Source organism: Euleptes europaea, chromosome 1 (assembly GCF_029931775.1).
Source record: "Euleptes europaea isolate rEulEur1 chromosome 1, rEulEur1.hap1, whole genome shotgun sequence".
In the NCBI taxonomy this organism is placed as follows: Eukaryota; Metazoa; Chordata; class Lepidosauria; order Squamata; family Sphaerodactylidae; genus Euleptes; species Euleptes europaea.
In genome coordinates, this window is record NC_079312.1 from 125,640,030 (window position 1) to 125,784,208 (window position 144,179).

Sequence of the window (144,179 nt, forward strand, 5' to 3'; positions counted from 1 at the left end):
CGATAATGGAGATGATCAAGATAGTGGTGCACATGATCCTTCCCCATTACCAGACCAGGGGCATGATTGGGCTTCCCGGGGAGCATAAGGGGGAATCGCCTGGTCCTTTAACGCCCGGGGACGGAGACCAGCATGCCAAGCCACAGGGGGAGGATTGCTTTCTTCTCAGTCACCTGCAGACTCTCATGACCGCTTTCAGAGAAGATTAGAGTTGGATAAGATGTCATTAATGGGCGGGCAAATGAGGACATAAGCCTCCGACCTCGAGGGGAAACGGGAGCAGTTGGTTGGACTGGCCGTGTCTATGGGTTTTTGGTGCTGGGCAATGGTCCTGATTCAAGAGTAGAGAAAACAAGGTTTTTTTTCTACCGTGGGGAACATGTCCCCTCTTATCCCGTGCTCAACCTTGGCCTCTCGTAATTCCTTCCCATCTGTTTTCCAGTGCCAGAAATAGCCTTAATTCTCCGCCGAGCGCAAAAGTCCAGGAAATGTATTTATTCAATTTAAAACATTTCTACCCTGCCTTTCGGTCAAAAATCTCCCAGGCAGCTCCAATAAGGGATGCTTCGCAATTGTTAGGTTTTGAAATCAGGGAAAGTCCTTCTCCATTGTGGGCTTGTTATGTTCCAGAACAAGGAACAATCTGAAACAAAACAATGAGAGAGGACCAGGCGCCCATTAAAACAAGCCTAAACTCATCTGGGGGGGGGCGGGGGGAAATGTTCTCTAGCAACACTGCTTGTGCACAATCTACTGGAAAGTTTTTCTGCTTCCGCAAGAGAACTTCCTAGCGAGGACACCCCCTATTTCTGTTTCTTAGGGCTTCCTCCAGCATCTAGTACAATAACGGCCCGATTCTCACTCTACTCGGGTATCATCGAAAGTATTTAAAATCTAGCTTTACTCTCTGTCCTGCATAATGCACCGTTTTCCTCTCCTCTCTAATACCCTTCTTCCACGATAATCTGTAAATCCTTCTGGTTGTGTGCCAGCTGGCTGTTCTTTTAGACACCATTTCGCTGCCTTTTCCTTGTTCCTTCTTTCTGCCTGGATCTCCCCACCACCACCTCCACCAGAATACACAACACTGTTTTCAGTTTGTCTCGGCTAGGCACACACTTGTTATTATTCCCTGGCCTTTCTTGGTAGATTGTGCCTTGCTTTTCCTAACAACTGCTGCTGGGCAAAGCAACTGGAGGAAAAGACCCCAGTTTATATTCTTGTGCCACGGGATGAATGAAGTGCTAGAGCATCTGCTATTTCCTGGTTTGGTAATGAGACCATTTATTTGAGGGAAGGAATGGCAACTCACCACTTCATTCTCAGTGAGCAGTTGTCGATCAACCTTTATCATTCAGCCCTGATCTAAAAGACAGTTAAGCTAAAGTCTGATTCACATCTACCCACATAAAGGCAAATGACTGTCTTTCCCTGGATTGGGGGACCGTGGCAGGATTTCCAAATCCACATTTCCAACTACAACACTGGGAAATTCTGTTTTTGATTTTTCTGTTTTTGATCCAGTTTCCGATGCAGCAGAGTCCCAGGGTTCCCAACAATTGTGAATGCAGATAGGAACGTAGATGGTTCAAATTCTGATTCTCTGTAGACACGAAGAAAGTGGGGTAGAGAGGAGGCAGGGGAATGAACATTAGTTTCGAATAAAGAAAGAACCAGAGAATCAGAGATTCAAAGCAAACCATCTCTTCCGTGCCAGCTAAGACACATTCCAGAGCAATATTTGTTTCTGTTTCTGACTCACCGATGTTCAATAAACTTAACTTTATGAAATACTTCACATCAAGATAGAGTGTATCAGTTTCAAACACTCTTGACTGACACAGAGATGCCCCCCTCCCCCGAGTTCAAAGGCACGCAGTGTGAGCTGCCTAGCTAGCGTTTCCTGCCCTAGACCTTGAAAGACCAAAGAGGGGACGGAAAGCCAGACTTAATGGCTTCTGCAGGGTTTTTTTTTGCTTTTAAGATATGAATCAGTGGATCTTTATGGGAGCAGCAGGTGCATGATCTGAATAAGAAGCGAGGCCTGGCTTTGAACCTGAGCTAGGATCCTTGACAGTCGTTGCCTCCAGAGCCAGGGCCGAACACAAGATGACAGGAATATGATATTAGCCACCTGGTTTCCCCGAGCACCCTGTGCCATGTTCAGAACTGATTCATTAAAAAAAGTAAAGTTTCAACAGAAAGACATCTGTTATAAGGCTAGTTGCCTGTCCCTCTTTGTCAAGGTAAAAGGAAAGCACCTTCATAGAGCTAGGCTGGAAAGGATGTGGATCTAGATAACAAATGATCTTCTCGCAACACTGTGGGGGGGATTAGAAAACATATCCCCAGATAGCAGCCGTTGCCCTTCCTGCCTCTGTTGCCCTCCCTGCCTCTCCAGTCTCAGTTTTCTTCCTTTCAGTTACGTTGTATTTATTTGTTTACTTTTAAAAATACCCTCCTTTCTTTCCAAAGGGGACCCAAAGTAGCATACTTTGTTCTCTCTTCCATTTTATTCACCTTGCCTTTGACCAAGGATCCATTCAGAAAGAGTGAAATCCAGAGACCGCCTTGAATCTGCTTGCTATTTCCAGGAGGGAAAGAATCAGTATAATAGAGTTTCGAGTCAACATGGGGTTCAGCTTTAACAGGATGCCGTTCAGCATGCTGATGTTGCTGACCCTGCAGGTCCTGAGATCAAGATGTTAGGCCGCTGCTGACCCAGTTTGCAGACATCAAAGTATATTATAATGGTTTTACTCATCTGTGCTGTGCCTGACAAAGGTTCTGTAAAATCCAAACGGAATGAGAGCTAGAGGAGAGCCAGCATGGTGTAGTGGTTAAGAGCAGTGGTTTGGAGCAGTGGAGTCTGATTTGGAGAACCAGGTTTGATTCCCCACTCCTTCACACGAGCAGCGGAGGCTAATCTGGTGAACTGGATTTGTTTCCCCAGTCCTACACATGAAGCCAGCTGAGTGACCTTGGGCTAGTCACAGCTCTCTCAGCCCCACCTACCTCACAAGGTGTCTGTTGTGGGGAGGGGAAGGGAAGGTGATTGTAAGCCAGTTTGATTCTTCCTTAAGTGGTAGAGAAAGTTGACATATAAAAACCAACTCTTCTTCTTCTAAATATTATATTATATATTATTTGCAATTGCTGATTGCTTTTATTTACTGGACTGTGCTGAAGGATTTAGAGAAACCCATATTCCAATCTGTTTCTCTGGACATAGCTTAATTAGGATGGATACCTGGCTTTTGTTGAGGACAACCGCACGCTCCTAAGGGCGGGGTCCACTGCCTTTTTAAAAGATGTACAACAACAAAAATTCAACAGGTGCAGTTTTTCCTGCTAATGGGGTGGTGGTGCTGCGAAAAACCCAACAGCTGAATGTTCTCACAGCAGTCAAAGGCCAAGAGCCCTGTAGATACAAAGATGGCCCACCTAGTTCACTCCTGACTTCCATGCCAAAAAGCATCACAAGCTGCAAGGTCAAAAGGAAAGGCGACACAGGAGGGGAGAGCATGAGAGACAGCAAAGCTCGAGGAGAAAAGGCAAGAATCGAAAAACGTTTCCCCAAAGCTAGGGAAATGGAGACAATTACAGGTATGGAGAAGAACAGCAGGGCCCGCAATCACCCACAAAATTGTTTCAGCACCTCCCGCAGTGGTGAAAATGGAGGATGCCCTGCCATGCGCTTGATCTTTTTACTGCTGTGCTCAGGCTGCCTGTCGCCAAAGCAGTTTGAAACTGACAAGACTCTGATCCTTTTGCTCCCTGACAAGCAGCAGGTCAGGCTCCTGTCATTTCCAATCCACTCTAGGCTCAGCCTTGGCAGAGCACGCTTGGGTTGCTTTTAAAGGGGGCAAGACACAGGGAGTGAGAAACACAGGGGGAACAAAATCCAGAGAAACAGTGATGGGAGATAAGAGGGATGGAGAGTGACAGAAGCGGGCAGGGCGCTTAATTAAAAACCCACAGAAGGGAATGAGACAGAGTAGGAAGATAAATCATAAATGACGCAAGAAAGGAAAACGGAACAAAACTTAAAAGAAACATTCAGGGAAAAGAAAAATGCACAGGAAAAACAACAACCAGAATAGACCACACACTAAGTCATTTTAACACACACACTAGAGTGGCGGACTCTAATCTGGTGAACCAGGTTGGTTTCCCCACTCCTCCACATGAAGCCCGCTGGGTGACCTTGGGCTAGTCACAGTTTCCTCCAAACTCTCTCAGCCTCACCTACCTCACAAGGTGTCTGTTGTGGGGAGAGGAAGGAAGGGGATTGTAAGCTGCTTTGAGATTCCTTAAAAGGTAGAGAAAATTGGGGTATAAAAACCACTCTTCTTCTTTTTCTTCTTCTAAAAACCTCAGGTACAACACTATGGAAACATGCTAACATATAATCATGTTGTTCTGTTGTGCCAAGTGAAGAGAGAGTCCTCTCTTTCTCTGTTTGCTAGTTTATAATGAATAAGTGTTCTCATAATGGGCACTTATGACTCTCCAGACAAACTCATTTTAAACACAGTGTTTATTTATGACTGATTTATATTATTTGTGACTGATTTAACTCTCTATTTAAGTAATTGCCTGCTGAACGGAGCACAGCAAGAACTCAATCAGGCTATGTGAGAATGTGCATGATCAAAAAGCCAACTGTGCTGATCAGCTAGGAAGGAATATGGTGCAGCCACCTGCTAATCGGCCATGAATGGGTCTACGAACAGATGAATAGTCTGTTGAAAAATTGGCTCCCTGTTTGTAACTGGCGAACAGTGCATGAGCTGAACTCGCAGGTGTTTGAGCACCCCTTCACAGAAAGGAAAGAAATTTGACATTTTAGGAGAAGATGGGCAGACAGCCTTGGGTTATCAGCAGAATTGCTGTTGCTTCAAGCTTGATGCTGTATTCCGGCCTGTGTTACAGCTCACTTGCTGCCTGAATAACCTTCACATTTGTAAATGTGAAGCTTATTACAAAAGACACCATGAGGCTGCCCTGAAATCTCCCATTACTTGGGAGAGTGGGAGTAGCAGAACATTATTTTTTACTTTCAAGTCACAGCTGACCTATGACAACCCTGTAGGTTTTTCAAGGCAAGAGACGTCCAGAAGGGGTTTGCCACTGCCTGCCTCCATGTCACACCCCTGGTATTCCTTGGAGGTTTCCCAGCCAAATACTTACCAGGGTCGAGGCTGAGAGTGTGACTGGCCCAAGGTCATCCAGCAAGTTTCCATGGCAGAGTGGAGATTTGAACCTGCGTTTCCCAGATCCTAGCCTGGCACCTTAACCACTACACCATTCCAGTGCCCAGCAAAACACACTAACCCATATAGCAAACCTAAAACTTTGCACCTGTCTCTTCTTTCCTTAACAAATGCTTTTGTTGTTGCAAGCCTGAAAAGAGAAAACATGATAGCAATGAATTTCAATGGAAAAGTCAGAACGAAAGCAAAATCAATCCGTGACATTTCTCAGCTATTGCAATTTTAAGCAATCATGATGTCACACCCCCTGCATTTCTGCTGGTTTGCCATGACACCTCATCTGGAACCAGTGAGAGGTTCATCAATTTTGCAAAGGTTCATATATTTGTGCTGCTCCACTTCTTGTCCAATGCCCTCCCACCTGTTTTCGGTGTTAGAAGTGCCAGCTCAGCCACAAAGAAACTGGCTGTGGGATTACTTCAAACGAGGTTATAGATGAATGCCTCCATATGCTGTTTTATCCATGTGCTCTGCCAGGGCATTGCATGTTGTGAAGTCCTCTAAGCTTACATCAGGTACGTACGAAGTAGACTTAAAATGCTGCTCAGTTGCTGCCTCATCAAAACTTCACATAGACAACTTTTAATCACTCTAGTGGCAGAACCTCCTTTGCTCACAGCCATGTTCTTTGTGGTAGCAGAGATTCTTCTTGTTGTGGGGGGGGGCACTGTTTAGTCATCAGAAAAACTTGTATTTCTGCCCCCTCACTTTTCTACATATTGAGTCATGAGTGTTATAAACAAATAGGCCTCTGTACTAAGTATGTCTGCCAGAGGCCACAATTTTTTTTCGTTACATATCGACTCAGTGATACCTACACATCGGGTTGCCAACCTCCAGATACTTAGCAAACAAGAGCAAGCACTGATGGCGCTACAATCAATATATAATTACAATAAACAAAATCACATAAATCACATATATGCAAACTGCAAGTTCCAAGATTCTTTTACAAGTGCAAAGTCCTGAGATGTAACTGTTAGCGTGAAACAACAAGCCAGGGACTCCTGCTGGAGCAACGCTTCTGAAGAACTCCGGGAAGCGGCTGTATGGAAAACCCGGAGACAATTCTGCTGTCATGGAACATGACTGGAGCCAAGTGATAGATAATAATGGTGTGGTTATTTCATATCCCGATATGGGATTCCGGTAAAACCCATTTCGCCGAGGCTTTATCCATCGGGATAGTTTTGCAGCTAAATTTGTTTTGCAGATAATTTTGCAGACAGCGAGAGATGCAAATCTATCTCAAGCACTGGAAAGCATATAGCTTACAGATCAATGGATGGCTCCTAGCGATCTGGTACTAGCTGGAGGTACTAGCTGGAGATTTCCTGCTATTACAGCTGATCTCTGGCAGATAGAGACAAGTTCACCTGGAGAAAATGGCCACTTGGCCATTGGACTCTATGGCATTGAACTCCCTCCCCAATAGGGTTGCTAAGTGCCAGGTGGTGGCTGGCAAACCCCCGCCAATCCACCTGGCTGCCAGCTGACCAGCTGAGGGTCGGCGGGCAACGTGTGCACGTGCACCTGCCCATGGCGCCACGTCACTTCCGGTTTACACCCGGAAGTGCAGCATCACAACAGACCTTTTACCACTCAAACTGCCAGTTTGAGTGGTAAAGGCCCCTTGCGATGTGGCACTTCCGGGTGTAAACTGGAAGTGATGCTATTGCGTCGGCGCGGCCGTGCATGAGCACAATCACATCTCACCAGGCTCCACCCAAAAAACCTCCTGCCGGAGGAGAGGGGCAACCTGGTAAGCCTACTCCCCAAACCCCGCCCTCCTCAGGCTCTGCCCCCAAAACCTCCCGCTGGTAGCAAAAAGAGACCTGGCCACCCTATCTACACATTACCCATGCCCAGTCCCTGTAGCACCCGGCTCTGTCCAATCCACTTTGGTTCCCTTGCCTTCGGTAAAGGGGGACTTTCACCTCTCCCCAAAGAAGTCTTTGAAAAAAATTACTGCACTGCCAATACTTTTGAGAAGATTTATCCTTTCCCAAAGTCTGCACGATCAAAGAGTTGCCTGTCCAGGCAAGAGCTGCACTGATTGCTACTTTGTGCGTTCACATTTTTCATAACAGTTTGTTTCCAGAGTCACAACGGATGGGCTATCTTTGACCCTTTCACAGGCTATAGTGCATGTTGTTTCCAAAGTGTGAAGTGAGAATAATCTGGTTGCTAGGAAACCTTCTGAATTACCAGCATGGAATGGTCAGACCTGCTTGCCAGTCAGAGCCAGAGTATCCAATCATGCAGGGAGGTATAGAGTGAAGACAGCTGCCATGCTACCTGAATCAGGGGTTTGTCTTGACTATAGGTGTGCCACCTAGTGCCCATTTAGGATACTACCTGGGCTTGATTCTTAGCTTTCGTTTTAAAAAATGTGTCTAGATTTATAATCTCTAGATCATAAAACATATGTGCAGTCAATATTCTGCCCAATAATCCAATAAGAAGCAAGCCTGCAGTTATGTCCCAAAGTTCTAACCAATGACTGGAAATCACTGTTAGGACTAATATTTAATTGACCAATAAAGAAAAAAAAGAAGTAAACTGCATTTGCCCACAGTCTGATGGAAGGGAACAGGATCTCACAATACGTTGTGTGATAATATTTGTCCAGAATGATGAGATCAAAAGTGTGCCCTAAAATTATTATGCACTAATTCCTGGAGTCACTTGAAATTATTTCTTCTGTAAGCACCTTGCTGTGGTGTATTTACTACCTGTTTATAACACACTGTGGTCTGCAGTTGATGCCCCCCCCCCCATTTTGATCCCCATTTTGTACGCATGCATTTCTTAGCATGGGCCTAACGATGAAAGATGGAGTCTGTATCAAACTGATATCAAAATTACAGTGAGTCACATGGAAGGAATGAAAGGAATATAAAGGCAGCCCCTCCATCAATCATGCAACAGCCCATCTCTGATGGGAGTCAGCTAGGAGGGCTCTTTCTCCCAAGGACCTAGAAACCTCCTCCCTGATAATTTAATGAATGACTCAGATCTCCATGACAATAAGCAATGGGCCAATTCCAGCAATTTCCCCCCATATCTTAACTGGAGGGGAAAGGTTTCAACCTTTAGACATGCCAAGTACCCAGCCATTGATATCTACATATCTAACTTCCAGTCTCCCCAAGGGAACATTTTTTGATCATTTTAATGCAAAAAGGGGGAGATCCCCTCCACAATGCAACCAAAGAATTTCTTTTCAGACAGCCCATCCCCAGAAAGATTTAATTTTTATTACTCTCATACCCCACTGCCAACACCCCTTTCCCTCCCCTTTTTGGGAAAAGTGTATAAAAAGTTACCCTCAGCCACCGTTTTTGATAGCTGGTTTGGGATCTACCCAGTTACCCCAGCTTCTTGGTTGGCCTCTCAGCTTCGCCACCCGCTGTGCTGTGCTTTCTCCCGCTTGGTTAGTTTCACTGTTCCGGAGCTACTTCCTGGTTGCCAAGGAACAGGCTTGTATGTTTTCAGTTCCCCCCAGACTTTAGCCTTCCCCTATAGGCAGGTAGCATGTTAGTGGAAGGCATGAACTATTCTTAGAAAGTTTTAGTTTTTCCATTCTGTAAACTGCCATTGTAGTTTGCAAACTGCTTAAACCTTTTAAACACCTTTTAATTTTTATTTTGAAAAACTTATGCCACCTCATTTTTTTTTGAAGTCTTGGTCTGCATCTCGTGGTGCAGTGGCTCAGAGCAGTGGTTTGGAGCGGTGGACTCTAATCTGGAGAACTGGGTTTGATTCCCCACTCTTCCACATGAGCAGCGGACACTAATCTGATGAACTGGGTTGGCTTCCACACTCCTACACATGAAGCCTGCTGGGTGACCTTGGGCTAGTCACAGCTGTCTTAGAGCTCTCTCAGCCCCACCTACCTCACAGGCTGTCCATTATGGGGAGGGGAAGGGAAGGTGATTGTAAACTGGTTTGATTCTTCCTTAAGTGGTAGAGAAAGTCAGCATATAAAAACCAACTCTTCTTCTTCCTCCTCCTCCATCTCAACTTCAGTATACATAGGGTTAAAGATCTCATTATTTTATACCCCACAATTCCACGTGTCTGCTGCTCATTACAGGAACTGTATGTGATTTGGGCAACAGATTATGTGAGTATCTCTGGGGAGCCGGTTTGTTAACAGCCTTGCCTTGCAGTTAAGGGCAATGAGACTAGATTTGGTAGGCTTTGTGTTTTCTGCTGTAAAAATGTTACTGTTTTTATTTACTCTGAAGTACAAGATTAACAGTGCAATCCTATGCAGAGCTTTAAACTTGCTGACAAGTTTCTGTGCGATATATTTCTTAATCTCTTCTGTTCGTACATGTTGTATATTTTTCTGATAAAGTTCTTTATAATAGTTCAGGAAGCACTGAGATATCTCTTCTTCTTTATGTGTTATTCATCCATCTATTTTTGCGAATAATATCGCTCTTTTCTGCTTTTCCTTATTAATCAACGATGCTAGGTATTTACCCGCCTTATTTGCATGCGCGAATTGTTTTTTGCTTCATGAACTTTAGTTTTTTTGCCATTTCCTCTGTGTGAAGATCTATTTGATGTCTAGTTTCTGTAATTTCTTTTAGAACCTTTTTACTATTCGTCAATTGATGTGTTCTTTCCAATTGTCTAAGCTTTATCTGCAAGTTTATCAGTTGTTTTTCTTTTTCCTTTTTATTTTTGGAGTTAATAGCAATGAATATTCCTCGCATGTACGCCTTTGAGCAGTTCCAGATTGTAGCCTGACTCATATCTGGGGTTTCATTTCTCTGAAATAAGTCTTTAAGTTCAAGACGACATTTATCGAGATCAGTCTTTCTAAGCAGAAGTGTATCGTTCAGTCTCCATCTGTATGTTCCAGTGTATTTCTTATGCCATTTTACAACTATTGGGTTATGATCTGAGAGAACTTTAGGTAGTATTTCCACGTGATCAAGATTTCTTAAAAGAGATGACGAGACCCAACACATGTCAACCCTCGAATAAGTTTGATGTCTATCCGAATAGAAAGTATAGTTTTTAACACCTGGATTCTTTGACCTCCAAATATCCTGTAAATGGAGATGTTGCAGATGTTGTTTAACATTTTGTGGTAACGTACCTCTCTTCTGGTTTTTAGAACGATCTAGTGCAGCACTCCATTCATATCTCCCATGATTATTAATTCATATTCCTGCAAATCAAATTTCTGCATATAAATACAAATCAATAAAAGTCGTTTTTACTGTTTGCAGATCATCGTTGCAAAAGGAGTAAGGAACATGCTAAAGCTATTTGTTTTGTAGACTATTATGGACTTGGGGTGTTCCAAAATCGGGGTTTCCAAGTCCCTTTTTGCCATTGGAGGGAGGTTTTTGGGGTGGAGCCTGAGGAGGGCAGGGTTTGGGGAGTGGAGCGACTTCAGTGCCATAGAGTCCAATTGCAAAAGCGGACATTTTCTCCTGGTGAGCTGATCTCTGTCGGCTGGAGATCAGTTGCCAAAGTGGCCATTTTCTCCAGGGAAACTAGGGTTGGCAGGTCCCTCTTCATCACCAGCAGGAGGTTTTTTGGGCGGAGCCTGAGAAGGGCAGGGTTTGAGAAGGGACTTCAATGCCATAGAGTCCAATTGCCAAAGCGGCCATTTCCTCCAGGGGAACTGATCTCTATCGGCTGGAGATCAGTTGTAATAGCAGATCTCCAGCTAGTACCTGGAGGTTGGCAACCCTAAGGGGAACTGATTTCTATTGCCTGGAGATCAGTTGTAATAGAATTCTAGTAATAATTAATAGAATTCTAGTAATAAGGAAGGTTACTATACAGTACCTCAACTTTAATGGCTTGGCATTGAGTGCCCTTACTTGGCAATTTTTATTGCATAAGAAACTACATAGGAGCCTGTGTCAATTTCATCTAATTCTCGCGACTGATGAAGGAAGCCTGGTGGCTCGAAAAGGCATAGAAGCCAGCCGTACCTTTTCACATTATAACTGAACTTTCGCTGTTGCGAATTCTATTGGACATGGCTTTATTAGTAAAAAAAAATTCACAAGAAACACAATTGTTCAGCTGTACTACGAGGATTGCTCTTGGCATTATATCACTGTGCCTTATTGGGCATTTATACTTATTGGGCATTTGTACTTGCCATAAGTATTTATATTTGCCATAAGATTGCTATTCACTTGCAGGTTTCCTGCATGATATTTTCTGTCATGGTATTGTGGCTTGTATATAACTAACCCTGTTTCTTTTCATTTTTGTGATTTGCTTATTTCTATTTGTGCATACGTTTATAATTTCATTTCTGGCATTACACCATTCTGCTTCTAATTATTGATTGGCCACTGTGCTGCTTAATTGACAAGCTCATTTCAGCACGAGATCTTTCCTTTCATAACCTCCAGGTACTAGCTGGAGATCTCCTGCTATCACAACTGATCTCCAACTGACAGAGATCAGCTCACCTGGAGAAAATGTCCGCTATTGCAATTGGACTCTAGGGCATTGAAGTCTCTCCGCTCCCCAAACCCCCACCCTCCTCAGGCTCCGCCCCAAAAACCTCCCACCGTTGGCGAAGAGGGACTTGGCAACCCTGTGGCACGCCCCTCTTCTGCAAAGGCACAGGTGTATGGATGGGATGGTTGGGGTTTGGGATTCCTACCTGCACTTTGGATTCCAGCTCAAAAAGCAGGGATGTTCATTAAAAAAATACAATTTCAAGACATACAATATAACAGACACCATGAAACATGGATACATTTCCCTTGTTTATATTTTATTTCAAAAATATTCCCACCCACCCACCCTCTTCCCTGCCAGACCAGCCTGCTTTGAACTGCAATTAATTTGCCGGAAACCTGTTGAACAGGACATTGTTTTTGTACTTAGCAGCACTGCCTTGGGTTTATACTCCTAAGGTAAAAGTAAAGCACCGGGGTCATTCTTGACCCATGGGGTAAAGTCACATCCCAACGTTTACTAGGCAGACTTTTTATTTTACGGGGTGGTTTGCCAGTGCCTTCCCCAGTCATCTTCCCTTTACCCCCAGCAAGCTGGGTACTCATTTTTCCAACCTCGGAAGGATGGAAGGCTGAGTCAACCTTGAACCGGCTACCTAAAACCGACTTCCGTCGGGATCGAACTCGGGTCGTAAACAGAAGCTTGGACTGCAGTACTGCAGCTTAGCACTCTGCACCACGGGGCTCCTACCTAATTTTAACTCTATGAACAATTTTTTATAGATTTTATGAATGCTTGTTGATTTCTCACACATCGTTGATACATTATTTTTTATACAGTTTTCCTTTCCTTGATATTATGAACTAGGTCGATTACTGTCTTTATTATCCATTTCACAACATATTTGTGAACTTTATTTCACTCTAATTTCATTCTAATTTCACTCTATTTTCACTCTAATTTCATTCTTGAATTTTTTCCCTTCAGATTTTTTCTCTCTTTGCAGCTCCTATTAACTGTGGGTAATTTAATTTGGAACATCTTTTTTATTTATAAACATTTTGTTGTTTATAGGCTTTTTATCTAAGCTGTTAACAGTCTATATAACATAGGCACTGTTTTCAACATTTTCCCCCTTAAATTCTATTTTTGAAATCATATTCATGTCTTCTTAATGAAGTTCCTTCAGCTTATTTTCTGACCGCTATAAACTGCTGCTGTCCTAAATTGGACATGTTATCTAGGTTTTTCTAACTTTGCTGGTTGCTTTCTTTTCCTCCCTTTCTTTTTTCCTCAGATGAGCATTTTAATCTAATTTCTCTCCTTCTCTTATTTTATGTGTGTAGTATATTTATTGCTTCCTTGTTGATTTTCTCTGTCGAATCACTGTTCTGGTTTTTTTCTTATTCTAAGAAATGAATGTCCAGTTCAGCCTGTAAATCATCCTTCCTCTCATTAAGTCTCCACAACTTGTAAACATTTGGCAGCTGTTTTTCAAATATATACACCTGTCAAACCAACAGTCATTATCCCAACATTTTAATCTTTGCCCTAATCTTTGCTCAGCTTGTCTCCAAGCATTTTTCTTCAACTCAGAGTCTCATGTTTCCCTTCTGTTTTCCTAATACTGTCAGCTTCATTTCTGCTCTGTGCATGTTCACAAATGCAGATGTGCACATATTCTTAAATTATTCCTTATTCCAGAAAATTGACTCGTTAAGAAAATCTAAATTAAAATGACTGCTTCATAACTGTTTTGAAACCCACTGAAATCAGTGTGAATTATTCTTACGTACTTTATATGAGACTATCACATTTCTATATGAACCACCTTATTCCGTGTTAAGGTGGCTCCTATGCCGGTGTGGGCTTATGCTGGCTCCTAAAAAGCTTTGCGCCCCCCTTCAGAAATGGGCTGCCCATCTTCATGAGGCTGTTGTTTAAGCTTTCTTTCTTTCTTTCTTTCTTTCTTTCTTTCTTTCTTTCTTTCTTTCTTTCTTTCTTTCTTTCTTTCTTTCTTTCTTTCTTTCTTTCTTTCTTTCTTTCTTTCTTTCTTTCTCAATTCATATTTTTCTCTGTACCTGAGGAGTCCCCCGAGTACATACAGACCCTTATCTTCTCTGTGGGTGGCCCCATTTGCTGTTTCTGTTTTTTTTTTATACAGGAGCCAGCCAGCTTACCATTAAATTGAGTTAGAACTGTGACACATTACAGGGAAAGAGGTATTTGGTTAGATGCATTTTCTAACTGCAGAATTTTGAATTTTTAGTGAGAACGACTGGACTCCTCCTGGTGGTAGCATTTTGTAATCAACTCTGCATAACTGTGAATGAGAATATACTTTTTTTAAAAAGTGAAAAGAACCCTGTTGGCTTCCATAGCGCTTGAATTTGACCAATAAGCTGAATTGCTTTGGGAATGCTTTCCTCACAGTAAGAATGTTGCAAGAATGTTTAAGTTAGGATATTTATTTATTTTATTTATTTATTGACATTATTTATGGTCTAACTTTCTCACTGAGACTCAAGGCAGATTACACTTTATAGGTCAGATACAATCAATATGACGTCCCATAAACAAAGAAATAAGATTTGGATTGCAGAAATCGGAAGACAGAGCTTAAACAGAGCTGAAACAAAGCATATGCATTAACACGATATGTTAAATGATGCAGAAATTACATAGGAGGATCATAAGAAGAAGAAGAGTTGGTTTTTATACCCCGCTTTTCTCTACCGAAAGGAGTCTCAAAGCGGCTACAAATTCCTTCCCTTCCCCACCCCCACAATAGGCACCTTGTGAGATAGGTGGGGCTGAGAGAGTTCTGAGAGAACTGTGACTAGCCCAAGGTATCACAGCAGACTTCATGTGGAGGAGTGGGGAAACAAACCTGGTTCACCAGATTAGAATCCAGTGCTCATGTGAAGGAGGGGGGAATCAAATCCAGTTCTCTAAATTAGAGTCCGCCACTCTTAACCACTCTTAACACTTACATCAACAGACAGTAGTTACTATAGTAGATACTATAGTAAAAAGACTCCCTGTGTTTTTACTATAGTATCTTTCTGAAACATTTCATTACAGCACAGCTCTAATTACCTGTGTAAAAAAAAAAAAAACTTTCCTGAATAATTCAGTTTTGCATAGTTTGCAGAAAGTGAGGAGGGTGGCCGTTTATGCATGGGAGGTTTTTGCCTTGGACTTGCGGCTCTCTAGATGCATATTTTCCCCATCTGAAATCTCAAAACTCTGCATGGGGGCTTATTGTTGAGTTTTGAAATTTGGATGGGGAAATGTGCATCTAGAGAGCCGCAAGTCCAAGGCAAAACCCCTGTGCATAAATGGCCGATGTGAGCCTTCCTGACCTCCTCAGGCATGCCATTCCTTAAGGTATGAGCCACAACAAAGAATGCACATATATGGTCAGTTGTCATGGCAGAGAATAGGGGAAGAAGCAGTCCCACAGATATGAGGGACCAAGGCAATGAATGGTTTCATATGTGATAGCCAGTACCTTGAACTGAGTGTGGTAACTGATGGACAGCCAATGGAGCGATTGCAGAATGGGAGTACTATGCACGCTCCACCTAGCTCCCAATAAAAACTGAGCTGCAGCATTCTGCACCAACTGGAGTCTCTGAGCTGACTTTGAGGGGAGACCTATATAGAGTGCAGTACAGCAGTCTAGTCTTGATGTTATTGTAGCATGAATCCAGGTGGCCATATCAGCTCAGTCAAGGAGGTTGTCAACCTCCAGGTATTGGCTGGAGATCTCCTGCTATTACAACTGATCTCCAGCCGATAAGAAATCAGTTCACCTGGAGAAAATGGCTGCTTTGGCAGTTGGACTCTATGGCATCGAAGTCCCTCCCCTCCCCAAACCCTGCCCTCTTCAGGCTCCGCCCCAAAAACCTCCTGCCGGTGGCGAAGCGGGACCTGGCAACCCTAGTAGGGGGCCATTTTTTTTCTGGACTAGACTGAGTTGGAAGAAAGTGGAGGGGGGGTTGGTGCTGCCCTGGTGGTTTCCCCAATGGCAAAACTGGGTCAGGTATAACCCTTAGATTATATACTCTAACCTATTTTGTAAAATAAAACAACCAACAACACCCAAACCCACACAGTTATATTTATAGCTTGAAAAAGGAAAACATTAGTTTGTGGTACTCATTCAACAATAGTTCTCAAGAATGACTGGCAACCAGAGGTCTCCACCTCTGGCCATATCAGCTTTCAGAATCACATTTTACCCTTGTGAAGGAACGGACCCACAAGCCCCAATTCCTTCAAGTCCCCGGGAGGCCAGAAACCCTATGTGACCATCTCAAGTCTCCATTTGATGGCACCACTCCTTTCACTGACTCCCAGGGGGCATCTTAACAAAACTGGATTTGCTACCAGCAAATCAAAGAGTATCTCATACTGTACAGATCTGCACAACCAGTACTCTATACCTGCATTGCTGTTTAGAGGCTCCACCTAATTTCTTTGTCTCCCTCTCACTGCTACAGGCTAGCACAGGGACAATTGGATAGCACTTTTGATGTTTTGAGCTATTACATTCTAGGGATGGCAAGTTTACTTGCTGGCCCTCCCCCTTAGTGCACTTCAGATAGCAAGGCTAGGGTTGCCAGGTCCCTCTTCGCCACCGGTGGGGGGGTTTTTGGGTGGAGCCTGAGGAGGGTGGGGTTTGGGGAGGGGAGGGAGTTCAATGCCATAGAGTCCAATTGCCAAAGCAGCCATTTTCTCCAGGTGAACTTATCTCTATTGCCTGGAGATCAGTTGTAATAGCAGGAGATCTCCAGCTAGTACCTGGAGGTTAAACCAAACCAAATAACCACTGTGCTGTAGTAATATTAAAGGAATAGGAAATCAGTACAACGCTCACTCACTTCAAACAAAAAAGATTTTTTGCTGTACAATGACAGTTACTGTGTATAACTTCAAATAACAAAAGTACATTGGTCCAACAGTACACGACCTATATCCATGTTGGCGAACCTATGGCACGCGTGCCGACTCCGGCACGCGTAGCCCTCTCTGCCGGCACGCGCGGCTCAGCTGGCCGGCAGGGCCCCCGCCCCTTTCCCTGGACTCCCCGCCGCCAGCTTTGAACTGCTCCGCGCTGCCTGCGAGCAGTTCAAAGGCCCCGCCCCCTTCCCTGGACTCCCTGCCGCCCAGCCTTTCCCCTCTCCCTCCCCCCCTCCCCGGCCAAAAACGCCTTTGCGGGGCGCACGAGGCGGCTGCCCCCCTCCAGCCCCCTTCTCCCTCTCCCTCTCCCTCCCCCCCTCCCCGGCCAAAAACCCCTTTGCGGGGCGCACGAGGCGGCTGCCCCCCTCCAGCCCCCTTCTCCCTCTCCCTCCCCCCCTCCCCAGCCAAAAACCCCTTTGCGGGCGCACGAGGCAGCTGCCCCCTCCAGCCCCCTTCTCCGTCTCCCTCCCCACTCGCTGGCCAAAAACCCCTTTGCGGGGCGCACGAGGCAGCTGCCGCCTCGCATGCCAGCCCTCCAGCCCCCTTCCCCTTCTCCCTCCGTGCCTTCCGTGGGTAAAAACCCTTTTCCTGGGCACGCAAGGCGGCTTCCCTGCAGCCCCCTTTCCCCTCTCCCTCTGTGCCTTTCCTAGCCAAAAACCCCTTTCCTGCGAGCTCGAGGTGGTTGCCCTGCAGCTCCCTTTCCTCTCTCCCTCCAAAACCCCTTTCCTGGGTGTGCAAGGTGGGAGTGCGCCGGCCCAGAAGCCCCATTCTCTCCCCCCGCAGAAGCCCCTTTCCTCAGCTTGCGAGGCTGCAGCTGCCTCTCATGCTGGCCCAGAAGCCCCCTTCCCCACCCAAAAGCCCTTTCCTTGGCACGCGAGGTGGCTGCCGCCTCGCTCACCAGGCCAGAAGCCCCCTTCCTTCCCTGGCGAGAAAGCTCTTCCTTCATTTCTTCCTTTCCCTCCCTCCCTCCCTCCCTCCCTCCCTGAAACTTTCCTGATTCCAGCAAATGCCTGCTAGGTCTCTCCAGGACTTCCTCAAGAATGGAGAATACAGCCCTCCCACAACTGGTAGACTGCCTCTGAATGTGAAGGATGTCTATGGATGTCTGGTTCCCAGCTATATTAGTTCTAATGCAGTTTTTGTTCATGCAGTTTTTGTTCTAATGCAGTTTTTGCAGGCAGCGCAGAGCAGTTCAAAGGCCCCGCCCCCTTCCCTGGACTCCCAGCCGCCCAGCTGGGAGTCCAGGGAAGTTGTTTTTTCTAAACTAAAACCTCAGTATTCAGGTTAAATTGCCTTGTTGGCACTTTGCAATACATAAGTGGGTTCTGGGTTGCAGTTTGGGCACTCGGTCGCTAAAAGGTTCGCCATCACTGACCTATATCAATCATAAACATACATTGAAAATAAGACTGTGGAAAGGTCCCGAAAATGTTCTCAAACAAAACTGGTCGTGCCGCAGCGTTAGCGGTGCACTTCAACCTTGCTGCATGCGCAACTGATAGCCGCGCTGTAGAACGGCAAGGAGCCAGTGGGCGTAGTCAGGACGGCCAGAGAGAAGCAGAGTCCCATTGCCAAACAGCCATTTTCTCCAGGTGAACTGATCTCTATCGCCTGGAGATCAGTTGTAATAGCAGGAGATCTCCAGCTTGTACCTGGAGGTTGGCAGCCCAGCCAAGGCTGGATAGGTGTGATGTGTTTACAGAGATCAGACTTAGAGTGTTCCCAATATAAGAAAGTTTAATAAATAAAAAGAATATGCCTAGCCTGTTCAAGCATCAGACTGCGCAAAGGTATCAAGAACACCTAATCTCCTAGTTCTACACTTGGTCAGGGAACTATGTTTGATTAAAAGAGGCTAGTATTTCTTAAAATTGTAGCATTTAAAAACCTTTCATTGCCTTAATTTTAACCATTGGGACTTCTACCCATTTGTCCCTCATCAAGTGGACCCGATGGAGTCCCTAGGTAGTGGCTTGGTCTACCATGATTTGTGCCCATCAAATCAAGATGGAAGACAGCTTCTTTCCTGTGTTCTGGGAACTTAAAATCTCCTCTTGGAGAGTCTCTCCCATCCCCATTTTGAGGTCTCTGATGGTAGAGGGAGGGAAAACTTTCCAGCCATTTGGCTGTCCTCATCTCTATCCCTTTTGCGTGTGACATTCCAGCAAGGTGTGAAATAGTAATAATTCTCCCAGCCATTGCCATTAGCATATACAAAGCCTTGAAGTACTGTATGCTGTTTGGGGCTTGATGGTTCTTTCCCCAACCCCCTCTTTTCTGCCAACTATGAGTTTGGAGTTGGGTTCCCACTCATAAACAGAGCATAGTCCCAAGTGGTTGAAATATTGGGGTGGATTTTGGTATGGAGGACATTTCCCCACAACCCAATTTTAAAACAGTTTTCCCTCTGCTGTTGCTGTGTTTAAATTCTCAAACACAACACAACCAGAAATCCAATGGGGACGATAGTCTAAAGCAATGATTTTCAAACTTTTTGACCCACTTGTAAACTTAATGCACTTTTCAGGACCCTCTTCTAAACTTGCTGTGTTTTTTCCCCCCAAGGCCCACTTAAAATTGATTGTACTTTTTGGAACCTGCAAAGTAACTCCATGCTACTTTCTCCCTACCCAACATAAAATGCAGGAATCTCATATCAGTGAGTATTGAACAAGTTTATTTTTCACCTTTAGTATTTTAGTATTTTAGTATTTCACCTTTAGTATTTATACCATGTGTAAATCAAACATTTGTAAAAGAAAGTCTGACAATTTTATGCGACAAAATCTGAGCCAAAATTACCTTCTGCACTGCTAGCTGACAGTCCAGAATTACCACTCTCATAGATCCTTTCATCAAATTGATTCTGGAGAGGCTGGGGAAGTAAAACCATTATGAGTAACTTGCTGTTGGGCATGTTATGCAGCGACAAACCCAAATTTGCCATTGAGCCTCCTAGAGCCTCCTCTCCCAACTCACCCTGTTTTTACTTTCTGGCATTGCAACGCATTTTGGGTTGACCCATGGTTTGAGCACCGCTAGTCTAAACTTATAATCTTCACCAATGCACTCAATTGGAAAAATATGAAAAGAAAATCCATTTTTTTCCTCATTTTGTTCCAGCATTTTTACCTCAGGTTTGAAATGAACGATCCTAACGGTAATTTTTTCATAGCATTGTTCAGTTTTAGTTTAGGGCCCCCTCCCCTGTTTGTTAAAAAAATATTTGGTAGCTGTGTACTCCCCCTGCTGTACATGAAAGAACAAATGTAACCAGGTTATTTTAAAAGAAAAGGGTGGGAGAATGGAATAGCTACATGGCTATTTAATGTCTCAAGGCTATTCCCACTATACTGTCTCAAGGCAATGCATAGCTGGGATATCATTCTATTGCAAGTCAAAGTCCCTTGCAGAACTTCCTCTTTCAGTGGGAGGGCAAGATTCTCAGCTAGATTTAAAGGCCTGCTTTTGAATTGCAAAGAAGGGGTGTATTTTATAGCACTTATTGTGATTTTAAATTGCTTTCAAGAAATGACTACTAGTATGAGTGGCTAATGTACTGAACTAAGAACATGGAGACCTGGTTTTACTACTTGATTATGAAGTTCACTGGGAGACACTGGGCAGTCACTCTTAACCTTACAAGGTTGTGGTGAGGTCACAAAGGAGGAGGAGAAGAGACCCACATATTCCACCCATTTAGATTAGATACATTGTGTCTTAGAGGAATATTGTCCCTTGGAGAAAGGAGAGGATAAAAATACAATAAAACAAAATAATCTCATTTTTAGTTTTTTTAAAAATACCAATTTTTCAGCACACCATCTTTTAATAAAAAAGTACCTGTGCCTTAGGCATGTATACTTCATACACCTTCTAACTGTGTATAGCAATGGTGACTCAGATAATGCATTGCCCAGAGACACAGATGCTACTTTGATAGAGTTGTCAAATCTGGGTTGGGAAATACCTGGAGATTTTGGGGGCGGAGCCTGAGGAGGGCAGGGTTTGGGGAGGGGATGGATTTCAATGCCATAAAGTCCAATTGCCAAAGTGGCCATTTTCTCCAGGTGAACTGGTCTCTATCGCCTGGAGATCAGTTGTAATAGCAGGAGACCTCCAGCCACCACCTGGAAGTTGGCAACCCTATAGTTTGAATTAAGCAGATGTGATTTGAAACCTGTGGGTAGGGATGGCTTTCCTCCCCCTTGACCTTACTAAATGGTACTGATGCAAGCACACACCATTGCTGGTGCTGAACTTATTTGATGGTTACAACCTACAGGGCTGGCATTCTGGTTTTTGGTCTAGTTCAAAGGACTTATGAAATTGGTCTGGGTTGTCCAGAGAGAAGCTATGCTTTCCCTAACATCTACCCTAATCTCCTTGGAAAGAGGGCATCCACTGAATAACTGGAGACAACATGTGTGACCATCTCCCGATATATCACGATGGAAAGCCGTGTTGGTATGTCTGTAGCAGTAGAAAAGAGCAAGAGTCCAGTAGCACCTTAAAGACGAACAAAATTTCAACAAAACAAAAGCTCCTACCCTGCCAGAAATTATGTTCATTTTTAAGATGCTACTGGACTCTTGCTCTTTTTCTGCATCTCCTGATATATATGTGTTCATATGCATTGTTATAGTCATTGCTATAACAATGAATTCAACATTTCTGTCTTTTTCCAGCTGTCATCCAATGTATTGTCTGTTCACACACACACACACACACAAAACTTTTGATCTACAGACTGAATTCAACAAACTACACTTCTAATCTAAATGAGGGGAATTGTCATATGAATAAATTGAATCTGCCACCAAAAACAAAACGAAGCCCTATATAACATTTCCCAAAGCGTAAGAAAAGTGTGCTATCTAATCTCCAAACTAAAAAAATGAGTTGATATGCCAAAAGGTTTCCTTCCTTATATCAGAATGTTCCTCTGATACCTGGTTCACATATAAAACGAATGGTGTGTGTGGGGGGCTATTTCATCATGAGAAACCTTCCTTTGGAGTAGGATTTAGTTCCGATTGTGTCGGATAACTCAGACTGTGTCGGAGACCAACGTTTATTGAACGGGTCTTTTCTGTCCTCCCCGCCCTCCTCAAGAGAAAGGCAGCGTGGCAAGGATTTTTGCTGCTGTGGATAAAAACACTCTCCTAAGTGATGAGCGGGGAGGGCCACCCAAAAGCTCCCTCTCCGCTTAAGCCAGCTGTTGGGATAAGTTGAACTGTTCGCTTCAGAAGCCGCATTTCCTCGGAGGCAGTTTACAAATGGTGAGAGAGAGAGAGAAAAGAAAGAAAGAAGAGAAATCGCAGGTCAGAACACCCTCAAAGCAGGAGCCTCCGACACTCAAGAGCCCCTCTATTTAATTTCTCTCTTCCCCCCCCCTCTCTCTCGCTCTCACACACACTGAGGAGGAGGAGGAGGGGGAGGAGAGTGAGGAGGAGGAGGAGAGAGAAAAGTGAGCTCACATTCACACATTGGTGAAGAGGCTGGCCTTGCGATGCCTTTGAATATTTTACTTTTAGGCAGTTTCCCTTCAGAGTCATGCACACAGACCCACCCAGACACATGCTGAAGTGAACCCCAGCGATGGGCTGCACTGGACACATCTGAAATCTGATCAGACACAATCTCTCTCCCCGGTTATCTCTTGCTGCATACCTCTGCCTGGCTCTCCAGGCAGGCAGGGAGGGAAAGAGGAACAGTATCAGCCACGCCATCGCCACCCAAAGAACACCTTATCTCTTCTTGCTGGTACCCACACGCACACATACACCGAGAGCCAGGCTCACCCACATCTCTTTCTCTCCCCCTGGCTTCCCGGGAAGATTTTGCCGGCTGTTTTTCATGGAGAAAGGCCAAGGAGAAATGGAGATTGAGAGATGGGAAAGAAGCGAAGAGCTGTCAGATGCGGAGAAAAAGGTGATTCAGGAGACATGGAGCAGAGTGTACGCGAACTGCGAGGACGTTGGGGTCTCCATACTGATCAGGTATTTAAAAATGGCTTGTGAGGAGCCAAACGTCGGAGCGAAAATTGAGCGAGGTTGGGGCGGCAGCAACTGTTTCTCTCAATTTAGGGGCTCTTCAGGAAAGGTTTCCCTGTCTTTTGCTTTCAAAATGTTAGAGACGAAAGCAGGGGGTGGGGAAAGACCTCTGCTATTCTAGCTGGCGCAAATCAATATTTCTGTCAGAAAGGTCACCTTATTTTGTGTACATGGAGTGGGGGGTTTGAGAGGAAGGGATCATTGTACGGCATTCTGCTCAGCGATTCCAATTTAGCCTTTTTTTTTTTTTTTGCTAACGGAATTAGATACACACCAGATTCCTGGGTGAAATAATGCAACTTGTGAGCCAAGATAAAATCCCAAGCAGGGCTGCTGAAGCTTGGCGGTACCATCTGCTTGTCAGCCGGGTTGCAGCAGCGTTAGTATAAAAGAGAATGCTGAAGTTGTCTCCTGGGGCTGGCATGAAGGTTGCCAGCTGGAGGGATGGAGCGAGGCGAACGCTGACAGGTAAACCGACGCTGGGTTCGTGGTGGCATTGCTGTCCTGGAACTGGCACGGTGGAAGCGCCGCATGGCAATGGATGGTGCGCATCCCCGAAATCTATCGGGGTGTTTGCATGTGGCCATCCGAGTGGAACGAAGAGGCAGGCAGACAAGACGCTCTGCTTGAAATTGATGCGGGTTCACCTCCGTGCGTTCCACAAACCAACAGAACCAAGCGCTTCTGTCTGCTTCAGTGGCATCCCCGAAGCGTAAACGATATCATCTCGAGTCTCTTGTGGGTTGTGGACATCTCCCTGCCATTTCAGTATCTGACCTGGTTTGGTGTTTCTAAAACTCCTGCAGGCTCTCTTGGACGTAGCATAAATGCAAGGGGCTGGCTGTTGAGGTGGAAGACCCGCTGCAGGTGACAGGAAGAATAGGCCCAAGCTAGTAAAGAGACGGGAGGCAGGAGCAACAAGCAGTTGGTTAAAGGAAAACTCGCTCGACTTGTATTTAGGACTCCTGTTCCAAGCACAACTAAGTGAACCCCTTTCCAGGACCCCTACCTGTTTATTGACCAAACCTTCCCCCTCCTACCTTTTCTTCCATGCAGCTGAAAAGGGTTATGCTAGTCTGTAGTTCTCTCACTATGAGAAAGGAAGGAGCCTAGGGACTCATCAGAATTTTAAGAATAAAAATTAAATGGTATAGTCCAGGAATATAGTCTGAGTTATCTTTAGCCCAGAGAAGAGCGGGACAAAATTCAGGGTTCTGCAGTAATAGCAACACACAAGATATATAAAGATAAAGTTTCCCCTTGCTAAAGTTTCCCAACAGAGTTTTTTTTTTGGGGGGGGGGGCGGGAGGAGGAGAAACTGGACTGGATTTTATTAGAGAAATGCTCCTCTACAGAACTATAAGGCTGTAATCCTACAGAGAATTAAGCTGTTTGAATCCAATGGACTGCAATGGGGTGTAAGAGTAGTACAATTGAATACCATTTTTAAAAGGAACCATAATCTTTGTCTACAGTTACAAGCAGGCTAGTCTGCCAAGTTGCTTCTTCTCATAGATCTTCAGTTCCTAAGATATCTGAAGAGGTGAGGTTGGTGATACAAGATGGAGCTCATTTTGAGGCAATCCTGAGTTTTAAAAAGTTATCCCAGAACTTCAGAGTCCCACATAGCATAACAAATGTCTTTTATTTTCAAACCCTAAATAGCGTTGCTAGTTTTTGGAATACTGACCTAGAAGAAGAAGAGTTGGTTTTTATACCCCACTTCTCTCTACCATAAGGAGTCTCAGAGCAGCTTACAATCACCTTCCCTTCCCCCTCCCCACAACAGACACCTTGTGAGGTAGATGAGGCTGCGAGAGTTCTGAGAGAACTGTGACTAGCCCAAGGTCACCCAGCAGGCTTAATGTGGAGGAGTGGGGAATCAAACCTGGTTCTCCAGATCAGAGTCCGCCACTCATGTTGGAGGAGTGGGGAATCAAACCTTGTTTGCCAGATTAGAGTCTGCCGCTCTTAACCACTACACCACGCTGGCTCTATTCCATGGTATCCTTTCACATAGAACCAGACACACACCTGGGCACATCCAGCTCTCAGGAAAAAAAATGGGCTAAACGGCATGGGATTGTCTATAACGACCAATAATCTTTAATTTTTTTCCTGAGTAGTTTACATCAGTGTATTGGGTACGGTAATTTTCAGTGACGAATAATTGTAGTTTAGCTGTGTCCAGCAGCGACGTGGCAAACTTGCAACAAGATGGCAAATGTGTGCCCAGATCGATTTGGATAGTCATTCCTCAAAAATGTAGCATTCTGCATTGTGCCACCTTGTCAAATACACCAGAAACTGGGTACTATTGTTGTGCAGAAGTGTCCTTCAGTGTTGGTACACTGCTGAAAATTTATATTTTCTTATGGTCTAAAGTCTTGTGCTACTCACCTTCAACAGAGGCTTCCTTCTTTATGGAACAGCAAACACTTCCAGGTAACAAGTAGGGGCCATGGCTCAGTGGTAGAGCACCTGCTTGGCATGCAGAAGGTCCCAGGTTCAATCCCCGGCATCTCCAGTTAAAGGGACTAGGCAAGTAGGTGAAAGACCTCTGCCTGAGATCCTGGAGAGCCGCTGCCAGTCACAGTAGACAATACTGACTTTGACGGACCTAGGGTCTTATTCAAAATAAGGCAGCTTCATGTGTTCATATGTTCAAGTAGATGCATAAAAATTAATTCTTTCTTACAGAAACACACACTCACACACACATATATATACCATGATATTCCAAAATCACATAAACCAGCTTCTCAAGTTACACAGCCACTTGAGATATGGGTCGTGAAATGTTTAACAGCTGTCTTTAGGTCTATAAATCATAACATGGGCAACCTTGCAAACGTTATGCAGATCCAGTGACTCCATCTCCAAATTCCTAGGTTCTGGAAAATTACTGTTCACTGGCTGACTTGCAATCAGCGGCAAATTGTCTCAGATTAAGAGCATGTCAGCAACAGTTTATTTCATAATAAGCTGATACTAAACACAGATCCGCCCTGAGCTGGATAGCCCAGGCTAGCCTGATCTCGTCAAATCTCAGAAGCTAGGGAGGGTTGGTCCTGGCTAGTACTTGGATGGGAGACCACCAAGGAACTCCAGGTTCACCATGCAGAGGAAGGCAATGGCAAACCACCTCTGTTAGTCTCTTGCCTTGAAAACCCTACTGGTTACCATAAGTTGGCTGTGACTTGACAGCCGTTTACAGGCACACAAACGCAGATCCATACATGATAAACTAAGGCAAGAAAAAGGGTATCCTTTGGTGAATAATCATATCTTCACTTAGTAAAGAAGTTAGATAATTTGTTGTATGTAGAAGAAGAAGAGTTCCTTTTTATATGCCAACTTTCTCTACCTTTTTAAAAGGAGAATCAAACTGGCTTAGAATCTTCTTCCCTTCCACTCCCCACAACAGGCACCTTGTGAGGTAGGTGAGGCTGAGAGAGTTCTGAGAGAACTGTGACTGGCCCAAGGTCACCCAGCAGGCTTCATGTGCAGGAGTGGGAAAACCAACCCAGTTCACCAGATTAAAGTCTGCCGCTCATGTGGAGGAGCGGGGACTCAAACCCAGTTTTCTAGATTAGTCTGCTGCTCCTAACCACTACAGTGAGAAGTATAGTTCCCCTCTGCAGGGTTCTTGTATACCTCAGTTAAAAAGCTGAGGGGAAGGTTCTACCACACCCAGAAATTGTGCAAATATTGTGGTAGGATGCTGACATATGTGTACTGATATTTTATATGCACAGATGTGCATTAAGTATTGCTGGATGTGCCACGATTTCATTTCCATGTTGCTATCTTGCCTTGACGCATGACAGCAAGAGCAATTTGAGAAGGGGAAAAGAATGAACTTAGATTTGCAAGCACATCTATAGAGAACGTCCTGGGCAGTACCAGTTTCAGGCTGAAAAAGTTATAGTTTTGCTTTTTTATTTCTCATATATGCCCCAATCTAGATCCAGTTACGCATAACCACTTCTGCAATAGAATGAGCGCTGGAATGCACATCTTGAGAGCACTACAGAGCCGATCAACATCTGCACCTGAGTACATATTCCATGCAGATTTTGATAATATTAATCTCCCCCCGCCCTTTCCCCCTAGTTTATACAAGGGTTTGTAGATCTGGATGTCAATTGTTTCTTTTCTTTCTTGAAGGAAAATAAATTGGACAGAAATGGACACAAGGAAAGATCATGACAATTGCCCCCACTAGCAGAATGACATTCGCCTCAGAAATTAAACCTGGCAGATTACTGTGCAATTTGTACGTGATTGAGTTTGCCTGGCAATAACCGCTAGAGATTTATAATGTCATAACAGATAACATGTATAAAAAGTAGTACTGGATCCATTCAAGAAATATATGAAATGACTGCAGTGCCACCACTCAGCTAAAGTAAAAGGAAGCTAATGAGTGAAGGAGATGGTAGACAGAAAGCCCTGCAACGTACCCCTGTCTCTTGAATTACACAGGCCGTACTGAAATTGCTTTCCAAGCGGGGTAAGAGTGATGAAGTGATCATCAAATGCTGTTTGTGAAATTGCACAGAAGATCTAAATATTTAGCAGGGAAAGGAGAAGGAAGAAGCATTTGTGTCAGGGTATGAACTGCTTTGTGTATATTTCCAGACACCATTTCTATTCATCCCTCAACTTGCCCTACAAGAATTATTCCTAAGGGCAGGATGTTTTCCTGTGCCATCATGCCAACAGATAGCAGTTTGTAACGCAAAGTGGAGAAAGTAAAAGATTCCACAAGTATAACTGTTACGTTTCCCCCACTCTTCCTCCAAGCTAGTTACATGATTCTTCTTTTCTCTCCATTTCAGTCTCACAAGAACCCTGCAAGGGTAAGTGAGGTTAAGAGAGTATGAATGGACCGAGATCACCCAGTGAGTGCTATCTTCTCCAGTCTATAGGGTTGCCAGGTCCCTCTTAGCCACCGGCGGGAGGTTTTTGGGGCAGAGCTTGAGGAGGGCAGGGTTTGAGGAGGGGAGGGACTTCAATGCCATAGAGTCCAATTGCCAAAGCGGCAATTTTCTTCAGGTGAACTGATCTCTATCGGCTGGAGATCAGTTGTTATAGCAGGAGATCTCCAGCTAGTACCTGGAGGTTGGCAACCCTACCAGTGTCGTCCAACTGGTATAGCCAGTGTGGTGTTCTGACCGTTACTGGGTACCCAAGGCTGGGTGGAAAGAAAAAAAAAAAATATATATATATATATATATATATATATATATATATATATATATATATATCTGTGTATAAATACTGAAAATATAATTTATTAGAAGCGCTAAAGGTTAAAATTATTTAAAAGCATTAAAATAGCACAATGGAATTTCTTGAGGTTGATAACTGTAACCACATACCAAACACGTTTCGGCCTATAGGGCCTTCATCAGTGGTTAATTAAAACCCTTGTTAAGACTGCACACATTTACAGAAATAAATTAATAAATACATATACATATACAAACGATTACCTGCACACATAGTATATGAGAGACATATCCTAAGCAGTATTACAACTAGAACCTATCTGACCAGATGTTTGAGTAACTGGGAATAGATTTTACAACCTATGTACATGCCTGGTTGGGTCCCCTCTTCTTTCTTCCAGTTCTGACCGTTACACCACACTGGCCATAATAATCTGCTTCAAGAATAATGTGACCTTAGAGAAGGTGGTGTGATAGAATCAATAGACTGCTTGGTTTAGCCAGGGACAACTTACCATTCACATTCCAATAGAGTCACAAAACCTGTCTTTAAATCAGTACTTCCCAGCCCAGCCAAATCTATCTCACAAGAGTGTTGTAAAATGTGCAATGTATTCTTGATATTGAAAAATGTTATTAAAATGGTGCGATAAAAAACAAATTGAAGCTACAACTGAAGCTTCTCTTGAGCACTGAGATGATGCTTCAACCTCGTTCCATTTACATTCCAAGGAAATTGAAGGTGTATGGCTTACAAATAAATCCAACCATCTTATTAAACAAAGGAGTCAGCACTGATTCTATACACATCTAGGTAATGTAAATTGGTTCAACATGGGTTCAGAATAGACCACAGAGGTATTTAGATGTATTTGCTGTTCAAAACTATCAAACACTGATTGATTCCCTAATCTTTAATTAATTGTGGACAAGTGCAGAGTGCGGATTGATCCATCTTGCAGCTTAAAAACTAGGGTTGCCACCTCCAGATAGTAGCTGGCGATCTGCTACTACAACTGATCTCCAGCCGATAGAGATCAGTTCACCTGGAGAAAATGGCCGCTTTGGCCATTGGACTGTATGGCATTGAAGTCCCTCCCTTCCCCAAACCCCGCCCTCCTCAGGCTCTGCCCCAAAAACCTCCCACCGGTGGTGAAGAGGGACCTGGCAACCCTATGAAAAACAGACCTGCCCCTCAGTTTATTCAAGACAGCAGATAAGTGCTGAACATTCTTTTATTTAGCTAAGAATACCAAGTAGGAGCTGATGACCAATGCTCAATGCCAGATAGACAATAGATGTAAAGAAGCCACATATATTTAAACAAGATGGTTAACCACTGGAAGAGTCAGGGATTCCAAACATAGTGTCTGAAATCTCACAATCAATCAAAAACATATCCAGGCACAGATAACCAACTTCACCACAAGCTATTTATACTTGCAACAGTCCTATTCCTGGGGAATAAATGGCTTATGTACCAATCTTAGTGATTTTGATGAATAAATGCTTGGAAGAACATGTAGAAAAGGATTACCCCAGAGCAAACTGCTTCAGAACTGCAGCAGCCTACAGCTGCTTTAGAAAAATGTAGAATTACTGTATTCCCTAAATATGTTCCAGCTCTTGGCCTTCCTCAGCAATTTAAATACTTGGGAACAATTTTGATGCCAAGAGCTTGCCTGGTAATCTTCCTTAACAAATATAAGCACTTTGGTTTTCTTCAAAGCCTTCACAAAAGACTTAATATCATAATGACATCCTCATTCAGCTATAACATTTGAAAGCGTTTTTAACATTATTGTTATTAGTAGTAATCTCTCGGGGTTAGTGTAAACATAGACTGACAGTACAATCCTGTGCAGATTTTTCACCAGTCTAAACTCTTTGAAATCAATGGGCTTGAACTGGAGTCATGCTGCCTAGCATTGAGGGGAGAGGGGAGATTTTTGAAGAGGGACCTGGCAACCCTATGCATTGAGCAGCAGAGAGCTTTGAAAAGGTGAATTCTCCTATGCCCTTGTGGCGTAAGTCGTGTCAGGGGGCCATGCATGTGTCAGTTGTATCATTTAGATAAGCCCTCCAGACCTAGCTTGTAAGCCAATTATAACACCTCCTCATGCCGCACCACAGTCCTGATCCTAATCAGGGCCCGCACGCTCGGAAACTGAGTTACCAGCAGGGTGACATGGTATGGGTCAGGTCAGGGCTACAAAGACCTAACATTTTTAAAAATCATGTCATGTAATTCAGTCCTTGTGCTCACTAACTGGAGACAAACATAATATCCAAACTTCGCTCATTTAAGGAATAGTCAAGCCATGTATCTTATATTCTAATAGTTGAGTGTAGCCCAATCTGCAGATGCTTAAATCTGTGGATCAGGGCTATGCTGATAGAAAATAAATAGTTCTGCAAAATTGAGGGACCCTGCAGGTTTTCAAAAAAATCTGAAGACATTAGAATAATAGAATCATAGAGCTGGAAGGGGCCATATGGGCCATCTAGTCCAACCCCCTGCTTAATGCAGGATCAGCCTAGAGCATCTCTGACAAGTCTTTGTCCAGCCTCTGCTTAAAGACTGCCAGTCAGGGGGAAGCTCACTACCTCCCTAGGTAGCTGATTCCACTATCGAACAACCCGTATTGTAAATTGTTTTCCCTAATATCCCTAATACCTTTCTGTCCACAATTTAAACCCATTATTGCGAGTCCTATCCTCTGCTGCCCTCCTCTAAGTGACAGCCCTTCAAATACTTAAAGAGAGCAATCATGTCCCCCCTCAGCCTCCTCTTCTCCAGACTAAACATTCCCAACTCCCTCAGCCTTTCTTCATAGGGCTTGGTCTCCAGGCCAAGATCATCCTTGTCGCTCTCCTCTGAGGGGTTTATATCCCATCCCAAACACTCAGTTTGTCTGCACCTGCTGGGCGGGCAGGCAGACAACTGGGAGAGTCACTACTGCTGTTGATGAGGTTGGCGGTCATGAGAGTTGCTGCTGCCACTGGTGGGGGGAAGCTACTGGGTAGGCAGCTGGGAGAGTCGGTGGTGCCATTGAGGCAGAAAGAAAGCATGATTGGTGGAGGCAGAAAGAGAGAGAAAGAGTGACAGTAGACATAGGGGAGACAGTTCAGAAAATAACAGAAGTGACAGGGATGGGGTAGAGAGACAGATAAGTGCGGGAAGGGAGGTAGCAAAAAAGTCCCCACTTGTCCTCTACAATAAGTAAGGTAGAGTAGGAACTGTGATACATTTGTACTGGTTGTAAACTTGTCTATGATTTACATGCATTGGGGTACAAGTGCAGCAAAATTCCCCTCTGTTTGGAACGCAATTTGTTCGCAAACTGCAAGCAAAACACTCAAACCTTGAAAAGAAGTTTTGTTTTTGAACCCTCAAAATGATCTGCGCATGCACTTTCTCACATTGCTTCATCTGTCTCCATCCGTTATGTTTGTTACATGTTAGGAAAAATCAATCAAAATCACTATGTTAAAAGAGGTGTTTCAGTCCTGTTTGGAAGGGGAAGTGGCGGGGCTTTCGCCATTCTAGCCTTTCCCATGGTGCCTGGCTTTCTGACTGTTCGCTGGAATTGCATCTCTGGAATTGCATTGATTACCTCCCCCATCCGTTTGTCCAATATACCCAACAGAGGGGGGAAATGTAAAAGTTTGCTTAGTTGTGATGATCCTGCTAGGGTGGAAAGTGAGGACGGCTGCATGGCTTGTCTCTCTGCCTTTCCAGCCTTACCCATTTTGCATCTGCGTCTGACTCCTAAAGCCAACCGTATTTGTGTTTGTTTGTGTTTATTGGTTTATGTGTTCTCAAGCTGCCATCACAGAACTGTGGTTTGATACAGTCACTCTTCAACATGTGCCAGCATTTTGAACATAACTGACTATGCAAGCACAAAAATAACACGTTCTCAGCGTAGTTGATTTTAAATGGTGCATGATGTGCCCGTGTGACCCTGGGGCATACATAATCTGATCAAGCCTGTAAGTTTTGAGTATGCATCAGTAATGGCTCCCTGGGTAGCCACCATGCTGAATGCTGCTGCTGCCGAGCTGCAAAACTACTAGAAATGGTGCTGGTTTCAACCGTGAGCAAACTGACAAGGCAATCATAGGAGGAGTTCAACAACTCCTAAAATGAGAGTTGCAAACAAGGTAAGCTCAAATGACTACCAAATTGTTTGTGAAGTTCATAGTATCCCTAATGACAATACGTACTTTTACCCCATGGTCATTATCAGCATGATGGGGCAAGAGATATATGAGAGCACACGTGATTTGTACGTGCACAGCCTTTGGTTCCTCTGTCAACAAATCCGGTACTTGTTTATTTTTTTGTTCTTTTTCATGTTTGATTTTTGAAGGAAAGGTTCACATTAGGGATGGGCAATGAAAGATTTGGCAATAAATATAAACCCTCATCTTCTGCTCTTTCATCCCTTTTCATGTCTATTCTCAGTAGCGCCAACCCTGCAAGAGCAGGGTTTCAATTGTGCCATTCTGTATGGGAAATCCTGTTCATTCATCTCTTTTTGTCCCACTGTTTAGTATTTAGAGCTAGCATGGTGAAATGCATAAGAGCAGTGGACTCTGACCTGGAGAATCAGGTTTGATTCCCCACTCCTCCACATGGCAGACACTAATCTGGTGAACTGGGTTTGTTTCCCCACTCCTCCGCATGAAGCCTGCTGGGTGACCTTGGGCTAGTCACAGTTCTCTCTGAACTCTCTAGGCCCCACCTATCTCACACGGGGTCTGTTGTGGGGAGAGGAAGGGAATGTGATTGTAAGCCGCTTTGAGACTACTTAAAGGTAGAGAAAATTGGGGTATAAAAACCAACTCTTCTTTTTTTATTTAATTTTTTAAAATTATTTTTCTATACTGATTAGACAAAGTATTCAACAATCAATATAAGTGAACATCAGAGTATAAATTCTAATTAATAATAGTTGAAAATACATACATATATAGATAGAAAATAAAATATAAAGACTTCCCCTACACCTCCCTCAATCTTGTCATTTATTTGTAATCTCCTTTGTTTAAGATTATAATCCTAATATTGTTTATAACGTTTGCTATTTCATTTACCTATATTGAAATAAAGAAAAAGAAAAGAAAAAGAAAAAAGAAAGAAGAACAGATATAAAAGCATTATTTTATAATATAAAATGGATTAGATAATAAGTATCATTTTTAACTTCCTTTAAAAATGAATATTCTAATTCCTCCATTTCTCCCACATATCTAATAAGTACCAGTTATGTTAATGCCATTAATTATTCTAATTTTATCAAAGCCAAGCCATTTGATCAGTCCTTTTTGATTAAATCCCGAGAAAAACTAAACCCTTTGACCCAGTCTCTTTATCTTAAATTTCCAGCATCTTCCTCTTTTTCCCAGTAGCTTTAAACGTCGAAGGGCATCCATGGAAGTTGTTAGTGCAATTCCCTCTGTGAAAATTGATGGGAGATAGTGAATCTGCAACATGTTTTCTTCCTTCCCTAAGGTGAGAAGAAAAATCCCGGTATTTCCAGCTTTTTGCCCTTTTAAATACTCCCAGTTGACTTTGAAAAGTTCATCAGGTAAATCATACAGCCAAAAATCAAAGTCTCTTACATTCATATCCATGGTTGTCAATTGGGTTGGTTCAATTTCTTCTTGCAGATGTATATCCTTCGGTAGTCCTTCATAGCTCTCCATCTCCTTTGCAGAGTTTAATTCTTCTTTTAATGGTTTGTCATTTGGGGAGCTTCCTTCTCTCATCTCAGGTCTCATTGTCATAATTGGGTCTTTTATATCCTTGAGATCTCCCAAAATTACATCCAATTTCCGATTAGCAAGTTCATAGATATTGTTTGTCAGAGAAACTAGTTGATCTGTGAATTTAGTCTCCCTTTCCATGGTTGCTACTTCTGGTAGTTTGTTGAAGTTTAATTTGTAAAATCCGGACAGGTATACGTTGTGAGTTGTAAAATGGTATTATGGGGGGCAGGATAAGAGATCGCACGTCTGCTGTTCCTTCCTTTTGCCTAGGAACTTGGGAAGTATTTGCCAGTTACACAGTGGTGCCACACATCCAGTCTCAAATCCCGTAGTATTCTCGCGTTGGCAGATGATAGCTGATACTTCCAGATAAGACGTGGCTTAGGAATTTGTTTACTCAGAAAAGCCTCCTCCCGGAAGTGGGGGGGAATCTGCTCGTACCTCCCCTTTACAATTCTGGATTTCTGATTGGTGGCTATAATGTCATTCAAAAAGTCCCAATTGTTATGTCTACCCACCGATCAATTTGATTAAGATCCTGCTGGCTTATCCAATGTTTTTAAATGTCAAAGAGTCATCCAAACCTCAGATGGGGAGATACGGATTCTACAGATATTTTTTCCACTCCTTCGGAACTTCCAATTCCAGGTAAAATGAAAGAGTTCTTGTTACTTACTCAGATTTTAGAAGAGTAGGTATTCTTGCTTATGTATCGTTGCTTAGATGGTAATAGGTAGGGGAGAGCTGAGCCTAATTCCAAAGAGACGTTCACGGCAATGGTTTCCCCTCAGGCCAGACGGGACCTCATCCAGGATTCCAAGAGTCGCCCGATGGCTCTCTCAGCAAAACTGGGGGTCAAACCGCACTTCGTGGGCAGCAGGAGAGATCCTGTTTCCCAATCCACTATTTAGGATTCGGTAGGGGTGCAAGATTACACCCCAGATTCGAGACGAATCTTGGTTCCCTTGGGAGCCCCCAAGAGACGTGGTGCTCAGCTCAGCGTCCCTAGCGGAAGTCCCAAAACCAACTCTTCTTTTTATGCCAGTGAGTAGAGGGAGAGGTATACATCTTTCAAGATAAACAAACAAACATTTTTAGCAGAATATTGTTGCAGAACCCTGAAGAACTACATAAGCATATGGTCATGCAGATAAACACCAACCTTTATAAAATGCTAATAAATAATACAAAAATTACATGTACATATAGAAAGGGTGAGGTTGTCTCTCATGACAGAGGTGATGTCAGGAAATACCCAGTTAGGGTTGCTAGGCAACCAGTGGGAGGTAGGGGGCATGGATATGCGGGGGACTGCCATCGGTGATGTCATGACCTCACTTTTGGAGACAACTTGGAAGTGACAATCCTCTCTAGGCATTGTCAGAAACTTTATGGTTCTGGGGTTCCCCCAGAAGTGACACCACACTGTTGGGACAACTGCCATGTTGTTATTTTTCTCCTGCCACCACTCAGAGCAAGTGGTAGGATACAGGAGCTGAGGTGTGTATTGGGTGGGGGGATTGGCAGACATAGTCCCTGTGGATGCAGCAAGATATACTCATTCTTTTACTGCAGAGCTGCAAACAGTACCAAGGGTAAGTAATGGTTCCAATCTGGAACACTTAGTTTACCAGCAGTGAAGATGCCCAATGAAATACCTCTGTATTTCTAAGGATACATTTCAATTTTCCATGGGTAGGTTGGTGTGTGTTTATGGGTGGGGGAAGCTACAGCAAAATTCAAAGGCCTAGTTTAAGACTAAAATGCAAAAAAAAAACAATGTAGTGGATTCTAAGAACATTTTTGTAGTTACTTTTTATATTTCAAGACAACCCAAAATGTAGTCGCTCGTGTGACTTAACCACACATGGTCCAAAACACAGGACTGCTCTCTGTGCCCCCCCTTCCTCAGCACTCCTATGCATTCTCTGTAACCAAACGGTTCCAAGTGCTTCCAAAACAAGTGGGGAAATTTCATTTATTTATACAGTACTCTTTTTTATCCCGCCCTTCCTCCAAGAAGGCAGCAGATATTATTCTGCCTACCGCCACTTTGTAGGAGCCCTGTGGCGCAGAGTGGTAAACTGCAGTACTGCAGTCCAAGCTCTGCTCACAACCTGAGTTCGATCCCAACGGAAGTTGGTTTCAGGAAGCCGGCTCAAGGTTGACTCAGCCTTCTATCCTTCTGAGGTCATTAAAATAAGTACCCAGCTTGCTGGGGGTAAAGGAAAGATGACTGGGGAAGGCACTGGCAAACCACCCTGTAAAACAAAGTCCGCCTAGTAAACGTCGGGATGTGACGTCACCCCATGGGTCAGGAATGACCCAGTGCTTACACAGGGGACCTTTACCTTTTTTTACCACCACTTTAACCTCATCATAACGCTGTGGGGTAGATTAGGCTGGAAGTGTGTGATTGGTAGAGTTGCTAACCTCCAGGTGATAGCTGGAGATCTCCTGCTATTAGAACTGATCTCCAGCCGATAGAGATCAGTTCACCTGGAGAAAATGGCCGCTTTGGCAATTGAACTCTATGGCATTGAAGTTCCTCTCCAAACCCCGCCCTCCTCCGGCTCCATCCCAAAAACCTCCCATCAGTTGCGAAGAGGGACCTGACAACCCTAGTTGCAAGAAGGTAACCCTAGCTGCAAGGTGCCACTGGCAAGGTGCCAAGGCTAGCAACACCAAGAAGGAGACACATAACAGGAGAAGCATTCAAGTCTCGCTTAAAGGCTTTGTGACCACCAGCCATTGTTGCAAGCAGGCTGCTGGTGATTCTGTGGGCCTTTGGGCTTATAGAGCAAGGGTTCTTCTTAGGGTTGCCAACTTCCAGGTACTAGCTGGAGATCTCCTGCTATTACATCTGATCCCCAGCTGATAGAGATCTGTTCCCCTGGAGAAAATGGCCACTTTGGCAATTGGACTCTATGGCATTGAAGTCCCTCCCCTCCCCAAACCCCGCCCTCCTCAGCCTCTGCCCCAAAAACCTTCCACCAGTGGCGAAGCACAACCTGGCAACCCTAGTTCTTCTTTATGGAACAGCCTGGAGCCTGAGCTTCTCAGAAGCTAAGCAGGGGCAACCATGGTTATTCCTTGCACAGGAGACCACCAAGGAAGACTGGAGTTGCTATATGGAGGATGGTGATGGCAAAACATCTGTGCTTGTCTTTTTCCTGGAACACCCTGTAGGATGGGGTTGCCGTGAGTGCACTGCTACTCGACAGCATGTTCTTCTTCTTAATGGAGCCCTGGAAGAAACAAGGGGATGCGTGAGTGGGGGGCTGGGGAGGTCGGGAAAGAACAGGCACAAGGAAATGCTGTGTAAGAAATACTTCCCCTCCTCACTTCCTTCCCTGCATACTCCTTGGTGCTACCCTAACGCATTCATGCGCGCACCCTCGGAGCAGGAGGTCTGTGGTCTTGAAACTGGCAGTACCTGCGACAGCAGCTCTCACCCAGCTGGCTTCCTCACTCATGCCTACATATTTCACAGCTGGATAATTGATAGTCACTCCCCTCCAGGAGAACTAGGTCATGGGGAGAGGCTGTTGGGAGGCACATAAAGAAGGAAAGCAGTCAGAATTGTATTCCATTCGCTTTTGCAGGGTCTCCCCCACCATCAGTAAATAATTCAGCAGCTCGGCTACTACAAGTTTGGAGGGAGTAGTCTGTGTCACTGGATCACCTGCATGTTGGTATGCCAAAAACAGTCACAAGAGCAGCAAGGGTACAGAGATAGCTGTGCGGAACCCTGGGTTCAAATGCTTCTTCAGTAGCCAAAGACTGCCTAGGTGGCCACTTTATCAAGGCATTATCTCTCACCTCTCAAATGCACAGGGATAACATCTTGTTTGTGGGGTTATAGGGAGAATAGATGAAATAAGGATTGTGTGTGGTGTAGTGGTTAAGAGCGGTGGTTTGGTTTGGAGCGGTGGAGTCTGATCTGGAAAACTGGGTTTGATTCCCCACCCCTCCACATCAGCGGCGGAGGCTAATCTGGTGAACTGGATTTGTTTCCCCACTCCTACACATGAAGCCAGCTGGGTGACCTTGGGCAAGTCACGTTCTCTCTTGGGCAAGTCACATTCTCTCAGCCCCACCTACCTCACAGGGTGTCTGTTGTGGGGAGGGGAATGGAAGGTGATTGTAAGCCGGTTTAAGTCTCCCTTAAGTGGTAGAGCAAGTCAGCATATAAAAACCAACTCCTTCCTTCCTTCATGCTTTATACATTATAGCAGTGATATAAAATTGAAAGGGCAGGCCTAACAAAGGGATTTCCACACACACACACACACACCGAAACCAGTCAGGACTGTAGTATATTCAACACCCACAGGCCACATGAAGACTACAGATTCCCATTTGTATGCCAAGCAGTCCAAATAACATGCTGGGAAATTTTAACATTTGTGTGGGAGCATGGGAAGCCCAAGCTCAAATGAATTCTCCACAGGGATTGTTGGGAATATCCTACGAACCCTCACATCTCTTTTTCTTGCGGGAGGGGAGGGCTACTTCTTCCTTTTTTTCTCTGTGTGTTAAGTACCGTCAAGTCGCTTCCGACTCATGGCGACCTCCTTTTTTTCTAGCTCAACGCAAAATTGTGCAGCCAACAGCTGTGGTTGCAACTGGATGCGGCTGAATGAAAGTGTGATTGTTTCATGATAAATCCAAGTAGATGCAATTAGATAACTAGAGCAGATGTCAAAAAAGAATAATAAATGTGTACATTGAAGGACCTTGACGAGCAAAGAATGAGGTATCTGATATTAAGTGGTCAGGAACAATTCTTTAACGTTAGGAGATCCAGTGACCATTAACTAATGATAACTGGGAGTAACCAACAGGGAAGAGATTGTGTGTTTTATAATGTTGCACAAATAGCAAACTTTCCCCTAGAATAACCAGAACTCCTGCTAGTAAAGATAGGATATCTGCAACCTCTGTTTGACTAATGGAGCTGGTGGTGCTCATAACATTCTACTCCTAACAGAGAAATTGGATAATTCAGATCCTCTGATATAAAAACCCTTTTAAAAAAACTTCTACAAGCACTTAGCCCATTTCTTTATTCATGCTAACTATAGCCATGTGAGAAACAAGAACAAAGGGATTCCTGGAATATCTGATTCTGACTACAATCTGCCAAAATTAAGTTCTCTTTTAGGACCTCACCCGAAGTATGATGAAATCATAGAATCATAGAGTTGGAAGGTACCACCAGGGTCATCTAGTCCAACCCCCTGCCCAATGCAGGAAACTAACAACTACCTCTCCCAACATCCCCAGTGACCCCAACCCTCCCCCCACCATGCAGGATCCTACAATCAAAGCACTCCCGACAGATGGCCATCCAGCCTCTGCTTAAAGACCTCCAAAGACAGGGACTCCACCACCCTCCGAGGCAGTGCATTCCAAATAGTTGTTGTTTTTTCATTGTCCGTTCCAAATTTTTAAAACCAATGAGCAAGTGTAAAATTCCTGCTCCTTTGAAATACCCAGAAAGCTGTAATGAGCTGACGTAAGGGATTATTTTTAAAGTATGGAGTGTCTAGGTGCACTCCTTTTCCATTACACCTCTTACAATTGCATGTGGCAAGATAAACCAGTTACAACCCCTATCTGGAATCCTGGTGTGCAGGGAAAGCACAAATCATACATTGGTCTTTTATGCATGGGAGTTTTACCTGGGGTTCGATGCTCTCTTGACCCACACTTTTCTGTTTGGAATCCTAAAAATGCTATGCATGTTGTTGTTCATCCTGGAGAAAGTCCTGGGGTTTCCAGAGTAAAGCAGAATCACCAGCAAAATTCAGGAGGCGTCTGAGTCCCCACCCCTTTAAAAAGCTGCTTTGTAATTGGCTGTAGTGCTTACTGTGAGAAAAACGTCACCCCCCCCACCCCAGCTCTCCTCTTCCCACAGCCGAAACCCAAGTGCTGTTTTAAAACCCATTTCTCAAAACGGGGCTCTTTAAAAGGAATGGAGTGGGATGGGGGAGAAACCCAAGCACCATTTGAAGTGACATTTTTATGGGAGAAAAAGGTCCACTCAGAAAGAAATCCTGGTGGGAAACAAAAAAAAAAACCCAGCAAAAATCTGGAAGCATCTGAGTACTCGCCTCTTGAGGTGCTGCTTTGTAATTGGCTGTATTGAGAAAAACCTCACACACACACACCCCGTAGCTCTCCTCTCTCACACTTTGGCTTATGCATGAAGATGAGGATGATTTGACCCGGGCTGGTTTGAGGGGAGATAGAAGAATCACATTTTAACAGGATTGGGAAGACCCGGACATTGCGAGGGCTGGGCATGAGATCATCTCTAAGGGATGGAAAACTCATGCATAACCACAAAGAAAAAACGAGTTGGACCAGCGGAGAAAGTGAGTCCAAGTACACATGCATAAAAGACCATTGTTTGTCAATACCAGTGTAATGAAATACTATGCTTTAGTGCAAAAAGTGGAAGCAACTCACTATCATTGCGTGCAGGAGGAGAAGGGATCAGAGTTCATGTGAGCCAGTGGGAAGCCCCTTTGAGGCTTGTTTGTATAGCAGCAAACCATGTGTTATCATTTCATATGAATTATGCCATTGGCTCAGATGCAACAATTTAGATCAAAACTAATGTGTTTCTGTTTACCTTTATTAAATGGGTTAATTTTGCCATACTGCAGTCCTTATTCAGCCCCCACCCCAAAATACACATATGCTATTAAAAGAATCTTAAAAAGAGATCGAAATTCCAGTCAAGGATCTTCAGTGTCCCTCTACTTTGAACTTGAGATAGGTGCACCTTCTTAATCTGTATTATTCTTTGCCAACATGTCTGGGCAAATGTAACCAAATAGGACCTGGCACTCTGGATTCATTCCTTTATGGGTTTATCCTGTGTGTGTAATAGACACCCTGCATGCAAACACTCTGTAATTTTTTTTGTTTGTGTGCCACCAAGTCACAGCTGACTTATGGTGACCCCATAAAGTTTTCAATGCAGGAGATGTTCAGAGGCAGTTTGCCATTGCCTGCCTCTGTGTGGGCTGAGAGTTCTAAGAGAACGATGACTGTCCCAAGGTCACCCAGCAGACTTTATGTGTAAAGTGGGGAATCGAACCCGGTTCTCCAGATTAGAGTCCACTGCTCTTAACCACTACGCCACGCTGGCTCTCTCACTCTGTAATAGAGGCGGTATAATATGAAGTGAATACTGCAGCCCAAAGAAAGCATTTATAATCTGAAGGCAGAGAAGAAACAACTGTTCATCCTATCCAGAACAGGACATTCCAAACAGGAAGTTTAAGTTACAGGGAGAGAGATTTCAATTAAACATTAGGAAGAACATTTTGGCTGCATTCCAGCACAGAGTTAAATGCACTTAAGAAATTGATTTCAGAGCTGGCTCATGGCCTCTAACTGTCAGAGCAGCCGAAGAGATAGCAGAAGAAGTTGCAAAGGGAAATTGTGCCTCAGAACTGGAATCAAGGTCAGTACCTAAAATTGGCAAATTTGGGTATATGTCTTCAGTTCACTGTGGGCATACGTTGTGAACAAGCACACATTGATGTATTATAAGATCCGAGCCTTCCCCACTTGCATAACACCCCCAAAGGGACACCATATATATATAGAGAGAGAGAGAGAGATGTAGCATTTAACGTACAGAGGAATGAAGTGCTTATCCATCCTCACAACAACTTGGTAAGTCACAGAAAGGTAACCGTTTTAGTCAAAAATAGCTACACAGATGTCCCAAATACTGTTACCTCAGATACTAATGATAAATCGCACAATCCCTTCAGAAAGACCTCTTCGTTATTTGTTAAGAAGCAAGCTAAACAGAGAGATAGTGACTTGGTCATAGGAACCAGGGGATGACTGCATCAGACACTACACACCTACCTAGAAGCCTTGTAGGAATTAACATGCAACTTTGTGTGTAGACTCTTAGTCATGACAATCATAAATTCAGGGGTTCTACGGTGTACACAAGTGCTGAGAAGCTTTGGTTGTACAAGTAGCGGGGGGGGGGATCACCTGAGTTTGAGGGATGCGATTCTGTTTAGGATTGCACTGGGCCTCTCCTTAGATAATGATCCTCATGCACACTGTAAGCAAGACTCTCAGGATTTGGGCAGGGACACTTGCGAGGTACTTTCAGTGGCCTCCCTTAACTTGGAATAGGGGTAGGGTTGCCAGCTCCGGGTTGGGAAATGCCTGGAGATTTTGGGGGTGGAGAATGAGGACAGGGTTTGGAGAAAGGAGGGACTTTAATGCCATAGAGTGTAATTGCCAAAGCAGCCATTTTCTCCAGGTAGGGTTGGCAGGTCCCTCTTCGTCACTGGCGGGAGGTTTTGGGGGCAGAGCCTGAGGAGAGTGGGGTTTGGGGAGGGACTTCGATGCCATAGAGTCCAATTACCAAAGCAGCCATTTTGTCCGGGTGAACTCACCTCTATCGGCTGGAGATCAGTTGTAATAGCAGATCTCCAGCTAGTACCTGGAGGTTCAGCATAGATGCGAAAGGTTAAACAAAGTGCAAAAAACTTTATGGTGCTACACACTTATACAAACCACAAAGGTAATACAATGGATGAAAACATGATAAACATGAACAACAAAAATGTAACTTAACAAAGAAGAACATACAAAAGCAGTTCATACACAACCCTAATTAGGGCCATCTCTGGATGTGCGAATATGGCTGGATCATACGCAGTTGGAGGACTTTAGTGTTTGCAGACTGGGGTGGATAGATGCATGTTAGATAAGTGTCTGACCCTTAAAAACCCCTTTGCAGCCATACCATATTCTCTGATTCTGTTTTTCCTCACGTTCATTAGCTTCATTAATTCTGGCAAAGGAGCACCTTATACACCTTGGACCCTTCCCTTGACCTAGTTTACATGTGAGTTTTTAACATAGGTTGGCTGGGAGAAAAGCAGTCATGCAAATCCAGGCATTAAAAAAATGTTATTGTATAAGTGTCACAAGGTTTCCTAAGTCTAATATTTGCTATGGCATAACACACAAGATGAAAAATTGATAATGGCAATGGGAGCAGCCTGTGCCCCCTCTATTGCAAATATTTTCATGGTCCATTTTGAAAAAACTTGTTTGTGGTCATCTCCCTTTTTTCAGAACATATAGCATGGTACCGACGCTATATTGATGACCTTTACACAGAACTCATTAATGACAGCTCTTATGATAAGGTATGCACCTGGATTAACTCACTGCATGAGTCCCTCTCCTTTACAGGGTCTCATAATACCAATGAAATTTCATTTCTAGATGTCACTATCTATTGAACAGCTGACCACCGATTGGCAGTTAAAACCTTTAAAAAACCTACAGACTGTTGCGGAGGTTTACATTTTTCCTCATTTCACCCGTTGCATTTGCACAAGAACTTACCTTATAGTCAGCTTCTGTGACTCAAACACAATCCATCTTCACGGAATGATTTTTTTACAGCGGCCACTGATCTTTCTACCACACTCGCTAGGAGAGGTTACCCTAATGAAGTCGTGGAACATGCATTCCAAAGAGTTCAGGACAGAGACCGTAAATCCTTGATTTCTGACTCTTCTTTTAAAAAAATCTTCTTCTCAAAATTTGGTAGCCTCCATGCAATTCTCTCATTTAACTTACGACATAAAAAGAATCATCCGCCGTCATTGGCATTTAGTAGAACATATTCCAGGTTGCCAAAATCCTCCCCTCTTAGGTCTTAGAAAAACTAAATCTATTAAGGAATATTTAATTAAAACAGATTTATACCAATCCCATGTACGTCTCAATATTCGTGGCCATCATAAATGCGGTTCATGTTCCATGTGTCCTTATAGTCTCCCCATTAAACAGGTCAGTTCTATTTCCTCCCATTTCTCTTATAATTTAAACCAGTTCACTAATTGCGGCTTACCTATGGTGATCTATTCGGTCATGTGCCCGTGTAAATTGATGTATATCGGTTGCACATCTAGACCCCTTAGACTCAGAATTGGAGAACATCGGGCAAGGATTCGCGCCAGAAATCTTGAGGCTCCGCTTGTACAACATTACATCTCTCAGGGCCATTCGGATACAGATTTTTTATTTTTTGCACTTTGGCAATTTAAACCCCGATCTTTTCAGCAACAAGACACAAAAAAGATATTGATGCAACAAGAAATGCGCTTTATTTTTGCTTTCCAGACTTTAACACCTTCAGGATTGAATAACGACTTTGATCTTTCCTGTTTCATTTAATTAGGTTAAGTTTTTGATGCTGTCTCTTTAAAAGTAACTCTCAGCCTACACACTAACTCGCAAAGGGCATTCTTTTGCTCTATCTCTGATTGGCTGCAATGACTTTTTAGCCCCGTCACAGCGGTTGTATGTTACTACCGCTGGAGAGAGAGGCTACGTGCTCACACATATCCCTCTGGGAACAAAAAATGCACATTTAGGTGAGTTTATTATCGTTATCAACCTGCTACTTGCATTTAATTCTTGTATAATTTCCGACAGATTCCTTTGCTCGCAAAGTTGTAATTGGAAGGATTCTATGTTGTATATTATTTTTGTTTATTGCAGCCACAAGGCGATTTACCAGCAGCATACTGTGCAATATGCCATGGAATGCTCAAAAAACATTTTGAAAAGAGCTGACGAAGCCACCGTGAAACGTGAAGTGACTGGTCTCAAGTCCTCTTCCTTTCCTGTACTTTTGGATATTCTCCGAGGTCTTCTGTGCCCCCGTTGAACACGAACCATCGTGTTCTTCAGTCTTGCTGCGGTCCTCGTGGGTCCGCTAACGGGCGCTGCTGCAACTTTTTGAGGCTTTTGCCCATGGACTTGAGTTGCAGTGGTACTTCTTTGTTAGTTTTGTTATCACTTGATACTCCAATGTTATGAATGTAATACTTTGATTGTTCTTTTGGTTTCAATAGGGCATGAATTCAATGCTCAGTAAACATTGTTGAATGCTTGTAAATAATTCAGTGCTTGTGTAATTTTTGCACTGTGTTCTTTGTGGAGCATTCGTGCTGCCAACCACCTGGAGGTTGGCAACCCTGAATTAGGGAGACGTGTAAAATGAGAATTCTTTCATGCTGCCTCTGACTTTCCTGAGTACTTTGTCTGTTCAAAAGTGAGAATGATGATGCTGTTGGGGTGGTGACCCTTTGCTGGTCTTGGAGACCACCAAATACCCAACCCCACCTACACTCGAGAGCTAGCCCTGCCCTAGGGAGAGAACTGCCCAGCTGTTTCTTACTTAGAAGGCTGTACATACTATTTAAGACAATGTCAGAATGATGCAATGCAATCAGAGGAGACCTGGGGGCTAGGGTTGCCAACCTCCAGGTACTAACTGGAGATTTCCTGCTATTACAACTGACTTCCAGCCGATAGAGATCAGTTCCCCTGGAGAAAATGGCTGCTTTGGCAATTGGACTCTATGGCATTGAAGTCCCTCCCCTCCCCAAACCCCACCCTCCCCAGCCTCTACCCCAAACCCTCCTGCCACAGGCGAAAAGGGACCTGGCAACCCTACTGGGTGCTCTCATTCAACCCCCAGTCGGCGTATGTTCTCCTTTACCATGCAGAAATCCATGCATGATGCTGTCAAAGTCAAACCAGAAGCACAATAGGGGTTTTTTGCAGCCCTGGGTTCCTGCTTGCCATTGCTGAACTGGGATGTTGAGGGGAGGCTTGAACTGTAGCCAGACTTGGCTTGTGTTCAAATTCCTTCTCAGCCACAGAACTCACTTTGTGGCCTTGAGGAAGTCAGTCTCTCCTAGGCTAAACCATCCTCACGGGTGGCTGTGTAGATAAAAGTGCCACCTTGAGCTACTCCAAACAAGGGCAGAGTCTTAAATAGGCAGATAGACACACAGCTTCTGGCAAAACCAACATGAAGAAAGCAGCTGAGTTAACTGACAGCTTCCTTTTGCAAGAGAACCTTCATCATGAGAAAACAGAATACCTCTTCCCTTGGGAAACTAGAGGTCTCTGTGTTTTGCATTATTTTCTACTCTACAGTTTAACTCTTGAGAAAGCAGGGCAGAAGCTTTGAAATCTGACTAAAGAGTTAGTTACTGAAGAAGATTCTCTTGACACAGAAAGCAAAGCACCAGGGGCTTTGATGGCTAAAGTTTGATTAGAAACTTCACATAAGGTTCATCAGTAAGGCTGACAAGTGGGACATTTCTAATGATCATGCCAATTTTTATATAGATGGTTACTTTTGAGGGCCCTCTCACTAGGGTTGCCAGGCCCCTCTTCCCCACCGGTGGGAGGTTTTTGAGGAGGAGCCTAAGGAGGGCGGGGTTTGGGGAGGTGAGGGACTTCAATGCCATAGAGTCCAATTGCCAAAGTGGCCATTTTCTCCAGGGGAACTGATCTCTATCGGCTGGAGATCAGTTGTAATAGCAGGAGATCTACATCTCCATTCACTACCTGGAAGCTGGCAACCCTACATCTCACAATGCCATCTCACGTATGTGATTCACAGCTTTTAGTACCATAGAATTACTCAGTTGATAACAGCAAACATGGATTTGTTTTTATTCTGGGTTTTCCCCCCAAGCTCAAGGTATAATAGGGAAGCCTGTTGTGGGTCATCGGTTGGCCAAATTCTAGAAATAGCTGGAGTGTGTTGTAAGTGTTAAGCACCAGCATTTTTAGGTTATGTAATATTTGTGGTCTCTGTGTTTAAATACCAGGCAATTTCAGAAATGGTGAGACAGGATAAGCTTGTATTTCTTTTTTGGCTGAACTTAATGTTTAATGGGTTACTCTTTGCCTTAATTTTGCAAAACACTTCAACTAACAAAACAAACGAAAAAAAGAACAGGAAAAGGTCAAGAGAGTATTATTAACCAGTATTTTAGAGCTATAAATATTATTTTTTTAACCATGAATTCACCTAGCCCAGCATTCTGTTTCTGACAAGGATCAGTCAGAGACTTTTGGGACGCTCACAAGCAAAGCAAGAAGGCAGGAGTTTGTTCAGCTATCACACAAGCATTGTTATGGGTATTTCACAAAAGAAAGGCATGAATATTTACTACCATCCCACCACCCATTTCATAGATGTTTGTTTTGTTTTCATAGTCTTCACTAGAAGGTGGCTGGCTGGCTTCTGGAGTAAAAGTGCTTTCTTACTGGTAGAAATTTGACAACGTTGGTGATATTTGACTTGTGAGCTTAATGGACATCATTTGGTCTGTGGGACAGTTATTCAGATGCTGGCTTAAATTGGACCAGAACCAATGGGTTGAAATTAAATCAAAAGAGTTTCCGTCTAGACATTAGAAAGAACTTTCTAACAGAGCGGTTCCTCAGTGGAACAGGCTTCCTCGGGAGGTGGTGAGCTCTCCTTCCCTGGAGGTTTTTAAGAAGAGGCTAGATGGCCATCTGTCAGCAATGCTGGTTCTGTGACCTTAGGCAGATCATGAGAAGGGCGGCATCTTGGCCATCTTCTGGGCATGGAGCAGGGGTCACTGGGGGTGTGGGGGGAGGTGGTTGTGAATTTCCTGCATTGTGCAGGGGATTGGACTAGATGACCCTGGTGGTTCCTTCCAACTCTATGATTCTATGATTATATATAGATGACTGTTTCTTTTTTCCTTTGCCAAATCCTCAGCTCCTAACTCAAGGTACGTGTACATTCCACATGTTAATCAATGTGAACCCTACTTAATAGCCATGGCTCTCATTGGAGGATCCTGATAGCTAAAGTTTCCTTGATGATGAGTCTAAGGATCACTAAAAAAAAAAAAATTATCCAGGGTTATCCTGGAGACTGGAGAAGAAACCCCTGGGAGCCAGATTGGTCTCCAAGATTACCAGTCATCTGTCCCTAGCCGCTACCTTGGCAAACAAGGCTATTCTGCCTACTATGAAAAACAGCACGTAAAAAAATATCTTCCAAAGAAAACTGAGAGGGGAAAAAACCAGAAATACACAGAAGATCATTTAGGGCAGGAATGTGGGTTTCTGAGCATGAGATTTGATCATTTTAATCCTAAACTACAGCAATTGCCAGAACAGTTCTCGTACTGCAGGCACCATTCAGACCCGTATAAACAAAACTGATAGTCAGAATGAAGGGGTTTACAGAGCCACAGCAAAACAGTTAGATTTATGAATCAAGGGATGTTTGGGTCTCAGGCAATATCCACAGGTATAATGAAGACAGAGTGAATTCAAGGGCTGTTATTGCTGCCTAGGAGAATGCATGGCCTGGGGTGGCGAAATGACTACACAGGACAAGATTCCGTCAAGCTGGTAATTACTTCAGAGCGCAGCGGTGGCCTCCGCTCTTTGAAAGTAGCATCTCTGAGAGGCTTTGATAAATCAAAGCCAGGGCTGCTGAAATCAAGATAACAACATTACAGAAAGGACGAACGGCTGTCTACAGAAGGTCAACACGAACGGTTTAATGCTTAGGCAGAAACGGAAACAGCCCTTCTGTTGCTAGGTTGTGCGTATTTTACTGCCTTGATAATACAAGATAATACAAACGATGGATAGAGATAATACAAAAGATGGATAGACAGAAGTGTAGAGGGGAGGGGGAATCCATTACAGTTCCGTTGTCATATATTCATGCCCACATTAAAAGACACATTAAGCACTTTAGATTCATATTCATCATGTGCCACATATTATGAGGCAGAGCAATCTGATTCCACAGCATGTTTGCAGAATTTGATATCCACCCCAAACAAGAATACAGCATACCGAAATGTTTCTACATGTTGTAAGAAGTATGCATTGTTAACAAGGACAGAAGAGATACGGGGCATTTGGCCAGCAATAGCCACAAGTCAGTGGACATTCTCACAGTAACTGGAAAGATCAGTGGTGCCCCCTACAAAATTGCCATCAAGGTATCTTATTCACCAGAAGTAGAAACAGCAAAACAAAAAGAGCCAGTGTGATGTAGTGGTTAAGAGCGGTGATTTGGAGCAGTGGACTCTAATCTGGAGAACCGGGTTTGATTCCCCACTCCTCCACATGATTGGCGGAGGCTAATTTGGTGAACTGGATTTGTTTCCCCTCTCCTGCACACAAAGCCAGTGGAGTGACCTTGGGCTAGTCACACTCTCTCAGCCGCACCTACCTCACAGGGTGTCTGTTGTGGGGAGGGGGAGGGAAGGTGATTGTAAGCCGGTTTGAGTCTCCCTTCAGTGGTAGAGAAAGTCGGCATATTAAAAAAACACACACACACACACCAAGCAACCAACCAACTTGGATCTCTTCTTCTAGAACCTAGATTGCCACTCATCTAGTATTGATAGTCTGTTGTTTCTTGGATATATTTGTTACTATCATGGACTATATTTAAGAACATTTAGCATGGTCGGACAAGTTATCCATAACTACAGACTATATCTATGAATACTGTGTGTGCGTGTGTGTGCGTGCGTGTGGAGGGGGTCAGAAAGTTGGATTACTCCAGCTGCGTTCTTTCTTTCAAAAGCTGTCCTCTCCTTAATCACCTGTGAGACCCGTTGCTTTTCCACTACTGTTGTGAAATATTTAGAGTGTTTACATGGTCAAGCACTGTACCAGTCAGTTACTAGCAATAAAATACCTGTTAAAATGCTTGGAAAGTACATTTATAATCATAGATATTTGCGTACCAGTGGCATAATGCAGAGAGCAAGAGCTTGTACAGATAGCAGGCTCAATTTGAAAGTGGGCTAAAATTTCATTATGAAAGATCCCAAGTGCAAATTTCCCCAACTCATAATACCTGGTTTTATGATGAAAGTCCACCAGCCCTGAAACTATTGCCCCATTTGCTATTAAAAATTAAACTTGCTTCAAATGTATGTGCTAATTTTGCAGCTGCATCATCAGCATTCATAGGGTTGCCAACCTGGAGATCTCCTGCTATTACAACTGATCTCCAGATGATAGAGATCAGTTCACCTGGAGAAAATGGCTGCTTTGGCAATTGGATTCTATGGCATTGAAGTCCCTCCCCTCCCCAAACCCTGCCCTCCTCAGGTTCCGCCCCAAAACCTCCCACCGGTGATGAAGAGGGACCTGGCGACTCTATTTCTACTGTTGTTGACTGACTAACACAGCCACCCATTGTGATCTATCAGCCGCTTGGGTCAGGATTCAGCATGTCTTCTCCTTGGCTCGCTCCCTGACAGCTTTTCCTTAAACAAGTGTGACAAATTGTGCACATGCCCAACCTTTCCCCAGGCTTTCACAAGATAAGCATCTGTGATGAGAAGATGGAAATGCAGCCTCGTTGGCTGCCACAGGCACTATGGCCAAGCCACCATGGCCATCAGACTTCCTAGTGCACCACTGGATTGCCCTTGAGAAGCAGTCTTTTCCTCTGAATGCACCTTCTTCCCATAGCTGCTCTGGCACTATTGCAAGCCGCCCCCTCCCGTCCCTGAGTAGTCCAGAGGCCCTGAACAAAGTTCAGGAAAGGCACATACAACTCAAGACAATCTAACCCAACAGTTTGAAAGAGCATCTCTCCTTCTGAACAACAAATCAACCAATTAATTGGAAAAATTACCAGATGAGCCAGTCGTTAATAGCTTTGGATGACAGTCAAGTATTAAGGAAAGAACAAACAGTGAATCAACAACTGTGGCCATTTTAAAAAATCTTTTTTACTGCAATATAGTACCTTTCTTTGCACCCACACTACCATGTCAAGTGCAAAAATGCATGAGGGGAAAAAACCCCAAACAAATGAGTTTATTTACATTGTTTGATAAAAGGCCATTTTTTCAGGTATTCCAGATTCTGCATATAATTGGTAACCGAATTACAATTTGAGCTCTGTGCAGTGCAGCCAAAGATGATTACATTTCTTCAAACAGTCCTGCCCACATCTCCTTACAGCTTTGAGCTGTGTGAATTTCACACAATCTTGCATCAACCCATATGATTCATGCCCCATTCTATAGCTTTTGGTGGAATTTAGATGCAACTTTCCCAGATTATACCCAGTAATTTATCCTAAGCAAATCACTGTGTACCTATAAGGCAATGGTAACAGGAGATATTTACTTACTTACTTAAAATATTTACAGTCTGCATTAGCAATTCATTTGGTTCCTAGGGTAGCGAACAATAAAATAATTATAAAGGTACAACAACAATTTTCTAAAAATGGAGAAATAATACATAAAATAAAATAAATAATACATGAATGAAATGGAGACGGGGAGAATGTTACAGGCCGCTCTGAGTCCCTGTTGGGAAGAAAGGTCAGGTATAAATGAAGAAAAGAAATAAAACAAGTCTGGGCATCATAGAGGTGATGGAAATAAAAACTAAACAAAACCAAATCCCATAAAAAGCTTGTTAGCAGCATATTCTTAATTAGTGCTTTTTACTACTGCCAATGATATTAACTCCTTTTAATTCTGGGATTATCCCCCCACCCATTCACACACTCAAAGCAGAAAATAACCACTGGATGCAAGCCGTGGGGAACATCTGAAATGTTATGCCACTGTGTAACTCCTGTGAGGTTGTAATAGACTTGTTGTGCTCTCCGTATCTATTATAGGGTATGATCTGGCCATATTAAAACTGGTGAAGGTTTACATGAAACACATATATACATATGGAACTGCTCTGTTACTTATGCTGTAACAAGGTTGTTATGCTAAAAATCTGTGCCAAAGCTGGATTTTGTACAGACTACAATTGAACAAATGTGCTTATTTAGCATAATTTATTCCTGGCCTAGCTTCTGCTGGTTATGATAAGAGGCAAAGAAATATGCAGGCCATTGAGGTCTTTCCCCAGAAACCTGTTCTTCATACACGTGCACCCCAGGTTTTAAGATTTCACTACTTTACAGTTGATCTCAATCTTGGGGGATTTGTTTGTTTATGTAAATGTTTATATGTCACTTTGCCTTGTGGTTCAAGGTGGCTTACAATAATAGTTAAAATCATTTTCTGTTAAAACCAAAAATAATTTAGCAAACCTGAAATCTCCCCCCCTCCCCCTTTAAAAGATGCCTGTTGTTCAAGCCCCCTCAAAAGCCCTGGCAAACAGTTGGGCTTAGCAGCACCTCCTAAAGATCTCCAAGAAGGAGGTGCCTAGTCTCATCTCTTCTGGGATCCCATTCCACAAAGCTGGAGCCATGACAGAAAAGGCCCAGGTTCTGGTCCATGCCAGATGGGCCACCCTAAGTAATGGGATAGCCAACTGATGGCTGCCTAATGACCCTAGTTAGTGCATCAGGGACATATGGAAGGAGGCGATCCCTCAAATACATGGGTCCGAGGGTCCTGAAGGACTTTAAAGGTCATAACCAGCACCTTCAATGGAATCAGAAACAGACTGGCAGCCAATGTAGCTGTTTCAAAATGGGCAGCATATGTTTCCTGCGGCCAGTCCCTGACAGCAGTTGGACTACTACATTCCATACCAATTGTAGTTTCCCGGTTGTCTTCAAGGGCAGCCCCATGTAGAGCATGTCACAATAATTCAGCCGTGAGGTTACAGAAGTATGGGTCAGTGTGGCCAGATCTAGAGGCTTGGGTAATGAAATACAGAGCTGGGTGTCATCTGCATATTGATGACACTCAACCCCAAACCTCCGGAGAATCTCATTCAGTGGCCTCATATATATATATATATATTAAAGAGCACGGGTGAGAGAATAGAATGCTGTGGCACTCCACGAGATAAACTCCACCCAGTTGATTCTGCACCTGCAGTGGAGACTCTGTGTCTGGTCAGACAGAAAAGAATGAAACCACCAAAGGGCTAACCACCTTAATACCAACTCCATATTCAAGCTGGTGGATAATAACTGTATCAAAGACCACAGAGAGGTCCGACAGTATCAACAGGAAAGACTCCTGTCCAACTTTTATTTTATTTATGTTATTTATGGTTTGCCTTTCTCACTGGAACTCAAGGGGGATGACACAGAGTGAATCAATACAATCAACAGGATGAGACATTCAATAAACGATGAAATAGGATTTGGGTTGTAGAACCAACCAGAAATCTAAAAAAACAGAACTGCAGCAAAGCATAAGTGTTAACATGACACATTAAATGATACAAGATTACATAGTAGGATCCAACTTTTACAGCAAACTATACACAGTAGTATAGACCACGGAGAGCCGGCGTGGTGTAGTGGTTAAGAGCGGTGGTTTGGAGCAGTGGACTCTGATCTGGAGAACCAGGTTTGATTCCCCCCTCCTCCACATGAGTGGCAGAGGCTAATCTGGTGAACCGGGTTGGTTTCCCCACTCCTCCACATGAAGCCAGCTGGGTGACCTTGGGCTAGTCACAGCTCTCAGAGCTCTCTCAGCCCCACCTACCTCACAGGGTGTCTGTTGTGGGGAGGGGAAGGGAAGGTAATCGTATGCCGGTTTGATTCTCCCTTAAGTGGTAGAGAAAGTCGGCATATAAAAACCAACACTTCTTCTTCTTCTAATAACTTGTCCAAGTAACTTTATGAATCATTTTGTACAGTGCTATCCTATTTCCTGCATAGAAAAGCCATCTTGAATCATTCAGTTTTGCATAGTTTGCTGAAAACCAGGAGAGTGGGAGTCTTCCTGACCTTCTCAGGCAGACCATTCCACAAGGTGGGGACCATGCCACAATGGAGAATGTACGTGTATGGGCAGTTGTTGATTTTGCCCATTTGCAGGTCGGCACCTACAGAAGGCCTTGTTCAGATCAGCAAAGCTGTCATGGAGGAGCATAGGTGGGGAGACTGTTTTGCAGATCTGAGGATCCAATGCCATGAAGGGCTTTGTATGTGATAGCCAATACTTTAAATTGAGCCCAGTAACAGATGGGCAGCCAGTGGAGAGACTGCATAATGGGAATAATATGCTTACTCCATCGAGCTCCTGATAATAGGCAAGCTGTGGCATTTTGCACCAGCTGGAGTTTCCAAACTGATTTTGAAGATCATCCACCAGTGCAACTAAAGCCATCTTGATACCAATTTATGTATATGGTATATGTATATCCTGCCAATAGCTTTTGTTCATAGTTATGGGCCTTTTGTTTTAACAGGCTCATGGAGTAAACATTGCTTAGTGTACAGACACTTATTAGGATCTACTCTAAACTGTTCCAGATGCACTAATTGTAAAAACAACATCGGCAAACATAGCTCATCCGTTTATAAACTAGTAAGTGGCGGGGTAATACGAGAAAGACGATCATTTGATAATGAGTTTACTCTTCCAACGCATTGAACAAATCTCTCTTGATTCTGAACACGTGGGAACCAAGAGTGCATTCCCAGCGTTTGCACCTTAATGAAGCTATTTCCCAACTTCCGCTGCTGATTGAGGGCACAACCCACTTAGGAATGTGTCTAATGGGAGTCTCACTGGTTGCGCAACAGCATGGCTCTTGTACAAGGCCCATTCATGTCAATGTGGCTTTCATCAAAGAGCTTCTCAATGGATTGTGCCCAGAAATGATGTTTGCAAAATGCTTCAAGGGGGGAAAGCCAAGAAAAAGACACTGCATTAAGGACATCTTGTGCATATTTGTCCAGATGTGTGTCCCAAGACACAGAAGAGGAGGCTTAGAACAGAATCAATCAGTGAAGGCATTCCGTGGGATCAGCATTCAGGCATCTGCTTTTTATCAATTTTTCATCTTGTGTGTTATACCATAGCAAATATTAGACTTAGGGAACCTTGTGACACTTACACAATAACATTTTTCTAATGCCTGGATTTGCATGACTGCTTTTCTCCCAGCCAACCTATGTTAAAAACTCACATGTAAACTAGGTCAAGGGAAGGGTCCAAGGTGTATAAGGTGCTCCTTTGCCAGAATTAAATAGCTGAAGCTAATGAACGTTAGGAAAAACAGAATCAGAGAATATGGTATGGCTGCAAAGGGGTTTTTAAGGGTCAGACACTTATCTAACATGCATCTATCCACCCCAGTCTGCAAACACTAAGGTCCTCCAACTGCGTATGATCCAGCCATATCCGCACATCCAGAGATGGCCCTAATTAAGGTTGCCACCCTCCAGGTGGTGGCTGGAGTTCTCCTGCTATTACAACTGATCTGCAGCCGATAGAGATCAGTTCACCTGGAGAAAATGGCCACTTTGGCAATTGGACTCCATGGCATTGAAATCCTGTCCTCTCCCCAAACCCTGCCCTCCTCAGGATGCACCCCCAAAATCTCCAGGTATTTCTCAACCTGGAGCTGGCAACCCTAGCACTAATGAAACTACTGCATGGTTTGATATCAATAGTGTACCAATGCCTATTTTAAAGGGGGGGGACTTCATTTTAGAAGCCAGGAATGCAGTCCGGTCTACAGATTGTGCATATTTAATTATCAAATAGCAGGAAGCAGTCAGAGTACTCTACAGTGGTACCAGGTAGCAATTCTATCCTTCCAGGAACTCCTGCATTAAATGGTACCAGGCAGAAGTTGGCTGCCTAGCTCTGGTGCACTCTGCCATTCATTCCTTGCTCAGATCTAAATGACCTAGAATGGAGCTGGTGGTATGTTCTTGTTATGAAGGTGGGACTTTGGAGTTTTCAAAAGAGGTGGGCCCAGTAGATCTCCCCCATTCTGATCTTTTTGTACCTTTTGTAAAGTGCACTCACAGCTAGCTACTCCAGGTCAGGAGTGGCCAAGAAACCAGGCAGCCAGAGTTATTTTTGACTTTTTGAAACACGCACACTTCTGTCACTTCGCAACCCAAGCTTTAATGGAAGGCTTTAAGAGGGGAGTGGACATGTTCATGGAGGAGAGGGGTATTCATAGCTACTAGTAAAAATGGATACTAATCATGATGCATACCTGTCCCCTTCAGGATCAGAGGAGCATGCCTATTAGGTGCTTTGGAACACAGGCAGGATGTTGCTGCTATAGTCGTCTTATTTGGGGGCTTCCTAGAGGTACCTGATTGGCCACTGTGTGAGCAGACTGCTGGACTTTGGCCTGATCCAGCATGGCTTTTCTCATGTCCTTATGTTCTTAAATAAACAATGAAGAAAGGCACCCACCTAAGTAATTCATTGGTTTTGCTGGGGGAGCGCTATTTCTGCCTGCTTCTTTTAAATCATGAACTAATTTTTGTTTTCATAAAGAGTTCTGTCCAAAAAGGCATCAAGGTGCAGCCACATTTTATGAAAGGGTCTGCCTATTTTACTTGGTTAGATGCTTTCTTGAGCAGCATTGGTGTTGGGGACTTACTCTGTGGAACAGCTCAGATACAACACTGAAGCATGGGCTGGCGCTATGGGAACAATCTCTGTGCTCACACAATCCCCTTCTCCTTCTCCCCTTGGGTGCTCAGAGGCAATTAGCAACTTCATATTTAGTGCAAACCATGTGAACTGCCCAGTGATGGCTTACATCCCCCCCCCAGAAGATTGTATAAAATATGAGAAAAAGCACAATACCATGGTTAATTCATGGGCTGTAGCCCTGGTTTGGAAAGGGAATACAAATCATAGTTTGTAATGTCATACTTTGGTTTATGATAAATAATAAATTATTAATTGACTCTAACCATGCAAAGGGAGAGGAGGAGGAGAGATAATGCAACCACAAGCCTATTTCGTATAGCACCCAAAGCATGGTTACACTGCAACCACAGTTGTATCTATCTCCTTATCTTCTTGACAGAATGGCATCTGATAAGAACAATCCTTGATAGCAAAACAAAACAGCTTAGATGGAGCACTTAAAAACACAGCCAGAAATTTAAAAGCAATTAAAGGGATTTTTAAAATCACCCTTAAAGTGCACTCATCCCTTTGTCAGGAGCAAATTTATCACATTTGAATCAGTTCTGTTGTAAGGAATTGACTCAAGCGTTCACAAGTGAGGATGGCTAAAGAACACACACAAGAAATAGAAAGAGAAACGATTCCCTTTCTGTCTCATCTTTCAAACACCCCCACCCCCCAATCTCTAGTCCTTTTCCTCTCTTTGCTGCCACACACTCTTCACACATTGAAGCCTATTTTAGGCTGGCTGATGAATCCCAGATGTCTGGGGAAGGCAGCAGGAGCTACGGTTATTCCATTCGTGGCTTCACACGGCTTTCCTGGCAACCTCCTGTGTGAGATCCAGCCAAGAGGGAACAGCATAACAAAGCAGGAAACGACAGAGTCGGCTCTTTAGTAATGTTATGCGTGTGAGAGTGCAGAAGCAGCAGCGAGTCAGGATCTGGAACGGCTCAAATTACATTGAGATGGCCCATGGCCCATGTTTTGGGGGCGCATCAGATGAAAGGGGAGATGAGACAGGTTAATCTAGCAAGGTATGTCTTTGAAATGCAGATCTTGCACGCCTGGAGGCCGTGTTGAATATTTCTGAGTTGACTTTTGGTGTAACACAAAGGCCAAGGAATATGCCTCCACATAGGGCTGCCAGCTCCGGGTTGGGAAATACCTAGAGGTTTTGGGGGTGAAGCCTGAGGAGAGTGGGGTTTGGAGAGGGGAGGGACTTCAATGTCATAGAATCCAATTGCCAAAGAGGCCACTTTCTCCAGGGAAACTGATTTCTATCACCTGGAGATCAGTTGTAATAGCAGGAGATCTTCAGCCACCACCTGGAGGTTGGCAACCTTACCTCCACAGCAGCTCCACAATGGGGAGAGAGGGCAGGAGTACAATAGAAGGAACGACACACTCACACATTATAGATTTCAAGCATGTCAAGGGCTTTCATAAGTGAAGAGAGTGCTGTACCAGTCCCAGTGTGTATAATTTCTCCATGAAAACTCTGTTGAAGATCATGAAAATTATGCATGAGTATTTGAACTCTTGAAAAGCTCAAATCTGCAGGGATTACCTGGTCCTAGCTGCCAGAGTCCCTGCCTCCAGGCATCCTCTTCTCACCCATGCTGTACGTACACTACGCTTCTCTCAAATTGACGGAGCTTTTCTTTCCCTTCTCTCTTTCTCTCCTTAACTGCACTATGCAGGTTTTTTGTCAACTTCCCATCTGCCAAGCAGTACTTCAGCCAATTCAAACACATGGAGGATCCGCTAGAGATGGAGAGGAGTCTGCAGTTGCGTAAACACGCCAGACGGGTCATGGGGGCTATTAACAGTGTGGTGGAGAACATCTACGATTCAGAAAAGGTCTCCTCTGTACTGGCCCTGGTGGGCAAGGCACACGCTGTCAAGCACAAAGTGGAACCAGTCTACTTTAAGGTAATGACAACGACCACTGTTAAAGGAAACCCAAGTGAAGCACACTGGAGAGCCAGCGTGGTGTAGTGGTTAAGAGTAGTGGTTTGGAGCGGTGGACTCTGATCTGGAGAACCAGGTTTGATTCCCCACTCCTCCACATGAGCGGCGGACGCTAATCTGGTGAACCGCTCCTCCACATGAAGCCAGCTGGGTGTCCTTGGGCTAGTCACAGCTCTCCTAGCCCCACCTACCTCACAGGGTGTCTGTTGTGGGGAGGGGAAGGGAAGGTGATTGTAAGCTGGTTTGATTCTTCCTTAAGTGGTAGAGAAAATCAGCATATAAAAACTAACTCTTCTTCTCCTTCTCCTAATACAGTACACTAAAGGCAACAACTCAATAAATATTAATACTGCCCTGGTTATCAGTTATGGATGGTTTCCACATGGAGATGGGCCTGTGAGTTTCCCCATTGCTGGTGCAGGTGCGGATACAGCACAACAGCAATGGGATTTCCACACGGCAGGTTTCCCTGAAGTTTCCCTGGCCGCGTCCCCCAGCAGCAGCCCGTCTCCTCTCCCCTGGGCCACTGGCACTTTTTCATTTTTAAAAAAATTGACAACTGAATATTGTGATACCATTATAAAAATATTTGTGGCAGGTTTTCTGAATTCCCTGTTTTGTTTTTTATAAAAGTAAGTCTTACTCCTCCTGTTGCAAAGACATTCATTCATTCATTCATTCATTCATTTTTCAAATTTGTAGCCCACCCTCATTCCTGGCAAGCCAGGCTCAGGGTGGGTAACAATCTTAAAAATACATGAAACCATCAATCATCAATAAAACATCAATAGCATCAATAAAACCAAGAGGTGCATGAATGCTGTGGGGAAGCAGGGTGGGGGGGAAACACTTCCCAGCAGATAAACCATATGGAAATGGCCATGTTATATTTAGGAAAGTTAGCAAATTGGTTGGCTCACTATTATCCTGGAGTCATCAGTTCACTGTTTAGGAAGTTGTGGCAGGAAGGGTCTGCTTGGCTCAGGACCCCAAATTGGAGTTAAGAAACACCAGCATTATTTCTGTTATCCTTTGGGAATTTTAGGTTATTTCCACCCTAGCCAGAGTGGTGTAGTGGTTAAGAGTGGTGATTCCCCACTCCTCCACATGAGTGGCGCAGGCTAATCTGGTGAACTGGATTTGTTTCCCCACTCCTCCACATGAAGCCAGCTGGGTGACCTTGGGCTAGTCACAGTTCTCTCCGAACTCTTTCAGCCCCACCTACCTCACAGCGTGTCTGTTGTGGGGAGGAAAAGGTTGTAAGCTGGTTTGATTCTTCCTTAAGTGGTAGAGAAAGTCGGCATATAAAAAACAGCTCTTCTTCTTCTGACATTTAATCAATTCTATTGAGAATCCAGATGTCATTGCATTCCCCTGTTTTCTGCAATGTGCCCCCCCATCTTTTGTCACACTGATTTCTGTCAACTTTTATACACAATAACAGGGCTAGTCTGTACCATGTGGGAAACCATTTGTTCATTTACTAGTTGTTTGGGGAGAGGGCTTAAGTAGTAATGCAATTTCCTTCTCCCAAACAGTAACCAATAATTAAAAAATGATTAATTAATGAAGTGGCCAGACACAAAAAGTCTAATTAAGCTATTTAAAATAAAAGCAACAGAAAAAATGCAGGGAATAGTGGAACCTTTGCTGAACAGGACTTGCTTCTGAGTAGATGGGTGGAATTCACACAGTCACAAAAAGGCAAAGAATTGGGAAATTTAATTCTTTTCTGTATGCTTAAGGTTTCCATCTGGCTAGCTTCAAACCTGCTGACCACTTTTGTTAAAATTCAGGCAAACAGTCAGTCTGTCATATAAAGGATGCTATGGAGTTGTTTTCTGTTGCCCCAGAAGGCTGGACCAGAACTGAGGGGTTGAAATTAAATCAAGAGAGTTTCCAGCTAAACATTAGGAAGAACTTTCTGACAGTTAGAGCTGTTCCTCAGTGGAACAGGCTTCCTTGGGAGGTGGTGGGCTCTCCTTCTTTGGAGGCTTTTAAGCAGAGGCTAGATGGCTATTTGACAGCAAGGCTGACTGTGAACTTAGGCAGATCATGAGATGGAGGGCAGGAAGGGTTGTGTCAGTGGCCCTTTCTTGTATGCCCAGGGTAGTGCTGATTGCCATTTTGGGAGCAGGAAGCAATTTTCCTCCAGGCCAGATTGGCCAGGGATCCTGGAGGATTTTTGTTGCCATCTTCTGGGCATGGAGTAGGGATCACTGGGGAATGTGGAGGGTGGGGGAGGTAGTTGTGAATTTCCTGCATTGTGAAGAGGGTTGGACTAGATGACCTTGGTAGTCCAACTCTGTGATTCTATTATTCTTTTCTCAGCCTCCTTGCTAGTAAATTATCATGTTCAAATAAGCATTCATTTGTTCCGTTTGGACACCACTTCCTTCTGCTTACCTCTTCCTCTTTCAGACACATAAGATATCAGCGTACTTCCATTTTTCTGTTCTAATCCATTCAGGATTCTGGAACTCATAGAATCCCTGTCAAGTTCTAGTAACAGAATAAATTCTTAATCTTGCTTTGCCATCATTGGCACTCTATTATTTATTTGTTTGTTCATTTGTTTAAAATACTGATATGTTGCCTGCTTGGAGACTTGCTTGAAACAACTCAAAAATGAAACAAGATAAAATTGTATAAACATAAAAATTAACCATTAAAAAGGCCAATAAAAACCCGGAGCATATTAGGAAATATAGACACAGAGCATAAAACATCTAGCAACCTAAAAGATCCTCGTAAGAGTCTGCAGGCTAGAAGCCAATTGTAAAAAACAAATAAAATGATCAAATCTCTTGTTAAAACCCCTAGCTGGCTCTTACTTTTAAAGGGCTTCATGTGTAGGAGTGGGGAAATCAACCCGGTTCACCAAATTACCCTCCGCCGCTCATGTGGAGGAGTGGGGAATCAAACCCGGTTCTCTAGATCACAGTCCACAGCTCCAAACCACCACTCTTAACCACTACACCACGCTGACAGTAAGGTAGGTGCCCGGTGAGCCTCAAGGGGAAGGGTGTTCCATAAGTGAGGTGACAGTGCAGAAAAAGCCCTTTCTCTGGTTGTCACCTGCCTCTCCTCTGAAGGTGGGGACAGAGAGAGCAAGGCTTGCGAGGCAGATCTTAACTGGTGGGCCGGACAATATGGAAGGAAGCTTCAAGGCTTGGCTTGTGAGCGATCAAAGCTGTTGAAGCAGTGTTTGCGGGCTGAACACGTGCACTGCAAAGTTCTCAGCATCCCTGTATAGTTGGTTGATGCCCTTTGTCCTCATTTTGTTAGCTCTTTCCACATATCCAGTCTCACAAACTCACAAGCCCAAGGCAGAACAACTGGGCAAGGAGAGTTTTTCCATCCCCCTTAACGTCCAAAAACAAAAACAATCCATTAACCTCTTGCAAGGTATGGCAACACCCCCACCCACCCCCAGTTTCCAACATCTTTTCCAGGTTGACTAAATAACTATTGCAGAAAAATAATCACTTGATAACAGATGAGTTCAGATAGATTAGCACACTTGCTAACGTGTGTGCAGGTGGTAGCTTTGCCTATTTTCCATGCAGATTTCTTCTGTTCATTGCCTCTGGAAAAACGAAAAACCTGGAGTAAGTTAGAAGAGAATTATAGGGAAGATGGTTGGCCCCACAGTCTTTTAAATTTGCTATTTTTAACAAAACTTTCTAAAGCCCCCATCGACTTTAATCCCTTTGTGGGATGTTTGGCATCTGCAGGAGCTCTCCTGGGGTGGCTCTGAAGCAGATTTGAAAACAGGCACTTATTTAATCACCTGTAGTGAACCAAAACTGCTTCCAGGTGAGCAGGCTCAGAAGGTTTTTTAAAAATATATTTAAAAAAATTAAACTTTCAGGCTGTTCATGTGACATTTCACGAGTATGTTGTGATCAGCCAGTCCTGCAAAACACTATGTGAGCTGATAACTTTTTGCCAGGCTGCTCAAGGCTTCACTCTGAATTCATTATTCCAAGAGGCTTATTTACTTATTTAGATCCTGCATTTTCTATCCTGTGTAGGTCCTCAGAGTTTCTTACTACACAAATAAGAAAGAGTCTACAATTAATCAAATGAAGACCTCAAACAAAGCAGTCTAAAACAAACACCAATATTGCCAGCCGACCTCAACCTCCCAGCTAGCCAGAAGCTGTCCATCAGTTTTCAAATCCTTTCCTAAAAACCTATGCTGAAAAACAGGCAGGGAAGGGAGTAAATGCTTAATCTAAGTAGGCGTCTTCTGCATACAACTGAGTACTCAAACACCCTCCTGGAGTTTTTGAATATTCCTCATTAACCTCACTTCATAGACTCTTGGAATTTGGGAGTGATCAATGGATCGCTCAGTTCATAGCTGTACATCGTGTACATGTTGTTCCAAATTGTCGTAAAGTCATACACTCAGAAAGGTTTGCATCATCTAAACCTTTGCCACCAAAAATGAATTATATCATTCATCAATAAGCCAGTTATTTTATCTGGCAGACCGCAGTGTGCCAGAAGCAAAGAAGGGTGTGGTGCTGATAGGCATTTGCAGATTAAACACGTCCAAATGGCTCAAGCTAACAAATCTCACCTGCTGTTTTGGCTGCATCTTCTGGGTTTCTGATAGATTCATGGAACTCAGCTGTCTAGCACATAATATTGTGGCAAATAAATAACCAAACTTTAGTTCTCAGGGTGTTTATTTCAAGAACAGTAAGTTTCTAGTCCAGCTGGTCCTTCATTTCTATTTCCTGGGATCTCATAAATTCCCAATTTATGGCACTGCTGGTTTTACCTAATGGCAACACGCTGCCAGCATTACTGCTTTATCAAAATAACAGTCTTGTATCTTCCAGTCCAGCTTCAATGCCACTAGTACCTTTAGCTGTTTATTTAGAAAGAAGTCTAGCCCAGTTTGGCCCAAGCTTGTTAGGGCTTAGGAGCTAAGCAGGGTCAGCCACAACCAGTACTTGGATGGGAGACCACCAAGAAAGACCTGGTTGCTACACAGAATGAAGGCAACGGCAAACTACCTCTGCTCATCTCAGGCCTTGAACACCCGATGTTAGGGATTGCCATGAGCCCACTGCAACTCAACGACATGTTCTCACTGGGGTATTCTTCACGGAGATTTGCTGCTGTTTCGATGCTGATTTGCGTCGGAGTCAAATTTTGGTTATTCACTGGAGATCCGTATTTTCCCCCACTGAGCAAAATAAGCCGCATTAAAAGAGAGGCAATCCAAACCACTTTTGAGACGATCTTTCCTGTGGACTCGTGTTTTGTTGCTCGGATGCCCATGAAAAAATGTTTGTTTCGCTCCCTGGGACGTCTCCTTTCTCCTCCCCCAAGAACGGTGATTGGCTGGGGGAGTTTCGCGCTCGGACAAGAATAGCGCCCCTTTGGCTGCCTGCCTAGAGTCCTGGGACTTCTCTCCCTCCATCCCCGCACGCCTTCCCCGCCCCTCGCCCGGGATGGGCCTTGGAGCTGGGCCCACACCTCCAAGCCCAGGGGGACGTCGGACGGACGGCTCCAGGGGGAGACCGGCGGGGCCACGCCATGTGCTCCTCGCGCACTGGGGGTGGTGGTGGTGGCAGCTCAGTCTAGGGCAGCTGGACCAGTGGGGGGGATGTTCAAGGGAAGGGGCTGTTGGCCCCTCTGCCCCAGAGGGGAGGGGGGATTTTTGAGAAATCGGATGGGAAAAATGTGCATCCTCAGAGCGGAAAACCCAAGGCGAAACTCCCTCCCATCACTCTTCTGAAGAGGGGCGGCGAGCCTGCTCTTATCTCCCTCCTCTCTCTCGATGCACTTTGGCCAGATCATGGCCAGCGCGCAATCCAGGGGCCTTCTTTCCTCTCCCCTCCCCCCACCATGCACACTGGCTGGATCGGGGCTGGCGCGCAAGCTAGGAGCCCTCCTGTCTCTCACGATGCAATGTGGCCGGATCATGGCCGGCGTGCAATCCAGGGGCCTTCTTTCCTCTCTCCCCCCCCCCCCCCCGCCATTCCCACTTTCAGCTAAACACTTCTCTGGGCACATGGATGCAATTCCTGCCCCCCCCCCAATCCTGTCTATCATTAAAGGGCAATGGGTTCCACACCTATAGAAAATAGAGGGAAGCTTTGAGGAAAGCGCTGCCTGCCCCCCCCCCCAATTTGGAATCTGACTGTTCCCAAAGCAGAGCAGAGCGAGGGTGGAAGAAAAATGGAGGAGACCAGAGGGACTGGTGCTTGTTTTTTGCGCTGGGGCTAGTGAACCGCACGATGCAATCTGCTGGGCGGAGTTGGGGCGGAGCTGGGGGCAGGCATAAACAATGAGCCTGTTGGAAGGGGAGGCCTCCTGCAAAAGGGACAGACCAAACCATTGTCAAATACAGCGTGCTTTGTTCCCATGAAAAACCAAAACTACAGATAATTGATGGGGATAAATCATGGCCATGAAAAAAACATTTAAATCGTGTTGTTGTTTTTAGTCCGTGGCAAAACAGAAGCAAAATCTACCGTGAAAAATGCCCCACTCTCTCTTTCCCTTCTTACTCAAAACTCCAGCAGCTCTGTTTAAAAAGAACTTGATAGGGTGGCAAGACTTGTGGTTGTACAAATTTCATCTCTACATAGCAACTGAAGCCAACGTTTTCCTTAAAATTAACAAGAAGATAAAATCCATTCTGTCCTATTTCTAACTACCTGTCCTACAATTCTAACCCATTATTCCTAACTTTTCTAACTGGTACATTTTACTCCATACATTTTCAGAGAACTCTGCCCTCTCCTCTTCAGGAACTCCCCCTTTCCCCCTCTCCCATTCCAAGTGTAACTTGAAGTTCACTTGGCCGTAAAGCGTGGTGTAGTGGTTAAGACTGGTGGTTTGGAGTAGTAGACTCTGATCTGGAGAACCGGGTTTGATTCCCCACTCCTCCACATGAGCGGCTGAAGTTAATCTGGAGAACCGGGTTTGATTCCCAACTCCTATACATGAAGCCGCCCTGACCTGGATGGCCCAGGCTAGCCTGATCTCGTCAGATCTCAGAAGCTAAGCAGGGTCATCCCTGGTTAGTATTTGGATGGGAGGCCACCAAGGAATACCAGGGTTGCTGTGCAGAGGAAGGCACTGGCAAACCACCTCTGTTAGTCTCTTGCCATGAAAACCCCCAAAAGGGGTCGCCTTGCCATAAGTCGCCTGCAACTTGACGGCACTTTACACACAAATACATGAAGCCAGCTGGGTGACCTTGGGCTAGTCACAGCTCTCTTGGAGCTCTCTCAGCCCCACCCACTTCCCAGGGTGTCTGTTGTGGAGAGGGGAAGGGAAGGTGATTGTAAGCCGGTTTGATTCTTCCTTAAGTGGTAGAGAAAGTTGGTATATCGGCATATAAAAACCAACCCTTCTTTTTCTTCTTTGGATTTTAAGTAAGAGGTGTAATTTTTGTTGTTGTTTTGTTGTCTGATTCTGTCCTGAATGTTGTATTAATATAATTTTAGCTGGTTTTTTTTTTTTAATGACATTACTTGGTTTTAGTGGCTTTGGTTTGTTATTAATGGCATTGTTTTAGTTGTAAGCCATCTTCAGCAGTCTCTTAAGAGGCAGCATATATTTTTTTTCTAAATAAATAAACTTGCTCACTGTCACTTACTGACTGTCATTTAGCTTCCAGCAGGAAAGAAGAGTCTCTCAGTCTTAACTAATCAGGGCGAATTTCCATTTCGTACAATCCACATCAAGCTCATTTTTTTTATATACTTATTACCCAACAGAAAGCAAATCTTCCACTCAAGCTCCTCTTTAACATTTTTTGCCTTTCTTTCATTTTTAAACTTTACATGTAACCTATTCTAAAAATGTAAAATCCACATTCTAAAAATATGAAATCCCCTTTCAAACCCTGCAATATTATTCTCGTATCATCACAGCCTGGGCACTTGAGAGATTTATGGAATCCAGCAGTCTAGCATGGTATTTTGTGGCAAATACATAATCAAATTTCAGCTCTAATTTTTTTAAGAATGACAAGTTTCTAATACGGTAAAGAGAAAAGCTTATAAATATGCAGTTACTGAACTGGATCCAGCAATGAGCTTGCAGAAGGTGCTGATAATCATGGGTCTTGTCTATTTCCCCCTCCCCTCAACCCCAGGAAAGATTATTCCCAGGGTTATGGGACCAATATGGAATAACAGTCAAATGGGTTGGTAAGCTGTAGTGAAAAGGGGGAAGTGAGAATAAACATCCTTTGTGCCTTTTTGACCAGTAGAATCCGAATGGGGAATAATTTTACCCCTTCTCCCTGCAGCTGACTGACCTACATGACTTTACTCCACATGAGTCTTATAACCATGGGAATCAACTTTCCCAGGATCAGACATGGCTGCTGGAGGAAGGGGAAACTTGGGAAGATCTGCAGTCCTTGTGTGAGTGGAACACTGAATCCAACCCAATGCCTGAAAAATGCTCTAAGGTGTATGCATAGGGTTGCCAACCTCCAGGTGGTAGCTGGAGATCTCCCACTATTGCTACTGATCTCCAGGTGACTGAGATCAGTTCACCTAAAGAAAATGGCCGCTTTGGGAGGTGGACTCTGTGGCATGATATCCCAGTGAAGTCCCTCCCATTCCCAAACCCCGTCCTTCTCAGGCTCCAGCTCCAAAATCTTCACGTATTTCCCAACCCAGAGCTGGCAAGCCTATGTATGCATGAGTCTTACATGGGGAGGTCAGTATAGCATTTCCATTTATGTGATTCATCTAAGAGAACCCAGCACACATACTTTTTCTCTCAGAAGAGAGGGACAAATAAGCTTAGTTCAGACATTCCACAAAACCATGGTTTGATTAAATTGTGATTACTACGGTCGCCCAAATGCATGCCTCTCCACTAACCATGATTAGTTCGGGTATGTCAGACTAAATTCTGTAACCATGGTATGAAGTTGGTTTATTAGCCAGAGCTAAACTATGATTTTGTACAATGGTGCTAATCCAGATGGCCTGCATTAATCCTGTCTTGTTCCCCTGTGCTGTCCTTGCTGCAGTTTAGGCTGGGATAAGACCTAGGTCTCTTTAGGGAAGGCAGGGGAAAGAATAAAGGTGATGAAACCTGTGTTTGTCAAGACAAACCAGTATATGAATGATTGTCTATGAGCTGAACCCTCGTCCAGTTAAAATAACTATAGTGAACATCAGTAGCTGTAAGGTTAGCTGAGGCATCATAAATGGTAATATCCAGAAACTAGTGGGAAAATATTTTGGGTCTTCCAGGACCCTCTGCTGCTAATCTGAAATTCACCCTACTGTAACAAAAAAAATCTTCAGAAGAAGACTGATGAATAAGAATTTATCAGCAAATTTGATCGAATTCACTATATTAATCAGAACCATGGGCTTTTCTCTCATTACGGATGTTAAAAGCACACTAAAGTTAAGAAGACGATATTATCACCAATAACTGTGTGTTGTGGAACTGCTTATTTTGTATAGATTTGAGCTCTGCATAGATATGTGATCACCTACCAAAGCTCTTGCATTTCACATCATTCTGGCCCCACTTTTTACAGTCCCCTCACCCACATACCAATGCCTATGTGCATGTATTTGTCATCTGGGGATAACACCTCATGTATCTGTTGGAGGTAATGCCCATGTAAAGTGCCATCAAGTCACAACTGATGACCCCAGTAAGGGGCTTTCAAGGCAAGTGAGAAGCAGAGGTGGTTTGCCACCTCTGAAGAGTCTTCTCTGGTGGTCTCCTTTCCAAGTACTGACCCTGCTTAGTTTCCAAGATATACCAGGCTATACCATGCTGCCTTCCCTCCCGCTGAAGACATCACTAATCAATAAGAACTTTTGACATACTACATTTCTAAGGCATAGGTTGTTTTTGCTCCAACAAATAAATATAGTCACCCCTAGCTGTACTTGTTCCAACACTGGAAATTGGTTTGAAACTGATTTGACTGTAATGGTTTTCTACTGGGAACAATAAAAATTATAGTTTTGCCAGGATACAGATAATCCTTTCTTAGAGCTCTTTATGTCTTTTACAGAATTACAGATCCCACTGTTGCTTGCTTGGGAGTCCTGACAGTTAAAGAGGCTCGACACTGATTTTTAATTTGCAGTATAAATGTGCATATGGTGTACCTTACCCCTTAATATGTTAAATACCACATAAGAATATAAGAAAGGCCATGCTGGATCAGATCAAAGTCCATCAAGTCCAGCAGTCTTGTTCAAGCAGTGGCCAACCAGGTGCCTCTAGGAAGCCCACAAACAAAACGACTGCAGCAGCATTATCCTGCCTGTGTTCCACAGCACCTAACATAACACTGCAAGTAGACATTGTGTACCACTTTTGTTGTTGTAGCTACTGAAGCATCTAGATCAGGCATTTATCAGGTGCATGATAGTAGGCAGGACGGGGCACAAATAGGTCAAGTCACAGAGTTATCTCAAGTAGGCTGTAATTGCAATTATTGCAGGAGGCAGCAATAAAGAAATACCAAGTTACTAATGGTAATTTCTTGTTATTAAGGGGAAACTGGGAAACTCCTTTTTAACTGCTACTGTCGTCTTTTCTTCCAGATTCTCATTGGCGTAATGCTGGAAGTGCTTTCAGAAGAATATGCCAATGAGTTCACTCCAGAGGTGCAAAGAGCTTGGGCCAAGATGAAAAGCCTCATCTACACTCATGTGACCGCCGTGTACAAGGAGGTGGGCTGGGTCCAGTATCCGAACTCTACGATGTGAGCAAACAAGGGAAACTGGGTAGGGTGGGATCGGGGTTTGCTTCACTACCCTACTTACCTACGAACCCTCACGACACTCTCAGTAAACTTGTTGGTGTACCTCGTACTAAGAATTCTGCCATCAGCTATAAGGGGAAGAGGGTGACTGGGAAACTCCTTGACAGGTGATTTTTCAAAATTCCCCAGCTCACCTTTAAATGGCCTAGTTGGGGGAAGATCAGGCACTGCCCTTCGGACATAGGCACACAGAATTAATCCAGAAAGGTCTAATTCACTCCTGGGATCTATGGAAAACATCTACACATTGAGGTGTTGGCTGTGTAAAGGTTAATCGTCTGTTTCTGGCAGCCTACACAGGCAGATTAGACTGTTATCTGCACTAGTCATGCACTCTCCATGCCTAGCTTCTGATTTTGAACTACGGAGGGAGGAATAAATACCTTGTACAATTTGAGATGCTCCCCAAATGTTTTCAAGCTGTAGCTTCACTGTAATAATAAATTGAAAGCTCTCAGGCAGATAAGCTTTTTGCTGGGGTTTCTAAAATTCACCATGTATGCTGTGAAAGACAAACGGGGAAGACCTTCTCAGTCCATAGAATTAAGATTCTCATTCGTCATAGTGAGAAAACTATACCTTGCCACGCATGTCTAAAAATGGAGGCTGCATTGGACATTACAAATTGTGGTGCATTCATGAGATGAATGAGTCTCAGATCCTTAAACTCGCAAAGCTGTTGTAGTTTAAAATTCCACTCACTGAGATTTGTTAAAGATTTGCATTTGATAAACTCGATTCCCTTCTCGATAAACTGGAGTTAGACCAAAGACTTTCCAAACCAGGAAATCTTCAGTCATGGTTCTTTGTGTGAGGAGAGAAGAAAGGAGTATGCAAGCCCCAAAAGCTCACTTGCCTCACAAACAAATTATGAGTACAGACTTACTCTGAAAAACAATCTAATCCTGCAGCAGTGCCCCTTATCTCTGGGCACTGGTTGGATTTGTGAGTATCAGGGCCCTGGAATAGGCCTTGTCTGCAGTATCTCTGGTAAACAAAACACATAACTCTTAGGGTGACTGGGGTGATACACGAGCCTTTCTCTGATAGATTTCCAGCTCCAAATTAAATTCACCTAAACTATAAATCAAGAGCCCTGTGGCGCAGAGTGGTAAGCAGCTGTACTGCAGTCCAAGCTCTGCTCACGATTTGAGTTCAATCCCGTTTCAGGTAACCGGCTCAAGGTTGACTTAGCCTTCCATCCTTCCGCGGTCGGTAAAATGAGTACCCAGCTTGCTGGGGGTAAAGGGAAGATGACTGGGGAAGGCACTGGCAAACCACCCCATAAACGAAGTCTGCCTTGTAAACGTTGGAATGTGACATCACCCCATGGGTCAAGAATGACCCGATGCTTGCACAGGGGACCTTTACCTTTTAAAACTATAAATCAAAGATAGTAGGCCACCTCCTACCCAATCAGTCATTCGACCTCAGTTCTCTCTGAGCCCATAAATATTTTTGTTCTTCCTTGTTGCTGCCAACTTACTTGCATAATGTTTGGAGCATGTGACTCACCTCAGCTATCTGTCTAGGTGGTGAAGCATGTCTATCCTGGCCTATTTTCAGAAAGAGCTAAGGGATATTAGGAGAGCGAGCAGGGATTCCCTCACCCATCTTGATTCATCCTGGGTTAGAACAAAGGATGAGTCAAACAGATTGCGGCAGGAAGGGATTCGCCCAAGATCTGGATGTTGTCCTGGAGGCAACCCAGTCTCAGCAATGAATCAGCACACAGCAGGCAACTAAGTATTTAGCCGGGCGAGTATGTAAAGCAGTGCAGGAATTAAGAAGAAAGACATGTGCATGTGTAATGATGGTGTGTCATTGTTTGAGCTGCTTTTGAGCTATTAGGAAATGTCCATTTTAATAGGCGAGAAGACCAGCTTACGGATCCCATCTACATGGATTTTAAGCAATAACAGAGCAGTAGCTGCTCACTGTTACAGAGAACAATCTTTAGTGGAATACTATTCAGATCTATTCAGGGGGCTCTTAGGATGGCACTGAGAGTCTATTTTTAATTAAACTGGACAGCTTCCACAGACACATTGTCGTTGTGCTTTCCCCCAGCATGGCAAATAGCAGCTTCAGAAGGGAATTGAAATTGAAAACATGACTTAGGAGAAGCTTAACCTCTGCCACTGCTTTCCCAACCTGTTTCTGGCCACCTCTGCTCCTACAGTTGCTTTGACTGATCACAGATCTCCCTACATCTGGTCTAATTTGGTCCCAAGTAACCAACTGATCTGAAGCAATCTAATGAAGTCTTTCTTGGATTTCCTTAACATCAATGGTACAAACATCCCACGGGTCAAAATTTCACTCAGTTTCACATTTATATAAACATAAGCTCCACTGACCTCATATTTAGGATTAATGCTTTGTCTAATGTTACTTCGGAATGTAATAGTAGGCCCTGGTGATCAGTCCAGAATGCTGGTGCTCATTACTTTCATCACCTTCAATTTTGGGAGAGATAAGCCAGAAGAATTTTTTTAAAAACCCTAGGAGTCTTGCTTTGGTGAATGTTAACTTTGAATCCATCTGGCAGAGAGATAGAAATTCTTTTGCTTGCATGCACTGAAATAATCCAATATTTTGATAAGAGGTTTGTCAATGAACTCACATAGCTGACAGAGACACTCTTCCACTCAGCTTTATGTTCCACCTGAGAACAGGAACTTGAACCTCTGTCCATATGCTAAAGCTGAAAATTACCAAATATTCTCTTCAAAATGCTTAAGAATTTTGATCTGGGCAGATAGAACAGTGGGGAACGAATGCCTTTTCTTGGCTGTATCTGTAGCAGCCGTGCAGGCAATAGCAAAACAAATGCTTGGCAGAATGTCCTTCCAACAGAGCATCTGAGAATGGGGATTTTTATTCTCGGGCTGGACTTTTGTTTGCTAAAAACGCCCGATTGACCTGGGTCCTGCTGACCTTGCAGCTGAAGCCCTTGTAAACATGATGCTTCCCCAGTATGTCTGCCAATGGATGTTTGAAGTGTTCTTGCTGCCCTTGGTTGTTCCAAGATTGGCTGGAATTGGGAGATAACATTGTCGATCTCCTTGGAGCCCTGTCATTCCTAGGTTTTACACCATCATCATCACCACCACCATTTTGAATAATGAAACAAGTAATTGTCCCCTGTGGTTATACCATCAGAGACACAAATTGGCATTACAGGACAAAGGAAGCCTGGCTTTAAGGGGCCGAGGATCCCATGCTGACAATAATAATTGGTTGAACTGAGCATTCAGAAAACCCAGATAACGTTATTAGAATAAATCATGAAAATTCTCCTTTGTATGGGAAAATAGGGTGGAAATAAAGAAGGAAAACTAAAGCTTCTGAAACAGTAGGATTTGGGCACCAACAGCTTGGATCCTGAGAAGCAAAACCCCTTCCACTCAAGCAGAGCAGTTTTGCAGCTTCTCTTCCCAGTAGCAGTTGCTCCTGTACCCCCTCCCATAAAGCCCCACATAGACTGAGTGCCTTCCAAAACAGCTCCGTACGGAAGTAAGGGGCTGCTAGTGGAGGAAAAAATAGGCCACATGCCCATGAGTATACAACAGGACTCTATGTGCATAAATGTGCTAATTTGGATCCAAATCAGGGGATTTTGAACAGGGGTGCTCTTGTTTCGTAAGAAAATCATACAAGCAACATTTTAAGCAAGTCAGATTTTTGAAAAAGTTTCTTGGTTTTATAACTTCAGCCTTAGAAACTACTACTGGAATCCACTGTGGGACACGAGAGGCCCCATTCTTGGCAACATAGCATACGAGGGTAGCTACCTGGTAGCCCAGAGACTAGACACAGGTCTTTCACTCTCTGATTAAAGCTGGAGACAAGGCAGCCAGGATTGCTTCTGCCCACTCTCTCCCCAGCACTACGCCCTGGCCCTTTCCTTCACCAGCTGAGCAGAAACCATCCTTCCTTGGTCCTGCCCCTCATCAGTGTTGAGACAAGGGGGCAGATAACTGGGGCAGATAACTGAGCTGGGGCGGAAGGCAGGCTGAGAGAAGCTACAGCTCCTTTGTCTTCTTCAGCCATTGTAAAGGTTTATATCCTGATTGCAAACCGATCGCCCTATAGCAGACACTGGGGAGTCTGAGGGTCTGGCAGAAAATGGTTATTTTTAGGATAGTTTGGCACAGTAGCAATCTGTGAGAGGGAGAAAAGAAAGGAAACAGCTTTACAATTTTAAACTCTGACAAGGGCATCGAAAGGCCAGCGCTAACTTACAGGACACATTTCTAGTTAATTTAATCAGAATAGGGCGTTTGCGCCAATCCTGAACAATATGCAAGGCTGTGATGAATGGATTAATATTATCTGGGAGTGGTCTGAGGCAAACAACCAGAAATACTTTGATTGACTTTACCCCCTCAGTGACGGGGGTTTGTTTTCCAGTTTCTGAGACATTCTGGACTCTCCCAGTTCAAACAAGGCTAGGCAGCATGCAGCCTCCAGCGTATTTATGAGAAGTCATCAGGCACTTTTTAGGAAAGACTCCTGCCTTTTGTTTTTTAAATACATTTCTAGTCCTTAAGATAATATGAAGTTAAACTGGACAAGGATCAGAAACTAAGCCTTACATCTCAAAACAGCCAGTTATAGCCTCTTTTTGATCTGTGTCACTTCAGAATACAGATTGGAGCTCCTTCATACAAAATTCCACCTATGAAGTCCTCCAGTAATTGCCTGGATCTTGCTGGATCACGCCTCTTTTTCACAGTTCCTTGCCTCTTGCTTTGACTCTTGCTGCCTAGCTGGACAGCTCCCCTTCCATTTTAGCAATCATATCATGGGACCGGTTCTGTGCCCTGTTGGACAGCTCCTCTGCCTCATTAGTGAGACAAAGGACACATGCCACTCAGCTGCAGTGTGAGTGGTGGAACTGGGTCCCATATACAGCACACTAATTTTAGAAGATGATATTCTTTAAAAAAAAAAAATTGTCCGCTTTACAGGTGAGAAACACTGAGACTGAGAATCTGTAATCCCAAAAACAAGTAGTGAATCCATGGCAAGAACGCAAACATTTGCAAAGCAGATAACTCAAAAAAGTAAGCCAAGCCAGATCAAGCCATACATATAACATTGTTGCAGCAGTTGCAGCAAATTGTTAAGGAGTTCAGCATTGGGCCAACAAGATAGAAAATGTCTCAGTTTATAGATGTGGAACACTGAAGCTGACAAGTAAGCTTCTCTCTCTTTCAATTTGCTCTCATATGTGCACATATTTTAGCATAATCCTATGCATGTTTTCTCAGAATGAAACTTTGTTTCAGATAAGAATATTTTTCACAACAGTTCCCGCTCCTTATATACAAACATACTCAAATGCACTCTCTCATACATAACGGCTAGCACAGAGCCATATTTTCCTCCTCCTCCACTACCACCCACAGAAACTTAGAAAAGAGGACATCTCCATCTGACTTAATGTTGTGGGGGTGCTCCCTCCATGTTGAGCTCTGCCGTTGACCTCCTTCTGCTGCTGCCCACTGCCAATCTCTCTACTCAATTGCTGCCACGCCCCAATAATTCATAGCTGGGAGAGGACCAATATGGGTGGGCATGCTGAGTTGACACCAAAAGGGGTTTTGGAACTGTAACCTCCTACAGGGCCGTCTTAACAGCATTACAGGGCCCCGGGCAAAGCAGTGCACTGGGGCCCCTACCTACACAACCACTCGCAGGAATAAAAATGTAAATGGTTGATAAAATTAAAGATATATTTATTGGTGTTTCCATAACAAACAAATCCTTTCTTACATTATACTTCAGTATTCATTCTTAATCCAAACCTAAATTAACATTAATATTGTTCATTATATTTAGTAAAACACAAGCTAAATATGCATTTTCAAATAGCAAATATTTATAGTTTAGCATTGTATTTATTTGTTCATTGACAGCAACTCATACCATGCATAGATTAGCATGGGGCCCCTATGCTCGTGGGGGCCCTGGGCAACTGCCCAGACTGCTCATGTGTTAAGACGTCCCTGCTGTTGGGTAGGGAGAGCACAAGCTTTCCCAGATGTTGCCCAAAATTTTGTGAGGGCATTTGCAGGGGCAAAGAAAGTTTTAAGAAGAGGCGGCTGATACCTTATTTTGGGAAGGGCCACCCAAATTGTAACTGGCTGGTTTGGCTTGTGAGGAAACGAGGGAGGATGCTGGGCAGGCTGAGGCAGACAGCAGGGTAATGGCTGCATGGGGTGGTCAGGCAGCTGGTTGGGTGAGCAAGTGAGCAAGGCTACCTGATGGCTGGACTTAGTGGGCAGCACCCCCATTGCCCTGAGCCCTAAATCTGTGTTGCTTTCACCATCTACCATTCCATGGTGTTGATATGGCCCTGAGGGGTTGGCAAACAGTAGATGTGAGGGGATAAGCAGGCCATTTGATTTCTTTTTCTTCATGTACTCACATGTACCTGCTGCTGCTTAGCTAATTTTCCTGTGCCTAGTAAATATACTTTCTGGGCCTTGTTGGCAGGTCAACAAGAAAAAAGGGGACTTCCTAAGGAACTGCCAAAATAATTCTGACAAATGCCCAAGAAAAGCCCATCTGGACAAGTAAAAAGCCAGTTGATTGACAACGATGCCTTCCTGATACAGGTTTTATTGTGCCAGGAACTTTTTATATGGAGGAGCATTCAACCACATAAGTCTCCTCTAGTTCAATGTGACATTTGCCAGAAACAAATTTATTGCCTCATCTGCTAGACCCAAGAGGCAACGAAAAATCAGATTCATAGTTGTTTTTTCCTTCCACATTCTATAATGGAATTTTTAAGATTCAGATAATGCGTATTTGAGGTACATATTTCAAACCCATACAACATTTCTACCAGTTGAATAAAATCAACAGGTAGTGGAGATAAAAGGAACTACTTCTTCATATGATGGACTGTTAACTTATAATTCACAGTGGGTAGCCGTGTTAGTCTGTCTGCAGTAGTAGAAAAGAGCAAGAGTCCAGTAGCACCTTAAAGACTAACAAAAATATTTTCTGGCAGGGTATGAGCTTTCGTGAGCCACGAAAAGCTGAAGAAGTGAGCTGTGGCTCACGAAAGCTCATACCCTGCCAGAAAATATTTTAGTTAGTCTTCAAGGTGCTACTGGACTCTTGCTCTTTTGTTAACTTATAGGATGTAATGCCACATGATGATGTAAAGACACCCTGCACCCATGGCTTCAAAAAGGATCAGATATATTCATGGAAGTCTATAGGCCATAATATTTGCATGTTCAAAGGCAGCCTGTGTCTCATTTCAAGGCATTAAGGAGAAAAACGGAAAATAGACTCTCATCTTTCTTGTGACATTCTTTGGGTTGGCTGATAAGCAACCATATCAGAGTACTGAGCCAGGAACGCCTCACATTGCAATTGTTATGGTCACATAGAAGGAAGAATGAATGGAGCTGAAGTTCAGTTCCAAATTCCACTTCTCAGTATTGAGCACCTCTGCTCACTAATATTAGACTCCAATTTTTAAAGATGTCAGGTTGGATCCAGTGCAGTCTCTCCGTGGGTGCAAGGATTTCAGGTGGCATTTTGGGCTGCTGGGTGGGGTGGGGAACCAAGAAATTCATGTTCTTAAGGACAGAAGTCCTTGCACCTCCAAATACACTGCACTAGATCCAACCCATAGTACTTGGGGGGGGGGGTCTCAAGCCACCAGTTTTTTTAACAGTCAGAGCTGCAATATGCAGCTGCAGGAACTTCTTCAAGGCCTATCCACTCTGAATGTGCAATGGCTGTATCCAGAAATTCCACAGTGAACTAAGGCAAGTTATATGGATCTGAGCCCAAAACATTAGGGGGTCTTCAGTGGGGATCCCAATGTGGTTTTGAACTTATTCCACATTCTCACAGAACGTTTATTTACAATGTTGAGATGTTTCCAAGAAAAACGATGGACTGAAAACCTGTTACACTTTCGTCTTAAGTGACATCAGAGGTAGGGGGTATTGGAAGCGGTATAACATCAAGGACTTCCACTGTCAATTGCAAGCTTCCTTGAGTGTTTACACTGAATTTATCTTGACCTCTGAGGGATTTTTCATCCATCACTTTGGAAGCTGTTGACAAGTCACATTTTTGGTAAAGGAAATAATGAATATTTCCAGAAGAATCCTGTGGCTTTTCTGCAGAGTTCCCCAACGCCAGGAGTATCTGGGACTTGGGTGCCCTTTAGACATTCTTCCAGCTATATGAGAGCAGCTTATCTGTGAGTAAATGAGCCAACCATGTATGTCAGAGCCAATTCATGTGGCTCTTTCCAACAGAAGAAGAAGAACAAGAAGAGTTGGTTTATATGCCGACTTTCTCTACCACTTAAGGAAGAATCAAACCAGCTTACAATCAACTTCCCCTCCCCACAACAGTCCCCCTGTGAGGTAGGTGGGGCTGAGAGAGCTCTAAGAGAGCTGTGCCTAGCTCATGGTCACCCAGCTGGCTTTATGTGTAGGAGTGGAGAAACCAACCCGGTTCGCCAGATTAGCCTCCACCACTCATGTGGAGGAGTGGGGAATCAAACCTAGTTCTCCAGATTAGAGTCCACTGCTCCAAACCACCACTCTTAACCACTACACCACACTGGCTCTCTATAATAGCGGGAGATCGCCAGCCACCACCTGGAGGTTGGCAACCCTACTCATACTTTAAAAGCAATAAATAAAAACCAACCTGGTTCGCCAGATTAGCCTCCACCGCACATGGGGAGGAGTGGGGAATCAAACCCAGTTCTCCAGATCAGAGTCCACCAGAAAGGGCACTATTGGTGTTGATACCATAGGAAAGATACATAAAACAGCCTCAGCCCATTCTCACAGATAAGTGGCTTCCACCTGGCTGAGAGATATATCTAAACACTATCTTAAAATTTACCATAACTGACTAAGAAGATGGACATAGCCAAAAAGTCTTCAGGTGTTCTTGGTGTCTGAAAAAGGGAGAGACTGCTGAGTTAAATAATTTTTTCTACAACTTCAAACTAAATTTCAGGTTTTGGCTCTTTAGGCTCTGGAGTCAGAACTAAGGAAAGGCATCAGACAAAAAGAACAGAAAGGCTTTCAGATTATTTTGTACTCAACACTTTGGGTTTTCACATTCCTGGCCAAATCACTTTAGAGAATTCCAGGCCTTCACAAGCACATTATAAAAATATGGTAATGCTTGGTTTATTGCTATTATTATTTTGCAAACTTTCAGCTTTACTAACAGAATCCAGATGTGCACAGCTGCCATCCCTCGGATATCAACCCCAAAAGCAAAATAGCAAACCACTAAAGACAGAACATGTGCATGTACACAAACATGCTTGTTAGCGGTACCTACATTGTCAACAACAATGCTGAGCTGTGCCAAAAAGCTGGTGGCAAAAAAAAAGAGAGATCTTTTTCCGGCCCTTCCCAAACCCGCTGTCTCTGTGTGTAACTTGGATATATCAAGAGGAGACAAAGATCAAACAACTAAGAAACAGGAAAATGAAAAATAATGGCAAAAAGCAGAAGGGAAGAGTGGATTTTGGCTCAAGTTGTGGTTTCTCCTCAATACACACGCACGCAGACAGCTGCTCCATGTTTCATGCAGGTCTAATATCTATATCCCAACCCCTCCCTCCCTCTCTCTTTCTGACATCAAAAGCAACAAACATTTCGAAATGAAAATTCTTGGAAACCGGATTTCACTTATCTCTTCTAGTTTCCTTGTGCCTATAAGATATGTCATAGATTGAATCACATCATGTTTACACAGCCTAATGCTTTGCATAGTTCTGTTGACTTGAATCTAACACACACTGACTTGAACTAATTGAATTGTCCAAGAAGCCCTGGGCTGCAATTACTCAAACAAATTCAGCACTTTGGAGTTTAGAAAACACCCTTCAACATTTCCCTTAACTTATAATTTATAAATGTTATATTAAATATTTTCTAGATATGTTTGAACCCTCAAATATTTTTCAGCCGTGGCCCAATACTCTCTCTGGATTTCATTCAACGATATCATAAGAACATAAGAACGGCCCTGCTGGATCAGACCAAGGCCCATCAAGTCCAGCAGTCTGTTCACACAGTGGCCAACCAGGTGCCTTTAGGAAGCCACAAACAAGACGAGTGCAGCAGCACCATCCTGCCTGGTATCCAATTTCAGCATCTGAAATCTGACCTTTTGACAGTTGATATGATTTGTATTTTTGTCTTAATGATAAATAATATGGAACATCACATAGTGGTTATCTAACTTTGAATCTAGGAAGCTGCCTTTGAACCAGATCTCAAAACCTCCTACTGAAGACCCTTTAACTAGAGCTGCCAGGGAGTGAGAATGGGGACTTCTTATGCAAAGCACGTATTCTGCATGGAGCTATTCTTTTCTTTCTGCGACACTGAGCACCCCCTTTAGTTCTACCTTCAGTTCAGTTCACTTCAGTTGCATGTCAAGGGAGCATGTTGCAGAGCATTTTGGAGCATGATAAAGGGTGCACGCTGCGCTCACAAGGAGTGCTCACTATCACCCACAGTAAACGAAGACAATACCCAGCAGTCCCATGTGAAAATGTATTGCAGTTGAAGGCTGAAAGCAGTAGGCCTGGGCCAGCAGTCTTTCAGCTGTTCTTCTCATTGAGTGGCAAGCTTTGAAAGAGCCCAGGGTTCCCTTCAAAGTAGATTGAAAACCACTTGGTATGTTCAATTTGGCATTATTTAGTATTAGAGATGCCCTGACCTGGATAGCCCAGGCTAGCCTGATCTCGTCAGATCTCAGAAGCTAAGCAGGGTCAGCCCTGGTTAGTATTTGGATGGGAGACCTCCAGGGAATACCAGGGTGGCTGTGCAGAGGAAGCACTGGCAAACCACCTCTGTTAGTCTCTTGCCATGAAAACCCCATAGGGGGTCGCCATAAGTCGGCTGTGACTTGACGGCACTTTACACACACACATAGTATTAGAGATGAATGCATTTATTATATATTTATTTACTTGAAATATTTTTATGCAACAATCCACAAAGGGCTTTCTTGGGCTGCCACCCATCCCGCCTCAGGTCTCACAATATTAATAATATCTGATAGCAATTGATAAATAGGCTTATTGGAAGCCTAGCAAAATCACCAAGGAATGCCAACATATCTAACACATTCAAGTACCTTTTCCACACTCAGAATGAATGTTTGACATTCCCATTGGAAACCTGACTGGCAAAATGGCAACGTTTACCAAATATTTGTGGATGTTTGTTTAAGCTTCACATGTGACTATTCCAGATTGAAGACGATTACTTCTCAAATCTTACTTAGCTCATATTAATCTGAGAAGCTCTTGCAAGATGTTGGTCTGCTAGCTGTTGCAAAGCTTATTAATTAGTATAAATTAGGGAGAACAATTAATAGCACTTGGACAGTTTGAGCAGAAACTGCAGGATGAAAAGATGGGGTTCAAAAGGCAGAATGGTTCTAATGGAGGAACTGAATCACTTGAAAAATTGAAGCCTTTTGTTGAGATCCAGGGTCTTAATTCCAAGTAAGTATGTGTAGGATTGTACCCTTAGAGCCCAATACTAAGGGGGCGATACTACAAAGGGCCCATGGATGGCGCAGCCGTGCTGCCTCCTTAGTGGCTTGCTGCCTTGGTGCAGCAAGCCGAAAATGTAATTCTCTGAAACCCTATGCTACCCTTTTTGCCAGTGCAAGTTCACACTGGCAAAAGGGGGCATCCCTGGAGCAAGAGGGCTCAGCGAGCAGAGTAAAGTCAGCCCCCTTTGGCACTGGCATGAGCCCTTACACCAGGGAAACACTGCTGTGGTGGTTGTACCATTGCCCATGCGTGGAACAACCATGCAGCTCCCTGGCGCCAGTTTAGCTGGTGCAAGTGGCACTAATGCTGGCGCAGGGATCATGCTGGCTCCTATCACCTTTCACACACACCCCTTTTAGGATTTCAAAACTGGCATGCAAAAAGTCTGGCAACCCAATGCTGCGCTTGTCACAAAAATACACGGTGCTTCAAAAGAGCTTGGAGCAAGCTTGTGGTTATTAACTACAGAGCATGAACTACAGATGCTTTACATTCCTCATTGCTGAAAACTGGAAGCAGATGCTAATTATAGTTTTTTCCTTGTTGATAAGCAGAGCTGGACACTCTACTGATCAACCAGCATGAATTCATGGACATGTTATCTCTAACTGAAAAGACAGGGTTCCAAACAATTTCAGAAAAAATTAAACAATGCATAAAAGATCAGAGTAGTTTTCCCTGGAATATAAAATGAGCGCTAGCCTATCTAGTTGAGAAATGGTTATGTTTGGAGATAATTTCTTCAAATTATCACTGCTATTTTGTTAGATAGCATCCTGTGCCATATTAAGGAGAGTTACACCCTTCTAAGTCCAATGGAGTTGGAAAGGTATCATTCTGCTTGTAAAGACCCTGTCAAATGCTTAATTAATAAATAACTATGCAACTATTTATTGTTTAAAAACCTGGACTGCTGACAGAAAGAGCATTGCTCATTTTCTTTCCAAGAAAGAGTTGTCAACTGTAAGTTCTTGTTTGGCCATCAGAATGGGAAAAGCTATTTCGTAGGGCTTTATGTGTTAATGTATCTTTTCAAAAAACTATATTTTTGCACATAGCACCTGCTTTTGCGTCTGGCCAATGGACACATCTTCAGGATGCTTTAGCAAGGCTCACAAAGGCTACGCTTTTCTGCAGAATTTCCTCTCAGTGTTAGCCTGTTCATTTAATGAGGACCAGTGGAACTTCTCTGTTGTTAGCAGCAGCACAGAACTGGTGAAGCCTATAATTAACCTCAGCTATTGCAGTTGATCATAGTAACTTCTTTTCACATCTACACCCAATGAAGTGCAAGAACAGTTGGAACTGGGATGAAACTTTGGGATGGTAGCCACTTTACACAAAAACCACACTGAGTCTTCATTTAGTAAGGGCATTTCTTTGGAAGTGAGCTGAAATTAGAATGTGCTAAATCTTTGTTTGTAAACATTTTCACAGCGAGAGAGGTCAAAACGGCTCCTTAAAATTATCTTATTTATTTCATGGTTCTAGGAATACTTGATGCCCAATTGGTGGTTTATTTGGTGCCATGGCTTGACTACATAATCCCAGCCACCTGGGGTTCACACAATCAGCGTGATGCTATTATTGTGTCTCAACAATACTGTATGACAATGGTTCTTCAACTTTTTGAAGTAGGCACCATTTTTAAACTTACTGTGGTTTTTGAGGAAAAGGGGCAAGGGTGGCTCTAGACCCTCCTCAAGCAACAAGGCAATGGGGTAAGGCAGGACCAGACAGGCTCATAAGACTTGGAGGGGGTGACCTTAAAGGGCTCCCATAGCACAGGACTGAGGAAGACACCATGACCAACTCCAGTGGCACCCCAATAGCGGGAGCTAGGTGGGATTGCCAGGTCCCTCTTCGCCACCGGCGGGAGGTTTTTGGGGTAGAGCCTGAGGTGAGAAGGGTTTGGGGAGGGGATGGACTTCAATGCCATAGAGTCCAATGGCCAAAGCAGCCATTTTCTCCAGGTGAACTGATCTCTGTCGCCTGGAGATCAGTTGTAATAGCAGGAGATCTCCAGCTAGTACCTGGAGGTTGGCAACCCTAACCTACATGCTTCAACTCATTCCTAGCTGCAATGAAAGCTGTAAACATTATAACAATATAACCCATTACACAGAAAAAATGATGATGTTCTGGCCAATTGAAATGGAACTGTGAGGCAATGGCTCATGCGCATGTAATTCAGCAAAGTCCACAATACCTCTGCCGCATATAGCTTTTGTTGTTGCTGTGATTGTTGTGCTGAAACTCTCCAGATCTGTACAACAGCCACTGAATGCATGTATCCAGTTTGCAACAGAAAGCAGTATCTGTGCAGATGCATTTAAAATAATTGCCATGCTGCTGTTTGTTTGCACAAATTGGGCCAAAATAGCAACTTCAAATATCAGGGGGAAATGTCCAATATTATTTAAAAGCTGTAAGACTTAAAAAGAATGTACAGGGCTGAAGAAGAGTTTGATAGTAAGCCAAAAAAAAAAAAAATTTCTTTGGCTAATCCAGACTAGCAAACTACAGATCCCAGCAAACACTGGGGAAACAGCTACTCAGTAGGTACATTTGTAATAGCCCAAACTAGCCCAAGCTTGTCAGATCTCAGAAGCTAAGCAGAGTCAGCCCTGGTTAGTATTTGGATGGGAGACCACCAAGGAATACCAAGGGTGTGGCATGGAGGCAGCCAATGGCAAACCATCTCTGAACATCTCTTGCCTTGAAAACCCTACCAGGTCACCATACGTCAGCTGTGACTTGACAGCACACACAAAAATATGCTCAAAGAAATCCTTGAATAATGCTGCAATCTAATTTCGTGATTTCAAAATTAGCCTCTGCTCCTCCCAGCTGTACCAGACAAGTCATGGCAACCGCCATCTGTTTTCCCCAGTTATGCATCAACACCTCAAGCAAAAAAAATTCAAGGGGGAAAAAGATCAGCTCCGACCCCCAGCCGTGTCCCTTGCTATTTCTAGAGGAAGGACACTAGGAAAAAAAAATATGTAAAGGCCTTAAAACTTAAGAGATGGATTCTGCAGGTGGTAACAGATGGGCATGCAAACTGATGTTTAATTCAAACTTTAGCACCATGGGGATCTTTGTGGTACAAAGATAAACGCAATCGGGTGCTCAAGAAGTAGAAATCATTTGTGTTGTGACTCAAATCTACAGTCTTCTGGTTGGCATTTGTGTTCCCCAACATAAGGAATGTACAAAGAGGAACCAGAAAATGCACACACCTGCTTTAGGTTTTGTCATCATTCTATTTCCCCTATTTATTTAAAATTTATTTACTTATTTAAAATATTTATATCTCACTTTCCCACAATGCCCAGGGCACCTTACAAAACATAAATATACACAGGTAAAACAATTAAAAACACAATTGAAAACACATGTATTAAAATATATCAAAACTGAAACATTGTTAATACCATCTGCCAGAGATATTCATTAGTAACTTTTGCTAAAGGTACATCAGAATAATTCTGCTTTGTTCTTTTTATGGAAGGAAAAGAGTGCAGGAGCTTTCTGTAACATATCTGGCAGGCTGTTCAAAACGTGGGCACAATCACCAAAGGCGGGCATGCTGAACTGATCTCCCGAATAGAAGGAACTGTCAGAAATGAGATGCCTGACCACCTTTGTTAGCAGAAGAAAATAGAAGAGTTGTTTTTTATGACCCGCCTTTCTTTACCTTTAAGGAGTCTCAGAGCGGCTTACAGTCTCTTTCCCTTCCTCTCCCCACAACAGGCACCTTGTGAGGTAGGTGGGGCTGAGAGAGTTCAGAGAGAGCTGTGACTGGCCCAAGGTCACCCAGCAGGCTTCATGTGGAGGAGTGGGGAACCAAATCTGCTTCTCCAGATTAGAGTCCACTGCTCTTAACCACTACACCACGCTGGCACTTGGGATCATAGGGGGAAAGACAGTCCACCAGACAAAGGCCCCAGATTATGAAGGGATTTAAAGGTAAAAGCCAGCACCTTGAAGTGTGCCAGAAAAAAAAAAAACCCAATGAAGCTGCTGAAGCATAAGTATTATATGATCAGACCAGCATAAACTGGTCAGTAATGGTACAGCTCGATCTAGTCAGATCTCGGAAGCTAAGCAGGGTCAGCCCTGGTTAGTATTTGGATGAGACACCACCAAGGGATACCAGGGTTGCTGTGCAGAGGAAGGCCCTGGCAAACCACCTCTGTTAGTCTCTTGCCATGAAAACCCCAAAAAGGGGTCGGCATAAGTCGGCTGAGACTTGACGGCACTTTACACACACACAATCAATCTAGCAGCAGCGTCCTGTGGCAGCTGAAGTTTCTGCACAGTTTTCAGGGGTTCATTTTTTTAATTATTCTATGTTATATGTTTTTACTGTGTGAGTCATGTTTCCAAACAAAAAATTAGGCTGGAAGTGAACAAGCAAGGGAGAAAAGTGCCTGGAGTGATGGACTGAGGGGAGTCATTCCTCCTTTTCATGTCAAAACCCCTGCTTGATATGTGAATGAACGATCGCCTGTCCAATCTAGTCCTGCCCTTCGTTTTTGAGATACATCTCAGTGCTTGCATATAAAAGGGGTCCGTAGAGGACGAACCGGGAAGCACTAACATAAGGCGCATTGCCATTTGGCTGCCCTCCTTAAACTGCGTGCTTGTGGCTGAAAGCATTTGCTCAGGATAGAGGTACTAGGGTTGCCAACCTCGTACTAGCGGGAGATCTCCTGCTATTACAACTGATCTCCAGCCAATAGAGATCAGTTCACCTGGAGAAAATGGCTGCTTTGGCCATTACTCTATGGCATTGAAGACCCTCACCTCCCCCAAACCCCACCTTCCTCAGGCTCCACCCCCAAAATCTCCCCCCCCCCCAGTGATGAAGAGGGACCTGGCAACCCTAAGAGGTACCCACGGTTAACTTGTGCTCACAGGCAGCCTTCTGCTGATAAACTGGTGACGCTGCAGCTGCTTGGTAAGACCCCGTATTTCCCAAAGCTTCAGGCTTCAGTAAGTGGAATCATGAGGCTCCTTGAACAATGGAAGGGCTGAACATTCATACAGATGGCAGGCAAAGCCAATCTGACTTCATGAACTTCCAAGCCTTCAAACATCTCCAGTGATACTTGCCATATTCAGATTTAGATGAGCCTTTCCATTTCATGATCAGCCAACAGAGACCTCCTCCCACTCTCTGTCTCACAGGGGTAAAGGGAGTTCAGCTGCTAAAAGTAACTCAAAAGTGATCGCTTGTTTCATTCTCCTTTACCTCCAGTCTCCAGTCTTTTCTTCTGTAAGCGCGGTAACAGATTGTTCAGCCAAAACAAGTGAGTGAGTCAACAAAAACATCTTGGGAAGGGGGGGGAAATATATACCACCCAGCGAAACCTGTATTTTTCTCTGATCCCTGTAAACTAGGGGAAGAGGCATTTCCTTACAGTAAATGTTCTTAACATGCAGACACGATCCTTAGGGTCTTCACCACATCCTGTGAGTACTTGCGGCAGAAGGAAGAAAGAGATTAACATTAACCTCAAATGCTCTCCTAAACTGCTATGGCTAGGTTTTTTGTTTTTTTCATGGATGGGAACAGGAACGCTCCAGGGAATCTGTGGTAGAATAAAAATTGTTCTCATTGGTTTGGATCCAGCTAGGATCAGTGGGGCGAAACAACCAGCTTGCATGATGTAGCTTCATGTGGCTATTGGCTCAGTCACACAACATTAGGTGCCCACAGTCAAATTCTGCTCACAGACAGCATTCTGCTGATAAAATGGTGACGCTGCGGCTGCTGGTAAGACCCCCACATGAACACATGAAGCTGCCTTCTACCGAATCAGACCCTTGGTCCATCAAAGCCAGTATTGTCTACTCAGACCTACAGTGGCTCTCCAGGGTCGCAGGCAGAGGTCTTTCACATCACCTATTTGCCTAGTCCCTTTAACTGGGGATTGAACCTGGGACCTTCTGCATGCCAAGCAGATACTCTACCACTGAGCCACAGCCCCTACCCAACCCCGTATTTCCCAAAGCTGCAGACTACAGTAAGTGGAATCACAAGGCTCTTCGGACAAAGGAAGCGATGAACGTTCATACAGATGGCAGGCAAAGCCCATCATCTGAAATCTAAACTGGTGGCTCAAAGATCAGAGAGTTAGAGTTTCAAATGTGCTATTTAGGCAGTTAAGAATAAATGCAAAGAATGACATCACACTCTTTACTGCCTCCTCCTCCATTGGTTTTTGTCTAGACTATTGTTGAACTATCAGGCAGGGCCTCTTCACTATCTCTGCCAATAATTGTATGTAGCTTGTAGCTATGGTCCCTTCAATTCTCATATTGATAAACTGTCTAAGGGCCCCATGTGGCAATGTGCTATTTTTACCTCTGTAGATTGTCTTCTTCAAGTACCTTCAGGCCGTATACAAGTCCACTTTTTCTGCTTCCCCTTTGTTGTGCCCTCTCCTGCCAGTAGGGCTGCCAGCTCCGGGTTGGGAAATACCTGGAGATTTTGGGGTGGGGGTCTGAGGAGGGCAGGGGTTGGAGAGGGGAGGGACTGCAATGCCATAGAGTCTAATTGCCAAAGCAGCCATTTTCTCCAGGGGAACTGATTTCTATCACCAGGAGATCTCCAGCCACCATCTGGAGGTTAGCCACTTTACTTGCAAGACAAGCAGAAGCAGTGTGTCCTGGGTTGTTTCCATACAGGGATGATTCCCCGTCGTGTTCCCACTGCTGCTGTGAATGAAGAGGCATTTATAGCAGTGGCAGCGGCTCCAAGCTATCAACTTGCTCCCACCATTTCCCCTGTCTCATTGATTACAACTGATCTCCAGCCGATAGAGATCAGTTCACCTGGAGAAAATGGCCGCTTTGGCGATTGGACTCTATGTCATTGAAGCCCCCCCCCCAAACCCTGCCCTCCTCAGGCTCCACCCCAAAAACCTCCTGCTGGTGGTGAAGAGGGACCTGGCAACCCTAATCTGGAGGTTGGGAAGCATATTGCACAACCATCACCTGCTTGTAACATCTTATTTAACCTTAATAAACACTGCTGTAATCACAAGCAACCTGTCCTCTTCTTGGGTATCTTTCAAACTTAAAAGCAGAGTTCAGCAGACTCTTACTGTAAAGTAATACAAGTATGACCAGCAGACTGATTTAACAATAGGCAGACCATTAAAAAAACTTGGAATGGGAACTCCTCTTTATTCTTGTTATAACACTTTTACGCTGTTTGTTACGCTGTTTGTTACATGACCCTATACGATAGGTCATCTGGTCTTACTTTACAGGTGGGGAAACAAAGCTAAGAGAGGAGAAACAGCTCTGATTAGGGTTGTCAACCTCCAGGTGGCTGCTGGAGATCTCCTGCTATTACAACTGAGCTCCAGGCGAAAGAGATCAGCTCACCTGGAGAAAATGGCCGCTTTGGAAGGTGGACTTTAAGGCATTATATTCCATTGAAGTCCCGCCCTTCCCCAAACCCCACCCTCCTCAGGCTCCACCTCCAAAATCTCCAGGTATTTCCCAATTCGGAGCTGGCAACCCTACTTCTGATACTGGGTGTTTCACATGACATTTGTAGCAGAATGAATGTATGGAGGGAAGGAGTGACAGATTGCACAAACAAACGCTGCCTCAGTTCTAGATGCATATTTTGGACTGTGTACATAGGACAAGTTTATACATGGAGACCCCTCTCTGCATGATTGGGAAAACCCTGATAGGACAGGTTGGTTTGAAAGTTCAGAGAGCACCCTATGCACATAGATTTTGCCTCTTCACACCTTCCAATAAAGGCGCTAGGCTGGGCAGAACTTGCCATGGTGATCCCACTTGTCACCCCCCTCAACACATGCACATATTCATTTATCCTGAAGGTATTGCCAAAAAACCCCACTTGGTGGCCTGTCTTCATTGACAGGAATAAGAGGCACTGCACTCCCCTTGAAAGCCCTGAGATTCACATTCCTTTCCCCCACACATATCCAACTCATCAAAATGAATGGTCGTTTGTGAGTGAGTAACAGTATAAGGAAGATGGAACAATGATATGGGAATTATAGAATCACAGAGCTGGAAGGGGCCACCAGGATCATCTAGTCCAACCCTCTGCATAATGCCAGAAAATCACAACTACCACCACCACAGAACCCCCAGTGACCCCTCCTTCATGTCCAGAAGATGGCCAAGATGCCCTGCCTAAGGTCATAGAATCAGCATTGCTGACAGGTGGCCTCTGCTTTAAAACCTCCAGGGAAGGATAGCTCACCACCTCCCGAGGAAGCCTATTCCACTGAGAAACTGTTCTAACTGTTAGAAAGTTCTTCCTAATGTTTTGACAGAAACTCTTTTGATCTAATTTCAACCCATTGGTTTTGGTCCGACCTTCTGGGGCTGATAAGGGCTGACTATGGCAGCACCAAAGAAGACAGAACCATTGCAACTGCAGTCCTAATGATGTTCAGATCCATCTGGGCTCAGACATGCCAGATGTCCGTCTTTCTGCCGTGTTTCAAGAACCCTTTCTTCAAGATCCAACCCTGCTTTAACTTGCAGACATGTTTTGCTTGATCTTGGAGATGCAGACTGCTTTGGAACAATAAAAACAAACAAAAAGTGAAAAGACGGATTGTATATAATAAACAGATTTTAGCATCCATGAGAATGTCATGTTCAAGTGCCCTCAGGCTTGTGGTTAGAATACTAAAAATAGCACTCCCAAATCCAAACTCTGCAATTTAAACAAAACCATGCAAATACATAAATACTTATTTGAATATTTACTCAGGATGTAAAGTTTTAGAACTGGATGGTGGTGGACAGGAAGGGAGCAATGGAACCTCAAGAATAAAATATACATTACAAATGAAAGTAATGGAGTGCTCAGCCCTTTTCCTGTTCATTGATCTTCTGCAGCACCTATTTCCAAACCCTGGGTAAGGCATGTTTTAATCTAACATGCAACTAGACATATTCTGCAGTGTCAAAACCAAAATGTGCGCTGTGAATCAAGTTTTTGTGCTGTTAGGCATGTGGGATTTTTAAAAAAAGTAAATGAGAAAAAGATAAAAAGAGGTAGTTGTGAATTTCCTGCATTGTGCAGGGGGTTAGACTAGATGACCCTGGTGGTCCCTTCCAAGTTTATGATTCTATGAAAAGAGAGAAAGAGAGTGTCTTTCCCTATTCATTCTAATGTTCCCTTCCCTCTTATCTATTTTCTTCTGGTTACAAAGAACTCTGGGGACCGTGGCAAAGTGCTGGCTACTTCAGCTGTACAGAAAACAAGCTTAGAATAAACCCTACCCCACGTTGTTTTCATATCTGCATACCACCCCATAGAGCCTCTATTGCCTCTGTTGTGATTCGATAGGGATGCCAGCCTCCAGGTGGGACCTGGGGATCCCCTGGAATTACAGTTCATCTCCAGACTACAGAGATCAGTTCCCCTGGAGAAAATGGATGCTCTGGAGGGTGGGCTCTATGTAGGGTTGCCAACCTCCAGGTGGTGGCTGGAGATATCCCGCTAATACAACTGATCTCCAGGTGACAGAGATCATTTCACCTGGATAAAATGGCCGCTTTGGCAACTGGACTCTATGGCATTGAAGTCCCTCCCCTCTCCAAACCCTACCCTCCTCAGGCTCCGCCCCCAAAATCTCCAGGTATTTCCCAACCCGGAGCTGGCAACCCTAACTCTACGGCATTGTACCCCACTGAGGTCCCTGTCCTTCCCAGGCTCCATCCCCAAATCTCCTAGATCTGACTTCCCTACCCCCGCATCCCCTGCCGGTGGCCAGAGGGGCCTGGAAACCCTAGTTGTGAAACTTCTGTGTAGTCAGGTAAGTAATGTGATTTTTACAGCCCAGCCAATACTGGCTCCATAAGTCAGTTTGAGGACACAAAAATGGTGGGGGGGGGAGCCACAGATGCTTTTCTTTGCATGCTGTGGTCACAAACAGAAAAGAGCCAGTGGGCATTTGGGAGGCACAAAACTCTTACCTCACATGCAATACAAAGTCCTCATGTTGTTCCCCAATAAACACAAGGACCTTTAATTTGTCGACGGAGCATAAAGTGTGAATGACTATCTGCTTCTGAATATAGATATGATGGTAGAATGTGTCTGATTTGTGTTTCCAGAGATTACAGACAGCTAGGGTTGCCAGCTTTGGGTTGAAAAATACCAGGGGATGTCAAGGTTTGGGGAGGTGAGGGACCTCAGCAGGGTACAATGCCATAGAGTCCATCCTCCAAACCAGTAAGGTTGCCAACCTCCAGGTACTAGCTGGAGATCTCCTGCTATTACAGCTGATCTCCAGCCGATAGAGATCAGTTCCCCTGGAGAAAATGGCCGCTTTGGCCATTGGACTCTATGGCATTGAAGTCCCTCCCCTCCCCAAACCCTGCCCTCCTCAGGCTCCACCCCAAAAACTTCCTGCCGGTGGTGAAGAGGGACCGGGCAACCCTGAGTGGCCCTCCTTTGTATGTCTCCATCTCTGGATCAAGGCCTGAGAAGCTACAATTTTTGGACCAGATCCATAGCTGGTGTAAAAAAGGCTCCACTTCTTCAGTCCAACTGGAGCGCTAACAGTTTACACCAGAGGAGGATGTTGCCTGGCTTTTCTTTTCTTGATTTCCCCTCAGAGGGAAGAGTATAAACAAGAGAAAGAAGACAGATTTCCTGCCACGATAGGAGAGCAGGAATGCGAGCAGGCCTTGTCTGTCTCTTCTTCATCTGCTCACAGAGATATGCTTTATCTGAGAAGAGCTTATTAGAAACTATGTCAGCCTGGACCAAGATTAATTCGACTAAATTTGGCGGCAAACAAATTACACAATAGGCAGCAGAGAGAACTGGGAAGGGCATTGTGGGTGCAGGCAGCGCTCGCATGTCTGTCGTTGAAATTCAGAAGCCGTTTTCAGCCTCGGCGCTTGTTATAGTCGAAAAGGGAGCCATGTAGAAAGAGGCTGTGGGGGATGGAGGGGGGGGGGAGAAGCACATTTCCTGCTGTGTCCTCCTGCAAGAGGAAAGCTGGTTAATGACCAGAAACTACATACCATCAATCTTCTCATTTCACAGAGAGATGGAGCATGGAAAATTCCATTTCTCCCCCCAGTGCAAAACTCTTGCCAACAGCCCCCGGGGGACTACAGAGGCTCTAAATATAATAAAACTACTAACCTGGAGTCTTGATTGACTCAGTGGGTTATTGAATCCCCCCTTTTTCCCCTTCCAGAAAGAAAGATTCTTGCTTGTACTATTAATATCCCCCTCCTCCTGATTTGCAAATATATAACATATTCCTTATTAGCCTGTCCATTCAATGCAACATTAGAATTGGATGGATGGGGCACTAATCCTGCTAATTTAAATTGACTGAATTAGGGGATTAAAACAGCACTTGTGAATAGGGTTGCCAGGTCCCTCTTTGCCACTGGCAGGAGGTTTGGGGGGCGAAGCCTGAGGAAGGCAGGGTTTGGGGGAGGGGAGGGGAGGGACTTCAATGCCATAGATACCAATTGCCAAAGTGGCCATTTTCACCAAGTGAACTGATCTCTATCGGCTGGAGATCAGTTGTAATAGCAGGAGATCTCCAGCTAGTTTGGCAACCCTACTTGTGAAGGCCAGTGAAGATCCAGTAGTTATTATTGTTGTTGTTAAATTTTGCAGGTATATAGAAAGAATATACAGTTCAGGAGCCAAAAAAAGAACAAATATTATCACCCGGAGCAACAGCCTTCAGAAAAAAAATCTAAGCAACTCCTTTTACATACTTGTGTCCTATTTAAATTAATTTAAAACATATTGGCCCATTATTCATCCTTGTAATAGAATTCCACGAATGTATATATGGTTCTGCTGTCCCTGTATTTCAGTGTATTATTTTAATGATCTTAAATACATTTACTTTGTTTGTTTGTTTGTTTGTTTACTGCCTGTTTTCCACCGTGAAACTCCAGTTGCTGTCCCGTTCAAACACTAACCAGACCCAGCCTTGCTTAGTTTAATCAAAGTTGCTGTTTCATTCGACTTGAGATCATAGCTTCAGACCCAAACTGTGTGATTTCTTCATTATCACTATGTTCCACACATGACTTAGACTGCAGTCCTTTGCATATCAATGGTTGGGGAACAAATTGGATACAATAGTCCTTACTTCTGAGTAAACATGCATGGGCTCAGACTGTGAGAGACCATTTTCCATTTTGAGCAATAATTATTTTCACTGCCATCAGGAAAATTTCCACTAGTTCTCTATATTCTAAAGTCACTACATCTTCACGATAGTCAATAATAGTAGATTCCAGCTGTTGTTTTCCTAGTAAATGCATACCCTTGTCTACGGACACAGAACTGTAATACCAGAATGGAGATGAAGCTTATCTAGCCCACTGTGTTGAACTCACAACTTCTATACCCACACACCTCTTTTAAAATAAAACAACCAATGTTGCATATCTAATACTATGTTGCTAGGTAGAGTTACTCCAGGTGAAGCCCACTGATTTCAGTGGAGTAACTCTGCATAGGACCTTGCTGTAAATTGTCTATCAGACTCATTCGTGCAGCCTAGCCTCATAAGCACTCTCCATTGGTCTCATTGGAAAACCTATCATAGATTATCTTTAGGCATAACAAAAAAATTTAAAAGAGCTAGTGTAATGTAGTGACTGAGTGTGTGAAGTGAGAAGCTCACCAGCGTGGTGTAGTGGTTAAGAGCAGTGGTTTGGATTGGTGGACTCTGATCAGGAGAACTGGGTTTGATTCCCCACTCCTCCACATGAGCGGCGGAGGCTAATCTGGTGAACCAGGTTGGTTTCCCCACTCCTACACATGAAGCTAGCTGGGTGACCTTGAGCTAGTCACACTTTCTCAGACTCATCTACCTCATAGGGTGTCTGATGTGGGGAGGGGAAGGGAAGGTGACCGTAAGCCGGTTTGAGTCTCCCTTAAGTGGTAGAAAAAGTCAGCATATAAAAACCCAATCTTCTTCTTCATTCAGATGATCTCAAGCCCATCTCTGAAACTTACGTGGTATTCTTAGCTAAGCAACTGTCTCCCAGACTGACATCCCCTCTCCTTTCTGTCATATGGGAATAATTAATATTGACTTGGTTTGCAGGGTTGTTAAAAGGATTACAGAGGTTAAGTACATGAAGCACTTTCAACGATCGAAAAGAGCTATACAGATGCAATGAAATAAAGTATTAATGTTAAAAGTCTAGAGCTGTGGGAAACTGGGTGTTCTGAACTGTAAGAAACTGAGGAACTTTAAAATCAATGTGGTGTGCCATTCCAACCATTCAATATTTAGATTACAAGTAGACATATGGCTCACTGTGCTTAAATGGTATTTAGCAGGAAATTCTAATGATTTCCCCAAGTTGAAAAACCATAAGGCAGTGCTTCCCACATTTTGGCCAGATCAAACATGCTAGTTTATGAATTAAAATCAGTGGTGTGCTTCTCTAGGGCTGCCATGTCCCTCTTTGCCAGTGGTGGGAGGTTTTGGGGGTGGAGCCTGAGGAGGGCGGGGTTTGGGGAGGGGATGGACTTCAATGCCATGGAGTCCAATTGCCAAAGCGGCCATTTTCTCCAGGGGAACTGATCTCTATCGGCTGGACATCAGTTGTAATAGCAGGAGCTCTCCAGCTAATACCTGGAGGTTGTCAACTCTGTGCTTCTCTCATACCCACCAAAAGATTTATTCTTAGAGCATGCAAGAAGAAGAGCTAATCTCTCTTGAGGGATCCCACCACTCACAATTCACTGCTCTGAGCATGCCTCCTTATGGGGTTACCAGCACACAGCAGTGGCTAATGAAAACACATGAGAGACATCTTCCCCTAAGATAATTCACAGTGGGTAGCCATGTTAGTCTGTCTGCAGTAGTAGAAAAGAGCAAGAGTCCAGTAGCACCTTAAAGACTAACAAAAATATTTTCTGGCAGGATATGAGCTTTCGTGAGCCACAGCTCACTTCTTCAGAAAGCTCATACCCTGCCAGAAAATATTTTTGTTAATCTTCCCTTAAGGGCAGATCATTCTTCTGCATCTCTACATCAGGAGTGGCTGAATCATCCAATGACACCTGAACAAGAGATATGGCAGAATTCCTCACCCCCAAGAGAGGCAGATCAGAAGGAGGCATGGCCAGAGACTGATCATGCAGAGTTGCAGCCAATCGCCTCCTATGTGGATTTATTTTATTTATATATTCATTACTTTAAATTTCTATACTGCCCTCCCCAGCTGAAGTAAGGCTCAGGGCAGGTAACAACATTAAAACCATAATAAAAGCCATAATACGCATACATTAAAACCAATAAATATAACTGTACTAAACAATATAACCATAATAAAACAGCAGATGGTGTTCGATTAGAAAAGTAACCAGAGTCAGACAGTCCCCACCCCCAGGTTCATAAATGAACAAAATAACAGAGGGGGGTAGGGTTGCCAGCTCCAGGTTGGGAAATATCTGGAGATTTTGGGGTGGAGCCTGAGGAGGGCAGGGTTTGTGGAGGAGAGAGACTTCAATGCCATAGAGTCCAATTGCCAAACAGCCATTTTCTCCAGGTGAACTGATCTTTCTTGGATGGAGATCAGTTGTAATAGAGGGAGATCTCCAGCCACCACCTGGAGGTTGGCAACCCTAGAGGGGGGAGGTAGGGAGGCCAGCACAGATGACATCCGCGTCTGTCCTCAGTTGTGGGCCTGGTGGAATAACTCTGTCTTACAGGCCCTGCAGAACTCTTTAAGGTCCTGCAGGGCCGTGATGTTACTGGGTAGGGAGTTCCACCAGGCCAGAGCCAGGGCCAAAAAAGCCCTGGCTCTTGTCAAAGACAACCACACACTCCTCAGGCCGGGGACCACCAACAAGTTACCATCCATGGATAGGGTTGCCAACCTCCAGGTACTAGCTGGAGATCTCCTGCTAGTACAACTGATCTCCAGCTGATAGAGATCAGTTCACCTGGAGAAAATGGCCACTTTGGCAATTGACACTATGGCATTGTAGTTACTCCCCTCCCCAAACCCCTGCTTCCTCAGGCTCCGCCCCAAAAACCACCCACTGGTGGCGAAGAGGGACCTGGCAACCCTATCCATAGAACGTAATGTCCTTTGGGGGTGTAGCAGGAGAGGAGGTCTCGAAGGTACAAGGTCCCAGACTGTGTAAGGATGCTGGACATTAGGGGTTTCTAATTTCTTTAGTTCTCAAGATAGGCTAGCTTCTGTCTTGGCACACCATTTGGGAACTATGGATATAAGATAACTCCGCCCCTTACCTACCATGTGAAAAAGACCTTAATTTTCAGGAAGACCACATCTAGGGTTTCCAGGTCCCTCTTCGCCACCGGCAGGAGGTTTTTGGCGCAGAAGCCGAGGTGGGCGGGGTTTGGGGAGGGGAGGGACATCAATGCCATAGTGTCAATTGCCAAATAGAGTCCAATAGCCAATGTGGCCATTTTCTCCAGCTGAACTGATCTCTATCGGCTGGAGATCAGTTGTAATAGCAGGAGATCTCCAACTAGTACCTGGAGGTTGGCAACCCTAACCACGTTTCATCTCCTTCCCTGAGCAGTCGGGAAACCACACAACAAACTGGACTAGCAAGACGCTTCCTTTGCTTTTTCAGGAACCCCCAGGTGACGGCGGTGGCGGCAGCAGCAGAAGCGGCAGCCAAGTGACAGAGCCCCTCCCACAGACCTGAAAAGCTGTTTCTCAGTGAGGAATAAACTGGCACCGGATCATAACACCCAAGAGAACTACATCTGTCTCCTTTAATTATCCTGTGTACATATTAGTGAGTGGAAGTGCTTTATGATTTCTATAGCTCAGGCCAGCAAAGCTATAGAACACTAGACGTGCATAAGCACTCTCCCCGAAGTATAAGACAGGCAAAATTTAAATCATGTACACTGTGACGGGGGGAGGGAATATCTTTAATTTCCCCAGGGGGAAAAATAAACATTAAATAGATCGAGACTGTTAACATCTCATTCATGTTTATAGCTCTGGAGACTTTGCAATTTTTGTCTGCCTTGCAGAGCCTGTACCATCGAGTGCTGCTGAAATTTCAGTTTGTTTCCATCTTTTTTACTAAGATGAGAATTTAATGCTCTAGTATTTGAACTCTGCAAGTACTTTTGTGCGCATATGCCACTTTTGAGTAATTCTATGCCCACCTTTTATTCAAAACACTAGAGATATGTGCATAAGTGCTTGCAAGATCTAGGTCCAAAATTGTATCCGCATGATTCATTCCAAGCCATCTCCTTTTGGGATCCATTTGATCATAGTATATCATAGCCTAGATCTGAAATCTTAATGATGGGTCAGATTCAAGTCTTGTCTGTCATTTCTGCTTTTCTTTGATGTTAACTCCTCTAGACTGGAGTTTCTCTGGAATTATATCAACAGTGTTTCCAGCTCTCACTGTTCTGTCGTGAGTCTTGTATTATCTAGTGTATCCTCCCCCTTAAAGATCCAACTTGAGGAGTCATGAGACTACAGGAGAGTCTTTCAAGGAGGTTTAGCCAAAGTCTGAATAGGTAAAAGGAGTGCAATCAAAAACCAAATGAATCTATTGAAAGAATATGTCAATGTATGTATTTCCAGATATGTTATGACGCCTAAAATATGTTTGGGGAGGGGGGTAAATTGTTATTTCAAATCTATGTATGTTGCCGCTCAGACTTAAAGCCCACTGATTCCATTGGGCTTCTCCACAAGTAAGTCTGCAGTGACTTTCATTCTTTGCTACACATTTAGACAACAATTCTGTGTGCAGTTAGAAGAGTTTACTGCCAAGTCAAGAAGACATATGCAGCTTAACTGTACACAGGACTACAGGTTTCAGAGTTGGCAGTACTGCACCAGAATACTCAGTATGTCAGTACAATCAAATTTTAAATTATTTTTCTTTATAATTCATTCACTTGGATGATATTTGGAAAGATTTGGTATTTCTCTTCGATTAATTTCAGCCGGTAGCGTTGCTACCTGGCCAGACATAAAACCCTGACTGGCTGCTCCTGGGCCTTTCTCAGAAGCTTGAGCTGCAAAAAATCTCAGCAGGTGAAGTTTTTTATGACACCAAGATGAGCATTATCACCTGGCAATGTCTGCAGATCAAACTGCTATCAAAGGCAGGGCTGCAGGCAGTCTCGGTAGGATGCCATTTTAATAGAATATTTGCTTTTTAAAAAAATGTTCAACTAAAAAAAAAGTGCATTAGCAGGATGGTTTAAAAAACCTAAAAAAGCCTTATTCAAAACTAATGTGATGGGGGCTAGGGATGAAAAGGTCAGCAATTGGATAAATATCCAGAATTAAACTATGATCATATGCCATAAACCAAATGTACTTTGCAGTTAATTTCAAAGCAGAAGAAAATAATATTTTTGGAAGAGAGAGACATAACGCTACCCGATTAGCCTTTTAAGCAATACTTCAGTATCTAACTTCCAAGTCCTATAAATTTCAATTCATAACAGTTTCTCCTGGCTTCTCTCCGTCTCTCTTTCTCTTTTTTTTTAAATGGGGGTGATGGTGGGAAAATTCTGACTGTTATATTTTCCGTACACAAAAAAAGCAAAACTTTATACTTTTGACTTAAATGATTTTTATTACATATGAGAATGAAATGATCAAGAAATAATAAAAGCAGAAGCAAAATTCACTGTACGCGCATCATCTTGCCTGTTGTAAGCCAGGCGAAGACAATTTAAAGCTGTGGAAAGAGGCGCAGGTATTAGGGCTTGTGAAGCAGATTGCATGGAAACAGTAGGATGTAGTTCTTTACTGACTCTTACCAATTCAAATCCATTCCTTCCAAGCCTATTCTAAAATGTGGGGTCCCTTGGGGGGGCAGGAAGTTGTTCACCATTTGGGTTGTCTGTTAACAGCCATGCACAAAAATGGCACTGTATAAATAATAAATATTAATACCTATGATTTAACTGTGTATTTTATAAAATAGGCTTTTGGTGCTATGACAAAGTGATTTGTGAATGTTCTCCTTATCGTATTATATTCCTCTCGTTTACTATCCTGCGTACTGGTTGATCCCTACTGTAATTTTCCTCTGTATTATTTGTATGACCTGTGTATGCTGCCAAAATGCTGTCTCGTGGTTTTGTTTTAATCTTTATACATCTGTTCCTTGTTATAAGTGTTACCATTTTGTGTCTGTTGAGTCTCCATACAATACAACATCATTTCGTAAGAGACGATAACCCCAAGGTACAGGATGGACTAACCCAAGGAGGAGCTGCTGGCACTTTGTGACTGTATTTCGGTGCGTGTAATTCCACATCAGTGCATTCAGATTAAAAAAAACAAACAAACCACACACACACAAACCCTGATTCTTAATAGATAAAAATGGAAATTCCATTCAGCGGCAAGTATATTTGGAATTAGCCGTCGTCCTTGGAGAAATCAACTTTTCCCCACAACATAATGGAAGTTTAATGAATACACAGTATAGCTGTTCAGTCACATGGAGTGTTGGTTTCATTTAGCAGTGGAGCTTTTGTAAAATTTAGCTTGGCTCTCTTGACAACCACCAACATTGTTTAGAAAACCGCAGTGGCAACAAAAGAATTTCCTTCTCATTTAGCTAGAGTTCCACAAGAATACTAAAAATAAAATAAAATAAAATAAAGGTTGCTGGGTGACCACACACCAGACTGCACCCTGGGGGACTGTGCTTCAGCCTTCTTCCAGAACAGGTCCTTAGCCTTGCTGTGCCGGCTGGTTTTTGCTTCCTCTGGGTGCCGCAGCGATTGCTCTTGCTTGGGAAGGCAAGATCTCGTAGCAGCTTGCTCACGCTGGGAGGATGTAATCCTCAGATTGCCAGATGGTGGGAACAATCAACAGGGATGGGTTTACGCATTTATTCTCTGCCGGAGAGCTTCCCAGGCAGGCTGACCACTACTCAAGGCAGAGTGTTGGGATTAGATGAACTGTTATTCTGGTCCAGCAAAGCTGTTCTTATCTTTTGCACTGAGGCAAGCTAGGAAATGCACTAAGGAAATAAAGATGTGGGGCTACATGGTCACAGGGTAACTCCTTACATTGGCGGTGCACCCCCCAAAAAACTGTTCTACTGCATTGTGGCTTAAAAGGGGGGAGGGGGGAGTTTGTTTTAAGGAGGCGCTGGTATCCATGCCTCCTGACTCACCTACCATTAAAGAATGATAGCTTTGAGTTTCATGGTGGGGTTTGGATGCAAAGTGTGGGAACAAGGATAGAGAATAACACACACACTCTTCCCAGTTTGATTTTGGAAATCCATTCATCCGAACCTGATTTCTTTGCTGGGCAGGGCCAGATAGTAAAAAACACACATCCCAAAACCCCAAAACAAAATAGACCATTATTGTAGGAGGGACCAGTTGTGATAGGTGATACAACCTATAGGTGTATTACTATGCACTATAGGGTTGGCAGCTCTGGGTTGGGAAATACCTGGAGATTTTGGGGGTGGAGTCTGGGGAGGGGAGGGACCTTAGCAGGGTCCATCCTCCAAAGCAGCCATTTTCTTCAGGGGAACTCTTTTTGGTCATCTGGAGATTGCTTGTGATAGTGGTAGACCTCCAGGTGCCACCTATAGATTGGCAACCCTAACTAATGATGGCATGCTTACATGGGGCCCCATCTGCATAATCACTGTAAAGGCACTACAAGTGGAAATACAAGGAACCATAGCTCTGTTAGAAGGGCCTAGCAAAGAATTTGCAGCATTCTCACCAGACTACTTTCCCCATGATTCCATGGGCTACGGGGAAAGCCATGACAATAAAACTGACCAAAAAACCCTTATCATGTTTATACTGTTAAAACTCTCTGTGCGTCTACCACTGTTCAGCCTTTGCATGAATTTCTTTTCAGTTACAATGATACGATAGCACATTAGTGTTTAATACAGCAGGAAGAAGGCGAAGGCAGTTCAGAGGAATAGACCTACTATTTTCTCCTTTCCAGGTCTCATCAGAACAGGCTCCAAGAATTTTTTAAAATGAAAACATAAATAAAAATTAAGCTAAACTAGTAAAGCAGAGTGGTAAGCTGCAGTACTGCAGTCAAAAGCTCTGCTCACAACCTGAGTTCGATCCCAACGGACGTTGGTTTCAGGTAGCCGGCTCAAGGTTGACTCAGCCTTCCATCCTTCCGAGGTCAGTCAAATGAGTACCCAGCTTGCTGGGGATAAAGGGAAGATGACTGGGGAAGGCACTGGCAAAACACCCCGTAAACAAAGTCTGCCTAGTAAACGTCGGGATGTGACATCACCCCATGGGTGAGTAATGATCCGGTGCTTGCACAGAGGACTACCTTTACCTTTTAGTAAAGCACCATGTTTGAAGGTCCTTGCTTCAGCAGACATCTCATCATAGCCAGCTTGACAACAAGAACTAAGACTTAACTTTATCTTCTGGTCTTATGGCATCTTTACTTGTCACATACATAGGGTTGTCAACTGCCAGGTAGTAGCAGGAGATCGCCTGCTAATTCAACTGATCTCCAGCCGATAGAGATCAGATCACCTGTAGAAAAATGGCCACTTTGGCAATTAAACTCTATGGCATTGAAGTCCCTCCCTTTCCCAAACCCCGCCCTCTTCAGGCTCTGCCCCCAAAATCTCCTGCCGGTGGCGAAGAGGGATTTGGCAACCCTACACATACATTTCCCTTCTTATGGAAGGCAAACCCACAGACTAGGGTTGCCAAGTCCCTCTTCACAACCGGCGGAAGGTTTTTGAGATGGAGCCTGAGGAAGGTGGGGTTTGGGGATGGGAGGGACTTCATTTGAGATGGAGCCTGAGGAAGGCGGGGTTTGGGGATGGGAGGGGATGGGAGGGACTTCATAGAGTCCAATTGCCAAAGGAGCTATTTTCTCCAGGTGAAGTGGTCTCTATCGGCTGGAGATAAGTTGTAATAGCAGGAGATCTCCAGCTAGTACCACAGCCTGCTCTAAGCATTCATCTCTTCTGGAGATATGTAGTCCTCCTCAGCAAGCATAATGGGTGGTTTTTCATTCTCCTCCTTTGGTTAATTTACAAAGCCATATTTTTCTGCCTCCCCCAGGGGTCCCCTGAGAGCCCTGTCTTGTCTGGTTTTGCTGCTTTTGTGGTTGGCGTGAGAGAGCCACTCACATTAGATACAGTGATGAGCTAGGGGCCAGTGAAGAAGTTCATGAAGGGGAAAACAACCCCCCTAGGGTTGCCAGCTCTGGTTGGGGAAATACCTCAAGATTTTGGGAGGGGAGCCTGAGGAGGGCAGGGTTTGGGGAGGAGAGGGACTTCAGCAGGGTACAATGCCATAAAGTCTACCCTTCAAAACAGCCATTTTCTCCAGGGGAACTGATCACTGTCGTCTGGAGATCAACGGTAATCCTGGGAGATCTCCAGGCCCCACCTGGCAATTGGCAACCCTACCCCATCTCTTCCTCCAGGATTCTCTAAGCTCTCAAGGGCTTGAGCAGACTAATTTCCCTCTGCCATTTTTCTCACAACTCTTACATTATTATGTGTCTCCTAGAGAACTGTCCTCATCAGGCTATTTTGTATGGTTCTTTTCATTCATTTCAAAACTTATGTTTATGAGAAGTCCCTCAGGTAGGTAAGTAGGTTTGCCAGCTCCTGGTTGGGTAATTCCTGAGATTTTGGGGGTGGAGCCTGGGGAGGGCAGGGTTTGGAAAGGGGAGGGACCTCAGCAAGGTATAATGCCATAAAGTCCACCTTCCAAAGCAGCCATTTTCTCCAGGGGATGCATAAAGGTAAGGTAAAGGTCCCCTGTGCAAGCACCCGGTCATTCCTGACCCATGGGGTGACGTCACATCCCGACGTTTGTTTATGGGGTGGTTTGCCAGTGCCTTTCCAGTCATCTTCCCTTTACCCCCAACAAGCTGGGTACCCATTTTACCGACCGGAAGGATGGAAGGCTGAGTCAACCTTGAGCGGGCTACCTGGAACCAACTTCCATAGGGATCAAACTCAGGTCGTGAGCAGAGCTTGGACTGCAGTACTGCAGCTTACCACTCTGTGCCACAGGGCTCCTACATACATACATATATACACACACACAATAGGTACTACGACCTTTGCACATTTCGTACAGGGGTCAGGATAGCAATGTTCAGAAATAGTATCATATTGTGTTTTGAGGAATCAGAAAATACATTATACCTGCAAGTGGTGTTGCCAACAACCTGGAGAAAAAAACAACACCCTCCCTAAACAGAGATTTAATAGGATGTTATTTACCAGGTGACCATTCCTTAACTTCATGCCATGTAAACTTCTCTTGCCCCATTCCACACATTAATGGCCAAACCAGATGATACCGCACCCACAGGACTGCCACTATGAAGGAGGGAAGGTGATTCTTTTGTCCAGGTTGTTGGCAACACTACCTGCAAGTGAGGTGGTACCTTGAGACCTGCGCTCAACAAATGAGAGGAAAACCCTTATGAGTTCCACAATAAATTGATGCTGTTCATTAATGGATAAGAAGGAGATTCTTTGATCTGTGTGACGTTCTGACTGCATATGATGTGGGTTCAGTTCAAGGGGCCTGGCCATGAGCAGTGCCTGGATGGGCAGGTCACCAGGGGACTTGGATGCAAACCGCTTTGGGCTCCTTGGAGAAAAATAAATAAAGAATAAAGAATAACTATACTGTAACACACACACCGAAACAGTACCAAGGCTCTTCGTAGCTCTTCAGATTCAGCCAGGCAGAAGGAACGCAAAGCTACTAGAAGCAGCTGGGAGATTCCAAAGTCATCAGCAGGTAGGTTGTTCCTAACTGTGGGTATTTCAAAAGACAGGTAGAGCCGGACACACACTAAAAATGGGGCTGGTGGAAGGCATGAGACTGCCCGGTTTCCTGAGGCGCCAGAACCACCTGGGTCCCAGGAGTACTGTACCTCTAGTTCTCCCCATTTGGTGGTCCTGAGAGTTATTGAGTACTGCAGCAATGGTCATTTATGCATGCGTACTTGCACTCACGTTTGTTCCCGGTCTGTCTTGGTTGTTCCTTGGAGTTATGCTTGAGTTTTCCGTCCTTTAGCGATGACCTCGCTGCCAGCCCTCACAAATCCCGGGACTTCCCGTTCCTCTGTTAACCCGATTCTTCCCTCTCCCCTGAGCTCAGCCAGGGTGAAATCCCCATGCAGGAGGCAAAGCGCGGGACACGCAGGCTTGGTTTCTCTCACAGCCAATTACAAAGCAGTGTGTAAAGAGGTGGGGGTTCAAATGCTTCCTGCTTCCTCGGAGCACTTTCTGAGCAGAAGAAAGGCTTTTTAAAACCGAGGCTTGGATTTCTCCCCACCCTTTCAGATTGCTCCCTTTTTTTTTTTTCATGCAGCAATTGGGTTGGGGGGTATTCTCTCTCACAGTAAGCTCTACAAAGTAAGCCAATTACACAGCAACATTTAAAGGGGTGGAGACTTGATCTGAGCTTGGAGAGTGCTGGTGCATAGATTCCCAACAGGAAAGTGTGGGTCCAGCGAGCAACGAACCTCAGGTAAAACTCCCATGCATAAACGACCAATAGCTCCAGAGTGCTTCTGGTTCAGACTGCTGGGAGGAATCCCACACCTCTGCAGTCACACAAGAGACCCAACAGAGCTCATGCTTCCTGCAGCTCACGGCTATGCTCTTTGGGGGAAGCATTCCCATGTACTTCAAGCGCTCTTCGCTGAACAGTTGTGTTAAATCCTGATTAAGTCAAGGGTCACAAGCAACTGTCTGCTAATATAGGCTTCCTAACCTGGCTTCAAATGACAGTTTTAGGAATAAAGGTTTAAGCTCCTGGTGGGCCGTTTTTTTCCAGTCGCCCTTTGCAGTGCTAATTCGCATCCCTGGCACACAAGGCCGCAGGGGCAAAAACACCTTGGCCGTTTCCGCATCATCGCTCCAGCGGCTGCAAAGTGGCAGAAGGCAATTTAGTCCTTCAGCTGCTCCAGCTCGATTAGACGGCTGCCCCTCTTTTCTCTTCACCTTTTGCGTTTGTTCCCAAAGAGACAGCCAGGGATAATTGGCTGTCAGAAGGGCAAGAATGATTAAGGGGTGGAAAAGCTGACAACGGAAGGATGTGCTTGAAGGAGAGCTGCTTTTCAGCCTCCACATAACACCACGAGAAGTGCTTGGCTGTGTCTCATCCGACTATCTGTTACCAACGGCAGCGAGACACTACTTGCAGGGCATGGAAATAACAGCCCTTCCCTGCGGTCATCCCCAGTGCCTGTTATTCAAAGATATACTGCCTTTGACCATGGCGATTCCATCGAGCTATCAGGCCTAACAGCCATTGATAGATCTGTCACCCATGAATGTGCATAACCGTTTTGAAAAGCCATGTTGCTACGGTTGCCCGGTCCCTCTTTGCCACCAGTGGGAAGTTTTTGGGGTGGAGCCTGAGGAGGGTGGGGGTTTGGGGAGGGGAGAGATTTCAATGCCATAGAGTCCAATTGCCAAAGCGGCCATTTTCTCCAGGCAACCTGATCTCTATTAGCTGGAGATCAGTTGTTGTAGCAGATCTCCAACTAGTACCTGGAGGTTGGCAACCCTACATGTTGCCTAACACACATCAGCACACCTTGTGTCAATTCATTTCACAATTTAATTACTCCTTTTTGCCTGATCTGAACTATGGACAATCAGGAAGGGAAAAGATAGAATTTAAAAACAGAAATGTTTTAAAATGCGTAGTGTGTGTGTGTGTGTGTGTGTGTGTGTGTGTGTGTGTATGTATATTATTATTATTATGTGACTTGGGTAGGGTTACTAGTCTTAGGTCCAAAAATGCCTTCACCTTCCCTCTCCTCTAGCTCTTTCTTTCATATGGGTTGGTGTCACGTGACTGCTGTTTTAAATGTATTAAAATATCGAGAGCTTATCTTTTGATACAAATCTCCAAGGAAGCTCTCAAAAGCCATTTAAAAGCTAACGTACAAATTAAAACCGAATTAAAAATGAAAACCAATGCAAGAGCAAATGATGATAAAAAACTTCACTAACAGAAGTAATACTTGGTTGCTAGGTAAAAACAGGATACCCAAATAGCCTTCCAATACAAAATCACTTTGGCCTGTCATTTAAAAGCCAGAAGGCAAAGAATGAAGCTTTAGTTCCACAGTTTTGGCGCCACTGTGAAGAAAAAGAATCTTGTCCCATGTAGTCATTTACTGTAGCATCAGCAGGCAAATGTGCATGGTTTCCAATGAGGATCTGCTATGCGAGTGGCTTCATGCAGGGTGTAGGCTCATCTTCAGGAGTCCCGGGCGCAAACTATTTGGGCTTTAGAGGCTAACACAAGCATTTTCCATTGGGCCTAGAAACCAACTGGGTGTCAATGAAGTTGCTGTAAAATTGGCATTATACGCTCTAAATGGTCCACCCGAGTGAACATTCTGGCACCTATGTTTTGATCCAACTGCAGGTTCTGAACAACCTCCAAAGGTAGCCATGCGCAGAGCACATTACAGTAATCTAGTCTGGATGTCATTAAGGCATAAATTATCACAACTTGCTTGTTATGGGAATAGTGTCTCTCCCAGGTGATCCAGCACAAAGGCAAAATAATGGCAAGTTGTTACTGTAGATCCGGTACAACCTTAGTTATCAGCCACATTCCTCCATCTTTTGCTGCACATTGCTATTTAATGCCCATCAGTCTTATGGATCAGTGGATTGCAGTGGATGTTGGATGATGGATGATGGGTTCCATTCAAATAGCCAGTGTTTTCTGGACGGGGGAGGGGCTGTGGCTCAGTGGTAGAGAATCTGCTTAGCATGCAGAAAGTCCCAGGTTCAATCCCTTGCATCCCCACTTAAAGGGACGAGGCAAGTAGGTGATGTGAAAGATCTCTGCCTGGAGAGCTGCTCCCGGTCTGAGTAGACAGTACTGACAGTACTGATGGACCAAGGGTCTGATTCAGTATAAGGCAACTTCATATGTTCATGTGTTCATGAAGTCACCTGAAGAAAGCTACACAGTCCAGCTCCATGTGTTGAAGAAACATCCTTAGCAATTAGTTAAGGCCATCAGCCTTTGCTCCAAACATCTAGAATGCTGATGTTGTTCATATGTTGTAAACTCAAGTCAAAGAAGGAAAGCCATTCTTCACATCCTGCACAATTAAGTTTGGGGATTCACTGCCACAAAATGTCATGATGGCCTCTGGTTTATATGGTTGAAGAGGGGGTTGGATACATCCATATAAACCAGAGGCCATCATGACATTTTGTGGCAGTGAATCCCCAAACTTAATTGGGGGAAATGGCAACAGGGAAGTATTACCCCCCTTTCCTCAGTCCAGGGAAACACAGCCTCCTTTAAGAAGAAGAAGAGTTGGCTTTTATATGCCGACTTTCTCTACCACTTAAGGATCAAACTGGCTTACAATCACCTTCCCTTCCCCTCCCTACAACAGACACCCTGTGAGGTAGGTGGGGCTGAGAGAGCTCTAAGAGAGCTGTGACTAGCCCAAGGTCACCTAGCTGGCTTCATGTGTAGGAGTGGGGAAACCAACCCAGTTCACCAGATTAACCTCCGCTGCTCACGTGGAGGAGTGGGGAATCAAACCCAGTTTTCCATATCAGAGTCCACCACTCCAAACCACCACTCTTAACCACTACACCATGCTGGCTCTCATGCTGACTCTTTATGTCGTATCATTCTAATCAACCCTTTAGAAATGAACTAGAGTACATCACTGCTGCGCTTGCCACTCTCCTCTTTTATAAGGCCAAGCTGGAGTGCAAAGCAGAAAGAACCTGGTGCTGTTGTTTCTGCCACCACCCAATAGCTCCAGCCCATGACAGCTGCACTGCAGACTATCGTGAGTGCAAGAAGGGGCACAGTGCAAATCACAAGGGGTTGGGTGCACCATGATTGATGCCAGCACAGCCAGGACAGCAAGAGATGGGTGGGAGATCCATAACAAGGGAAGTCAAACTTCCCGGCACACTCTCTCATGCAGTCTCAATTGATTGGGGATCTCTGCACACCATCATTTTCTCTGGCAGCCTGATGATCGCTCTGTTCTCCGAGCAATGGGGCAAATGGGCTGCATCTTTATGTACTCCAGAGAGTGTCAGCGGCTTCTTTCTGCACGCTTGTCTGAGCTGGAAGCTGAGAAAGCTCTGAGTGCCACTAACTATTTTCATTAGCACCTTGATTACAATGTTTATCTACAGCTATCTGTCAGGCAAAATTAGATTTCTCATTTGAGAGAAGACAGCGAGGGAAATGAACTGGCACAGAAGCTCCTGTGTGCGGTAAAAGATATTTACCCAACACTCCTCTCTGTCTGTTTCCCATCTCTTCACCCCCTGGTTCTCCTGGCACAGGGTTGAGCCTGTACCCAAATGTCCAAAGGAAAAGCGAAAAGCATTTATGAAGGAAACTATGACATACTGGGAGAGATGTACTATGGCCCAACATAGTAGAATCAGTTCTGGAGAATTTGGAAAATAAAATGTTATTTATTGGACCCATGTTATTTATTGGTGTTATTTATTTATTGGTGTAGTGGTTAAGAGCGGTGGACTCTAATCTGGAGAACCGGGTTTGAGTCCCCACGCCTCCGCATGAGCGGCGGACTCTAATCTAGAGAACCGCGTTGGTTTCCCCAGTCCTACAAATGAAGCCTGCTGGGTGACCTTGGGATAGTCACAGTTCCCTCGGAACTCTCTCAGTCCCACCTACCTCACAAGGTGACTGTTGTGGGGAGAGGAAGGGAAGGCAACTGTAAGCCAGTTTGAGACTCCTTAAAAATAGAGGAAATCGGAGTATAAAAACCAGCTCTTCTTCTTCTTCTTTATATAATATTTGTGAGCCAGCATGGTGAAGGTGTCGGACTAGGACCTGGGAAACCCAGGTTCAAATCCCCACTCATGTCATGGAAGCTGTCTGGGTGACCTTGGGGCAGTCACCCACTCGCAGCCCTGACCCTGGCTAGTATTTGGATGGGAGGCCACCAAGGAATACCAGGGTTGTGATGTGGAGGCAGGCAGTGGCAAACCGATGGGGTCTTCATAAGTCAGCTGTGACTTGACGGCAAAAAAATAAAATATTTGTGAAGTCTTTCAGGTTGCATATCTTCCTGAATCCAGATGCACTGAGCCAAAGATTAATAAGCTGAGAGTAGAAGTCAGGTTTCTTTCTTTGATTATAGTACCAGAGACAATCATATAGCCAACAACTTCCGCCTCCCAACACTATGACTGGTCACTTCTTATAAACCTATTATGCTTGTCTCACATTTTTAGCCATTCCACTCATGTCTATGAAGAACAATCTCCCTTAAATCCCCAAACAGAAGGGCTAGGGTTGCCAGGTACTGTCTGGAGATCTCCTGCTATTGCAACCGATCTCCAGCTGATGGAGATCTGTTCACCTGGAGAAAATGGCCGCTTTGACAATTGAACTCTATGGCATTGAAGTCCCTCCCCTCTTCAAACCCCGCCCTCCTCAGGCTCCACCCCAAAAATCTCCCACTGCTGGTGAAGAGGGACATGGCAACCCTAATAAGGATAGATTAGAACTAATCACCAAGAATGCTCATGCTGGCTGCACTTGATGAAGGCCATGCACAGAGCACTGTGCGCTTATTGCAAACTGAACCTATATTGCCCATGAACATGGTCACAGACAGCAAGTGATAAAAGTAACGCTGGAAGCCTTTGACATTTTCTAAGCTGCTAATTTGTACTGCCTGCCCGGGTGCCAATCCTGTCCTGTGCTCAATCCGGAAACTTTATATACCTCAAGAAGGCAAGGAGCCGCAGAACAACACAAAGTTCTTCCACAGAGGAGTCTTTGGGAGAAGCCTGCCTTTATGAAAAGGGGCCATTGCATCCCACACATGACTATTCTGCAGCAGGTTTCCGCCCGCCCCCTCCGAGGGGCTTTCCAAGCAGCTGGATGGGCCCTTTCCTCAGCTACTGTGCTGATTGTAAACATTATCTTAATCCTCGCTGACAAAAGACGGCTGAGGTTCTGGCAGTGTGCACCAGGGCAAAGTCAACATCTCCCAAGACATGGGGGGAGTATTCTCAAAATTTTCAGATTATCTGGAAAAACACTCACTTTGGTGGGTCATGAAAGGCCATTTCTTTGTAACCTCACATGAATGTATACACCATCATACTGCTGTACTGGGCAAATTCTTGCTCCAGCTGTTCTGTTCTATCTAATCTATTTATCCATCTTTAAAAAAAAAAAGTTTTATTGAAATATTCAGAACACTACAGACTATGTCAAAGTACATAAAGCATACAAAAACACAAGATACAAAAAGAAGAAAGTGAAGAAAAAAAGAAAAAGAAAAAGTGAGACACAAAACATTACAGAAACCGACCTCCAACTCTCCTCACACAGAACAGACTACCATATACCTTATTCCTCTTGCGAATAATTTTGATTTAATCTATTTTTACTTTAATTATTATTTAACTATTTTCATCTTAGTCTACCATTTAATAAATTTAGGTCCTAAAACCTGAGGTCATTTTTTAATCCATAAAATATTGATTTATATATACTGACCATACCTTCCAGTCTATATCAAAGTCGGAAACCCAACTATCCATCTTTTTTATTGAGCCTGTCTGTCCTAGGGAGCTCAGAATTACTCCCTTTCTCCATATGTATCCTCCCAACCACCCTGTGAGGCCTAATTAAAATCTGAGGATGGCAAAGCAAAAGAGCTTCCATGTTCAGCTTTGCACAGGCTCAGTATCTCATTTAAACCATGCTGCAACCCATGCAATGTAGCTATGCATGGCTTAGTTTGCACACCAGAGATCCATAACCCTTGCAGATACCGCCTTGTAATCAGACATGAAGGCACATGGAGTTTCTCACATTCCTCTTCATTCTCGCAGTCCCTTCTGACCTTGGAAATATCCTTCCTGGGGTCATGAGATCCATGCAGAGGAATAGCCATGTGTGTCTATGGGCTGGAGTGAGGAAGGACAAGGGGAAGAAGAAATCGAGCCCTTTCCTCAACAGAGCTGTGCCTGTGAAAGAGGAAGGAGGAGCAATTTCACCCCTTGCCTTCCTCTCTCCAACCCCCCAAGCAGCGTTCCTCCACGTGCATCCCATGACCCCGAGAATGATCTTTCTGGGGGTCAGAAGGGGATGCAGGAACAGAGAGGGATGCAGGAAAAGGCTGTGGTCTGTGCACAGAATGATTGGATACAGGCCACTGTGCTAACTGCACACAGATAGCTGCTTTGCATGCGTGGCAGCACAATTCAAATGTGACACTGGATAAATGCCGAGTTGCATGCAGAAGGTCTTTTGCCTCAGTATAGTGTGAGATAATTTAAGAGGAAAGTGAGCGACAGCCCAAGGTGAAACAGTGAGCTTCACGGCTGGGGTGTGTTGGATCTCCTAGTAGGGTTGCCAGCTCTGGGTTGGAAAATACCTGAAGATTTGGGGAGTGGAGCCTGGGGAGGGTGGTGTTTGGGGAGGGGAGGGACCTCAGCAGGGTATAATGCCATAGAGTCCACCCTTCCAAGGGGCCATTTTCTCCAGGGGAGCTGGTCATCTAGAGAGCAATATAATTAGGGTTGCCAACCACCAAGTAATAGCTGGAGATCTCCTGCTATTAATAACTGATCTCCAGCCGATAGAGATCAGTTCACCTGGAGAAAAATGGCCGCTTTGGCAATTGGACTGTGTGGCACTGAAGTCCCTCCCCTCCCCAAACCCCACCCTCCTCAGGCTCCACCCCAAAAACCTCAAGGTATTTCCCAACCCAGAGCTGGCCCGTGAACGCACCAGCAACTTACCTCGCTATTTATACGTGTCGAGTACAAAAGAATCGAAAATGAAATAAAAATTCTGTTCCCACCGTGCCGCCTTTCTCTGGTTTTTTTGATAAAATTCGCATGATTTCTGTTCCCACTGCGCCGCCTTTCTCCGCTGTACTGCGCTCAAAGGAAGGACGGCGATTGGTCCAGGAATTCGCGGGCCATCCCTTAACGGTAGCGGGGAAGGTTGTTTAGAAAATGGCGGCAAAAAAGGAAAAAAACCCGAGAACAGTATTGCGTGGCGGGAGTTTGAGGGGAAAGTGAAACTTGCCAACAGGACTTGCCACCATCCCACCCTCTCGCATCTAAGCACGCAAATTAAAGGCAGGGCTCATTTTGCAAGCCTCGATTCCGCCCCCTTCCCCCCACTCATGCTGCCCCACTCTGGTTGACTTGGGAGTTTGTGCCGGAATCCGGCAGGCAATGCTTGCAAAACCCCCCCCCAATTTCCCCCCTTCCTCCTTTGCAAAGCCGAAAGGGGGGGAACGAGTGTGGGCGGTTAGGAAGGATGGGGGGGCGGGGCGATGGGCTTTCAGCGGGGTTGTATGTTCCCACTTCATTGCTCCGTGTGAGGAACACGTTTTATTTTTAATAATCCACCATATAAGCGAATCCTCTTACAGCGGAGAAATTGTGCTCTGGAGACGTCCTCGGAATCCTCCGGGTGAGATGAAGTGGGAACATGCAAGGAAACCCCACAGAAATCGGAGTGGCAAACGTGCAGTGCGGACACGACCCTGGCAACCCTAATTGTAAGAGTGGGAGATTTCCAGACTCCACCTGGAGGTTGGCAACTGTCAGCCCTTGGCCCACAGAACCAGAAATCACCACAAAGTCATATAGAGTCCAAACAGATGGCTTTTACTGGTCAAATAGGCATACAGTGCAAACGAATAAAATGACAGCTATGAGAGACTCACTAGCTGGGAGATATTATAAGGCAGGAAAGGCGGGAGATTACACGCACAGGCTGAATACAGTTTCCCAGGAGCTGAGTTCCCAGGCCTAGGTATGCGACCTTGGGGGGCAGACAATACAGCGCAGAGACAGAGGCAATAACGAAACCGAGATAGCAGCCTGACATTCTGCTCCCCTCAAGGCCCCCTCCCAGTTCGCAAGGGGGCTGGCCTATCTGGGTAAGCAATGTGAAAGGCGTCGACGAGATCGGGGGCGGAGACATCCCGTGCGCGCACCCATTCGTCATAGGCAGGGGGGAAATGTTTCCAACGGACTAAATATTGCAGGTTGCCATGGTGAACACGGGAGTCAAGGATCTTGGAGACTTCGAAGTGTTCCTCCCCCCCCACCATGATGGGTTGCGCAGGAGGTGGGTCCGGATGCCACTGTGGAGAAGCAACATGGGGTTTGAGGAGGCTAATGTGGAAAACAGGATGCACACGCCTCAAGGATTTGGGGAGAGCCAGTTCCACCGTGACAGGGTTTATGACCCGGGTGATGGGGAAAGGGCCAATGTATTTAGCACTGAGCTTATGGCACGGTTGGGTGGAACGGAGATTTTTGGTGGAAAGGTAAACCAAAGCACCCACTTGCAGATCACCCCCGGGGGAGCGATGTTTGTCAGCTTGCGCTTTGTATTTACGTTTGGCCCGGTCGAGGTTGCTAACGAGCCAGGGCCAAGTGGTACGGAGGGCGTGTGCCCAGGAGGCAATGTCGGGGTTCCCCTCCCCCTCTACATCATCTGCAGGAGCGATGGGACTGAAATCTTGTCCATACACAGCAAAAAATGGGCTAAAACCTGTGGATTGATGCATGGCATTATTGTAGGCATATTCTGCTAAAGGTAACAGTTCCACCCAGTTATCCTGGTGGTAGTTAACATAACAGCGTAAATAACATTCAAGTACAGCATTGACACGTTCAGTTTGACCATCAGTTTGAGGATGGTATGCACTAGACAACCCTTGTTCCACTCCCACCAACTTGAGGAAAGCTTTCCAAAACTTAGAAACGAAACCACTTCCGCGGTCACAAATTATCTTACGCGGAAACGAATGTAAGCGAAAGATATGCGTCACGAAGAGGCGGGCCAGTTTCTGAGCAGAGGGGATCCCTGCGCATGGAATCAAATGTATTTGCTTAGAAAACAAATCAGTAACAACCCACAACACAGTTTTACCCCCACTGAGAGGGAGATCAGTCATGAAGTCCATAGCAATCACTTCCCAAGGTTTGCTGGGCGTTTCAAGAGGTTGTAGCAGTCCCGGGGGTTTGCCCTGCGATCGTTTCGCAGCGGCACAAACGGGACAGCTGCGGATGAAGGAGTCAATGTCGGAACGCATTCCCCCCCACCAGAACTGTCTGCGCAATAAGTGAAGGGTTTTCAGAAACCCAAAGTGCCCAGCTGTTTTGGCTCCATGAGCTAAATGTAAAACGTCCTTTCGGAGAGCTTTGGGTACATACAATTTCGAGTCCTTGTACCAGGACCCTCCTTGTTCCAAAACACCAGGAGGTAGGGTATGAGCGGTGCGTTCTAAAAGGCACTGGTCCCGAAGGACAGTTAAAAAGGACTCGGAGATGGGGATTTTGGAGGGGGCCCCCCCGTCGGCCATGGAGATCTTAGAAACAGTTATGGGGCTAGTGCTTACGTGCGGCGGCGCGCAGACTGCAGGCGGCTGGGCGGTCGGAGGGGTAGGAAGGGTGGGAACTCCGGTTTGTTGCGGTGGCGGCTGGGCAGTCGGTTGGGCTGGCGGAGCTTGTACGTTGGGTAAGGTGTGCTGATGCTGGGATCGAGTTTGCACAGCCAGCATAGGTAGAGCCCCACGTTGCATAGGGGTGAACAGAGAGTTGGTGGGTCTTTCGAGTTTTACCGGATATTGTGGTAAACGGGAGAGGGCATCCGCGAGAACGTTCTGCTTCCCAGGGACGTGCTTCAGGGTGAAACGGAACTGCGCAAAGAACTCCGCCCACCGTTGTTGTTTCGCCGATAGCTTATGGGACCCCGTGAGGGCAGCTAGATTTTTGTGATCGGTCCAAACCTCAAAGGGGACTTTAGACCCTTCCAAGAATTGTCGCCATAGAGTCAGTGCATGATGAACTGCTGAGGCCTCTTTCTCCCAGATGGGCCAGTTTAATTGAGCGTGCGCAAATTTTTTTGAAAAGTAAGCGCAAGGGTGAAGAAGACCATCCGGTCCTTGCTGGAGGAGAGCCCCTCCCATGGCTACATCGGAAGCATCGACTTGCACAATGAACATTTGATTTGGGTCTGGGTGCTGTAGCACCGGCTCCGAAGTGAAGAGGCGTTTGAGGGCCAGAAAGGCGGCTTGGCATTGCTTAGTCCATAGGATTTTTGCGGAGGGCAAGGCAGCCGAGCTTACTTTTCCCTTAGTTTTCAGTAGGTCCGTAATGGGTAGAGCCACCTGGGCGAAGTTAGGGATGAATCCTCGATAGAAGTTTGCAAATCCCAGAAATTGCTGTACTTGCTTCCGGTTGGTGGGGGGAGTCCAATCGAGGACGGCTTGGACTTTGGCGGGGTCCATGCGAAGACCTTGGTGGGAGATAATGTATCCCAAAAACGTGAGTTTGCTTTGGTGAAATTCGCACTTAGCTAGTTTTGCGAAAAGTTGATGGTTACGCAGGCGTTGCAGAACTTCCCTGACCAGGGCCACATGCTCGTCCATAGTTTTCGAATAAATGAGAATGTCATCTAAGTAGACCACCACCCCACGATATAGAAGGTCATGTAGGATTTCATTGATGAGTTGCATGAAGACCCCCGGGGCCCCTTTTAATCCGAACGGCATCACAAGGAATTCATACATTCCGAAACAGCTAGAGAAGGCAGTGAGGTGCTCATCCCCTTCGCGGATACGGACTCGGTAGTAAGCTTCCACCAAGTCTAATTTAGAGAACACACGGCCTTCCTGTAATTGTCCCAAAATATCCGATATCAATGGGATAGGATAGGCGTTGGTCTGGGTAACCGCATTGAGCTTTCTGAAGTCAATGCACAGGCGAAGGTCGCCCTCTTTTTTCCGGACGAAAAACGCGGGGGCCGAGTTTGGGGCATTCGAAGGGCGAATGAACCCTCTGGCGAGGTTTTTGTCCAAAAAGTCCCGGAGGACAGTGCGCTCGGAAGCGCTCATAGGGTAAATCTTACTCTTGGTTAATGTGCAGTCCTTTACCACTTCAATCGCACAGTCTGAGGCCCGGTGGGGGGGTAAGGCATCACATTCCCTAAGGTCGAAGACATCTTCAAAGTCCCGGTATACAGCGGGTAGAGCCGGTGGTGCTGGGGCAGTAGAGGTTAATGCTGGAACGGGCGGATATAGCAGAGCAAAGTTTTGCCGATGCTGGTCGCAGGTGGGACTAGCGAAGGAGATAGTGTTTGTTTCCCAATCAATACTGGGACTATGTCCTTTAATCCAGTTAATTCCCAAGACCACTTCAAATCGGATAGGGGCTATAGTGAAGTCTATTTGTTCCCAGTGGGAACCAATTCCCATTGCCACCCCTATGGTGCGGTGATCAACTGGACCCCCCTGGAAATGGCTTCCGTCCATTTGGGCAAATTGGACGGGGGCGGGTAAAGCCTCAGAGTCGGCTCTGAGTGCAGCAAAAGTGGTTTCGCTTATGAGAGTGCGACAGCAACCGGAGTCAATTAGTGCTTTGACGGGGATTTGTGGGCCACCGTTAAGTTGTTGTAAAACTGCATCCACGTAGACGGTGGAGTCCACTTCTTTGATTTTGGTAGGAGCATTCGGTTTGATAGGAAGATCCTGAGAGGTCTGTGGAGACGCTCCATTCACCACAGACCGGAGCCGTTTTTTGACAAGTCGAGGGGAGATTCCAGGTTTAAGGCTGGAGAAATCCAAGGATTTTCCTCATCCGAAGAGGGAAAGTCGTCCCCCAATGGGGCACTTGTAATCCGAGACCCGGCGGGGTCGTTGGTAGTAGGCAGGGAGGCTGGGTCCCCGGCATGGAGTGCAGAGGGTGTGGGTCTTCCCGGAGCTGCGCTGCGGGTGGCCGCGGTGCCTCTGCGTGGTGGACGACCTCGGGCGCGGGTTGTCGTGCTGGGACGAAATAATTCCTGGCGGCGTGGGCAAACGGCTGCAAAGTGGCCCATTTCTCCGCAAGTAAGACAGGCACCCCTCTGAAATCGGGCTTCACGTTCCTGGGGCGGACGTGGGGGATTTCGTGGGACGAGCAGTGGTGCCTTGGGTTGAGGCTTTTGGGTGCCTTTTTCCTTGTGCTTTTGACGGACGAGAGAAATAAAGCGTCGGCGGCTTTCCACTTCCTCGGCTAATAGGATCCAGTCTTCGAGGGTATCGGGATCGCCTCGCATGTAAGACCAGTTCAGAATGTCAGGATGCAAGGCTTCCCTGAAATGATGGATCAGGGTGGTCTCGGGCCAACCTACAATTTTACTTGCCAGTCGTTGAAATTCATCGGCAAATTCTCGAACTGTAGCAGAGCCTTGTTTTAATTGTAAGAGTTCCGTTTTGGCTCTTTCCCCCAGGAAGGGGTCCTCAAACCTCCTTCTCAGGGCAGTCATGAAGTTGTTGAGGGAACGAATAGCACGAGAGCGGGTGTCAAACTGGAGGACCATCCAGTCAGCCGCTTTACCTGTCAGAAGGGAAGCTACGTAACGCACCCGGCTATCTTCCGTGGGGAAAACTTGTCCTTGTTCTCGCATATAACTGTCCACTTGATGCAAGAAACAAGGCAAAGTCTCGAGAGATCCGTCATACGTAGTCCTCAATTTGAGTTGCTTCCAAGGGCCGGGCGCAGGTTGACCCGGTTGCACGGGTGGTCCGGGCGGAGGAGCAACAGGAGCTCCAGGAGGCAAGGGTGGAGCAGGCACATTAGCGGGTGGTTGCACGGGTGGTCCGGGCGGAGGAGCAACAGGAGCTCCAGGAGGCAAGGGTGGAGCAGGCACATTAGCGGGTGGCTGTACGGGTACCCCCTGACCCGGTATCGGAATGGGCTGTCTCTGAGCTATCAGGGTTTGTTGTAATTGCCTGTTCTCTTGAAGCATAAGTTCCATTACTTCCTGGAGTTGATCAACACGGTCGGAGAGCTCCCGATTCTGGGCTCGTAAGAGATGAACCTCCTCACTTGGGCCACCAGTAAGATGAGGCTTACTGGTCCGGAAGCTTGTGGCCCATTGAGAGCTATCCCCATATAAATCCTCGTCTTCAGACTCTCCTGAGTCTCGACGTCGGTCAGCCAAACGGCGTGCGCGTTGGGTCGCGTGCGACGGGACAAACGCCGGGGAAAAAGACAGACCCGATAGCCCTAGTACATTGTCCTTGGGGCGCGTGTCCACGTTCGCCAGATTCCTAATCCTTGCTGCAGCCGCCCTGGCTGCTTCCGCAGCCTCTCTCTCTCTTGCGACCTTAGCCGCTTCGGCGGCTTGCTGATCCGCAAGAACTTTGGCGTTCTCAAGTCTTAGGGCAGTCTCTGCCGTAATGCGCGGCAAAAGTTCTGTCTCCAGGAGTGTGAGTAGGGGGTCGGGTTCCCCGCCCAGCAGAGGTTGTACTCGAACCGCCAGTGCGGGTGCCTCGGCTCCAAAAGTCGAGGTCAAAACTTGAGCCAAGGTGGCTACCGGGGTGTCCTTTGTACATTCCACAAGGAGAAGAGCGGTGCTAATAGCGACTCGCTTGGCCTCAGCCTGACAGCTGGCTGCATCCGGGATCAGGGAAAAACCCTCCGGCGGGGCTCCCGCCATGGTAGAAAGAGTTTCTCGAGAAATAAGATTATCCAAAAGTCCAGTTAATATTTGTAAATCCTCAGTCGCCAATCGGGCATCGTCCAGTAATTGATCCAAGTCCTGAAGATCTAGACGAGCATCAGTATCCTCCGACGTTAACATCCAGAGACGTCCTTTAAGAGATTGCCACTGTTCCTGTACCAGTCCCCTCAAGCGGCAAACCTCTCGGGTCGTCCGGAAAAGTTCAGCGATTAAGTCTTGTAACAGAGTAGGATCCTCAGAGAAGGGCTCCAGGGTGTAGATCACCTGGAGAGCTGCACAGCTCCCATCCAAGTGGCAGGCGAACCCCCCTGGGCTCCAGCCTGGCTAGTAGAATGGTGAAGAGAAGAGATAGCTGTCATAATGTCAGCCCTTGGCCCACAGAACCAGAAATCACCACAAAGTCATATAGAGTCCAAACAGATGGCTTTTACTGGTCAAATAGGCATACAGTGCAAACGAATAAAATGACAGCTATGAGAGACTCACTAGCTGGGAGATATTATAAGGCAGGAAAGGCGGGAGATTACACGCACAGGCTGAATACAGTTTCCCAGGAGCTGAGTTCCCAGGCCTAGGTATGCGACCTTGGGGGGCAGACAATACAGCGCAGAGACAGAGGCAATAACGAAACCGAGATAGCAGCCTGACAGCAACCCTACTTACTAGTACCTCACCTCTGTGCATGTATCTATCTTCCCTAGCCAGACTTGCCTCAAGGAGATGGCATAATGCAGTACCAATGGGCTATTTTCTCATGCACACACAGAGACTGCAGAATTAGCAGCTTCCAGCGTTACTTTTTATCTATTGCAGGCCTTGCCCTGCTGCAGGGGGACTATCCAGATCCAAAAAGAGTGCTTCAAACAGGGCAGCTCATTTTCAACATCATTATATATTATATAGATGTGAACAGACAGAGAGCATTCCAAGGTAAGGCTGCCAGCCAGAGGCGGATCTACTGTGAAACTAATGAAGCTTAAGCTTCAGGGCCCCCAACCCTGGAGGGGCCCCCAAAGCAACTTTGTTTAATGAGTGAATTTCTCAACAAAATCGATGGAGTTTTTTAGCGATAGAATCATAAGCCAATGGGTTTAAGTACTTAATATTGACTTTAGAACATGGTCACATGGCCTCAAAATGTCCCTGTAATTGGTCAAATTTCAAAATTTTCTTGGGGGCTTGCAGTGCTTGAACCCCAGCTGTAAGGGCTCACTGAGCTCACCAGAATCTATTCATAGCCTACATTTTGGCAGCTGGATCCACAAATCCTTCGTTGGTGCACAGCTTAATAATTCTACAGCTCAGCCCTTAGGCTAGAGCCAATCAGAACCATAAAAAGACATTCTCAGTTCTCAGTTCAGGCAGCATTTGTCTCGCTTGTGCATTTTAACACCAAAAGATCAGATTTTCACCTCTTTATCCCTCTGATGACCCTCTCCCTATTATTATTATTTATTAGTTAAATTTGTAGCCCACCCTCATCCCCGGTCAAAGCCGAGCTCAGGGTGGGTGTCATGATCCTAGGCCTCAAGTGCAGCCTACAGGCCCTAGGGAGGCCTATATTAAAGTAGTTACCAGGCCTACATCTCCCAGGTACCCTCTGGGCCTTGTGGTTGGTGGAAGAGGATTTGGAGGGAAGGCTAGGGCTAATTGGGTAAGGGAGTGGTGCCTGGGGAGAAGGAATAAAATGCCTTGCCTGAAAAGGGAGGGGAGGTTCACTCCTAGGGAGCAGGGCTGGGGAGAGGCTGCTGTAGACGGAGGGATCCCGCCTCCAGGAAGGGGTGAGTTAGCCTGAGGCCTAGTGCCAGTTGAGGGCTAGGGACAGTAAAGATAGATGTGTTAGGGTTTTTATTTGTTTGATTGCCTGCCTTTACTGGTTTTGTCGTCCTATTGCGGCTTGAGTTATCATTATTATTAGACCTTTTTAATAAATTGTTTGTTACTCTGCCCTGGATTCTCACGCCTCATTTGGTCACCTAGAAAGTACACCCTGTTGGGAGAAGAAGCAGCCAGGGGCAGGGATGGTGCTCTGGGCCTTCTTGAGTTAGGCTCACACCAAAGTGGCGGCTACTGAAGATCCCCATTCCTCTCTCTTACCTGACACCAGGTAACAACAATCATAATAAAATCATACATATCTAAAATTCATAAGTAATCAATAAAATTCATAAAATCATTCAATACAGTTAACAAGATGGTACTCATATAATTACAGGACCATTGGAGGCCTGGCCAAGCAGCCAAATCCTCATGGCAGAAGCCCCGAGGGAGAGGAGAGGGAGGCCAGTAACGCTGACAACCTGTGGAATAGCTGTTTTACAGGTCCTGCAGAACTTCTGAAGGTCCCATAGGGCTAGGGTTGCCAGGTCCCTCTTTGCTATCGGCGGGAGGTTTTTGGGGTGGTGCCTGAGGAGGGCAGGATTTGGGGAGGGGAGGGGAGGGACTTCAGTACCATAGAGTCCAATGGCCAAAGCGGCCATTTTTCTCCAGGTGAACTGATCTCTATCGGCTGGAGATCAGTTGTAATAGCAGGAGATCTTCTGTTATTACCTGGAGGTTGGCATCCCTACATAGGACCCTGATGTTACTTGGAAGAACATTCAATCAGGCTGGGGCCAGGGCCTTGTTAGATGTTGCCCTATTGTTGCTGGTTGCGAAAGGGTCCCCATAACAGTTCAAGCTTCAGGGCCCCAAAAATGTAGATCCGCCACTGCTGCCAGCTCTGGGCTGGGAAATTCCTGGAGATTTTGTGGTGGGTCCTGGGGAGAGCAGGGTTTGTGATGGGAGGAACCTCAGGGTAGGAGGGACCCCATTTAGGAAGTGATGCTCTAGGGTCTACTCTCCAAAGCAGCCATTGTCTCAGTTGTAATTCCAAGAGATCTCCAGGCTCCACCTGGATGGTGGCAATCCTACTCCGAGGGCGAATTTACTCCACCTTAGAAATTAAGCCAGTCCGCAGACCTGAAGCCGAAGTGCTAGGCATTAAAACTGCCACAGGAACCACTTGACGGGTGACCACCTGAAAAGAAAACAGCTCTCCGAGACCCATCTCTGGTCATAGTTTATGTGGCAAATGTGTTTCCCAAATGACCACTTGGGGACCTCAGGTATCTGAAGGTGTAGATGCACATTAGTGAAACCTACAGCGGATATATGCTGCAAAACTGCAGCCAACAGAGCCTTCACAACATGGGTTGATTCACCGCTGGTCCCTGCAGATTTACAAATGTGAGCTCCACTTTGAATGCTATAGCACTGATTGTGAGCCACACTGTAGACTCACTGGAAACTAGACACTAAGACAATTGCCAAAGAGGAGATCCTCCAACCCATCACTCACATTCTGCTACCAGGTCCTCTTTTATGTGGTTTCTCATTCCTCTTCTGCCCTTCTATTTACGGTCTCTTGTTTTTGCTGTTGTGCATATTTATGGTTGCCAACCTCCAGGTACTCTCCAATTATGACTCATAATTGGTGAATACTCATAATTGGTGAATATAATTTGATATTTAAGAGCAGAGCCTTTGTGCTTTTTTTTGTATAGCTGTGGTTAATACAGCATAGATTTGTTGTTCATATTAAGTAAACCTCCAGGTACTGGCTGGAGATCTCCCACTATTACAACTGATCTCCAGCCGACAGAGATCAGTTCACCTGGAGAAAATGGCCGCTTTGGCAATTGGACTCCATGGCATTGAAGTCCCTCCCCTCCCAAACCCCGCCCTCCTCAGGCTCCACCCTAACAACCTCCTGCCGGTGGTGAAGAAGGACCTGGCAACCCTATGCATATACCATTAATATAATCAATCCGAAAAGCTCTAACAGAGTTACACCCTTATAAGTCCATTGACTTCAATGGGTTTAGAAGGGTGTAACTCTGCTTAGGACTGCATGGCTAATCCTCCGAGGTTGCAAACAATGTTGGGAGGCAAATCTTATTTAGTACAGTGGGACTTACTTCTGAGTAAACAAGCATGGATCAGGCTGCAAGGGTGCTTAAGTATGGCCTGCCTGTTTTGCCTCTTCTGTGTCTGACCTGCCTCAGAGTTTCTAAGTGGTTTTTAGACTTCAGGGGTTACCGCATTTGTATTCCCAGCGATGTATTAAAAGTTTGAAAACGTTATAAAATATACTGTTCTCACTTTCTATGTATTCTCACCAATGTATTAAGAGTTTGAAAACATTATAAAAAATACTGTTCGCACTTCGTTTGGCCCCTTTAGCTGTGAAGACGTCTTCCAACCATTTATAAGCCGTGGTATCCAAAAACCCTTTTAAAGCGATGTTTTTTATAACGTTTTCAAACTCTTAATACATCGCTGGGAATACAAAGTGCGGTAACCCCTCCCCACCGCAACCCTGATCTCGAGAATGTGCCTCCAGCCTCTGCAATCCCTATGGGGGACGAAGCTGCTTTCCGTGACCAGGCCAGAAGGTCTATTTATAGCCACAATGTCTCACCGGGCAGACATTTATGTGGGAATCAAGATTAGAACATCTAAACCATCATGCAACGAAATATGCCAAGGGAAGCGTGCTGCTTCTTAGTGTGATCTGCCTTCCTGTTTAACTAAATACTGTACTCTCAAAGTTCTGGCACATGTTTATGCTTTGGAAGGGCAGTAAAACAAAAATATCCCGCTGGCCAGTCAATGTCATCACGAGCACTTCTTTGCTACGGTGTCTGCACATGCTTGAGATCGGTAAAGATGTGTGACTGGTATTCCTTTGTGCCGCTCTGGTGATGGCTTCCGTCAAAGGTAACAGGTTGCCATGGAATATTGTGGATGTTCGTTTGATGGATGCAGATCTGGAGAGGAGAGCACAAGAAGAATTGGGTGCCCGATTGCTTCATAACATATCCAGCTCTTCATTCAGCCCGTGTTTACTGCTCAGCCAACTTTTAACGGAGCTGGGTTGTAAACTGGATTCTGATGGAGTAAACCCAGTTCTTTGCCCTCCCTTTCCAGGCTCCATTTAGCATAGACAGTCTCGACTCAAACAACCTATCATTAGGGTGGCCAACCTCCAAGTACTAGCTGGTGATTACAACTGATCTCCAGCCGATAGAGACCGGTTCACCTGGAGAAAAATGGCCGCTTTGGCAATTGGACTCTATGGCATTGAAGTCCCTCCCCTCCCCAAACCCCGCCCTCCTCAGGCTCCGCCCCAAAAACCTCCCGCCGGTGGCGAAGAGGGACCTGGCAACCCTACCTATCATGGAAACCTGTCTACTGAAGTAAATGTCCTTTGATAGCCAAAGAAGGGCCTCAAAGCACAGGAAACACCTTGATTCTAGCGCTAAAGGCAGCTAGGGACAACACAACCCTACTGCCCTCAGTCTTGTGCGACATCCTCATTGACAGCAAATCTACCCTTCAGACATATTCCTATACCAGTTTTGCTGAAATGGCTTCCTCCAAAGAATCCTGGGAGTTGTAGCTTGGTGAGGCACCGAGAATCCTCGAGGAAAAATGTCTAGCTCTCCTCACAGAATTACAGTTCCCAGGGTTCCCTGGGGAGGTGGAATGACTATTTTAAGTTTCATTGTGTGATTTAGATATGCCCTGAGGTTATATGTAGATTGTAGAACGTAAGAGCGCAACATGTCTGCATATAAGTGAATGGAGAAAGGTTTTATAAGCCATTTTGCCTCAGCTGTCCCCCTTCCCCCCCCCAAGTGTAAGGGAAATAGACAGTCACCATGCACAAAATGGGGAGAATAACATTGGAAAACTCATATCACTCCTTCCCCCCCCCCAAAAAAATCACATTTACTCCATACATGAAGAATAGAGTTAGAAATGGCTGTTATCATCACTGCTTCTCTCTTTCTCTCTCTCTCTCTCTCTCTCTCTCCTTGGATCCAAATGTTTCTTCAGTGGGGTTTTCAGTCATGTAGCATGACTTCCTCACCTTCTCCTTCTACTGCAGTCCAAAATCCCCCTCTGAAATGTTGTGTCTGGGTGGCAGAGGACCCTCCTGGAACAGCCTTTGTGGGGGCATTTTTGGCTGCAGCATGAGGAGGAAAGGGAGAAATTCGACTGTGGAAAAGTTCGACTGGATCCTCCAAGCTTTGACATGCTTGGGTCTGTAGACATCTGTCTAATTACATCGCTCCAGTCATGAAGTCCTGTTTTTCCTCCTTTGCCTCTGATGAATTGCTCAATCCATTACCACTCCAAGAAAAGATAGCCAGAGTGTTTTTTTAAAGGAGATCCAGTCTCCAAACGAAAGAACTGAAATACTAGCTACTAGCTATAGGCATGGGAAGTTTTTCTGGCAAGGGACAGAGACCAGTGGAGACCACCTCACGCTCACAGTGGGAATCCAGCTCTGTAGTCTACACAGGATGTACTTATTCCTACAGGATGTGAAGCCACTTCAGGCTGAAGCACCATGCGCATGTGTCCTCCAGGCATTAAAAGTACTTGGAAAAGAATGTCCTAGTGAGGAAAAGGCACATTTATTTCAGAAAACTGAAATCTAGAAACCTGCAACCAATTTGAAAGTTTGTTGGGCCAATTGCTGCTAAATCCAGATGCCTGGTTTACTATTTTGGCCTTCTGCTAGGAAGAGTCAAGCGGCATTTAAGTAAAAGGGGCCTTTACATACTAACATAAAAAAGGCCATGCTGGATCAGACCAAGGTCCATCAAGTCCAGCAGTCTGTTCACACAGTGGCCAACCAGGTGCCTCTAGGAAGCCCACAAACAAGATGACTGCAGCAGCACTATCCTGCCTGTGTTCCACAGCACCTAAGATAATAGGCATTATATTTCTCATGTCACCTTTGCTTTTAATCTCACATTGTTTAACGTGAGAATAATCACAATGATAAACTGAGGCTATCGTATTTTGGTCATGTCATGAGACGACAAGAGTCACTGGAAAAGACAGTCATGCTAGGAAACGTTGAGGGCAGCAGAAAAAGAGGAAGACCCAACAAGAGATGGACTGACTCAATAAAGGAAGCCACAGCCTTCAATTTGCAAGATCTGAGCAAGGCTGTCAAAGACAGGACATTTTGGAGGACTTTCATTCATAGGGTCGCCATGAGTTGGAAGCGACTTGAAGGCACTTAACACACACACACCTTTGCTTTATGGAAGCTGCTTTAGTGCAGCCTCTTGTCACATGTCAGAATCCTTTGGCCGCATGGAAGAAGCCCATGCAGAAGCCCTTCCCCATAGGAGCGTGGCCCCTTTTCCAGCGCTGGTGAGAAGGAGCTACAACATGAACATGTCCTATGTATGAGGCCCAGGGATTCTGAAGTTACCTTTCTGTCACGGGGGGAGTTGTGCTGTAAAGGCTCCCACCCCATGAAGATCCAGTGAGAAGGCTCCCTGGGTGTCTCAAATGTCTTTCAACGGCCGAGTGATGCCACAAGTCCTTCTAGGGTTGCCCTCTTTGCCACCAGCGGGAGGTTTTTGGGGCAGAGCCTGAGGAGGAGAGGGTTTGGGGAGGGGAGGGACTTCAATGCCATAGAGCCCAATTGCCAAAGTGCCCATTTTCTCCAGGTGAACTGATCTCTTTCGGCTGGAGATCAGTTGTAATAGCAGGAGATCTCAAGCTAGTACCTGGATGTTGGCAACCCTAAATCCTGACTGGGGCTACATCCACGCATTCTTGGATATATAGAGAGAGAGAGAAAGAGAGAGAAGAAGGTTGGTTTTTTATACCCCGATTTTCTCTACCTTTAAAGAGTCTCAAGTCAGCTTACAATCACCTTCCCTTCCTCTCCTCACAACAGATACCATTTGTGGTAAGCGAGGTTGAAAGAGTTCAGAGAGAACTGTGACTTGCCCAAGGTCACCCAGCAGGCTTCATATGTAGGAGTGGGAAACAAATCCAGTTCACCAGATTAGCCTCCGCCACTCATGTGGAGGAGTGGGGAATCAAACCGGGTTCTCCAGATCAGAGTCCACCGCTCTTAACCACTACACCACACTGGCTCTCCCATATAGCATAATCAATGAACTATAGCAATTCATTTGCAACTGGATTGTCTTGTCTGCTGGGGAAATCCAGCAGTAAAAGATCGCTCTAACACAATGGCAGCACAATATCCAACACAATGTGGATGCAGCCTCAGAGAGGGAACAAGTCACCGTTAAAGTGAAATGTATGTGAATGTGACCTGACTTTGGAAGTAGGTTTGTGGCTGGTCAGTCTTTAGTTATTCAGAAATGTTTTTTGGGAAATGTTCTGGAAAAATGATCTTTCATTTCGGTATCAAACATTAGCTGGAAATGGCTTGTCTAAGGGGCATTTATATAATATCTGTCACTGTAGCAGGAAAGGTTAGAAAAACAACATTCACAGAGTGGTCTTCAGCTGGAAACTAGCATAGGTTCACACTGCCCTCTGGCGTTCAATGTGAGATTAAACGTGAAATGAAATGACAGAACCCTTAAAGATATTGTGGTTCTGAGAACAGCCTATAAGAAAAAAAAAATCTGCGAATACTGCTTGGAAGAGCAGTGAATAAAACAGGGATTTTTAGAGCAATTATACTCAAAAGTGGTTAGGCTAAAGGAGCTTAGTGTGCATTGTGTTCTGCTTTTAAAGTGCAATAATCCTCTGAAAGCATCTTCTCTATACACCCAGATCCTCAACAAACAATGTGAGCGGTGTGACTTTTCTGTATGCAGCTAGATTTGCTGAATCTCTTAAGAGGTACCTTCTCTCATGTCCCAACCTTGTGGCTCAGCTTTCATGGCTGTCACGGGTGGGTATAGCTGCATCTGTCCTTCTGAAGAACCACACCTCTGGTGTAATGGGGGCTCTTCAGCATCATGTGGTCTGCAGAAGTTGCTGAGATAGAGAGGAGCTAGCCCATGACACTGCTGGCTGAGTTGAAGCTAGAATTGCCAGCTCCTGGTTGGGAAATACCTGGAGATTTTGGGGATGGAGCCTGAGGAGACCGGGGTTCAGAGAGGGGAAGGACTTCAATGCCGTAGAGTCCAATTGCCAAAGCGGCCATTTTCTCCAGGTGACCTGATCTCTATCTCCAGTCACCACCTGGAGGTTGGCAACCCTACCTCCACAGCAGCTCCAGAATGGGGAGAGAGGGCAGGAGTACAACAGAAGGAACGACACACTCACACATTATAGATTTCAAGCATGTCAAGGGCTTTTGTAAGTGAAGAGAGTGCTGTACCAGTCCCAGTGAGTATAATTTCTCCATGCAAACTCTGTTGAAGATCATGAGGAGGTTGGCAACCCTAGTTGACGCACTGGACCAGAACCCCTAGAGTCCTGCCTCACACTCACATGTTGGCTTCCTCAGGGAACTGCATGCTAGAAGCAGAGCAGGATAGACTCAAGGGCTGGTCTATACAGGGCTGGTGTCAGCATACCCTGAGGTGGAGCAGAACCTAAGACTTCCAGTGGGACCCACTGCTGCTGACCCCCACCCCTCTCCTGCCACTTGTCTGTACCCATGCTCCCAACTACCCAGAGTCATTGAGGAAAGATATGTGAGTGGTGCACAGTGGTGGCACTCCTGGTCGCCATGGCAGCAGCACTCCCAGCTGCACGCCCTGGCAAGTGCTATTGGGGAAACGGTGTGCAGGTGGTGCAGGCCAACTGAGCATGGGCGGTGGGAAGGCTTGCAAGCAGAAGAACACATGGGCAGGTGGGGCATGCAAGTGTGGTGGTGGGAAGGAGGGCATGAGAGGGCAGCCTAGTAGTGGGCAGATTGGGACCCCTGGGAACTGTCTGCCAGGGCCCCTCAAAGTCTGGAACTGGCCCTGGTTTTATATTCTAGTCTTTCTCACATCAGATTCACCATCTCGTCATATGAAGTGAGGATCAAGGCCACAACAGACTCAGGGAAAGTGCAAAGCTTTCATTGTGGGATAGCTGCAGCAGCCAGAAATGCATGTAGCAAATGCTCAGTCACTTTCAGGCTTTGGGACAAAGGGGTCGTGAACTAAACGGCACCTTGAAATGTGCATGGTTCCCACAGAGCCCCAGAAAAAAGAGCAGTGGTCAGTTGTGATGGGGGGCAGTCTTACAGGGGATGGCATCTGTGGATAATTAGGGCCACAAGTGAAGTCTGGGTATGGAGGCTACAGGCCAGCATGAGGGGGACACACATTGTATCATATGTGATGACATCTGGTAGTGGCCGAAACCCAGCTTCTGAATGGGGTCACACGGGTAGGTGTTCCTCCTTTGATTGATCCATAAGACCCAACTCAGGAATATTAGTAGGTGTGAAGCATACACAAGCAAAAATGCACCTGAAAACATCAGAAAGCAGAGGGGAAAGAGTGGTTGAGATAACAAGAGCAAGAGAACCACATGGAGTCCTCAGGATGGTGTTGATGGCAGCATCTGGATTCTCCTGCCAGCCCCATACTGGACACTCCTGGCTCCTTCCTTTCCTTGCTCATCCTTCCCAGAAGCATCATCGACTGTCCAGGCTCTCCTTCCCAGCTGGTGTTCCTCTGCAGTGTGTTGATGCACCTGCACAAGCCACTCTTGGGATGATGCCTCATCGCAGAGGATGGGAGGGGGAAGAACCAGGCACAGGTGCATTTATAACATGATGCTTGGGTGTTGCTTAGACCCTTCCCTCCATCATCACCACCAGAACTTTCTTTGTAGACCATCCACAAATCAGGAGCTAATTTAACCTATTCAAGACCCCCTCAACACCCACTGTTAAGCCTGATGCCTTTTTTGCCTAGAATCCTTGCCTTTGACCCTCCTCTTTCCCTCTTTCCTTTCTTTCAGGAATAGGCCAGCTCCCTTCCACCCAAGATGACTCCTTTCTCAACTGCCTCTTTCCTGCCTGAGCTGCAGCCCTCCCTGCCCAGATCTCCATCCTGGCCACTTGCACTGTTGCCTGTGCCCCATTAGTTGCCACTTCTTCTTGCACAAAGTAAAGGATATGCAGAGGACACCCCTGATTCTTCACCCTTCAGTTCCTTCACATCTAGGGCACTATTGACCAGGTTGGCAAAGGTCTAGATTCTGTGTGAGCAGGATGTCCAAAGCTGCTTGTGGAGAACACTGTTTCCCTGTCTGTGGAGGTCTTCACTGATCTCGTCCCACAACGATCTTTTAAAAGGCACATGTCAACAGCACAGTGGTGCTTTCTTCCCTCTCCCCCAACCTCATGGTTTTTTCCACAAGAACCACCAAAGGGGTTGAATTACACTAATATTTATTGACTTGACGAGCCAAACTTGAAACACGCTGTGATCTATTTTCTCTCTACTTTCATTTATAGACAGGTCAGAAATATTTGGCACATGAGAGGCTTTTTGAAGTAAAACGTAAAATGGCTTTTGTCTCCTTTGAAGGGAATGTGAAGGTCACGTTAATAAAGTAAAATGTGGCTTGAAAAAGAACAACAGGAATGAGGAACTTATAACGGTTATATACAAGAGATATTTTGTATTTCAAGATGTATTTAAGGTGGTTCACCAACAAGCGTTGATACTTTTATTAAGTACTGAGATTGATCTCTCTTGGCAGTCACTGCTGAATTTCATAAACATAAGCTTTTTCAAACAGTAGTTCATTGGAGGAGTTAGGAACATATATACAATTTCCCAGTTTTCTTCTTTAAACTGGCCTGGGTCTTCTCATTAGAGCTATTTCCCGTTAAGCACTTAGGGATCACTCTCTCAACACTAGAGCTATTTCCCTTTGCAACTGGTTATAGATCTGTCCTGATCCTAAACCAAAGTGTGTTCCTCTCACTCCAGAGGAGAATCCTCTACAGACAACCTGCAGTTCCCTCCGCTATCTTCCAACACGGTCTGTTAACCGCTCTCCTTCAACTGTCCATTCCCAACTGCCAGTTTTCCTAACTGCCATTCTTCGAATTCCATTCGAACTCCCTGTCAATCAAGGGGTTCTATGACGGGGACAGAATGCAGCTGTCCTCAGAATGCAGCTGTCCATTACACATGCATTGAAAGCAGTTCTGAACATGTTGGTAGAAAGGGCCATCAAGCTGCAGCCAACCTATGGTGACCCCATAGGGTTTTCAAGGCAAGAGACATTCAGAGGTGGTTTGTCATTGCCTATCTGTGAGTAGTGACCCTGGAGTTCCTTGGTGTTCTCCCATCCGAGTACTAACCAGGGCCGACTCTGGTTAGCTTCCAAGATCTGACGAGATCAGGCTTTCCTGGGCCATCCAGGTCAGAGCAGTTCTGAGCATGCAGAATATTTTTAAAAGAGCAAAATATTGTAATTAATGAAATGCTGCTGTATTATTTATTAGCCAATGATAAATAACACAGTCGGAGGTTGGAAGATTAACGATCTGTTTATTGTGGCCAAAATAATGCAGTCGGGTGTGATTGCCCCAGAACAAGCAGGGCAATTCACACACTAGAACAAAGGATTGCCACAACATTTATAACCTCTGGTCAGGGGTGTTACAATACACGTAATACAGAGCCTAGACCCACAAAGACCCAATGATGGACACCTTTGGATTAGCATAGGCCTATCAGTGGGAGTTGAGGCGGAGATTTAGGTGGCTACATGATCTGGGACGGGGAACCGAAACAAGATTCCTTAAGCGGTAGGTAATTCTGGGCCGTGTATTGGTGGCAGGCTGTACCAGACACAGAGAGTCTGATTTACTGACTCATGACTCCCAGGTGCCACCTTCCCAAAGCCCTCATGTGTGCGCACATGAATACATAGTGTTTCAAACCAGCTCTTATACTTTAGGCCTAGCATTTCCATAAGAGCAATTATGCAGACTGAACACAAAAGCATACATTCAAATAATAATAATGATTACAGGCATTACATTAAACAACTATGGCTGCTGTCACATGGCAAGCATTCTCCATGAGGCTTTTCATTTGTGAAAGCCAACATACGTGCATTGGCAATGGAGCTTCCATGCATGGGAGTTTTCTGTGCACTTTTCCTTGTCTTTTCACAGATAAGACTCCTGTTGGATCAGACCAGTGGTCCGTCTAGCTCAACTTCCTGTCTCACACAGTGGCCAACCAGTTACTCTGGAGGGCCAACAACACCACATAGCAGCTGAGGTTATCCCCTGATGCTGCCTCCTGGCACTGGTATTCAGAGGTTTACTGATGTCGAACAGAGGTTTACTGATGCTTCCCTTCCACAGCTCTGCAGTGGTTCCCCATTGGCTTTTGGGACGGTGGTCATTATGGCTGCTGTGGTGCCTTGCTGACCCTTTGTTGTTGCTCAATTCCTTAAAAACTGTACTGTCAAGTTTGGCCTACGTGGATTTAGTGAGGCATACAGCACTGTAAGCAACAGGTTGTTATATGTTGAACTGTAAGAGGTTGTGGGGTGCGGCCCAAGGCAATGTTGTAAGCATTTAGAAGAATAGGAGAGGGTGCTCACCTTCAGCCTCCACCCCAATGAAGTAGCAAAATTCAGGCCTTTTCTGCTTTACTGATCTTCTCAGGGGTGCCTGAATGGCAGCTTTTAGAAAAGATCTTTTGTATTTAGAATGGCTGTTGGGTATCTGGAATGGTAATAGCGATGAATTTAATTGTACTGAATGGTTGGTCTGACCCACTGTTTTTAGATGCGATTTTCAGAGTTGTTTCATTTCCTATTATTCTTGCCATATTTAACTGGTGTAAACTGCTTTGAGATTTGGTTAAGCAGGACGAAATGGTCAAACAAACAAAATAAAATGGAGCTGTTTAAAGGAAGAGAGATGAAGCTGTGAGAAGCCAGGGTTATTGCAGAAGATTGTTTCCGCTGGAGGCAAGTAGTTCGACCACAAAAGAGTTCATTCTGAAGCACCCCGATGAAAGAATTGGGAGCAATTAAAGGTATGGAACCCCTTTCAGGAGATGGTGACTCATTTCCTCTAATGCCTAAAAAATAGCAGGAAGCTAGTAAATTGCTAAATTAATGTATGTTTCTGCAGGGATCACTGGCATACCGGCACTCTTTCCAACAGCAAATATGTGGACATTAAACACACATATACATGTTTCTGTACATCACAGAACCCAGGCCCAAAGAGGTTTGTACAATATGTACTCATGGGTATTTAAAGATGTCATCTTCATACATATTAAGGGCTGATTTAAGAGGTCAGCAGACCTGAGCAGCTGCTTATGCCCCCCCTCAGGACAGCCAATGGTCACCCATGGCCTAACGAGGAGGAGGAGGAGTTGGTTTTTATACCCCAATTTACTCTTCCTTTAAGGAGTCTCAAACCAGCTCACAACCACCTTCCCTTCCTCTCCCCACAACAGACACCTTGTGAGGTAGGTGGAGCTGAGAGATTTCAGAGAGAACTGTGACTAGCCCAAGGTCACCAAGCAGGCTTCATGTGGAAAAGTGCGGGGGGAAACCCAGTTAACCAGATCTGAGTCCGCTGCTCATGTGGAGGAGTAGGGAATTAAATCCAGTTCTCCAGATTAGAGTCCTCCGCTCTTAACCACTACACCATGTTGGCACCCCAAGCAGTCTCTAGATCTCTGCTACCACTGCTAGCCTCTGGGCAGCATCCAGGACCTCAGCCTAAGGCTGCCCTGCTGGGCTGTCTCCTCTTGCCACCAACAGGGAGAGGAAAAGTTGGGCAAGGGTCGGTTCAGTTGACACTGCCAGCTGCTTGTCCTCCTGAACAGTGATGCTGCTTCTCCTCTGTTACATCATCTGGAAGGGGGAGGAAAAGCAGAACCCGTGCCCCCCCTCTTTTAAGCCCTGAAAGGGCTAATCACAGCACAAGGTGATGTTGGTTTTCATTACTGAAACCCCATGCAGGAATGAAAGGGTCGCATCCCTTCCTTGTGCAGTCCCAATCCAAGCCAGGGCTTCACACAGCTACCACCAAGCTTTGAAAGATGAACATGACATAACTGTATAATTATTGTGGTAATAGCAAGGGAGAAGCATAATTATTTTTTTATTATCTCATTTTCTTTTTTATATGTAATACAATGTTGTTGAAAGTAGAAAGAAAAACAGAACAACTATATTATGAGTAAGATTTAATAGAAGATAAAGATTAAGACACAATAGTCTGTATTGTGTTCGTCGGGTGTCTGTACATTGTTTATGTTGAATGTTTGAAAAATATGGTGTTTATACTGAATGTTTGAAAAATAAAAAAAATATCTTAAAAAAAAGAGATCTGTGAACTCTGTCTTGTCCCTTAGGTGTTTTGTAAAAGGAGGCACATACAAAATGCATTATTGGATGCTCCCAGCAGATGGTGACAAAATCTCACAGTTGAACCAGAAGGGTCCAAAGAAACTTGGTTTAAAAGAGACACGTAGGTTAGAACACTCTGACCTGGATGGCCCTGGCTAGCCTGATCTCGTCAGATCTTGGAAGCTAAGCAGGGTCAGCCCTGGTTAGTATTTGGATGGGAGACCACCAAGGGATACTAGGGTTGCTGTCCAGAGGAAGGCACTGGTAAACCACCTCTGTTAGTCTCTTGCCATGAAAACCCCAAAAAAGGGGTCACCATAAGTTGGCTGCGACTTGACGGCCCTTCACACAGGTTAGGGCAAAGCTGATCGGTCTTTTTGCCATACAATGAAAGAATCATAAAATGGGAACTGAAGGAATGTGCAAAGTTTCTCACACTGATGGGAAAGGATAGATATCGTCAACAGGCCTTTAGGGAACAATACAGCTGGTGCACTTGACAGATTGATAGATTCTGCTAACAAAAATATTTATTAAGATTATTATACTAAAATGCACATGGAATACAAAACAGGAACTATGGAATTGTTCCCAGGGTGGGGCAGAGGTTGCGCAAGCTGAAAAGAGGAAGAGATGTTCCGTTGAAACTGAACATTTAGGCTTAAACTGATGCACAGCTTGATAGCGTGGCTTATTTACTCAGAATAAGTCCCTGGGAGTTCTGTGGAATTTACATCCATGGGAGTGTGGCTAGTAGGACATTTTTTATTTTTATGAAAATAACATCCTTGCAAAGATAAAAAAATTTAAACACCATAAATATGTCACAACATTGTCTCTCAGCTGGATCCAATCGACTTTTCAGCTAGTTAAAAGCAATGGAAACCCCCCCTCCAAAAGTTATGCTGGGATCATGGGACCTTCATGGACAAAGGTTGGGTGGGACGGGGGCTGGAGTAAGGAGAGGAGCTGGGCAGGACTGAGTGAAAAAAGCTGGCTGAGCCTGACCCCTATATATTTGTTATTTCTATATACTGCACAACTTCATCTGTGTTTTATAAATGCTTGATTTTCACCACTCTTTCTCAATCCTTCCTAAACAGCACGCTGAGAGCCAGTATGGTGTAGTGGTTAAGAGTGGTGGTTTAGAGCGGTGGACTCTGATCTGGAGAATCAGGTTTGATTCCCCAATCTTCCATATGAGCGGCGGAGGCTAATCTGGTGAACTGGATTTGTTTCCCCACTCCTACACATGAAACCAGCTGGGTGACCTTGGGCTAGTCACACTCTCTCAGCCCCACCTACCTCACAGGGTGTCTGTTGTGGGAAGGGGAAGAGAAGGTGATTGTAAGCCGGTTTGATTCTTCCTTAAGTGGTAGAGAATGTCGGCATATAAAAACCAGCTCTTCTTCTTCTTCAAAAGTATCCCCCCCACACACACACTTGTCTTAACAGGAACCAATGAAACAATGGAGGGCCAAAGCCCTACCATCTGTCTAATAAGTTCTTTATAAGGGAACAGGTGATCATCATTAATTGAATCAGGTGGAGCTTCTATCCTGTAATGATGCCATTGTCTGAGACTGGACCTTCACCCGGTCTTACCCAGGCCAGAGCAGGTGGCCGTGACCCTGGCCTTTGGGATGCCAACTGCTCCGATGGTCACCCCAACGGCAAGAGGGCTTGCACTGCCTGGTCAGGTAATCCATAGCTCCTATACATCACTGAGTGGCCCCTTTAAAGAGATGACAGCTGCAGCTGGACCAGACTGGCCCGGCTGTCAGGCAAATAGGGAACAGGTGTGGGGAAGTCGGGGAAGGCTGTGGGGAATGGATGTGATTAAACCTTCAAGAATTCTGCCGGGCCTGTAAAACGGAGTTGTTCCACCAGGCCTATAGTTGAGGGAACTACACTTTCCACCAGGAACTGGCTTCCCTACCCCCCCTTTTTCTTTTGTCCATTAATTGTTTTAGTTAAATTGATTTAGTTAAATGTGGGGGTCCTGACTGCTCCAGGACTTACAATGGTCTTCACTCCCTAAAATGAGTGCCATCTGTTATATTGCTCTGTTTTTACGCTTTGAGGGATCATCAAACTGTTTTACTTACACTGTAATTTTATACTGTTTTACCGGATTTTATTGTAGCAGGGTATCGTTGCTAGCCACCCTGAGCCCGGCTTGGCCAGGAATTGAAGGTGGATTAAAAACTGAAATAAATGAACAAATAAACAAACCTAGCCCATATAAGGGGGCAAAGAGGAGGAGGAGGAGGAGAAGAGTTGTTTTTTACATGCCGACTTTCTCTACCATTTAAGGAAGAATCAAACTGGCTTACAATCACCTTCCCTTCCCCACAACAGACACCCTGTGAGGTAGGTGGGGCTGAGAGAGCTCTAAGAGAGCTGTGACTAGCCCAACGTCACCCAGCTGGCTTCATGTGGAGGAGTGGGGAAACCAACCCGGTTCACCAGATTAGCATCTGCCGCTTGTGTGGAGGAGTGGGGAGTCAGACCTGGTTCTCCAGATTAGCGTCCACCACTCCAAACCACCACTCTTAACCACTACACCATGATGGGAAGAGGCTCCAGGTCTTCTTCAGGCTGTGGAGGGGTTGGAGTTGACAACTGCCCCTGTCTGCAACTGAAGCCTTTGACAGCCCCCTGGAATCTTACCTGGAACCACAGAGGTGGTCACAGAGGACTGAGCCATGATAAAACACCTCTAAGTATATTAGGACTGTTAATTTGTTTGTTATAAACAAACTGGAATCAGTGGAGATAATCCAAGATTTAAAAGCCAGCTTAATGTTTGGCTGCCAACTATGAGATTTTTGTTAATTCTGGCAATGATATTCCTATTTTTATACCATAATACTTACTTTAGTGGTTTTTATCTCCACCTGTTTGCTAAAATAACAGTATCTGTATTGTATCAAATCCAATATTACCATCAATTTCACCGTTTGATAACACTTGTCAATATCATGCTATAAGATTACACATGTTTACCTAGGAGTTGAATACCACTGAATTTAAGGAGATTTTTTTCCAAGTAAATATGAATAGGATCAGTCTGCAAAACCCACTAATTCAAGCAGGATTCTCGCTCTAGCTAAAAGCCAAAGGGCTGGCCCCTGTGCAGACAGGCAAATCAGCACAATGGTGTTAGCTGCTGTTATGATTTATGGTTTAGCAAACCCAAGGGGACTTCCTAAATCTGCAAAAAACAAAACAAAAAAACTTTGAAAAACAAACAAATTTTGGAATAACATGAGTAGTGGTGTCTTTGCATGTGCAGACATTGCACATCCTGTAGTTCAGGTGACATTTTGCATTGCTGTAGAAGAAGAATAGGTTTTTATACCCCGCTTTTCTCTACCTTTAAGGAATCTCAAAGTGGCTTACACTCGCCTTCCCCTCCCCACAACAGGCACCTTGTGAGGTAGGTGGGGCTGAGATATTTCAGAGAGAACTGTGACTGGCCCAAGGTCACCCAGCAGGCTGCATGTGGAGGAGTGGGGAATCAAACCCGGTTCTCCAGATTAGAGTCCACCTTACTTAACCACCACACCACGCTGGCTCTCAACCCAAAATGTAGCAGCCCAAAATGGCGTCCAGCAGACCTTGCCAGGAGGAGGAGATGTGGGGTGAGGCAAACTGCCACCAGCAGCGGAAGGGAGGAAGGAGCAGAGCTGGTGCCTGTGGCACAGAAAGGGAGAAGTCGGCATCAGCAGGTGAGAAATGAGCTGCCTCTGAGGATGGGGGAGCCTAAACTGGTGGCAAGGTGGGAAAGCTGAGCCGCAGCTGGTGGCTGGGGGAAGGAACTCCCCTTCGTATCATTTAAAGTAATTAATTCCAAGTATAATGACTTAAAATCCAACTAAGCTTTCAATTCGTCGGATGATTTTTGATCTTCCTCCTAGGGATGTGCACCTTAAAAAAAAGGGAATTTTAAAATTTTGGATTTCAGGAAGGGTTCAAATCCTGGTATTTGAAGGTATTTGGGGGCCCTGATACCATTTCAGGGTTTGGTGTGTTGGGATTCTAGAATTATTTGGGTTCCCTTGGAAGGGGGGGCTGTGGGGCTGTATTTCAACCAAATGACACCAACATCGCAGGGGACCTAGCACTACCTGTCCAGTAAAGACCTTCCAAGTTTCAAACAAACTAGAACATGGGGCCCAGTTCCATGGGCCCCTGAAGAAGTGGCCTCTGGCCATCCTACTGGTCTCCATGGTTTCCTCTGTGTGTGTGCCTTTTGTCATCAAGTCATAGCTGCTTTATGGTGACCCCGTAGGGCAGTGGTTCCCAAACTTTTTTGACCAGGGACCACTAGGACTTTTTTGTGTTCGGTGTAGGGACCCCAAGGTTCAAAATAAAAATTCAGAGAATCTAAAAATAGACTTTAATCATAATTGTTAGTTAAACATTAAACTTAGAATAATATTTGAATATATATATTTTTATAATAGAGAACTTTTAATTGAAAATATTAATTTATTATGGGTTTATAACTTTGTTTCGCGGACCTTAATTTAGTTCTCGCGGACCCCTAGGGGTCCACGGACCACCGGTTGGGAACCAGTGCCGTAGGGTATTCAAGGCAAGAGATGGTTGGAGGTGATTTGCCATTGCCTGCCCCATGTCACACCCCTGGCATTCCTTGGAGGTCTCCCATCCAAATACTAGCCAGGGTAAAAGCTGAGACAGATAGATAATTTATTTGCAGCCCTTAGCCAGATCAAGGCTGAGAGTGTGACTAGCCCAAGGTCACCCAGCAAGTTTCCATGACAGAGTGGGGATTCGAACCCAGGTTTCCCAGATCCTAGTCCAACACCTTAACCCCTACATCAGGGGTGGGGAGCATCAGGCCCGGGGGCCGTATAAGGCCCGCGAAATCATTTGGTCTGGCCCTTCAAGGGTCCTGGCAGATCTCTAGCTCAGAAGGATGCTGCCCTGCCTGAATCTCTTGGGCCCAGCTGGGGACAGCAGAGCTCAAAAGTGAGTCACTCTGTGTGGCAGACACTCGGAGCCGTCTCTGGCTGTGCCTCTTGGCTAAATGTTTGACCAAATATAGTAGGCTATTTTTTAAGTTGATAATTTTGTATGGCCCGCGAATGATGTTATAAATATCCAAATGGCCCTTGGCAGAAAAAAGGTTCCCCATCCCTGCCCTACATCACGCTGGCTCTCTATAGGGAGAAAAATCCACGCTTTCTCCAGGGCAAAGAAGCCAATAGCCAAACGCAAAAGAGCAACCACTGGCCAAAACCTCCCAATGCAAACAGAATCAACAAGACCAGCAGAACCAATGTCAAACCAGCAGAGCCACAGGCCAATGTGGCAGGCCCTACAGAACCAGCAGGATTCTGCAGAACCCGAGTCCAATGTTGCAAGCCCAACAGAACCGACACCGGCACTTCTGCTCCCTCCCACCCCTGTCAAGAAAGAAACACAAAAGCAATACAGCATGTATGAGCTTCATTTTAGGTGCTTTTATGAGAGCTGCTTGTTTTAAATTGAGATACTTATCTACTTCTCTAAAATCTCTAGTTCCAATGATATGTGTGGGCTTTTTTTTTTTTCTTTATCAGAGTTGCGGGAACATTTTTGGCACCATGTTTATTTATTTGTTGCCCAGAAGTGCTCTCCCAAGACCTGAAACTATTGCCTGGGAATAGGCCGTTACAAAATAACCTTATAGTTTCACAAACTTTTGTGGAATAAAAGCATTAAAAGTTAGAAATTAAAAATTAGTAACGACACTGGTAAAAACAACAGTTGACATTTTTGCTATGCAATACATATCATTTGAAACTAAAAAAAATGTTCTCTAAAAATTTCTAAGCAGTTACTCTCTTAAAAACCTCTTTAGCTCTTATTTTCTTTGCAGCCAGGGCAAATAGTGACATTCTATAGGTAACATATAGATCAGTGTTTGATAATAAGATCAGTTTTTCAGATTCAGAGCTAAAGTTTACACCTTTAAATAACTCATCTAAGAATTTGGCTCTAGGTTCCACATACAATGGGCATGCTAAAACATAGTGGACTAGATCTTCTGGAGCTGGATCTCCACAAATACATAGACGTTGATCCTTAGGCGTATGACTGCCAAAAAAGCAGTTGGTATAGTCTGGGAGTGTAAAGCTGTGAATGCCACTCTGAGGTTCTGCACTGACGGAAAACTTGTAAAATTGAAGAAAAAACAGGTCTGGGAGCCTTAAAGTGCCATTCTTGAAAATGTCCAGAATTTCTGGGGAATCAATATCCAGTATTCCTGAGAGTCCAGAATATCACCCCAATACCCACATATACAAAAAATAAAATCAATAATGTATTTTTCAGATATATATTCAGACCAGAAATATCTGAATGCACATCCTTACATCCTCCTGCAATAATGGCTCACCACAGCTACCGGTATGCTACTCTGAACTAATAATACTTAGTTGCCAGATCAGTAAACTCATTTTTAGAGGGGGCCATATGTTCAACTGAACAAATTCTGAAGGAGCAACAATGACCCATTCCCACAGGGACAGGGACAGAAAGGACTCCCCATGATTGACAGCAAAGGATATATTGGCAGGGTTTCCCCCTTATGTGTGAAGCAAGTACAGATGTGTCATCTGGACATCAACAAAGACATCCACACTTGCAACTAAGGGTAATCCTGTGAGGTGCACGTGCATGAAGAATTCAGTCAAAAACCTCTATTGCCAATTGTATAGGGAAGGGATCAGTGGTTATAGCCATTATTGTTAGCCTCTTGGTTCAAAATGTGTCTACTGCTATGGGGGTGAGTGGTTGTGGTCAGATGAGATATCTGTGGGGGGCTAGATTGATCCCCCAAGCCATTCCCTCTAATCCAGTGTTGCCAACATTTGCTTTAATGGCATCTTCTTTGGAGTGATGAAAATTATCCAAGGGATTTCCATCCCACCCTGGCATATTCCCAAATTTCACCCTAGAAACAAAACATGCACCAAGAATCAGAAATGAAGCTATGGGCTAAGCAGCACAGATCCTATGGAAGAGAAACTTAGAAGAGATCTTTATTCAATGTTACATATGATGTTAGTTATTTAGTTGTTAATTTGTATACTATTTTTCTTTTGCTTGTGACCTGTTGTTGTTTTTGAGCAGTAAATAAAATAGAATGGATCTTTATACAGTCTTGTCCTGGGTCTTCCAGTGAATGCACAAGCTGCTCTTTAGCAGCTGACAAAGTACTGGTGGCTACTGAGCTGCCTGCGGGAGATCCCTGCTCTAATCTATGGTTTCCCTTTATTAGTAGTGAATTAAATCCCTGTGTAGAAATCTCCTGCTATAGAATTATAATGGTCTGGTATTTTTAAAAGCAATGCAGCAGCCATGTATGGTGCCTCCAGGGGGATATTGGCTCACCTACGTCCAGAAGATATGTTGGACTCTACATTCTGTGATGTTTGTCAAATGAAAATCATTCATTCTCAGCTAGATTCACATCTCCTCTCCATAAAGGCCAGGGCCAGTCCTTTGGTATGCATTAAATACTGTTACCCACACAAACCACTTCCTCAGAGTGGCCTTTGCCTCTTTTTTAGATTTCTAGCCTACTCTCCTAAGAAGCTCATGCTGCTGGACATTTAAATCTTGAATTTACACTGTGCAGCCAGAGAGAGAAGATCTAGAACTGCGTCGAAATTAAGAAGACAAACTAGATGGCAGCCAAGTCACAGGAAATACGGGTGGCCTCTTCTCCTTCTGCAAAGCGCCCTTGGGAAAAGAGGGTGCATTATCTTTCACCTGACAGTTGCATTTCTCTTGAAACTTCCTCCTAGCTGCTTTTAGCTCCTACCAGCATGTACCTATAATCCTGCAGAGTTAAAAGCAGCTGAAGTGGCATACTGCTTTCCCTCTTCCCCTTACTTGGGTCTCTTCAGCAGAATTTACTGCTGTACCATGCAATATCCTGCAATGGAAGCCAGCGTCATTGGTCAGGCACATCAAATCTTCAACATTTAGTTCTCTGAATCACAATCTCAGGTGGGACAACACATAAGCAAATACCTCTTTTCAGCACCTAGTAGCGATATATTACGTAGGGCCAATGGTGGCCCATCTCATTGGCTGGCAGCTACAAATTGATGCTACAAAGTCATTCTTTCCAGCCACATTGCTCCGCTGCTCCCGGACACCAGTGTGTTTATACAAATACCTTTATTGGCATAATATGTTTAAAGGAATATACAAAAGCAATTTGAATGTTAAAAACTAGTTTGGATACAGTTTATTCTTTCTTTCTGGCTAAGTTCCCATTGGTTGATTGCTGTCATCAGGAATTTCGCCACACTTTCTGTAATTTCTGGGTCCCAATCAGCTAGTAGTTTTTGAAGTGTTTTCCTGTTCTTTGAGAAGGAATTTGGAATTAAAGGTTTTATTGCCTCTTGAAGTGTCATACAGATGGCATTCCAGGAGTATGTGGGACAGGGAATCAGGGCATCCAGCCCCACATCTGCAGTTTCTATCTGCATAGGGTATTTTTAGGAATCTGCCACAAAGAATCGCCGAGGGCAATGTGTCGGTTCTGTCTCGCATAAAAGTTTTCCTGAGCTTGGAATTGTCAAGATGTTCCAGGTATTTTGGACCAAGGTTTGGTGGAATTCCAAAATGTTGAAGTGAGCAGATTGGAGGAGTTAGAGGGAATTTGCTCTGAAGTTCGTGGTCAGTTATTCTTTGTTTTATTTGGTTTAGGATGTAGCTCTCTCCAGCAAGGGATAGAGAATCCAAGTCAATGCTTAGCTGGGCGATTTTCTTTTTTATCTTGATTGACCAGTCAGGACGATTAGCCCAGCGGGTGTCTTCCAGTAGGTATCTTAGTAGGGTTGATTCTCCTGCATGATAGTGGATCCTTAGCCAGTATTTTATTGTGTGAAACCAGGCCCTTGTGTTTACTAGTTTTTGATTTGTTTCAGAACATAATGTAAAGTAGGAAATGCAGTTTGGCAGCCCTACTAGTCTTCTGAGGAATTGACCTTGGATTCGTTCTGCTTCGTTGGAGCCATATTGGCATGGATCCATATTGGCACTGCATATAATAGTTGTGGCATTACTTTCATATTGAAGATTTGTGATGTGGCTGGAATTAGTTGATTCCCTTGATGATAGAAGAATCTTACTATTGCCTGTGCTGCACATCTAGCATGATTTATAGCAGGTGTTTGTCCCCGCGTTGGCATAGATGCCACTTTATTCCATGATAAAGTGGCACCTACGCTGGCACAGGGTCACACTGGCTCCTAAAGAGCTCTACCCCCCCTTCAGGAATGGGCTCTAAGTCTCTAATGCCTTCCATTATGGAGACATGCCTTTCCCCTTATATCTCCACAATGGAAGAGGCTAGAGAATTGCTTTAAAAAAAATGAAAGCTGGGAATTCACAGAACATATTACAGTTACTGCAATAACAGTATACTGACATAATGATATGAAATTGCTGATTTAAAAAAAGCAGGTGGTAGTAAAAAAAAAAAGGCTGCTGCAGGGTCTGAGGAAAAGGTTGTTATATGGGCAGGAAAATCCAAACTTTTCCTCCCACAAGGTAGCTAGACCAGCTTTATTGAGATCTTTCCCAAAACTTTGCAGCAAAGCAGGCTTGAGAAAGATTGGAGATAAGCCCGCGAAATCTGGGGAGGTGCACGCATGAATGCACCATGATGCTGTGGGGAAGCAGGAAAAAAAAACTGCTTCCCAACAGCACTGAAACCAGGGCAGATAACCTGTGTGGAAATGGCTGACCTCTCAGCCCAACCTACTGCACCCTGTATTTATTCATTTCGCGATTTTTTAAAAACTGGTGTTTCTCAGAAGTTGAACCCTTCGAACCTGACTTAAAACTGGTTCTCTATTGTTTGTTGTATTCTGGAATATGAAACAGTTGGTTTAGGTTAGGGTTGCCAACTCCAAGCTGGGAAATGCCTGGAGACTTGGGGGTGGAGCTAGGGGATGGCAGAGTTCAGGGAGGCGACAGACCTCAGCAGGGTGTAATGCCAAACAGTCCACCCTCCAAGGCAGCTATTTTCTCCAGGTGAATGGATCTCTGTAGTCAGACAATGAGGTGTCATTCTGGCAGATCTCCAGGCCCCACCTGGAAACTGGCAATCCTAGTAGCCATGGGGATATTTAAATTCTTAAAAAAAAAAAAAAAAGCTTGGTGTGTAAACTGCATACATCTTTGGAACAGTAATAATAATAATAATAAATCATATTCCAAGAGGCCCTTTACATAAAACAAAGACATATACCACAAGGAAGACATATACCACGAGGAGGCGGTTAAGGGGAGACATGATAGAATTCTATAAAATTATACAAGGTATGGAGAGAGTGGACAGGGAGAAGCTTTTTTCCCTGTCTCATAATACTAGAACGCTGGGTCATCTGCTGAAGCTGGAGGGTGAGAGATTCAAAACTGATAAAAGGAAGTATTTCTTCACACAACGTATCGTTAAATTGTAGAACTCCCTGCCCCAGGAAGTGGTGATGCCAACTTGGAAGGCTTTAAGAGGGGAGTGGACATGTTCATGGAGGAGAGGGCTATTCATGGCTACTAGTCAAAATGGATACTAGTCATGATGCATACAGTACTTATTCTCTCCAGGTTCAGAGGAGCATGCCTATTATCTTAGGTGCTGTGGAACACAGGCAGGATGGTGCTGCTGCGGTTGTCTTGTGGGCTTCCTAGAGGCACCTGGTTGGCCACTGTGTGAACAGACTGCTGGACTTGATTAACTTTGGTCTGATTCAGCATGGCCTTTCTTATGTTCTTAGGAACCTTAAAAACAAAAACCCTGCAACAAATCTCTGTTTTTAAAGAAAACAATGTGCAGATTTTTCTAAAATACTTCAGGCTCCACCATCCTTCACTGGGTAAGAGGTTTCATAACGTTCCAGCCAAAACAGAAAAGTTCCTACTCTGTCCTTGAGCAACTTTAGCCTCTTGAGCTGGGGCTCTCCTTGAAGTTTAACTGGTGGGGTTAAAGGGGAGATTATGACATGCCTTATGTTTCTGGAATAAAACAGGGATGAAACTGTCTTGGGTCAAGTTTTCCTGTGATCACAAAGAGAGCAAAAATCCTTGAG

General features: G+C 44.8%; 1 protein-coding gene across 2 annotated transcripts; it reads left to right on the plus strand.

The window, feature by feature from the left end:
* The first annotated feature begins 22,453 nt into the window (after positions 1-22,453).
* Positions 22,454-97,011, plus strand: CYGB (cytoglobin). Of its 2 annotated transcripts, none has more exons than XM_056864220.1 (4): positions 22,454-22,702; positions 57,710-57,941; positions 68,558-68,718; positions 96,009-97,011. In XM_056864220.1, exons 1-4 carry the CDS (start codon positions 22,560-22,562, stop codon positions 96,058-96,060), a joined length of 588 nt encoding a protein of 195 aa, XP_056720198.1. In that variant the 5' UTR covers positions 22,454-22,559; the 3' UTR covers positions 96,061-97,011. The 2 variants fall into 2 exon arrangements, with proteins under 2 accessions (XP_056720198.1, XP_056720190.1); XM_056864212.1 differs by having other exon boundaries at positions 22,478-22,702; positions 68,558-68,686.
* The last annotated feature ends 47,168 nt before the right edge of the window (positions 97,012-144,179 follow it).

Coding starts and splice junctions, on each gene's coding strand:
- CYGB (XM_056864220.1), top strand. CDS start 22,560: ATGGAGAAAGGCCAAGGAGAAATGGAGATTGAGAGATGGGAAAGAAGC. Junction 22,703..57,709: donor GGGGTCTCCATACTGATCAG/GTATTTAAAAAT, acceptor TGCACTATGCAG/GTTTTTTGTCAACTTCCCAT. Junction 57,942..68,557: donor TGGAACCAGTCTACTTTAAG/GTAATGACAACG, acceptor CTTTTCTTCCAG/ATTCTCATTGGCGTAATGCT.